At 39.6% G+C, this 144,179-nt stretch overlaps 2 protein-coding genes across 4 annotated transcripts; one reads left to right on the top strand and one right to left on the bottom strand.

Annotated features, from left to right (window-relative positions):
* Positions 1-36,382: 36,382 nt before the first annotated feature.
* PSKH2 (protein serine kinase H2) lies at positions 36,383-57,713 on the bottom strand. The gene is made up of 3 exons (XM_045895597.1): positions 57,529-57,713; positions 52,738-53,404; positions 36,383-36,688 (listed from the first exon to the last, which is right to left on the bottom strand). The coding sequence occupies exons 1-3, from the start codon at positions 57,711-57,713 to the stop codon at positions 36,383-36,385; spliced, it is 1,158 nt and encodes a 385-aa protein (XP_045751553.1).
* Positions 57,714-75,393: 17,680 nt separating this feature from the next.
* Positions 75,394-118,874, top strand: ATP6V0D2 (ATPase H+ transporting V0 subunit d2). 3 transcript variants are annotated; one of them, XM_064588144.1, is made up of 9 exons: positions 75,603-75,733; positions 85,634-85,846; positions 86,243-86,414; positions 105,986-106,164; positions 107,372-107,451; positions 108,873-108,950; positions 115,310-115,486; positions 116,670-116,747; positions 118,440-118,873. In XM_064588144.1, the coding sequence occupies exons 2-9, from the start codon at positions 85,816-85,818 to the stop codon at positions 118,599-118,601; spliced, it is 957 nt and encodes a 318-aa protein (XP_064444214.1). In that variant the 5' UTR covers positions 75,603-75,733; positions 85,634-85,815; the 3' UTR covers positions 118,602-118,873. The 3 variants fall into 3 exon arrangements, with proteins under 3 accessions (XP_045752247.1, XP_064444213.1, XP_064444214.1); XM_045896291.2 differs by lacking the exon at positions 85,634-85,846 and having other exon boundaries at positions 75,394-75,733; positions 118,440-118,870; XM_064588143.1 differs by lacking the exons at positions 85,634-85,846; positions 108,873-108,950 and having other exon boundaries at positions 75,419-75,733; positions 118,440-118,874.
* The last annotated feature ends 25,305 nt before the right edge of the window (positions 118,875-144,179 follow it).

Raw genomic sequence — 144,179 nt, 5'->3', positions numbered from 1 at the left:
GGGGGAAACTGCTGTTAGCTTCATGGCAGATCCTAACTCACTCAGTGGAAATGACACTTCCAAATGTGTCGTCCTTGGTTAATTTGGAGTCTCTTGCTCCTTCACAATGCTTTACATTTTTCCTTTCTCCCTATTACTGCAACTGTCTGTTTAAGCCTTCAGAATGTCAATGTTTTTAAATTTTGTAGGGCTCTCCAGAAAACTATGAACTAGTCTTCTATTTTCTCCACATCAGCAGCTTTCATGGATTGGTGTTGGGCCTCAATCAATCCATTTGGGGATTCAGTAAATTTTGATTTTTTAAAATCAATCCTCTGCTTCTACCAAGTGGCTCCACGTTTCACTAGGTGGTGGAAGAAGTGCATTTGGTCTCCTTGCTTTGTCCTTCTCTACCTTTCCCCACTCTGACCTCCAAGTGCTGAAGAATATTCCATAATGTTATCTTTGTGTCAGTATATACCTTGATGTTATTTTTTAAATATTTTGCTTCTTTTGAAACTAAATGCAGGGAGTACATTGTGGCATTTCTCTTTCTTCTCAGGGATTCCTGATTTCTCCCGGGGATTTCTGATTCAGAGGGAATCCAGGCCCTGAGAGTGCATGGACTCATCTAAGTCCAATCAGATCCTTGCTGGGCTGGACACCTAGTTATTAACCGAAGTAGCCTAATTTTCGCCAGTGGAATGCAAGGAGAAGTGATGTATACAAATTCTCCTTCATTTGGTTAGTAGGAAATTACTTTCCCTTGACTTGCTCTGTTATTCCTGTACTAACTAGCCACAAATATGCCTGAGAGGCAGCTTCAGCATTCCAGATAAGCCAGTGCCCTAGGAAAAGAAGAAAAATGATGGAAGCAACATGTCCCTGAATGACCATATAGAGCAGAGCTACCCCACAGCCTCAACCACATAGACCACTGTGTAAAAGGGAAGAAGCTCCAGTCTGTTGCAAGCACTATTGTATATCTGGGTCATTTTGCTTTAGCAACTTAGCCTTTACTCTGACTGTTCCTCTGAGCCAAGACAGATGCACTCCCTCTCCTCCCACATTATCCCACAGGCGATGCAAACACCCTGTGGATGCGGAAAGGAAAACATCTCTGCTGGCCTCTGCTACAGTCATTCCACATACAGCCCATTCAATCAATGTTTAATGTGTGCGTGTCTTGTACAACACCCTGGGCTAGGCATGGTGCAGGAATTGATACCAGCCTTGCTTGCTTAGAAGAGAGACGAAAACATGCCCAACAGGAGGGATCATGAGAGACCTCAAAAAGGATGTAAGGTTGGATGGGGCCTCATGGTTGCAAAGAATTTCAAAGATGGAGATAAAGAAATGGAAATTCTAAGCAAGAGGGAATACAGTAGCAAAGAGACTGAGGCAGGAAAATTCCTCAGCTTGGCTAGAGCATGATGGGAAGAAAAAGAAAATGGAAGATAAAATAAAAATATATAGTTGGACCCTATTTTGGGAAAAGTAGCAGATCAGAATGACAGGTCTGAGACAGAGTACGGAGAGCCCTAAATGACAGGCTTTATCATTAGACAGTGGGAAGACATTGAAATCCTCTGCAAGTGCCATAATCCAACCAGGCCTAGGCAAATACTCCTTTTCTCTTTTTATTTAAAGTGATTTTGTTGCTGGTAGGTGACAAGCGAAAGCATTCATTTAGTGAATTGCCTTGAAGATATGAGGCACTTCGTAAATATCGATAGTAAAGCACTAATGTTGTTTTCAGTTACTTAGTATTCCTATGAGAAAGCCAACTTTTTCCAAATCTGTTTTTTAGTCTGATCAGTGAATTATAGGAGAAATGTTATGGTGATTGAAATGTATTTAGAACTATCTGATTTTATCTATGCATTTAAGTATGTGTTTTTCTTTGGTTGGTAACACTGTCAAATCAAAATGCATGCCTACATACTTTTAACTAACATAATTGGTTTTTTAGATTGCCTTTTTAAAAAATGTAAGTAGGAGAAATGTACATATGTCCTATTCGTTTGTGTTTGGATTATACCATTAATAGTGATGGTTGCTTTTCTCTACCACTTGTAAAACTAATTCTTTATTATTTCTTCATGAAAGTAGTGCTGATGGATTAGCACTTACAAGCACACGCTAGCATAAGATTCATAATAAACCTCCTTTTTCTGCCTGAGTTACTGCACAATGATTGGAAGAATTATAAATGCATCAGGTGAGCTTCAACTGAATATTTTAACAGGACTATAGAGAAATGACGCCTCACTGCAAAATTTTATCCCAAGATTATTCTTATTTCTGAGAATAAAGTTGCTTTCAAAATCCTTAATTTGTAAAAATAAGTTACCATAAGTAGGAAGTGGAATCTATAGATATTTTAGAGAGATAGAGATGATAGAGATACAGAGAAAGAGAGAGATGATAGAGATAGAGACAGAGAAAGAGAGAGAGATGATAGATTTTTTCTCAATTATAATAGGCTCAGCATAGCTAGAGACATATAATTTCCCCCATTACCCCTGCCACACTCACCCCTCAAAATTGGGCATCTTGTCTAACATTCTGGCAATATAGAATAAAAGAATATAAGGGAATCATGATACTAAAAATCACCAATAGCCTTTTCCGGGAAAAGGCCAAGAACTACGTTGAACATTATTGTTCTTAACTCACTTTAGCTTTAATTATTTTCACAAAATTTTAATTCCTAATGCCCCACCCATCCACATATTAATATCTCAACTACATTACTGCATACACCCTTTCCGTTGCCCTTGGAAATATTCCAATTTCTCTCCTACTACAGAAAAAAAATCACTCTTACCTCATTCTATTGAATTTTTATTCCCCCCACCCCTTTACTTACCTAAACTAGGCTACTATTGTACTTAAGTTATTGGGTTAAGATGCACAGAAGGGGCCATTATCCAAAGGACAAGTTTTGGTACACTGAGAATTTAAGGTCTCAAAGTTCCTCCTTGGTAACTGACTATAAATCCAGTCTAACACACTGATCCTTTTAAAAGTCAAACAAAGAAGATGTGATGAAGGAAGAAGTTAAGAATAGAATTAATTTGCTCAGCACAAAACACCCAAGAGAAATTGGAGTGGCTTCACAAAAGACGATGTAAAATGTGTGCACATCTCCAAGAGCATATTAAATCTCTGACAAACAACCATAGACTGATCCTAAAATCAAAACAACCACAACAACAAAAAACTGCCCTGACCTGTTAAGTTCTAGTAAACATAAATCAGTAAAATGTAATAAACAAAGCAATATACCTAAGAGAAAAAGAATAAGAGTTAAGAAATATTTTCATTAATGAGACTAATTTGCTATTTGGCCACTTTCACTGTATCTTAGCACCTTTACATTTCCCTTCCTCTTACTGTTCCCTTTCTTCTTCTTTTTTTTTTTAAGATTTATTTATTGGGCGCCTGGGTGGCTCAGTTGGTTGGGCGACTGCCTTCAGCTCAGGTCATGATCCCAGAGTCCCGGGATCGAGTCCCACATCGGGCTCCCTACTCAGTGGGGAGTCTGCTTCTCCCTCTAACCCTACCCCCTCTTGCGCTCTCTCTCTCACTCTCTCTCTCTCTAATAAATAAATTTAAAAAAATCTTTAAAAAAAAAGATTTATTTATTTACTGAGAGAGAGAGAGTGTTCATGCGCTCTCAGGTGAATGGGGAGAGAGGCAAAGGGAGAGAATCTTTCAAGCAGACTCCCTGCTGAGTGAGAAGCCCAACTCGGAGCTCTATCCCACAGTCCATGAGATCACGACCTGGGCCAAAACCAAGAGTTAGACACTCACCAACTGAGCCACCCAGGTGCTCTGCTGTTCCCCTTCTTCGATTTCCATTGAAAATGACCCCCACTTGGATTTTAATAATGAAGTATTAACACTTTCCTCAGCTGACCTCGTTGCATTTTTCCTTCTACAAAATGTGTGCTAAAATCCCAAGTTTCTTCACTTCCTTTGGCTCTGATTTACCCCAAATCTGAGAGCGGTCTACCTCTTGCAGCTTTTCTTTGTGACTCCTACCATTACATCCCACCCAAGCCTAAATGCTGAGCTTTTGTCGCCCACATGCCTGAGAGCCAAGTCCATAGTTAGTGCTTAATAAATGTTAGCTGCTCTGTCCTTACCACCAACGCCATCACCACCACCACCATCATCATCATCATCTTCTTCTACTTCTTCTTCTTCACCATCATCATTTTCACCATCATCTGTAAAAGTCCAATTCCTTGTCTGGATTTCTGATCCTTTGTTCCCTAGCTAGTCAGCTTAGATTAGCAACTCTTTCTAATTAGTGGTATAGATGCTCAACTTTGTTCAGAAATACAGAACTTATGGGACTACTCCACATCTTAGTCAATTTCCCTGGCCTTCACTTCCAAGTCTTCCTAAATCTTCATTATCTTGAGGCGCCTGGGTGGCTCAGTCCATTGAGCATCTGCCTTTGGCTCAGGTCATGATCCCGGGGTCCTGGGATTGAGCCCCTCATCAGCTCCATGCTTAGCAGGGAGCCTGCTTCTCCCTTTCCCTCTGCCTGCCTGCCTGCCTGCCTACTTATGAGCTCTCTCTCTCTCTGTCAAATAAATAAATAAATAATCTTTTTAAAAAAATCTTCATTATCTTTATTTCTTCCTTGCATAGAATCACAGCTGGTTGGACGTAGAAGGCACCTTAAAGATCATCTTGCCAACCCCTACTTTTTAAAGGTGAGAAAAATGAAATTTAGAATTAGTAGGAAGAATAAGCAGAAGTACAACCCATTCTTCCCACTCTGAATCCAAAGCACCTTTTTCTCTAGCGATGGTTCTCAGCCCGAGATGATATTCACATCCAGGCAATGGCTAGAGACATTTTTTATTGTCGCAGCTGGGTGTGGGAGGGATATGCTAGTGACATCTAGTGATGTTTAGCAGCATCCTTGCCCTCAACCTACATCTAACCGTATAACTGTTAAACATATTCTTTCATGTAGAAGGAAAATGAAGTGAGAAAATTAATCCAAGTCACTCAGCTAGTAAGTATAAGAGCCATCAATCCCAGGTCTATCTGGTTTCTAGATATCATCCACTTTCCACTGTGGTGTCCTTCTGAAAAAAAAAGTAAAAAATCAACTCAAAAAAAAAAATCAACTCAAAGTGTTGGTATTGTATTGAATATTATCTTTTTTTTTTTCATTTTCCCAAAACTGGACTGTTTCTAATTCTGCTGAATTTTGTAAGTATAGCAGCCTCCCCAGGGGAAGAAAACTACTGTCCTCACTTGGTGAGAAGAGAAAGAGCCTCCAGTAAGTGGTGTTGGGACCTCAGCCCCACCTCGGGAGGAGTCCTGCAAAGATTCACTAGCTCAGCAAAGAAGATGAGGTTGCAAACAACACTGGCAGTCAGAATAAGTTACCATATTTTGTTCTCATTTGTATAAGAACTCTATGAGGAAAGAGAGACATTTCCTGGGCTTGTATGAACTTTTGTAAGTCAATAAGCCCCAGAGGCCTTCTAGCAAAAAGACAGGCCTTCCTGTGTGCTCTTGGATATGAGGCAGGTGGCACCAGAGTTCTGACAAGAGTGTGGAGGGACAAGAATAGAAAGAAAACAAATCTGAGAAACAAAAATCTCCTAAGAATGTCTCTCAGAGTTTTATCCTGTCAACCACCGTTTTTCCTTTCTCCAGCCCAGCAGTATTTCTGACTTAGCACTGATATCTTTTTATTGCTTATTTGCCTACCTGACTAATTCTTTTAGAAGCTTATAAATTCCTTAAGGATAGGAACCACATTCTGTTTTTTTCTTTATCCCCCGAGCCTGGAATAGTATCTGACACAAATTAAGTGTTTAAGAAATATTGGTCAAGTTATCTAATGAGTGAGTAAACAGTTAATTGCATGAATGAAAGAATGAACAACCACTGGATTTCTCAGTAGGTCTGCTGTAAGTAAGGCCACAGAACCCACATTTTGTCACTGTTACAGTATCAGAGAATGGGACAAGGGAGGAGTCTCTGAAACTTCAGAAAACTTTCTTGGGGACTGAAAGCTAAGCAACTTCTGAACACTTTACTCAGAACTCTGAATAAAGATATCAGCTTTCCAGGGCTGTGTTGACCATACGCACTAGTTAACTTGAATGTTACACTACTGAGGAAGATATGCTCACTGTTCCAAACCTCAGCAGGCACTAAGAGGAGCCAATATGGTTCAAGTACCAGAGTTCTGTGTCTTTTACCTCCCAGAGGATAAAAACTTGCACGTTGGTGGCAATGAACTGGGTGAACACCATGATCCCACTAAGTTCGAACATTCTATCATTACCAGAGCAAATGATAAGAGAACTCTAGAGATACGATTCTAAAATACTCTTCACATCAGCATATCCATTCCATTCAATTCAAAGTCTCTGCATGATAGCTGGTAAATTGCTTAGCTTCCTAATCTCAGTGTTCTCATCTGAAAAATGGAGATCAACAAATAAGTGAGTTTGGGGCATCTGGGTGGCTCAGTCGGTTAAGGTCCGACTCTTGATTTCATCTCAGATCATGATCTCAGGGTCATGCGATGGAGCCCCATGTGGGCTCTGCACTCAGTGAGGAGTCTGCTTCAGGATTCTCTCTCTCTACCTCTACCCCTACCCTACCCTCTAAAATAAATAAATAAATCTTTAAAAAAAAAAATAAGTGAGTTTATAGTATTTGCCAGAGAATCAGACACACACTAAACATATATTGACTGAGAGGGTTTATATCATAGTCCCTGATGCTAAACACACAAAGAAAAATTATCACAATGTGCTGAGTGCACCAAGAGCTGTAAGTCCACAATGTTACAGAAACACAAAGAAAATAACCAACCTCCATCTGGTACAGGTTCTCCCGAAGATGTCACCGCATCTGAGACTTTGAGAATAATTAGGAGTTTAGGTGTCATTAGATGGCATTGCAGGCATCGGGGACAGGCTGAACAAAGACACAGAGATTAGACACCACATGGCACATAGACAGGAAACCAGAGCTCTTGGGTGTTTTTGGAGTCCAAAACTGAAGATACGGCAGAAGAGGTAAAAAGCGAGGGCTATCAAGCGGAGAGCCATTGAACTACGTTAAGCAAGGAGCCATTTGGCCATATTTGTCATTCAGAAAGAAAGTGATTGTAGCTGAAGAGAGAATGGTGACAATGTTGAACTATACCTGAGCCCTGCACTCTTAGAAAATGGTGACGCTTAAGAAGGCCCTTTGGGCTCTGAAAATACTTACAAAGAAATAAGTCCCCATATCCTTAGATAAGATTCATGGAGGCCCCCTTGTTTACCTAGGACAAGGCCAGGCACAGACCCTCCAAATTCCCATTCTTTGCTTCATAAATAATTAGCTAAACTGTCTTGTCCCCCACTGATGAATGAGAACAAAATGCTTGTTAATCAAATTTTGGTAAGGTAAACTTTGGGCCTTAGCAGCCTGACCCAGCATGCAGCCCCTCCCTGACAACCCCTCCTGAGAGCCAAGTCGCCTCAGAGCATCCTTGGGGATATTCTCCAATCACGCCACTCCCGCTCATCCCACTTGCCCACATCCAGCTCTCTCTAGCCTTCTTTACTCCTCCCCTGAAAGAAAACCCCTTTTGATGCTTGCAATCTCATGGTCAGAGCATTCTCCCTGTGGCAATAATCCATTTCACACCCCCACCTTGCCATAATCCTTTTAAATATAGTCTCTCCTTACTATGTCCAGATTTGTGTTTTCGTTTTCAATGGACTGGACAGGAAAAAGCCTGGAGCCCAGATGGGACCATTGCAACAGTCCAGACCAGAGTCTGAACTGGGACACTGGAGTGGTATGGAGTGGCAAGAAACATGTAAGGTGAACCTGGCGGAAACTGGTGGTGCTCTGGACAAATTAAACTCTAGATGCTTCTAGAGAGAAGGAAGAGTCTGCATGTTGCCTGCATGCCTTCAGCACGTTTGTGACCTCTCCCTGGGAAGCCGCTCAGAGCTCCCTGGTGCCTCCTCTGAGCTCCCGGTGCACCTGCATCACGGCCCAGGCACTGGGCAACCATGTGTTCCTGTAACTGTCTCCCTATGGGCTGCGCACTACCCAAGAACAGGGTTCGTGATTAGTCACCTTTGTACTCTCAGCACCAAGTGGAGTGCCTGGTGTCCTAGAAACAGACGCCAAGTGTTCACTGATTCACATTAGAGATTAACTCACAAAGTTGTTTTGATTACTCAGACATCCATATGTGTGCAAGTTCTCAGTAAATAATTATAAAAAATTTAGGTGCAAACCCTCTGGCTTCTGAACTGATACAAGTGACTGGGAAAATAATTTTAGATGATATGTATTCTCGATTTACTCTGTGCCAGGCATTGTGCTGAGCAGTTTGAGTGCATGCTCTCCTATAATCTCCACTAAACCCCGAAGAACTAGGTACAATGACGATCATCCTTATTTTTCTGATGAGTAAAGTAAGACCAGAGCAAGTTATTTTCCGTAAAGAAGCAGAGCTGGGATTCTGACCTTCCGTGTGGCCCAGGTTCTCACACTTAATCCCTCCCTGCGACTGCCTTCCTTCAATCTCATAAATGACTGAGACCCGCTCATCACAGGAGAACTGCTCATCTTTGCGGACAAAGGAAAATCTGAATAACAATACGTCAAAGATAAAGAGAGATGATTAAAATGAGCAATGGACTTACTCTTTCAGGCAAATGCCAGAAAGACAAAAATCATTCGAGAATGTGCCTGCCATATTTATGATTCAACAGAAACATGGACTTGAGGGAGGAGATGAGATTGCGAGACCCTCAATGTTCTGTGCTGTCAGTCAGCATAAAAATTACCTTCCGAAGAATTGCAGCCAGGGAGACACACACACACACACGTACACACACACACACACACACAAAGAAACCCCTGAAAAACATCATTTTTTGCAAAAATGTTTGATTTTTCCAAAGCACTCCATGTGCATTGCATTTTCTTAGCCCATTTCTGGATTAAACAGCTAGAAGATGCAGAGATTTAGAACAACCAACATGGTGCACTGTGGAGCTGATTGTGTGCAAATGTGACACTTCTTTGGGAACAGCCTTGCAGAACTATGCTATGTGACTCTGAGGAGGACCAGCACTTTAATTGCACCTGAGATATATTTTAAATTATCTAAGACACATTCCAGAGTGATGGCCTTGTGGTGGACTTATACATACAAAAAGCATAATTAGCAAGAGCCTTGGGCCTAGCCAGCTTCCGGAAGAGAAGAGAGACATCTACGAACCAAGATGATCCTAAGATCACTTCTGACTGAATTGTTTCCTTCTGAGAGTCTTTGGACCAACCTCACTGACTCTGTTTTCTAACCTCTGGGAGTTCTGAGGATCACAGAGATGGGGGAAAGGACTGGGGTCAGTGAAGTATGACATTGCTTAACCGATGTTCCATAATTTTTCTTGCTGTGATGCAGGTTTTTAAACTGAATTTCAAATACTCAAGCTCATGCCTAGAAAATATAATCCATCAAAATTAGATATCCTTTAATAAATATGATGAAAACATGCAATAAATATGATGAAAACATGCGATGAGAATAATTGTTGATCAGTGACGTTTTCTCTGAGGAGGTGAGTATCCAGAGGCCCGAGTACAAGCTCTGGATCCGAGACCACTGATGAGGTTGGATGTAGAGGCAGGGAGCCCAGGGAGGAGGCTACTGCAGTAGTTGACACTGGAGCTATACCAGACCATGAATTGGGCAAGGGCTCTGGAGCCCAGCTTTCCCCTAGCTGTGCCCTGTCCCATAATCTCAGGAAAGTGACTTCATGCACTTCCTTCTCCTCATCCTTAATGAGCTGTTCGGACTGCTCTGGTCATGTATGAATCAAACATTTATATTGCTCTCCTATACATATGCTCCTTGAACTTTGGACGACATTGCAACTTGGTTCTGACTTCATTGAGATTCCAAAGAGTAAAAAAAAAGAGAGAGAGAGATTGCCCTTGAAAATGTGGATGGGACTCATTCAATCCATTGAAGGCCTTTTGAACAAAATCTGAGATTTTCCAGAAAAGAAGGAATTCTCCCTCAAGATTGTAACAGAGAGATCCTGCCTGGGTTTCCAGCCTGTCCGCCAGCCCTACATACTTTCAATTCAAAACTGCAACATCAACTTGTGCCTCAGCTTCCAGCTTATGGCACCCCCTGCAGATTTCAGATTTGTCAGCCCCCACAATCACATGAGCCAACTTCTTAAAATAAATCTATATCTATATATTTTTTAAATCCCCAAAAGTACTCTTCTTGTAGGATTCCCTCTGCAGTCTTTTTCTTAGAAAACTATCTTTCCTTTTGACTGAACGAAAAAATGAAGCAAAAAATCTCAAACAAAGGAAACAGCAAAGGCCTTCAACTTCATATTTGTCTCCCTCATCTGTACCAGGCTGTGTTCACAATACCATTTACTCTATTTCTAGATTGTTTGCTTTGTGATTGCCTTCGATAATGTTACAATGGAACCAGGAATGAAAGCACAATCCTAATTGGTTCCAGATTAGAATTACCACAATGTGTGTAAATACATGTCAGTCGAGCAATCACTTACCAGAAAAGCTGACATTTCATTTGCTAGCCATTAATCTACAGCCGTGTGACTGCAGATAAGTTTTTGTATTAGGGAAAGAGCTATGAACCAGAGAGTTTGATTTCCAGTTTGTTATAATCTTGGGTAATTTAAACAACCTCCCCTTTCATAGTTCTTTTTTTTTCCTAAGATTTTATTTATTTACTTGTCAGAGAGAGAGAGAGAGTGCACAAGCAGGGGGAGCAGCAGGCAGAGGGAGAAGCAGACTCCTCCCTGAGCAGGGAGCCCAATGTGGGACTCGATCCCAGGACCCCGGGATCATGATCTGAGCCCAAGGCAGACACTTAACCTACTGAACCACCCAGGTGTCCCTCATAGTTCATTTTGATTTTGAACTAATGCCTGATGATCATATATGATCATAGTTGTAATGAACTTAAAATGAAGGAGTGTGTACTGGGTATTTACCCCCAAAGATACAAATGCAGTGATCTGAAGGGGCACCTGCACCCCAATGTTTATAGCAGCAATGTCCACAATAGCCAAACTATGGAAAGAGCCCAGATGTCCATCGACAGATGAATGGATAAAGAAGATGTGGTACATACACACACACACACACACACACACACACACACACACTGGAATATTATGCAGTTGTCAAAAAATGAAATCTTGCCATTTGCAATGACATAGATGGAACTAAAGGGTATTATGCTGAGCGATATAAGCCAATCAGAGAAAGACAATTATCATATGATCTCACTGATATGTGGAATTTAAGAAACAAGACAGAGGATCATAGGGGAAGAGAGGATAAAACGAAACAAGATGAAACCAGAGAGGGAGACAAACCATAAGAGACTCTTAATCATAGGAAACAAACTGAGGGTTGCTGGAGGGGAGGGGTTTGGGGGGATGGGGTAACTGGGTGATGGGCGTTGGGGAGGATATGTGTTGTAATGAGCACTGGGTATTATATACGACTGATGAATCACAGACCTGTACTCCTGAAACAAATAATACATTATATGTTAATTAATTGAACTTAAATTACAAATAATAATAATTAAAAAATGAAGGAGTGTGATGAGTTGAATTGTGTCCCCCAACAAGATACATTCAAATCTTAACCCCTAGTATCTGAAAATGTGAACTTATTTTGAAATAGGATCATTGGATAATGACATTTGTTGTGCTGACATCATGCTGGCATAGCGTGGACCCTTACTGCAATATGGTTGGTGTCCTTGTAGCAAGATGAGAAAGAGACACGCAAGGAGAGCACCATGTGATGATGGAGGCAGAGACTGAGGTGCTAAAGCTACAAGCCAAGGAATGCCAAGGATTGACAAGAAACCACTAGAAGCTAAGAAGAGGCAAGGAAGGATTCTCTCCTGTGAGTGTCACGGGAACTGTGACCCTGCCAATACCTAGATCTTGGACTTCCAGCCTCTAGAACTGTGAGACAATAAATCTCTGTTGTTTTAGGCCACCCAGTTTGTGGTGTTTCATTACAGAAGTTTCAGAAGTAGAATGATAACTATGTTGAGAGATCGAGCATTCTGAGTGAAGGGTCTAGCACTACATTTAGAAACAGTGAGCAATATATTAGCAAATACAGCACAAATGTCAGGCACTGTGATACACACTCGTATCATTTCATTATATTATCACAACAACCAAATGAGGTTGGAACCACTAATACCCGTATTTCACAGCTAATAAAATTGTGTGCAGAGAGCTTACAGCCAAGGTCACATTAGCAGTAAATATAGGATGTTGTGGGGATACCATGACATTTCTTGCCCTTAACAACTTTAAAATCTAGTAGGTAAAAGCTAAAACATATGCATGTTAACTCAGTCATTCATTGGTTTTGTTTCTAATGTTCTTTTCCCCTTGAAATATTAACTCAAATGATCCAGTGGAGGATTGAGAGAGAAAGAGAGAGGGAGAACGTGTAGTGGGGACAATGCAATCCTCAGCAGACCTAAGAAATAGAAGTACAAACCTGTCAGGTTCCTCATGTAATCATCACATAGGAGAAGAATTTATTTTCATAATCCCCAGAGTCACATCAAAGTTCTGGCCTGAGGTGATTTTCTAAATTAACATCCATTCTTTTTCTTGAAATTCCTCAGTTCTTTGTGGATTCGGCACAGAATTGCCTCCTTCCCATTTTCTGTGTTCACCCCAGCAGAGAGTGCAGATGGGCTGTGTGAAAATGATTCGTTCCTTCACGATAAAATGGGAGGAAATGCCTTTCACTCTTTTTGCCAAAAATCCTTTCTGCCTATTTTGTTTCGTTTTCTCTTCTTTGTTAAACGTGCAGGATATCCAGGACTTCTTCCTAGAGTTATCGTTGTCTTTGGCTATGCTAAACCAGCCTCTTAACCAATTTCTCCCCACTCCAGCTCACCCTCCACACCTTCCAAAGGAGGAGGAGACAGAGATTAACATCTGTTCTTACCAGCCATTTCTTTCAAAGCTCTTCTATTACAGACTTTCTTATCCATGACCTTCCCCTCGCCTAACTACAACTTTTCCTTGAGTTTTCTAAGCGACGTTGTATTAGGATTTGCAGATGATTCTCCATTTACTTACATGTCTTAGCTCATTTTATTCTTTCAGTATCATGATGACAAGAGTAATGACTGCTCCAAAGTAACTCCAATTTTTCTGCTTTACAGTGACCAAAAATATGATTTTCAAAGCTCTTAATTGTCCCCCTAAATAATTAAGACAAAACTACTTGTATTCAGATTTATGGTCTTAATGAATTTAAAGTCTCAGAGTGACAGACATGCAGACTAGCTGTTGTGCATCATCCATTGGGATTTCACGTAGAGCCCGGGAAGGACAATTTTATAAGGCCCCTGAAAAACAAGACTCATTTCTAACTTCAGCAAATTTCTAATGAGGTAGCTCTGGAGCTGAACAATGACTGACTCAGGCTTCATGGATAAGGGACTGGATTGTGATGTGCACTGAATACATCATGGATGATAGCTGGATCTTTCATTAGCAAATATTAATTGAGCATTTCCCTGTACTAGAGGGACTGAGCTAAGAGATTTACAGGCATTATCTTAATCCTCATGCAGCTCCATGAGGTAAGCAATATTATCTTTATATCCATTTCACAGATGAGAAAACTGAGGTTTTAAGGGGTTAGTAACTCACTTGAGGTGGAGCCAGGACTCAAACCTAGACAATTTGAAGCCAAACTTTGTGCTCTGCACCACTCTCCTCTACTGCTGTCTTTTCCTAGAAGAACCCTGCTGAGGGATCAGAAAGCCTGTTACTGTATTTGAGATGCTTTTAGTTGCCAAAGTAAATGCAGTCACATTTACACCGATTGTTTTCCTGCTGTATTTTCAAGTGTGAGAACCTCAGAAGGGAAGATTCCACCAGAGATACACAGGCCAAGAAATGTATCTCCCTGGAAGTCATTGATTGCCATGCTATTTTTAAATGGACAAAGTAAACTATTTTTCCCATTGCCAGCCCTGAAAGCTAATTCACACATTTCTTACTGTGGCTTACAGAGTTCTTCACAATTCAACCACAGCCTTGCCTCCCAGGCTTGCTCACTACTCACTGGTTGTCTCTACCCCATTCTCATGCCAGGTCTCTCTCACATTCGGATGAGCCGTGGTCCCTAATACCTTCATGCCATTATGTGTACGTTTCTTCTTCCAGGAATTCCCTTCCTTCTTGTTGCCAGCATGCAAGCCCCCTAGTCATCCTTCAGGACCCGCTCTCATATCACCTCCTCTGTCCAACCTTCCTCGACTCTCCAGTGCAGAATGAATCACTCCTCTTACTATCATGCATTTCTATGAATATCACAATCATTGCCCTTATTTGCTTTATTATAACTATCTGTTCAGTTATCTCTTGTCCCAAAAGTTCGTCAATAACACTGACAATATTGTAAGCCCCACAAGAGCAAACCATGATTGCAATTGTTACACTCTGCATTTCAGTTTCCCCCTTGCCAACATGGGCCTCTCTATTTTTTATGCTTGTGAAACATAAGTCTTATATCCACAAGATAGCAGATGCCTTTTTTCCCTATCCCAGGTTCAACCAGTCTATTGCTTTTAAAAATCAATTTATTGGGGCGCCTGGGTGGCTCAATCGTTAAGCGTCTGCCTTCGGCTCAGGTCATGATCCCAGGGTCCTGGGATCGAGCCCCGCGTTAGGCTCCCTGCTCCGTGGGAAGCCTGCTTCTCCCTCTCCCACTCCCGCTGCTTGTGTTCCCTCTCTCGCTGTATCTCTCTCTGTCAAATAAATAAAATCTTTAAAAATAATAATAATAAAAATAAAAATCAATTTATTTTTCACCTTTCATCACCAACCTCCTATGGGTGGATAGTTCACTTACAACTTAATAAATAATAATTGGCCATTCTTGTGGCCAATAAGGAAATTTGTCCTGAGCTGTGTGGGTTTGAGTGGAGCCAAATAAATATTTTCAAATATTCCCCTATTCCCAAAGAACCATTGTTTTTTGAATATGACTACAGCTGTTAGCTAGCAGCACAATTTCTTTAAAGGAGCAAGGTTCATTAATGCCGTCACATAATAAATGTTGAGAGTGCCTGCCACGTGCCAAGCACTGTGAGAGATACTGGGAAACAAGAGCCTCATAGTTTATAGTCTAGAGGAAAAGAAAGGTTTAATAAGCCATCACTCCAATAAGCGTGTGTTTCCAATTGTGCAAGCACAATAACAAATGGTAAAGGTTCTCTGAGAAAGAACAGCAGGGATTCTCCTCAGGTGTCTCAGAAAAGAACATTTAGATTGAGGCAGGAAAAGCGAGCAGTAGTTAACCAGTCAAGAGTGGGGAGACTGTCCATGAAAAAGGGGCCAGTGGTGGTTCAAAGACGCTAACTGTACGTGGCTCACATATATATTTAGCTCCGCGTATAGACATGGCCACTAAAATGCAACGAGGTATTTCAAAGACACTGAACATAACTCATCTTTTTTTTTAATTTTTATTTAAAGGAAATGTTTGTTACATTTAATCACTCCTTGATTAGGTGATTATTTTTCAAGGTAAAAGATAGTTACACATAAAAGGAATGTGAGAAAGAAACATAGGAAAAGTGACTGTAGAGGTGATAAAATACAAGAAATTTTCAACTTTTTTTCTTTTTGTTTTTTGTGGGGAGAGAGACAGAGAGAAAGAGAGAAAGAGTGTGTGGGTGAGCCGTGGGGAAGGGCAGAGAGAGGGACTCTTAAGCAGGCTCCGCATCCAGCACAGAGCCTGATGCAGGGCTCCATCTCACAACCCTGAGATTATGACCTGAGCCAAAATCAAGAGTCGGATGCTTAACCTACTGAGCTACCCAGGTACCCCGATTTTCAACCTTTCATGTTTGTGGGCCCTGTTCCTGGGCTTCCAAGGAAACTATATTTTAACATGTACAAGGTCAAAATGACTCGCCAAAATGTCAAAGCATGGGCTCCATCTCTGCCCTGAGCATACATTGTATATCTGCTTCATTGAAAAAATAACCAAGAAGGAGCATTCCAAACATAAAGAAAAGAAAAGAAAAGAAAAAAAAACCCTCCCTGGTTCACATAAGATTGAATTCATAAAGCCTTGTGCATACTATAAACATAAGAGAAAGTCTATAACTTTCTGGAGTATCCCATGTTATGACAATGTGTAACTCTTTATGTTAAAAAAAATGTATATAATCCTGCACCAAACGTTCCTTCCCAAGAGCACCTTCTTCTTTGTGAAGATGGTGTATCCTGGGCAGCTGTCCTAACTTGGGCTCGAATAAAACTCTATTCCATTTTCTTTAAATTTTTTTTAAAAGTTTGTTCATTTTGCATCAACATTTCCCAGCAGACTAAGACTAGTGGTTCTAAGCAGGTCTTGGCTCTAGGTAAGCTGGAAGAACCAACCAAAAGCTGGAAGAACCAACCAGAATCTCAGTTTCTCAGAATACCGGTGGTCAATTAATATACAGAAGACTGGGTAGTGACGCCAAGAAGGTGGGAAACCAAGAAGCTGAAGGAGAGACAGGATTTCTCAGCCGAGAGAAGAGCAGGAGCCAATGCACAGAGTGAGGTGAACAGCAACCAACACAGAAGGTGTGTGAAAGGAAGGGGCTCCTTCAAGGCCTTTTAAAAACTCCCCCCAAACACAGAAATAAAAATAGAACTCCTCGCTTCCCCCGTGAAGAACCATCAGAGTCCGTCCCCACTTACTGAAGTGGAGCTTATTTGCCCTCCCTCCACCCCAGCCTCCTTGCTTAGCTGTTCCCACCCGCACCGCAGCAGAGATGAGCAAGCCCACAGGCGTGAGCACAGTCCGGTTCCCTGGAGCAATGCCTCATCGCACCCGCAGGACCGGCCACCAGGGAAGGGCCCAGATGGGCTGCCATGTGTCCGCAGAGGGCCTTGTCACATGTAAAGGAGGCTAGCCTTGAGGCTTTAGGTTTGGGGCCACCATCGCTCTTGGGGAGGACTGTTATCAGATGGGTGTTTTAGAAAGCTGCCTCGAACTAGCTGTGAAAAATGGACTTGAGGGGGACAGGGCTGAAGCCAAGGAGACTGGTTAGAAGGTACTAAGTAATCCAGGTGAGACTGATAAAGCCAGAGCCAAAGGAAAAGCAATACAACAGGAGGATAAATTTGAGAGGCATTTTGGAGTTAGTGACATGCCTTGGTGAACGCTTAAATATAGGGGACAGGAGAGAAAATGCTGAAGACGGCTCTGAGGTTTCTAGCTTGGAAAACTGGAGGACGGTGATGACATAAAGAAAACAGGAAGGACATAGCTTAGTGTATAGAGTCGTCCAGTCACCATGCCATACACCCGAAACTAATACAACATTGCGTGCCAATTATACTTCTGTTAAAAAAAAAAAAGAAGGCAGGAAGAGGAGCAAATTCAATACAAAAACATATACGCGCACGTGAGCGGAACGACTCTACCCCTGAATTATCGGCGGTACCTGCTCTCAGCAGTTGTCAAGGCTTTGGTTAATCTGATGCTGCCCTATAGCATCCTGTGGAATGTCTACATGAATTGGGAGGGAGAAGACTATTTCTAAGAGATAGTTTTAAAATACAAATTGATGTCATTGGATCAAAGATATCTTCATTAAAATGATTCTCCTACTAGTGAATTCCCAAAGAATACATTCTTTTTTTTGACTGAGGTTATCGACGACAGGCTAAAGAAGCTGTCCACATTTAATGTGTACATCTTGATGAGTTAGAGCATAAGTATACACCTGTGAAACCACCATCATAAGCACTACCATAAACATAACCATCATCTCCAGGAGTTTCCTTTCCCCCTCTCTTTTCTCATGAAACAATTTCTATCTTAGATTGTAACTTTTGGAGACCAAGAGGTCTGGACATGGGGATCAGAGTGCTGTGAGGTGGAATGTGGGGACTGGGTTGAGGAAAAGAGAGACTCTTGAAAAGAGGGTGCTGGTGGCCCCTTCTGCCACGGGTCCTTGAGTGAGTGGCAATAATGGAGACTATGCTGGCATTGTCTGGAACACATTCTACATAAGCCTCTTGCAGGCTTGACAGCCACGAGGACCACACTCTGAGGACTCACAAGTAAGACTGCTAACCTAAGTGGTCATATCACTAAGGATGGGAAGCAGAATCACAGAAGGAGAGTGTTTGAGGAAGGCACAAATCCTGCATTTTCTGCCAACATATAGCTTTAGACAGGGTGGGAATTTCAGGGAAAGTGCCTCACCTTCAAGGGAAAAAAAAAAGGGGGCAAAGTAGCTGCAGGGGGTGCCTGGGTGGCTCAGTCATTGAGCATCTGCCTTTGGCTCAGGTCATGATCCCAGGATCCTGGGATCGAGCCCCTCATCGGGCTCCCTGCTCCGCGGGAAGCCTGCTTCTCCCTCTCCCACTCCCCCTGCTTGTGTTCCCTCTCTCGCTGTATCTCTCTGTCAAATAAATAAAATCTTTAAAAAAAAAAAAAAAAAAAAAAGTAGCTGCAGGTCCATCCCTCACAGCTGACAACACTCTGATTGTGATAAGCCAGGCTGGAGAGGCCCTGGAAACCAAAGCTCAGGCCCCCTGGGAACACCATCATTTCCTTCAGCTCCTTCTCATTTATCTTTCTCAATGAAGAGTTTCTTTTTCAAATGGTGAAAATGGACTTCCAGTCTAAATGGTGGACTGAGTAGTGAGGGGAGGGAATCACTCTTCTGAAAACATGAAAATTCTGGATACCATATAAGAATGGAGTGTTTAGAATGCACGCCTGAGTGCAAAAGGTGTGAAACACTTCTCAGGCACATTTTAACCAAAGCCAAAAGTGGCTGCCGGAGCAGTGAGCAGAAGCAAAGCCAGAGAGGCCATTGGGTCTTTGAGCTAAACTAAAGCCTCAGGTTGAATGTGAGCTTTGAGCCTCTGAGAGATGATAGTCCCCTCATTTGGGGGGGATGGGCTACTCGACTGAGGGATTTTTCCTGTGCAAATCCAGGAGCCACGCAAGGCCACCCAGTCCCAAGAGCTAAGACTAGAAACTGACCCACTCACATTTTTGGGCTCAGGGACACGGTGTGAAAGGGCGTTGGGTGGAAGAAGACTTACTCCAAAGGAATCAGACATCAAGCCTCTACCCTTCCAGAGTGTGGGATCAGAGGTGGCATAGACTTGCACAGGCAAATAGGAACCTATCCCTTAAGGACACTTTGACAGCCCAGTACACTGGTTGGACATCTAAAATGCCTATGTAACGTGTATGTCTCTAATCCATTTAGCTTTGAAGAATATATGAAGACTTTATGAAAGTTAAAAAAAAAAAATGTTGACTTTATAAACTGTGCCTTTTCCTTAATAAGTTTTCAACCTCCAGCTTGGGTTTGAATGCGTATCACTCCAGAGAGCCAAAATACTAACATATGAATATCTTATGGCGCCATCTAGTGTCTAAGGGCTATATATCCAATCGGCTCTACTAAGAATGAGCATCTAAGTGATGAGTCACTGAATTCTACTCCTGAAACCAATATTGCACTCTATGTTAACTAACTAGAATTTAAGTTAAAAAAAATTTAAAAAACAATAAGCATCTCTATCATTGGTATCTAGAGATTTCATGAACCGTTGTTTGGAAAGGCCATGAATACCTGCAATGTTAGGTTAGCTGCTCTTTATCTCTGTTAAAATCACATTCTGTGCATATTACCTGTGGATTCCATGTGTTCTTGCTCCCCACATGTCCATGCCCATTTCCACTGTCTGGACATGTCGGAATCCATTCTCATTCATGTCTGTGGCTGCCATGCTCCATACGGTACCTGGAATAAACTAGGAGCTAAGTCAATCTGGATGGATGAGAGTAGAAATATCAACAATTTGGTAGAATTACAGTGCCATTTAAAAGGCAGAATTCTGATGCCCGAAGCAATTGCCTACAAGAAAAAGGTATATCTTTACAAAGAATGGCAATTGTCTCTTGTGGTAAAACTTTTTACAATAATTTCTTCTGTAAATTACTTAATTGAGGCTTTCAGCATTTTGAGCTTGATAGCCTGATCGTGTTGTCAGGATCCTTCCTGACAGAAAATGCCTCACATCTGTATGGCATTCTAGAGGGATGAACTGAGGTCAGTGAGAGCATTCGCCTAATCAGAAGCACATGATCTGCATAGTGAGGAATGGCATGCCCAGTTTCAGTGAAGAATAAACCCATTCTGTTTGTTTGCCTGTGTTTGCTTATTTGTTTTTCAGGGGTAGGAATTGGTTTCCTGATTGTAAATTGAGCTGTCTCAGATATTTCAACAAAATAGAGTAAAAAATTGGTATTTTCATCCCTTGTGAGAAGTTGCCAGCTACTGGTAGTAAGGGTTTTTATATTTTCCATTTCTTTCATAAGCAAGTGCTTGTTAGAGATTGATAACTTCCCCAAATTGAGTAAAGCCACTTGACTGAAGCTTCCCTGAAAGCATAAACAAACTGTCAGACCCACAAAACTTAGTGAGAACAGTGGCAAACACGTCAGAGTAACAATAAGGCCAGGTCCTTTCAGCTCACAGAAATGTGGGAGCAAATGAACGGGCTAATCCCACCGCTGCCTCAAAGTGAAGGTCATAAACCATCACTGCTAATGTTCCTCCAGGCCTGAGTTTAGACAGGCCTCCACCTTGACTAGGAAGGGCCTCCTATACCCTCTCCAGGCTCTGAGGTGGGCTGCAAAGGGCAGGACAGGGCATTACCAAGAACACTTCTTGAAAATAAACTATTTTGTACTATTTGTCAATAAATTATAGGACAAGCTGTTACGGGTCCGGGTCTGTTTGTCTTATTCCTGGTAGGCTAGAGGGGGCAGAGTTTGAATTTTAAAAGCTTGTCAAAATTACACATTATCCTTGCATACATGTCTTAGTTCTGTTCTCTACCCTCTAATTCATCTTTGGGATCATTTGCAAGTGGAAAGTAAAGGAATTCAAATTAAATCAAGATATCATTTCTCATCTATTTGAGTAGGATTCTTTTTCAATTACCAATACCCAATATTTTGGCAAGGGTGTAAGAGGTGTAAATTTATACAAACTTTCTAGAGAGAAAAAAGTGCATGCCCTTTGACCCAGCAATTCCATTCTGGGGATTTATCCCAAGAACAAATGTGGAAAGAAGAAAACTACCAGAATTTTTATTATACTATTTATTTACAATAGAAAAACTTTGGAAACAACCTGAATCCTCAAAAGTAGGATAATGGTTAACTAAGTTACTATGTAGCCACATGATAAAGCACCATATAATCATTTAAAAAGTATATGGAAGATTATTTAAAAAGATAGAAAAATTTCACAATATAAAAATGGAAGGGGAAAAAACATACTACCAAACAGTGTATACGTATTTATAAAATATGATAATGTAAGCAGTAGATATATCTCTAGGTGTTGGTATGGGTAATTTTATTTTCTTTCTGGGGTTTAAAGATTTGTCCAATGAGCATGATTGCCTACTATAATCTGAAAAACAAACAATAAGTTATATATAAAAAATGCCAAAGAAGAAGAGTCATGTGTTGGATAGAGTCACAAGCCTTAGGGAAGAAACAAAAATATCCATTGTTCTTCCAAAATAATCATGACTCTGTAATTGCAACTCAGCAACCGTCACAGGGGCCAGCCAAGTGTCATTGCTGTCCATAATTTATGTGATGAGATTACAAGAATATACGACAGATTTTCTTTTCATAACTTATACTACTATGGTCCTATAGCAGGACTATACTAAGGCATGCACACGTATAAGATCTATGCTAAGACAAGAATGGGGCTCACACCAGTGTGGCAAGACCTCACAACTGGAGGGGTTGGAAGAAGTTGCAGCGTGCACGGTGTGTTTCAGTGACCCGAAAGCTACAGCATGACCACAACACGGGTAGGAAGTGCAAGCAGGGAAGGGGGAGGAGATTGGAAAGATGACTTGAAATGTCTTGGAAGACTAGAAAGATGGTGTGCAAGGACTTGAGAGTCTGGATATGTTCAATAGGTTATTGGCAGGACGTTTTCCCAAGCATTTTAAGCACACTGGTGTCACAGTTAAGATCTGTGTTTTAGAAATGTGTGTGTGGGTGTGTGTGTGTGTGTAATATGGAAGATGCATCGAAATCAAAGAAACCAGGGGCGCCTGGGTGGCTAAGTCGTTAAGCGTCTGCCTTCAGCTCAGGTCATGATCCCAGGGTCCCGGGTTCGAGCCCGCATAGGGCTCCCTGCCCTGCGGGAAGCCTGCCTCTCCCTCTCCCACTCCCCCTGCTTGTGTTCCCTCTCTTGCTGTGTCTCTCTCTGTCAAATAAATAAATAAAATCTTTAAAAAAAAAAAAAAAAGAAAGCAAAGAAACCAGAGGCAAAGCTACCAGTATGAAAGCTACTGCAGTAGGAATTTAGAAAAATAAATGAAAATCCCTCAAACAGTGCTAGGACAACAGAAATGGGAAGAAGGAAACGTATTAGAGAGGCCTTGTGGAGGAAGAAGGAACAGGGCTTGATGGTCAAGTGGAAGCAGAAAGTGACTGAGGAGATGCTTAGAAGGAGGCTGCTCAGGCTGTGATGAAGCAGTTAGTGCAAACCCTGGATGTTTTTATCGTTACTGTCTATCTGAATGGACAACTTTCCCTAATCTGTTCCCCTTTAACAAGTGGTAATGTGCCACTCCACTCCTAGTTTATCACAGCTACAAAGAGCCCCTTCCAGCCTTAGAGGACATGGCATTTGTTACAACGTGTTACTGTATATGTACTATGTAGTCCAGCTACCTCTGCATTAAGCACAAGGTTAGACTAGCAGTTGTATGGATAATTTAAAACAGGATCTTTTTAAAATACAGTTTCAGAATATACGTATGTTTATAAAGAAGCAAATTTTGACCTTGCCAAAAAAAAAAAAAAAAAAGAATTCCTTGTATTTATATTTATAGTTTGTTGTTGTTGTTGCTACTGCTGTTGTTTTTCTGTTAAGTGGCGTGTGAAACTGACATTCTCGGCTCTTCCCTGAGCCTCACGTCATCTCTCATTCAGGTGCAGACCCTGGATGGGCCAGACAGAAGGGAGCTGCTGGAGGGGGCTGCGGGGCAGCCATCATCCAGTAGATAAGCCACACGTGACCAGGAGTCATAGGTCGGAGTCACACTCTAAGCAAAGCGTGTATTTTCTGATCATTGACTTCTACACGCCACATCTCCCTTCTCATGTTCCTCTTGTATGTTTAAGATGGAAATGTTCATTGGCTGAAACAAATTTCAGAACTGGCATAGCTTTCAGAGCACAGACTGGTGGTTGCCAGAGGTAGCAGCTAGGGGTATGTGAAATGGGTGAAGGTGGTCAGAAGGTACAAACTTTCGGTTACAAAATAAATAAGTCCTGGACAAGGTGACCATAGTTAATCATACTGTAATGCATATCTGAAAGTTGCTAAGAGAGTAGATCTTAAAAGTTCTCATCATAAGAAAAAAAATTTACAACTGCGTGATGATGGCCATTAACTAGACTTACTATGGTAATCATTTCTCAATATATACACATACTGACTCATTAGGTTGTACCCCTGAAACTATTATGATGTTATTTGTCAATTATATCTCAAAAAAAAAAAAAAGAACTGGCATATTTTTTAGAAGTATAATATTTATCATTACTTGGAAATGTTACTACAATCCAATGAAGACTTAAAATAGAACTGGTAAGCATACAGTTAGTTATATTATTCTTAAAGATTTAAAGTTGGTTTTAGCAAAACAAAACTTTTTAAGATAAAGTCTTAAAATAATAGTGCTTTGTATATGGAGAAGGCTAAAAAAAAAAAGTTACTGATTGACTAACAAGGTGATATTCTGCTCCCAGAACTACTGAAGGAAACTTGGGCTTCTGCCTTCACCTCTCTCATTATCTTTATAACATCTACAAGTTGCGGATGCCTGGGTGGCTCAGTTGGTTAAGCGACTGCCTTCAGCTCAGGTCATGAACCTCAAGTCCTGGGATTGAGTCCCACATCGGGCTCCCGGCTCAGCAGGGAGTCTGCTTCTCCCTCTGACCCTCTTCCCTCTCGTGCTCTCTATCTCTCATTCTCTCTCTCTCAAATAAATAAAATCTTTAAAAAAAAAATCTACAAGTTGCTCCCTTCTCTTATCAGCTAGAGGTGGTCTTCCCCATTTTTAAGAAAGCAATCAGTTTCCTAAGTAGAAAACTATTAGCTTATTAGATGTTACAAAGAAAATAATGCCATTTTCCATTTTCTCTTCTTGATAAATGTTAATAAAGTTGTGTTCATCAGTTTCCCCCTTCTTCAAAGTCTTGAATGGGTAGAAATTTTGAGGACTCAGTCAAGAACTGAGTCCATTTTTCTTTCTTTTTCCATCCAGCAGACACAAAATATTCTTTAAAGACTTTAAGGAAAGCCCTATTTTCAGAATCACCCCTATTTGAACATAGAAAAACCGTTGCTCTATCATACTGTCTTCCATGGAAAATAGTTCCCACGGGGGCAACCCACTTTCCACCAAGAAGACCGCTCTCTGCACTGGTTCGTTGGGGCATAGCACTTCGCACTGGGTAATTGTGCACAGTCACCTTTCCAAACTGCCACCTTCCTCCCTGGCTTTCCCACCAAAGAGCAATGAGCATGGCCCCTCAGCTGTTAGCATCTCCTGTTTGTCTGCGAACACCAATTGAGACAAGCCACCCTTTGGAAAGATGCCAGCCCTGGGTACTTTGTCTTGGCAGGACCCTGGATGAGTGAAAACCTCCGACCTGAGCTGGAATTCCCAAATCACTCGAGGACAGCTTCTCCACTTTGGAGGGAGGCTTTGCTTCAGCCTGACTCCGGCTGGGAAAGAAGAGTCCCTTGGGGGTTTTTTGTGCGTGTTTTGTTTTTTAAGATTTATTTAATTATTTATTTAAGAAAGAGAGAGAATGAGAGACAGAGAGCATGAGAGGGAGGAGGGTCAGAGGGAGAAGCAGACTCCATGCTGAGCAGGGAGCCTGATGCGGGACTCGATCCCAGGACTCCAGGATCATGACCTGAGCCGAAGGCAGTCGCTTAGCCAACTGAGCCACCCAGGCGCCCCTCCCTTGGTTTCTTTAACAACATTGGAGTTGTTCCCTAGGAAGGGAGGTCCCTAGGAAGGGACCATGTCCTTGATTTTCTTCCCTTTTATTTTCTGTTTCCATTCTGAGCATATATCTCTCCTAAAAGGCCATGAAATTCGCTCTCACATAGCATCCACACTCTTCTCACTATTCGGTTTGTCCCTAACCCACACTGCTGGGTATGGATAGATGGTATTTATTATGGCAGGGAACGTTCTTAGCACTGAAGAGATGCTAGTACAAAGCGTGTAGCACTGAGCTTCACTAATCACCTTAAAACCGACGCCAACTCTGGCACAGAGTGAAGCAAGACTCTTCTGAAGCTACTCTAAACTGTGGCCAGAGCCACCACTCAAAGCTCATACCACGAGAACTACCTGGGGCATGAAACTAACTTCAGATGGTTTGTGAGAACAAACAGAACTCTGCCTCCAGGGGCGCCTGGGTGGCTCAGTCAATTAAGCATCTGCCTACGGCTCAGGTCATGACCCCGGGGTCCTGGGATCGAGAACTACCTTGGGCTTCTTGCTTGGCGGGGAGCCTACTTCTCCCTCTGCCTGCCACTCCCCCTACTTGTGCTCACTCTCTCTCTCTCTGACAAATAAACAAATAAAATCTTAAAAAAAAAAAAAAAAAAAAACTCTGCCTCTAGATCAAGAGGAGAGCTACCCAACTCAACCCTGCAAGCTAGTCCCCTGGACAGCCCACAAACATGGAACAGCATCTGCACCCACCTCCAGGCTCTCTGCTCCATTGTTTTAACACTAGATGTACTGGTATTAAAGTGGGCAGGGGACGCCTGGGTGGCTCAGTCAGTTAAGCGGCTGCCTTCGGCTCATGGCATCATCCCAGGGTCCTGGAATCGAGTCCCGCATTGGGCTCCTTGCTAGGTGGGGAACCTGCTTGCCACTCCTCCTGCTTGTGCTCTTTCTCTCTCTCTCTCTCTCTGACAAATAAATAAATAAAATCTTTAAAAAAAATAAAAATAAAGTGGGCAGGAGATGTGAGTGGTCAAGGGCCCAACATAAAGAGCTATGATCTTTCCACTGATCCCAAACCATTGCAGCATCACGGCAAGCAAATGGAATTGGCTTTTCTGTGGACCTGCTCTGGCATAAAGTATCCAAGAAAAAGGTTCTTGCTCTTTTGCTAAAACAAGGATTTTCCCTTGTCCCTGAGGAATTATCTTCTATCTGTAGCTAGATCACTTATTTTATTAAGAAAATGTGTTAATAATTGGTAAGAAATCCAATATAAAATAAAATCAGGGGCTCCTGGCTGGCTCAGTTGGTGGAGCATGCACCTCTTGGTCTCAGGGTTGTGAGTTTGAGCCCCATGTTGGGTGTGGAGAGTACTTAAAAATAAAACCTTAAAAATAAATAAATAAAGTCATAGGTAGTCACTTTTTAAAATGTAGCTTAAAAGGCTCTATTGTCACAAACTAGGTATGATTTTTTTTTTTAAGATTTTTATTTATTTATTTGAGAGAGAGAGAATGAGAGACAGAGAGCATGAGAGGGAGGAGGGTCAGAGGGAGAAGCAGACTCCCTGCCAAGCAGGGAGCCCGATGTGGGACTCGATCCCGGGACTCCAGGATCATGACCCGAGCTGAAGGCAGTCGCTTAACCAACTGAGCCACCCAGGTGCCCCTAGGTATGATTTTAATAGATAAATGACTACTACCTGATATCTGCTGGAAAGAAGAGCTAGTGATCGTTTAAAATCAAAGTCGTCATTTTTGTCAGATGATCCTCAACTTTTAACTAGCATAAAGATATTAATTCTAGGCAACATGCTAATGTATTCAGTTACCTTACAAATAGTTCTTGATGCCATTTTATTACAGAAGAAGGGACGCTAAGAAGGGATACTACTGCCCCATCTTAGTAGAGAGACTAAGTAAAGATTCTATGAAACAGGTTGACGTCTTTTTACATCTGAAGAAAACTTTTTTCCACAGACATTTGAAGATTTTTCAAATATAAAATTATCCACACCATGTGCTTAGCGTTTTGGTGGCCCTGCTGCCCCTTCCTCAGGCCAGCGAGGCAGGCTCCTGTTTCTGGAGAAAGTCCTGTGCCTTCACCCTGTCTCCCTGTGGGGGGGGTGCCTTCTCTTCTCATGCGTGCACCATAGCCTGGCCGTCCAGCCCCACTGGCAGTCAGCTGGAGTATGTGACGGTGCCAGGAGCTGGCACTGCGGGACAGTTACCCTCCAAATTCTTGTCACTAATACAGCCTGGAATCACTGCTGCGTAATATAAATCAAAATCGTGTTGAGAAACAACATTTTGGTATACCCATTCCTTTAGATTTTCTAAAAATCCCTCTCTCCAGCCATTCGGACCAACAAGCTCTGTACCTGGACCACAGGATTTTGAGCTCACTGGAGCTATTTTCACAAATTACTCATTGGCCTACATTGAGGGATATCATGAACAAGAAGCTTTTTGAGTCTCTCAGTGTGTTTACTGTAAAGAGGTTGCTAATTGCATTGCACTTGCTAATTACATGGCACATCCTCTCCAGGAGATCCCACAAGAAATTTTACTTGGAGTCTCAGAGTCAGGAATGAATATGTCTCCTCTACGTAACTAATTAAAATTAATTTGTTCTAATTTTATTGTCACTTTGAAGTATTTTATCTTTCTTCTTTGAACGGACTGCTGGAAAGCTGAGAGTCAGCTTTTTTGAAGTTTACCTTTAGCAAGCCATCTTCTACAATATATGGTTTAAATTTTTTTTAAATATTTTCTGCACAGTGAAGGAAACAATCAACAAAACTACAAGGCTGATGGGAGACGATATTTTCAAATGGCGTATCCAATAAAGGATTAGTATCAAAAACATATAAGGAACTGATACAACTCAACCACCAAAAACCAAATAATCCAATTAAAAAATAGAAGACATGAACAATAATTTCTCCAAAGAAGACATACAAATGGCCAACAGATACATGAAAAGATGCTCAACATCACTCATCATCAGGGAAATGTAAATCAAAACTACAATGAAAAAAAATAAACCTAAGTGAGATTATCACCTCACACCTGTCAGAATGGCTAAAATCAAAAACACAAGAAGTGATAGCGAGGATGTGGAGAAAAAGGAACACTCTTGCCCTACTGGTGGGAATGCAGACTGGTGAAGCCACTGTGGAAAACAGTATCAAGTTCCTCAAAAAATTGAAAATAGAATTGCCATATGATTCCAGAATCACACTACTAAGTATTTACCCCCAAAATACAAAAACACTAAATCAAAGGGATACATGCACTCCTATGTCTATTGCAGCATTATTTACAATAGCCAAACTAAGAAAGCAGCCCAAATGTCTGTTGATAGATGAATGGATAAAGAAGATGTGGTATATATACAATGAATATTACTCAGCCACAAAAAAATGAAATTTTGCAACAACATAGATGGAGCTAGACAGTATAATGCTAAGCAAAATAAGTCAGTCAGAGAAAGACAAACACCATATGATCTCACTCATATGTGGAATTTAAGAAACATAACAAACAAGCAAAGGAAAACAAGAGAGAGAGAGACCAAGAAACAGACTCTTAACTATAGAGAACAAACTGATGGTTACCAGAAGGGAGGTCAGTTGGGGGATGGGTGAAATAGGTGATGGGGATTAAAGAGTACACTTATCACGATGAAAATAGAATAATAAAAATTATAATATTTTCATATTTTTATTTATAATTTTATATAATAATCTTATTGTCTAGCTTTTTCCTATTCCTTCTACTCCCATTTTAATTTTTTTCCTGCTTTTCTCTTCCATTCAATTCAGATTAATTTTTACCTCAGTTTTATCTATTTGTATAAGATAACTAAAAACCTTTGAAACAGGGAAAAGAATAAATAAAGACTGGAATACCCAGTTATTTCCCAGAGGCAAATAAAATATCTCTTTTCCTGAATTGCTATGCCAGGAAACAATGCAATTATAGAATTTTATAAAGTTGGAATAACTATACAGAATATTGTTCCAAAGAAATCCACTAGTTAATACTCAAAGAACCATCTCATTAAGGATTGAAGGTAGACCTAAAGCCAGGAGCAAATGCTACAGAAAGAGGAAGACAATCGTTTAGGAAGCCAGGTCTAAGGAAAGATACCCAGCATTACCTCCAGAGTCACAAACCATATGGGTTAATTTCTATCTGTAGTGGGTTGAATAGTGACTCCTAAAAGTTATGTCCAAGCAGAACCTCAGAATGTGACCTTGTTTGTGTTCAAATGAAATGCAAACGGAGACCAGACTTGGCAATTCTCTGAGCAGACCAAACCAGCTTAGTCATACAAGCAAAGCTTAATTTAGCTTATTTTGCAAGACAAGCAAGGCTAACTTGACCTGTGTCACCTCTTGCTTGGGCCTGTGAAGATCATAAGTAAAACTTAAATTGTTCCCCAAAATTAATATGAGGTAACCACTAACCAATTCCCTTTCATTTAAGAAAATTCTAATATTGTAACCAGTCACTGTGAAGAATAAACAGTTACTGCCTCCATATTATGTGAACTGCTTTATTACAATATACCTCTGAGCATCATTCCATGTTTTGGTTTGGGTGCTCCAGGTTGGCAAACTGTCTTTTTGGTGTACACACAATAAATTTTTACTAATTACTACTGCAGTGATTTATTGGTTTTACATCTGTTTTTTCCTGAACTTTTGGAATAAGGATCTTTTAAAATGTAATGAAGGAAAGGATCTAGTGAGGAGATCATCCTAAATTAAGGTGGGCCCTACCCCCAAGAGCAAGCATCCCTGTAAGAGACAGAAGGGGAAGAGACAGAAGGGGAAGACACAGCGGGAAAAGCCATATGAATACTGAAGCAGCAAGTGGAGGGCAGCCACCAGCTAAGGGAAGCCAAGGATTGCCAGCGACCACCGGAAGATAAGAGAGAAGCATAACGCAGATTCTCCCTCACATCTTCCAGAAGGAATCAAACCTGTCCATACGTATAGGTTTGGATTTCTGACCTCCAGAACCACGAGAGAATAAATTTCTGTTATTGTAAGCCATGCTGTTTGTGATAATTTATTACAGCAGCCCTGGAAAACTAATGCACCATCTTAAGTCTCCAGATTAAAATTCACACAATTTGGGGCCCCTGGGTGGCTCAGTCAGTTAAGCCTCCAACTGTTGATTTCAGCTCAGGGCATGATCTCAGAGTCCTGAGATCGAGCCCCGTGTGGAGTTCTGCATTGGGCTCCACGCTGGGCATGGAGCCTATGTAAGATTCTCTCTCTAATACTCCCTCTGCTGCTCCCTGCTTCCACTCATACAGACTCTCTCTCTCAACGTAAATAAATAAATAAATAAATATCACAAAAATTCATGTTTTAGGTTTTAAAAACTTTATCTGTGAATTAAACTTGGTTAAGGTGACTTTTTCAAAGTGAGGAAGCTTAAATATTAAATATTTGGAAAAAATATTCCAGATACAAATCAGTAATTATTTGTCTAATTTAAGTTTGAGATGTTTCTACTTCAGCCTAAATATTTTAACTTTCGGGGCGCCTGGGTGGCTCAGTTGGTTAAGCGACTGCCTTCGGCTCAGGTCATGATCCTGGAGTCCTGGGATCGAGTCCCACATCAGGCTCCCTGCTCGGCGGGGAGTCTGCTTCTCCCTCTGACCCTCCTCCCTCTCCTGCTCTCTGTCTCTCATTCTCTCTCTCGCAAATAAATAAATAAAATCTTTAAAAAATAATAATAAATAAATAAATAAATATTTTAACTTTCCAGAAGTGTATACACTTAAAGACTATTCACCATCACATTTGTATTTTAATAGACAATGGTATGATACACAATAGGATGAAAAAAATACAACTCGTGTGTCCATGATTTCTATTATTAGATTATGTCAATCAAATATAGAATTCCTCAAAATATAGTTATCAACCTTGTGCCTATATCATGGAATGTAGATCTTCTTGACAAACATTTTTAAAATATGCAAGCAAAGATAATAGTAAGTCATCACATAACCGCCAGGAGATAAGGAGAAAGGGTAAGAGAGAATTTACTAAGACAAGAAAACTCAGGACATATAATAATACAAGATAAAATCTAAATGATACTAGACAGTGATGAAGGTAAGTTAATACTATTGTTGAGGATAAACTTGTTTTAGAAAAAAATAGAAATGATTCCATAAAAGTAGTAAGAAAGAGGGAAATATGAGAGTTTTTGTATTTTTTTACAAAATAATCTGGGTGTTCTTTTTACTCTATTCATATTAAGCTTGGTGAAGTAAGAAAAGAATATCCAAATATTTAGAAATTAGTTTGTAATACCTAATTTCACCAGAGGATGGTAGAATAGGGTCAAAACATATGAAAAAGTGCTACTTTATATTTTTCTCCCAGGAGTTCACACAACAAAGCCATATGATAAATCTAACTTGTAGAACTGTCAAAATCTTTTTATTCAAAGACAAATATTAGCTGGGTGCCTGGTTGGCTCAGTCAGTCAATGGAGTGTGTGACTCTTGATATCGGGGCTGTGAGTTTGAACCCCACATTAGGTGCAGAGATTACTTAAAAAAAATAAAATCTTTAAAATTAAAAAAAAAATAGGTAGATAATACATACATACTGTTGGTTGTTAGTTTGGTTGATTTGCTTGTTAGTCTGTTTCCTCTGGGGTAGGGGGAGAAGGGTGAGGAATATACCACCTTGGGATATTAAAATATGTGGCAAGTTTCTTGCCACAACAGATCAACAAGAAATTAAGCCCGTGAAAGAACATTTTTCAAAGTGACAATTATAAACAAACTGAGAAATTTGTAAGAACTTGACAGAAGTCGGAGAGAAGGGAACTTATTATCCAACCACAGTCTTCCATTCAAAACCCCTAAAGGGTTTGGGAACACTGGGAGGGTTCAGGAGTAGCCCGCACAAAAGAGAAGGGTGTGTTTTCCTACTCATGAAAATTCCCAGTGCACACGCCACTAGGCATCTTACGCTCTTCCCAACTCATCCACCCAACTTCTACAAAGAAGAGATCAAGAGATTTTGATCTTCAACAGGAATTTTCGCTGCTGAGTGGGGGAAAACTTGGGGGCAAGGGTAGGCAGTAAATAGTCCACATTTTCTTTTCAAACAGTAACTGAGTTCCTGCTAGATGCAGACTACCACATTCTGGGGTTTCAAAGATAAATAAGGTCTGGTCCCTGACCGGGAGAAGTTAATGTTGAGAGTTGGGGTGCCTGGGTGGCTCAGTCAGTTACGCGTCTGCCTTTGGCTCAGGTCCACCCAATCATCGCCCCACATTTGGGGGCCCCATCTAATCAAGAGGCACACCATTTAGGCACCACATTCCTGACCCTTCTTCTCTGGTCCCTGCTGCCCCAGACAGCCTCCCTAGATAACTCCCTGTCTTTGCCCATCTCTGAGACTTGACCTATCTTCCTAGGCCAGCCCTGCCTCCCCTAAACCTGGCTCTGCACCTGGCAATCTGTTTCCTCTGTTGGCCACAGTAACCTAGTCCTGACTTTGGACCAGAGGATGCCTGCTGGTGGGCTCTTTAAGTCTGGCATTGATAGAAAAGCACCTCAGGGTAAAGGACACGAAAGTAAACTATTCATGGAAATGACAAATATTTACATCATAACTTCAGGCAACATTGTATCCCACTATTTGTTTGTGTCAATATGGACAAAATTGAAGGCATCAGGGCCTGCCTTTTGCATTTTTATCTTGAAGGAGGAATTCTGAGTTTCTAATTCCAGATCTGCTATTTACCTGCTGTGTGACCATGCAGAAGTTACCACACATCTCTAAGCCTAGGCTTCCTCATCTGTAAAGTCAAATTAAGAATAATACTGACTTCATAGGTTTGTTGTGTGGAGTAAATGAGATAATATATGTTAAGGGTATTGGGCATAGTGCTTGGCACAGAGTGAGTGTCCAATAAATGTTAGGACAGAATAACATGGCTACATGTTAAAGCTATTTCCTCGCTACTTAAGAAATCTGAAAGTACTAGCATTCGAATTTTTATTGCTTGTATTTTTATTCTGAAAGTTTCAAGTGGAAAATATATAAAATATCCAATTAGATAAAGAACCAAATTTCACATCTGATTAGTCAGTCTCCAGTTTCTCTAGGGCTCCATATTCAGGCTTCTCCCTTTTTTAATTTTTCCCTCCCGCCACTTGCATTTTTAACTGGATTTTCTTTTTACTATAGATTTAAAGAAAATGCATCAATTTTAAAACTTTTAAAGTAGAAATAGGTATAAAATGAAAAATAAACCTTTCTCTTCCACCAGACTTCCTATTCTTTTTCCCCTGAGATAATCACTATCAAATTCTTACAACTCTTCAAGCTTCTGAATATATTTTTCACACAAATAAGATCATAATATCATACCCTTCTGCACCTTGCCTTTTCATTTAATATAATAGCATATCATATAACAAAAGATACAGAGGTACCATGTCATTTTTAATGTATAGTAGACCTTTGCTTAAATGTAACATGCTTTGAGTTCCCCTATTGATGGATACTTATTTGTGATTCCTATTTATATAAATACCAATGTTTTATATGCTTTTGTACACATATCTTTGCACACTTTGGCAAGAATATGGGTAGGACAAATTTCTAGAAATGCCGCTATTAGGCCAAAGGGTCAATGCATTTTTAATTTGAATAAATATTGCTGCCAAACTGTTCCCCTCTGAGGTAGAACCAGATTGCACTCTGATCTCTCAATGGAGCATGCTATCTACTTTCCTATAACCTTTCACCAAATGTATTATCTAAGTTTTAAACTGCATTAATCTGATAGATGAAAAATTATTATGTCTTTGTTGTTTTAATGTTCTTCTTTTTAATTAGGAGTGAAATTGAACATTTTTCACATGCTCATTAGCAATTTGTATTTTTATAAACTACCTGTCAAAATATTTGCCCATTTTCTTATTTTTTTAATGACTCTAAATTCTTTCTATAGTAAAGGAAATTAACCCATTGTTTGCCATACGTGGTGCAGCATTACAATACATAGTGAAAATACTGCTGTCGCTAATTACACATTCATATTTATATATCACATGTGATTGCTCCACTTGTGAAGCCTAAAAGAGAAAAGTAAAATAGAAAATTAAGACTGATTTTATAGTCATCGGAAATGTCACTCTAGCATTTTATTATTGTACTTCGTTAAACAAATTAAGTGATGTCAACTGATGACTCATTATTTACTATATCCATTCATACAAGTGTCCCACAGATATACTTACTAGTAATATTTCAGTCCTTGTATCACTTTATAAAAAGTTACTGTACTAAAGATCAGACCATATGTGCCTTGCCTGGAGAACTGAGTTTTAGAGCTTACTTCTTTTAATACACCATTTATAATTATTCCATGGTAGGTATTTAGAGCCATCAAGGTATTTGATTAAATGATTCTAGAAGGAACCTGTGCTAACCAGAAAGAGCTGACAGTAGAAGAATGAAACAAGATGATCACATACCATTTTGTGAACTATAGTGGGTGATAAAGGCTAACCCTAGAAAAAAATCACTATTGTCTGATTCCACAAAACTCCCATTTTCCAGTGAATAATGCCCCAATTAAACTGTGAGTCTCTTATGGATAGAAAATGTATCTTAAGATGCTTTTTAAAAATTTTTATTGTGGTAAGATGAAACCTAGCTTCTTAACAAAATTTTAAGTGTCCAATACATTATCATTGACTCTAAGTACTAGGTTGTACAGCAGATCTCTAGAGCTTATTCATCTTGTTTAATGAAAACTTTACACCCATTAATTAGTAACTCCCCATTTTCCCTCTCCTCAGCCCCTAGCAATTACCATTCCACTTTTTGATTCTGAGTCTATCTTAGATACCTCATACAAGTGGAATCACGTGGTGTTTGTCTTTCTGTGACTGGCTTTTTAAACTTAGTATAATATCCTCCAGTCCACCCATGTTATCACATATGGCAGAATTTCCTTATTTTTTTAAGACTGAATAGTATTCCATCACATGTGGATGCCACATTTTCTTTATTCATCTGTTGATAGACATTTAGCTTATTTCCACATATTGGCTTTTGTGAATAGTGCTGCAGTGAGCATAGCCTTGCTAATATCCCTTCCAGATCGTGATTTCAATTATTTTGAACCAATACCTAGAAGTGGGATTGCTAGATTATGTGGTATTTCTATTTTTAATTTCTTGAGTATCCTGTATATTGTTTTCCACAGTGACTGCCCCATTTTGCATTCCCACTCACAGTGTATAAGGGTCCCCTTTTTTCCACATCTCACTAACACTTGTGGTCTTTTGTGTTTTTTGATAATAGCCACCCTGACAGGTGCAAGGAGATATCGTTGGCCATTTGAACTCTTCTTTGGAGAAATGTCTATTCAAGTCCTTAGCTCATTTTTTAAATCAGGCTACTAGTTTTTTTTACTAATGAATCTTAGGAGTTCTTGACATATTTTGGAGATTAACCTCTTATCAGATATGTAGTTTGCAAATATTTTCTCCCATTCCATAGGTTGCCTTTTCATTTTAATTATTTCCTTGCTGTGCAGAAGATTTTTAGTTTGAGATAGTTCTACTGTTTTATTTTTGGTTTTGCTGCCAACTAAGCTTCTTTATATGCCCCATAGTTAACAATTTCCATTAATATTTGCAGACTAAATATGAACTTAATAGGTATTTGTAATTATCTTGAGTTTTACCTAGTGGTTGTTAATACCATACAGTGGTCTTAAATATAATTCAGTAATTTCAGTATCAATACATTTAATTCCCCATTTCTAACTATGCCTGCTATGTCTCTGATTCATCATTTCTTCATATGCATATCCCTTATTCTTATTATCTCCTACTTCATTTAATCCATCAATTCCCAAGAGATTTTCTTCATCTATTTCTAACTATATATACATATTTAGCATCTACTATACTATTTATCTTTTACAGAAGTACATTTTGGGGAATAAATACAGACCTGGGAAACATTACAAACCAAAAATGTTTAAAGTGAAGGTCAAACTTTTCCAACAATAACCACATGCTCCCATGTCCGTGGAGTTTTTTAGGTGCTTTAATCATGATCAAATGGTCCTTACTGACCTAATGCTATCCGTGAAGTTAATAGATCTGCCTTAAAATTGGTTAAAGGGGTTCTGAAGGTTATCTGTTCACGAAAGTGCAGACAGTGGTGATTCTTCTACCCTTAAGTTTCTCATGCTCCACATGTGCTTTGATTTGTGATAAGAATGCGACCTAGAAGACTGTGCAGACTCGGGACTCTGGGAGTGGGAAGACGCCCTCCGCATGAGGTTCCTGGATATGACCCTCTGAAGATTCTTCACAGAAGACCCGGCAGCCCTGGTGATCACCCAGGGATGATCCAGGGCCTGGCCAGCTGACATGCGATGATTGGCCTCCAACATAAGTAGTTTGTCTATAAAGTCCTTCGCCAGGTGGGAAATATTTGGCCAAGGCTAGGAAGAAAAAATAGATAAAACAGAATAAAATCAATAAAATAAAAATACACAAACACACATAGAGCATATCTTCTTAATTACACAGATTAACGTGTATCAAACCCAAAAGACTTTTTCAAATAAGCAAGTTAAGTACTGTAGTATCGTTAAATATATAAGGAACCTGAAAATCACTTTTGAGAGAGGCAAAAAAAAAAAAAATCTATTTGGTGAGGGGGAAAGACAAACACAAATTGTCTTCCAAACTCTCTGTTCAATGAAGGAGAATTCCTTTCTAGAAATCTGTCCAGTGTGCTTCATTCAATTAGCAGTGTGAGTTCTCACGTCACATTTATGTGAGCTGGTCAAGGCAAAGCGGCTGTTGTCCGTGACGTATACCAGCATCGGGTTAGTATTTACCACACTCTGGTCATCTCATAGAGCTCCCACGACTCCAAGAATCAGCTCGAGTGGAAAGTGGAATGAATTGAGAATCAACTTTTCTCTCCCTTTGAAAGCTGACCCCAGACTTAGGATGCTTCCATCTCCACAGCCTCCAGAGAGAAAGGGCAGAACAAAAGGGGCCCTTCAGTGAAGAATCCTCCTGCGTGCGGTGCATTTCCCCAATACCCTCAGGGCCCGCATGGTTCCCCATCAGTTAGCTCCAAGAGGGATTCTGCACGGAGCAGAACTACTGCAGGATGCAATGTGTACACCAGCGATTTGATGTTTCAGGGATTTGTTCTGGCAATATTTACAGCTTTTGCACATACTTTAAGTACAATAGCAGCAATTCATAGTAACTTTTGTGAAGATGGAGACAAGAGAGCTGTTGCTTTACACTTGTTCTCTGCATTGTCTACCAGCACATACCATAGACCTAGGAGAAAAAAAAAAACAACTAAAGCTTTGTATCCTTTGTCATCTACAAAGGAGAAACATTGAGAAAATTGCCAGTACATTTGCTGTATTTCAAACAATTTCTGGTTGACATGTGTTTTTATTTTTATATTTTTTAAGATTTTATTTATTTGACCGAGAGAGAGACACAGCCAGAGAGGGAACACAAGCAGGGGGAGTGGGAGAGGGAGAAGCAGGCTTCCGGCTGAGCAGGGAGCCCGATGCGGGGCTCGATCCCAGGACCCGGGACCATGACCCGAGCCAGAGGCAGACGCTTAAGAACTGAGCCACCGAGGCACCTGACATGTGTTTTTAAAAAGTTGCATCTCCCGGGGCGCCTGGGTGGCTCAGTTGGTTAAGCGACTGCCTTCGGCTCAGGTCATGATCCTGGATTCCTGGGATCGAGTCCCACGTCGGGCTCCCTGCTGAGCAGGGAGTCTGCTTCTCCCTGACCCTCTGATCCTCTTCCCTCTCGTGCTCTCTCTCATTCTCACTCGAATAAATAAATAAAATCTTAAAAAAAAAAAAAAGTTGCATCTCCCAAGAAAGGTAGAGGAATCCTTACAACCTATTGTCTTTGTCCTTGTATAAGGAAAAATCAGACTCAATTCAGACGTCACACTCTCCAATCTCTTAACACTCTATTAACCTAGAATTTGAATCAAAAGAAACCAGTAAAGGAATTGCTCTTTTTTTTTCCTTCAGCGTATTTAGGTTAAATGAGATCCGAGAAATATTTATCCCCAAAATAAAACACGTGAAATAAATGAACGCATTTGCCAAATACTCAAACACAGGGAAAATAAAATGTAAACACTGCATGTCTAGACAAAGTACGTCAGTGGTTGACGCTCACAATGGCACATCTTCTGCTTTGGCTAGACATCTATTTGGCTCTGGATCCAGACACATTTATCTAGGCTCAAGGTTAAGTTAGATGTCTCCAATGGAACATTATAAGACAAGCAACTGAATCTTTCTGGAAAATATAAAATATGTGTAGTGAGATTTATGGAGAGCTCATTAAGATGACCCCAAATGAATAAATGCTTAAAATGCAGTTGCAGAAAATAAGGTAACATAGAAAAAAAGTTCTTCAGCCAAAGTGCATTATTCAAACATGGGTTAGAAGTTACAGGATTCCTGAGCTATAAAGAACAACTGGAGAGCACCTAGGAGTCAATTATATATTTCACAGTAGAAAATGACAGGTGTAGAAAAAAATGTCAGAACTATTTTATTTTTATCTTCTTAATCTAAAATTTAATTTTGTCTATGTTGTATAAAGTATAAAATAAATTAATATATTATATGTATATATTCTATAAATGAATAAAAATTGAGTGTGCATGCTCACAGTTTTTTGACTAATAGAGTTAATATGACCAAAAACGATTTAGAGAGGTATCTGGCTGACTCAGTGGGTAAAGTATGCAATTCTTATCTCAGGGTTGTGAGTTCGAGTCCCACATTGAGCATAGAGATTACTTAAGAAATTAAAAAAAAAAAAAAAAAACGATTTGGAGACCACACATTGAATCAAATTCATATCGTGGACCAACTCTCACTTGATGACATCATTCAGTCCCTTCACCAGTCTGGACATCCACCTTGTCATTTCCACTCTTTCTCTTGAAAATTCCTCTCTTCAGCTTTTCTTTTTTTTTTTTTTTAAGATTTTATTTATTTATTTGACAGAGAGAGACACAGTGAGAGAGGGAACACAAGCAGAGGGAGTGGGAGAGGGAGAAGCAGGCTTTCCACAGAGCAGGGAGCCTGATGCGGGGCTCTATCCTAGGACCCTGGGATCATGACCTAAGCCGAAGGCAGACGCTTAATGACTGAGCCACCTAGGCAGCCCTCTTCAGTTTTTCTCAGCAATCTCAAAGAGACGCTGCCATTAGTCAGCCTGTTAACCCATCTTAATGTGGAAAAGGCCTGGGAGTGAGGCAAGTGGATCTGGACTACGCAAGCTGCTTAGCCCTATACAGCTCTAAATATAGGGTCTCAGTTTCTTCATCAAAAAAATGGGGATCATATCTCTTTCACAAGATTGTTATTAGAACCAAATTAGATCAAGTATGTGAAAAATAGTTTTCAAGATATAAAATATAGTGTAAGTTTTTGTTGCTCTTGTTCTTGTTACTATTAAATCATAATGTAACTCTTTCAGTTCTTTTGTGGACAAATCCACCTACTATATTCAGAGAACTGGAAGAAGAAAATTATCCAAAACTTCTCATACGGAGTCCACTTACTATTATCATGATAAATGTGTGTCCTCAAAACAAAGTTCTGCGTTGAGATAATGAACCAAATATAAAGAAAGGTAGCAAGACATACAAATGGCTAACAGACACCCGAAAAGATGCTCACTCATCATCAGGAGAATACAAATCAAAACTACAATGGGATACCACCTCACACCTGTCAGAACGGCTAAAATTAACAACACAGGAAACAACAGATGTTGGCGAGAATATGGAGAAAGGGGAGCCCCCTTACGCTGTTGGTGGGAATGCAAGCTGGTGCAGCCACTTTGGGAAACAGTATGGAGTTTCCTCAAAAAGTTAAAAATAGAGCTACCCTCCAATCCAGCAATTGCACTACTGGGTATTTACCCAAAGGATAAGTCATTATTAGAAGCTAAACACTACAAACACACACACACACAAGCACACACAGAATATACACAGTTTCTAAAATGCTAGATGCAACATTTCAAATTTTAAGGATGGTAATTAATGTTAAAATTTGCTAAATATAGAGCTACTGAAGTACAGGGTAATAATTATTGATGGATTTAATTATGGAGTTTTCAGAAAACCTCAAATAATCTATTTTTAAGTAGATGGATAAGCTATCATTCAAAATTGGGCTAAGAGAACTCAAAGTAGCATTTATCCCATTAAAAATAGTAGCTTTTAGGGGCACCTGGCTGGTTCTGTCAGAAGAGTATGTGACTCTTGCTCTTGGAGTGGCGAGTTCAAACCCCCCATTGGGTGTAGAGATTACTAAAAAATTAAATAAATAAAAAATTTAAAAAAAATTCTAAATAGTAGCATTTATTAAAAACTTCTACTGGGGGCACCTGGGTGGCTCAGTCAGTTAAGCGTGCAATTCTTGGTTTCAGCTCAGGTCATTATTTCAGGGTCCTGGGATCAAGCCCCATGTGGGGCTCTGCACTCAGAGCAGTGTCTGCTAGAGATTATCTCCCTCTCCCTCTCCCTCTGCTCCTCCCCCTGCTCACCTCCTCTCTCTTTAAAATAAATAAATCAGGGGCGCCTGGGTGGCTCAGTCATTAAGCGTCTGCCTTCGGCTCAGGTCATGATCCCAGGGTCCTGGGATCGAGCCCCGCATCGGGCTCCCTGCTCGGCGGGAAGCCTGCTTCTCCCTCTCCCACTCCCCCTGCTTGTGTTCCTGCTCTCGCTATCTCTCTGTCAAATAAATAAATAAAATCTTTAAAAATAAAATAAATAAATCAAATCTTAAAACAAAACAAAAAAACAATAACAACAACAACAACAACAACAACAAAACTTCTACTGATGACAATTCTCTGACTAGCATTTCCCTTCCCTTGAACTTTAGTGTAGGGCCTTGGTAGGATTTCACTTATGTTTTGCAATTAAATTTTATGTAAATGTGCCCAAAAGTACCAATTAACTCTCCATAACTTTATTACCTGTAGACCAGGAAAATCACTCTTCCTCCTATCAGAAAGCAGGAGATTCTATACATCATTATGTTCTAAATATTTAAAATTTAAAATTTTTTCTTCCCAATCTAAGAGCAGACTTTAAGCTGTTTTATCTTTGCCAAAGCTAAAACTGTTCAAAGACAAAGCTATTTATGTCAGAATGCTATATCCATTGGACCATTTGTAAACCCTGGGAAAAGTCAGGAGATATATACAAGTTTATTACAGGTAACATCAAATTAAAAAATGGAAGAAGAACCAATTAATCCTATACCAGGCTCATAAAGAGAATATTTTTGTGAGTTAAGGGGTTCTTGACATAAGAGAAGTGATGCTTCCAGTTTTTCTTATAAGGAAAACACTGAAATTTAAAGAGGATTGGACAAAGCCTAATTTGTTTAAGCGCCTATCATATTTCAACCACTCAAGGTTTAAAAGAGATGTGTTCAGTTTTCCTAAACAAAATTAATAAATAAAAAGTAGCAAAGAAGGGCGCCTGGGTGGCTCAGTTGGTTGAGCAACTGCCTTCGGCTCAGGTCATGATCCTGGAGTCCCGGGATCGAGTCCCGCATCGGGCTCCCTGCTCGGCGGGGAGTCTGCTTCTCCCTCTGATCCTCCTCCCTCTCATGCTCTCTGTCTCTCACTCTCTCTCTCACAAATAAATAAATAAAATCTTAAAAAAAAAAAGTAGCAAAGAAGAACATAAAACTGAATTGTAGCAACAAAAAATTGAATTGGCCTCTGAAACCTAAATCAACGGTTGATTTGTTCTTCCATATATAATATACATTAGAATTACTTCCTATTATGAACCTCATAAACCAGAATATAAGCAACATAAGCATAACACTAAAATCAGATATTTCTCAGTTTGCAAAAACGTTACACAAATAGTTCTTTTCTCCCCAACTCCATGAGTTCTGTTGATGATATCAAGGTCAAAAAGTGCAACATAATCAAGAAAACAGATAACCACTTTCCACTCTAATCATTACCCCTTATGCTAAAGGTAGTATCTACACAGCCAAAGTAAAATGCACATGGATTCAATTCCAAGAAACACCCACTGTAATTGAGTTAAAGAGAAGATATATACCTGTACAACTTAAGTCAGAGAAGAGAGGAAGAAAGTGATAAGCAGAAAATGAAGTACATTATGAGAGATTTTATAACCATTAAAATTATTTTCTGTAAAACTTTTAAAGTAAAAATGTCACTTAAAAAGTTGAGCACCACATTTTTGTGAGCGTAAGTTTTTAAGAACTAAATCACAGGAATGGGAAACAAATTATAAGAATTTTGACCTAACTGAAATGTGGTTCATTTCACTATTGAAATTCTAGTCATGATGGAAAGAGAATAAAAGGGAATTAAAGAGCCAAATCTTCTGCTCTTCTATCCCTTTTTCCTACTTAATAACCTGAATGGAAGAGAAATATAGCAAAGAAAAAATAAGAGAAGTTAATGGAGATGAGGATATAGAAAGAAAATTGGGGTCATGGCTGGTGAGCAAAATCCATCAGATCTGCTACTTCAACGGGAGTACATTAATAAATTTTTCCTACCAGTATGGCAATCATAGGTGAATCTAAGTACATGGGGACCATTTTCTAACAATATCCATGTGGGGGGGGCGCCTGGGTGGCTCAGTCATTAAGTGTCTGCCTTCAGCTCAGGTCATGATCCCAGGATCCTGGGATCGAGCCCCGCATCGGGCTCCCTGCTCGGCGGGAAGCCTGCTTCTCCCTCTCCCACTCCCCCGCTTGTGTTCCTGCTCTCGCTATCTCTCTGTCAAATAAATAAATAAAATCTTTTTAAAAATAAATAAATAAATAAATAAATAAAATCTTTAAAAAAAAATCCATGTGGGATTTTTATTTTTTTTATTTTTTTATTTTTTTAATTTATTTTTTTCCCTGTGGGATTTTTTTTAAATATGTTTTTATTACCAGTGTTTATCTTTGCCAACTGGCTAATATGGCTATAAGACTCATTTTATTATCAATTTTTTCCACATCAAAAAAGATTACTGTGATATAGTGCGATATAATTAGACAATAATACATGATTCCCAACTCACTGGCAAGAATGTGTAATTTATCCTTAGCATTAAAATATTAATACCTCACTTTTCTCACTATTCCATTTAAAAGATGAAAAAGGTATACTTGGCACTGTTACATATCTATATATATAATTTACATATATTTATATATATAATAGTAACTTATTTAAGCAAAATTTAAACTTACAGTCCCAGAGTTTCCCACATCAGTAGTAACAGAAATAGCTAACGCATATATAGCGCTACGTACTAATATGTGAAACTATTCTAAGCACTTGACATCTTTTAGCTCATTTGATCTTCACAACAACCCTGTTAGGTAAACACAATCATTATTACTGTTTCACAAAAGAAGAAACTGAGATACAGAGAAATTAAGAAACGTGCCCAAAGTTACAAAGTTAGTAAGCGGCAGAGCTGGGAATGGACCCAGCCAGCATTGCTCCAGATCATGCCCTTAACCACAACACTACACTGCTTTGCAAAATACCCACATAAATATATGCTCACCTGCACACGAAGCTCCAAAATTCTTGTTTTCTAACTACTACAATACATATTCCCTTTTATGTGCTTTTGCATATGTTGTTCTGTCTACTTGGAATGTGCCAGTCTCCCTTTCAGAAACTCCTACACGTCCTCCAAGACACAGCACAAATGTCCTCTCCTTCATGAAATCTGACCCAAATTTCCTAAGCAGTAAGAGCCTGTCTTCCCTTGTTCCATGGACTCTGCGCCTTTGTTCCTACATGTATCAGAGCACTTACATTTGAAGAGATACATAAGAATTCTTGGTCTCTTAGGCACCTGGCTGGCTTAAGCATCTGACTCTTGATTTCTGCTCAGATCATGATCTCAGGGGCAAGAGATGGAGCCCTGCGTCGGGCTCTATGCTCAGCAGGGAGTCTGCTTGAGATTCTCTGTCTCCCTTGGCCTCTCACACTTGTTCACTCTTTCCCTCATTCAAATAAATAAATAAATCTTAAAAAAAAAAAAAGAAGAAGAAGAAGAAGAAGAATACTTGGTCTCTCAGACTCTAAGACCACTTGATCCCACAGAGCAGGGACACTGAGCATTTTCATGTGGGCATTCCCAGAGCTAAGCATGATTCCTGGCCGGAGGAAGGCCCGACAAGAAGGAAGGTGGGACCCATACAAGGACGCTTTCCAACAGTCTCTGGGAGAAATGATGGATGTGTCTTTTACTTACTATCTCCAGCATGAGCTCTGCCACCAAGCTGAAAGCCATCATGATGTTTTGGTAATCAAGTAGATAAGTAAAGGCCTCCTCCACACAGTAGACAGGATTTCTTTTTTCTTCACCATGTGCTGTGTCTTTCTATCCTGGTTGCCTCTCAGGCATTGCAGGAAGCAACTGGAAAAGGGAACTCCTACCCCTACCCTGCAAAGCCCAGTGAGTGGAGCAAATGTACCCTTCCAAGCCACCCTAACATTCCAGAATGAATCTAATAAATTTAGCAACTGAAGGTATTAGTTATCTAAAATCCACCTTACTCCCCAAAGATACAAATGTACTGATCTGAAGGGGCACCTGCACCCCAATGTTTATAGCAGCAATGTCCACAATAGCCAAACTATGGAAAGAGCCCAGATGTCCATTGACAGATGAATGGATAAAGAAGATGTGGTATATATACATACAATGGAATACTACTCAGCCATCACAAAAAATGGAATCTTGCCATTTGCAACGACATGGATGGAACTAGAGGGTATTATGCTAAGTGAAATAAGTCAATCAGAGAAAGACAATTATCATATGATCTCACTGATATGTGGAATTTAAGAAAAAAAAAAACAGAGGATCATAGGGAAAGAGAGAAAAAATAAAACAAGACGAAATCAGAGAGGTAGACAAACCATAAAAGACCCTTAATCATAGGAAACAAACTGAGGGCTGCTGGAGGGGAGGGGGTTGAGGGATAGGGTAACTGGGTGATGGACATTAAGGAGGGCACATGACATAATGAGCACTGGGAATTATATAAGGCTGATGAATCACTGACCTCTACCTCTGAAACTAGTAATACATTATATGTTAATTAATTGAATTTAAATTAAAAAAAACAAAATAAAATTAGAAAAATAGATAAATAAAATCCACCTTACTATAAATTAAAATTTGTACTCTGTGCTCAATGCAGTTATAGTTGAGATGCATTTACTCATGCAGTTATACATCAGAATCTCTTAATAATTTTTAAAAAGCATTTATTTTTGTTAAATGCATTCTCTATGCTTACCTCTTCATGATATCTTATTGGATATAAGGGGGGAAATATGCTACAGTTCCAGACTTCAAAGAGCCAACAATGTCTTAGAAAGATGAAATATAGATTAAATGTTAAAACAAAAGAAATTTATTATAATCCTAAACACTATTCAGAAAAAGGAAAGAATAACACAGTTGGAATGGTCATCAAAGCTCCATGAAAAGGAATATATTTCACACCAAAATTAAGAAGAATTATACATTAATATTATAGCTAATCTTTTGCTTATACATGGGTGGAGTCAGAGTATATATCAGCCAGGTGTCTATAAAATATTTGCTATAAATATTAAACACATCATTCCTCTCCTTCAGAAGAGATACAACATTTAAGTCCCTGGAAGTTTTGTCCTATTTATTGCACTTCTCCACCTGACTTCTAGAGAAAAATAGTGATTCACATAAACGACTTTAATAAACAACCCTCGGCTCAGGTCATGATCCCGGAGTCCTGGGATGGAGTCCCGCATTGGGCTGCTTGCTCAGCGGGGAGCCTGCTTCTCCCTCTGCCTGACACTCCCCCTGCTTGTGCTCTCTCTCTCTCTGACAAATAAATAAGTAAAATCTTAAAAAAAAAACAAACCCACATTTATTATCTTACAGTTCTGTGGGTCAAAATGGGTCTTATAAGCTAAAATCAAGGTATCAGCAGAGCTGCCTCCTGGAGGCTCCAGGGGAGAGTTCCTTCCTTGCCTTTTCCTGTTTCTAGAGACTATACACGTTCCCTGGTGCATGACCCCTTCCTCAATCTCTAAAGCACATCACTCCAATCTATATTCCCTTCATCACATCTTCTCTACATTTGACCCTCCCACCTTCCTACTGTAAAGACCCTTATGATCACATTGGGTTCACCCAGATAATCCAGGATAATCTCCCCATCTCAAGATCCTTAATTTAGTCACATCTGCAAATTCTTTTTTGCCACGTAAGATGGCACATCTACAGATTCTGAGTATTTGAGTAGGGACATCTTTAGGGGGCTATTCTGTCTACCACACCTACGCTTCCAGAATCGATGGTCACCCTGGTATTTAAATAAAATTGGTGCATTTAGAAATTACTATGCTTATTGATAAGTGGTAGGTATACAATAATATGATGACAGAGAAAACATGATGATATGCTTTTCTAAGTCCATCAGTCTGTGTTCCCTTGATATTATGGCCTGAATGTTTGTGTCCCTCTGAAATTCATATGTTGAAGCCCTAATCCCTAGTATCGTTATATTTAGAAATGAGGCCTCCAAAGAAGTAATTAAGGTTTTAAATGAGGTCAGGAGGGTGGGGTCCTGATCTGATAGGATTAGTGGCCTTTTAAAAAGAGACACCAGAGTTCCCTCCCTCTCTCCCTACCCTATCTCTACACACACACACACACACACACACACAAAAGAGGTCACGTGAGCATACCACAAGATGGCAGTTTCCAACAAGCCAAGAGAAGAGGCTTCATAATGAAACCTAACTTGTTGGTGTCTCGATCTTGGACTTCTCAGCCCCTAGAACTGTGAGAAGTAAGTTTCTATTGTTTAAGTCATCCAGTCTGTGGTATTTTGTTATGGCAGCTTGAGATGACTAAGACGCTTGGTAATATTATAAGAGAATGTGAATATGATGGACATGGGTGCCTGACAAACACAGGAGAGAAAGCCAAAGGGATATAAACCCAGTATTACAAGCAGCCACAATCCTACTCTGGGTTGCATGTTGTCTGAGGCTACAAATAGGCATTTCCTCAAGAAGTAGAGGGTGCCAACATGGAGACAATGTCAGTGCTCCATCCAGACGCTGAGCCCTTCTTTTCTGTATGTATACATACCCCCTTTCTTTGGAGTGCTTTCCTTCTAAAAGCCAACACTTTGTTTTTTTGGTGTTTTTTTTGTTTGTTTGTTTGTTTTTCAGTGACCATCTGGGGCTCCTGGAGCCACTTGTCTTTGATCACCATTGAATGTAAAAATTTACCACCAGCTCCCCACCACCATCACCCCCATTGACTAACAGAGAGCAGTAGGTGTGAAAACCCAGCTCATCTGCCTCAGGTTGGACGAACGTTGAAGAATTCTTCCCTGCAAGATGAGGCTGACCTTTATGGCTCTGGCCTCTTCATCTTCCCTGTCCTCCTTGCCCCACTCCTTTACCTGTCTTCCGGGGAGTTTACCCTCAATAACTCACTTGAACATGAACCGTCTTCTCAGGGGTTTCTCAGCTTTTTGAGGAATCCAACCCTAGAAACCCTCTGAATTAAACCTGACAAAAGGACTTTTTAAACAATATATTTCTTATTGTTTTTGCACATTAAAAAAGGAATAGCGATATCTAGTCCAAACAAGGCCCAATAAGCCACTCCCCCAGTAGTTAGACTGCGTGTGGTCTCTTTCCACATTGAATCTGGGCTAGCATAAGACTCACAGGACTCACAATAGAATGAGGCAGAGGTAATGCTGTGCTATTTCCAAGCCCAGCCTTAAAAGCACTGGCAACTTCCACTGTCTCCCTCTTGGAATACTCCTTTTTGGAAGGCTTAAACTACCATGTAAAAAGTCTGACTACCCTGCTGGGAAGATGCCCCAGAGAATCCCCCATGAAGAGATGGCCCTATGAAGCATTGAGAGAGGAAGGTGAATAAGGCCTAGTGGTTCCAGTGACCTAGTTGACCCCAGATGTCCAGCCATCCCCACCAAGATGTCAGACATTTGAGGGACCATCATGGACATTCCATCCCAGTCAAGCTCCGATGACTGCAGTTCCTCCCAACATCATGTAGAAGAGAAGAGTCATGGAGCTCTAACCAAAACAGAAATATGTATTCTTTGTAAACAAAAGAACAACAGAAACAGAAAGATATTCAAATTATAAAGAAAAAGGGGCGCCTGGATGGCTCAGTCATTAAGCGTCTGCCTTCGGCTCAGGTCATGATCCCAAGGTCTTGGGATCAAGCCCCTCATCGGGCTCCTTGCTCAGCAGGAAGCACGCTTCTCCCTCTCCCACAGGGAGCCTGCTTCTCCCGCTCCTGCTCCCACTCCCCCTGCTGTGTTCTCTCTCTCTCTCTCTGTCAAATAAATGGATAAAATCTTTAAAAATAAATAAATATATAAATAAAAATAAAAATAAATATAAAGGAAAAAACCCAAAATGAGCCATAATCTCCAAACCAGGAATAAGTTCTGTTAACATTTTACTGTATTTTTTTTAAAGAGAAAAAAATTTATTGCAATATAAAATGCACTTATAAAATGTCCACAGAAGGCATGTAATTCTTCACTGCTATATAAATTTACCTGGAATACTTAGATCACCTTCTATTGTTATGATGATATCACCTAAAACATACTGTAAACAATGAGTTATACTCTATAACAAATGCATCACTGATTTTCAGCAATCTTGGTTTAATAATAATTAGTTTAAGACTATATAATCACGGGGCACCTGGGTGGCTCAGTTGGTTAAGCGACTGCCTTCGGCTCAGGTCATGATCCTGGAGTCCCGGGATCAAGTCCCACATCGGGCTCCCCGCTCAGCAGGGAGTCTGCTTCTCCCTCTGACCCTCCCCCTCTCATGCTCTCTGTCTCCCATTCTCTCTCTCAGATAAATAAATAAAACCTTTAAAAAAAAAAAAAGACTATATAATCACATCTATATTCTGGAATGTCCATTTACTTTCATGTAGTGTAGCAGAATTTAGACTATAATTGCACATGAATGGTACAGAAAAACATTCACCACCAAATTATTTTATACCTTCATGACAGGTTTTACATTCGTTCTGATTGAAAATACAGCTTCAGCTATGGTCTGCAGCACAGCTCTAGGATTCTCAATGCCTTGATTTGTGTATATGTGTGTCTGTGTGGTCACCCATGGAACAACTTGTTTGCTTAGCAAACACTTGTTTGCTAAAGTGTATCTTTAGCAAACAAGTGCAACATTACTGCCAATTACTTTGCATGTTTAAATATTATAGTCTGATTATTTGTAAACAAACAAAACCCCACACAAATACTCTTACCGATAGAAAAAAAATCCTGTCAACCCATAATTATTCTAATATACTTTACGTGAACACACACTGAATTTTTGAAAGGTGCATATAGTACCTTAGATAATAAGGTATAAAAATGTGTTTCATATTTTATACTATGAAATGTGCATTTCTAATGTTATATGCAGCATAAAGTTTAGATCAAGAAATTCTAAATCCTGGATCCCCATAGTTCATTTAGAAAACTCCTCAAAGTTATGGCTCTTGCAGCAGGTTTATCAGATTTAACATGACAAAGTGTTCTATCTCCGTCCCTATTTTAAATATCCAAAAAAAAAAAAAGAGGCTCAAAATTTCTGTAGGTTATAACTGAAAATGCAAAGCTTTAAACGGTTAAATGTGTTTTGAAATAAGATATAAATTGAAACAGATTTCTTAAGTATTTAATTTGTACTAGGCTGATAAGTACTAGGACTTTCAGTTTTATTAAATGAGTATTTCCTCAAAAATAATAAAGAACACAATTTGCCTGTTAATATATGGTTCTGGGATTCTGGAGAAAAATCAGTCTTGATGTTTAAGATTTTTTTCAACATTGTTGACTTTAGTTTTGTTTTCTTTTTAGTGATGTTAATTTAATACTCAATCTGAACATAAATATTTAGCCTCAAACTACTTATAATGAAATGAGTTACTTCTGAAAAGGAAACTTTAAAGCACTAGAAAGAGAATTTACTAAAGCTGTTTAATATGTCTTTCAACATCATCAGAAATCCTGCAGTATAGAAAATATCTGGTACCTTTAAGGTTTCAGAAGAAACTGATCTTCTAAAATTTTAATGCCATTTAAAAAACTAAAAAAGGGGTGCCTGGGTGGCTCAGCCGTTAAGTGTCTGCCTTCAGCTCAGGTCATGATCCCAGATAGAGCCCCGCATTGGGCTCCCTGCTCGGCAGGAAGCCTGCTTCTCCCTCTCCCACTCCCCCTGCTTGTGTTTCCTCTCTCACTGTGTCTCTCTCTGTCAAATAAATAAATAAAATCTTAAAAAAAAAAACCAAAAAATTCAAATAGGAAAGACTGCTGCAATAAAGCATTGTTTCTGAAAGTTGCAGACATGATCCCATCACTGAGAGCTAAGCACTGCTTCTCAGAGTCAGCAACTTTTCACCTTTACCTAGGCACACTAAGTTCTCAGCTGAGAAAATAATCTAACCTGGTCCTTAACATATTCATTAAGTAGTATGAATATTTTAAGGTCCTTCTGCCTTCAAGAAAAAAACTTGACATCTCACTAAAGAGTAGTAAGGAGTGTATCTTACTTTGAGACATTAGACTTTCTGGAATTGGCCCAACTGTATAAAATTTTAAGAAGTGTGTGAAAGTATGTAATCATTATTACTCTACATTTTACTGTATTTTTTTTAAGCCTTTTTCCTATGCATACATTTTTCCACATGATTGTGATCATTCTCTATACAGTTTGTATTCTCCCTTTTTATTTTCACTTGGTCGCATACTGTGAACATTTTCCAACACCTGTACAATATTTAAGCTTGCATAATTTAGGGACTATCATATTCTATCATATGGATGTCCCATAATTTATTCAGACTTTCTCTTAGGGTTTTTTCAATTTTCCACTTCTGTAACTATAGCTCAGATGAGCATCTTTATACTGAAACCTTTGCTGCATCTGGTATTATTTCCTTAGATTCTTAGAAGTGGAATTACCAGATCGAAACATATAAACTTTTAAAAGTTCTAGATGCATATTTTCAAACTGCATCCCAAGAAATCTGTAAAATTGGTCCTCTACCAGCAGTGACTGAGATGGTTGATCTCTTAGTACTCTTAGCAGCAATGAGTAGTAGAGTTGAAGTGGGGTTTTTTAATCTTTATTGATTTGAAAAATTTTTAAAAAAAAGACTGTTTTCATTTGTATTTTTTGGTTATCAGTGAGGCTGGATATCTTTCAAACTTTTAATAATCAATGGTACTACATTGTCTGTGAATTCTCCCCATCCTTTCCTACTTTCCCATGTAAGTCTTAGTTCTCAATTACCATTTTGGATGAGTTTTTTAAAAATGTACGCATGTACAATAAGATACTAAAGCTTTGTAAAAGTATAGAAAATATATTTAAATTAGTTATTTCGCTTTTGATTTTGCTTAAGATGTTATACATATAGATGTTAGGTCTTAAGTAGCTATAATCAAACTATCAATATTTTCCTTCATGAGAAAAAGAACCCTTTCATAGTTAAACATATATTTGATTACCTGCTGAACATGAAATGAATTTCCCCTTTTGTCAGGCTTCCTACACATAAGCATTGACGACTTTCTCTAGTCGAAAACAAGAAGTGAACACATTCATAAACACTGGGAGTTCCGAGTTTAAACAGTGGATAAATATTTTACACAAGCTATGAGGTTAAACATTTCACTGAGGAAACATTATATTACAAAAAGGGCTTGGATCATCTAGATTCAAGGCAGAAAATCTCTCACCCAAACACCCAAGCATCATGCTGAGCACACACATTAGTCTACTCAGCTGATGAAAGAAAAACTACAAATTCACTTGTCTACTTAATTATCAATGTCATGTGCTAACCACAGACAGCTCAGTAATTCAGGCCCTCACTACCTTGAGACCGATTGCTCTCAGCCAGGGGTGACTCTGTCCTGCAGGGGACATTTAACAATGTCTGGAGACAATTTCTGTTGTCACAACTTGAGGAAGGTGTTGAATCTAGTGTATTTACTAGATATCCAGTACCTACCAGTATCTACCAGTAGTGTATAGAGGGTGGAGTGGAGGCCAAGGATGCCTCTAAACACCCTGCAGTGCACAGGACAGCCCCACTCCCAACCCCTACCCTACCACCCCCCGCTCCCCCGTAAAGAATCATCCAGCCCTGTCTCTCCTGCCCCCCATACAATCTCACTGTGTGGCTCTGGGCATGCCACATACCCTCCAGGACTTGTGAGTAATAAATTACTAAATCTTGTTTTTGTTCAAAGTTTAAAAAAAAAGAAGAATCATTCAGCCCTATCCAGGTCAATAGTGCTGAGGTTGAGAAACTACACTAGGCTAACTCAATAGGAGTAAAATTATTTCTTACCTCTCCTGTATAATTATATTTGCCCTCCAGAATCTTCCTGTAAAGTCTCGTATGGCTTTCATCATCAAAAGGCAGGACTCCGCTAAGTAATACATATGTGATGACGCCAAGAGCCCACATGTCCACTGCACTGGTATACGGTTTCCTTAGCAAAATCTCAGGGGCTATGTACTCTGGGGTCCCACAGAGTGTCCTCATCGTCCAGTCTCCACTTTTGTTCCCAGAGTGTGCCAAACCAAAATCTGTGATTAAAATTTTCGACTCAGCCCCTGGATGATAATATAAGAGATTTTCAGGTTTTAGGTCCCTGTGGGTTATTCGCAACGCATGCAGATACCTGATGCCATCAGCAACCATCTGGAGAATTCTGACAGCGTCCTGCTCTGTAAAGGATCCCTGAGTCATGACTCGGTCAAAGAGCTCTCCTCCCGTAGCCAACTCCATCACCATGTAAACTCGATCCTGGGCCTCGAAGATCTCCACAAGCTGGACAATGTAGCGGTGGCTAACCCGCCTCAGGATGCTGAGCTCTGATTCACACGCTTCCCGGCCTTCCCTCACTCTGGTTTCCATCACTTTTATTGCAAAAGGTTTCTTGGTGATCTTCTGCTCCACCCTGACAACCTTGCTGAAACTGCCTGTCCCAATTAGAGCCTTGATGTCGTATCTATCGGGAAGAAAAGCCAAATCAGTTATCCTCTGAAGGGAAGATTCTTAAAATTATCTAAGTTGGTGCTTTATATCATCTCTTTTTATCTTTACACCCCCCCCCAATCCAGTTCCTTTGCTCATTGTTGCTTAATTGTATTTCTTATTTTTGAAACCCTCCCCAGATTCTTCTTTGAAATGGAGGTAAGTGATATAAAAGTAATTAGTTGGTGGAAAGATAACTATTACAACAGTCTTAAGAACAGCAGCTACCATTTATTATGCGTTTATTGTGTGCCGGAAAATTTATTTTTTGAAAAAAATTCTTCTTACAATATCCCCATGGGCTAACATAATACTATCCCCCTTTTTCAGATAAGGAAATTAAGAATCATAAAAGTTAAGTGATTTCCCAAGGTCACCCAGATTGTAGTTGAAATGGATAGGATTTAAATCCAACCCCTTCAAAGGTGTTTCACCTAATGAGGGCACACGCCCTATCTCGCCCACCGGTAGCTCCTTGATAGATTAGCATTCATAACGTAAACACATCTGGTGGGGATGGGGTTACAGCCACAGTTTCCTCCCAGCTAACCCCCTGCACTTGCAATTTCTACACAAGAAACAGAATTTTAACATGGGATATATGTTAATGCATGAAGTTATTCTCCCTTTCTCTCTCTCTCTCTCTCTGTCTCTCTGGGAAAGGCCAGGAAGTCAGCTAGGATTTCAAAGGCTGGCAATCTTAAACTTGAATTATCTGTGTAAACGTATATGTGAATTTAAGAATTCTATCAAGTTTAACCCTCTATTTAAGAAATGTCGAGAAAGTGCTCCACTTAGAATCATGATTTTACAGCTGGGAAAAATATTAGAGAACGACTTAATCCAACCCCTCATTTTACGAATGAGGAAATTTGAAGATCAGGTTAGCAAATTGGTTGTTTAAGTTCTAGAGTGAGGATGAGAACCCAGGTAGCCTTACTTTTATTGTAATTTGCTGCTCTTCCACCTTATTAAAACTTCTCCCACAAAAGGGTGCCAGCGAATGGAATGTGCTCAGGGAGTATGCAGGGAAAAGTAACGCTTTCAGTTGCATACTCAGTAACAGAGATTCAAATGCAAATATCAGTCTGTGCGGTAAATAGCCTTACTTCTTTTTGCTGAGTTTATTCTTCTGGTAATTTTTTCCCCTACCTATCTGTTCCTCATATTCCTGTGCTTCCTGAATAAAAATGGCATTTGCTGTACCAGCTTACAGAAAACAGCTTTGTTCTATGCAGTGCATTTAATTTTCTGGCCAATTACTTTATCAAAACAGATAGCAATTTACTCAACTTAAATAGATTCTGTCGCCTCTTCTCTTTCCAACTTTGCTTTTTTATTCACATGCACTTTCAGGTTGATTTTTGAAGATAATCACAGGCATTTCAAAATTCTATTGCAATGTTTACATTTACCTCTAATGTGGATGAAAGCACTTTGCAAATACTAATTTATCACTATGCTTTCAAAACTGCAGGCAAATTCATTTGCTCGTGGAATTCATCTTCAGATATCAGATGAATTACCATCGCTGACTAACTACACTCTTTTGTTTAAAGAAAAGGAGCTTTATTCAATACTGCTAAGGGGCCTTCATATACCAAATACTTGAAAAAAAATGCTAGTAATTTGGCAGTGAAGGGAACAGTAGGCTTTAAGCCAAAATGTAGAGTAGTGGAAATAAATGGTTTTAGATTGAATAACAAATGTCCCATAACAAATTCCTGTAACTGCAGCCTTGCTTGTGAGCCTGTGATGGCCATGGGCGGTGACTATTTTTATGACTTGAGTGTCTATATCTTCTGCAGCGCCTGGCACAGAGGGTACAGCAATAAATGTTGAATGAAAGAATCATTCATTGAACACCTATTTTTTCCAAATGACCACATATATTTTGAAAACATTAAGGATCGAATCAAGCCTCGGAGAAGGCATTACAAGGTCATTCCATTCCTTCCCCTTTCCACTGCTCCACTCCTACCCACCGCCAACAGAGCAGCCTCAACATTAATGTTGTGGGTGGTGCAGTTTTACGTCATCCTCGACATTGAAATTATTACTTTAACTTCAGCTGCGCCAAACTAGGAATTTTTTGAACATGTATTTTAAAAAATGAAACCCGGAAACAATAATAATACCACAATCTATTTGATAGAAGCAATGGAGAAAGTGCATATAGTCAGATTTAAATTCTATCGTCTCTATTCTGCAAGAGTTATAAGTGGAATCACAATGGAGAAGAAAGACAACTGTACTCTAGATTCAATCCTGCCACTAACTTGGACAAGTCACTTAATCTTCTGGGGCTTAACTCCTCATCAGGTAAAGAGCCTTGAGTTAGTCACCAGAGCCCTTACACTGTTGTGACCCTCCACCTCTCTGACCCCTTCACGCTCTAAAGGACTGGGACTACCCTGCAGATGGAGGTTATGAGAGTGGATAAGACTGGACCACAGCAGCCTCATGTCTCTGGCTATGGATGACCAGAGACGCCATCTAACCAATTCAGTCATGATAAGATCCTATGTCCGTTCTGATTCAAGTTCAGTTGGATCAGCCAACTTTGTCTCTGAGCTTAGCAGCTACTGGACTAATCCACAAGGTTTCCTTATATTAGAAGTTCCCAAGTAGGCCAGGAAGTGGCTCTGCATAGACTCTGTTCACAGCACTGCAATGAAGTGCTCATACAATTTGAGGGCTAGAAATGTCCCTGAGAAGCCAGACGAGCCATCCACCACTGTGTCCCACCAAGCCCTGTAGAGTGGAAGAGGATTTCATGATTTTCTCCTCTATATGTCCAACATGGTACACTCTGAGGAAATTATTTTTTCAAGTCCAACCAACCTGTCATCTTTGCTCATTTCTTTTTTTTTTTTTTTAAAGATTTTATTTATTTATTCATGAGAGACAGAGAGAGAGAGAGAAGCAGGCTCCCAAGGAGCAGGGAGCCCGATGCGGGACTCGATCCCAGGACCCTGGGATCATGACCTGAGCCGAAGGCAGACGCTTAACCGTCTGAGCCACCCAGGCGCCCTTTGCTCATTTCTTGCAGGGAGTCAGCTAGGTCTTACGTGTGCCTTATGAAGACAATACTATATACCGCACTAAAATCTCAATAAAGACTTGTCATGCACCGTGCACCATAATTTGCTTATATTACTTTAATTATCCTCACAACATTTGTATGGGGTAGATATTATTATTATTCCCACTTTACTGAGGCAAAAACTAAGGAAGGAGAAAGGCTAAGGAACATTCGCAATCACACATGATAAAAGACACAGGAATGGATCTCAAATCTGGCTGATTCAAAGACTTGTTTCTATTCCATGATTTATGGTCTCCTTTTCCAGAATGTGGTAAAGATCCTTCACAAACAGGCCTGTCTGGACCCAGTCCCAGCATATCTGTGTCAAGGCCCCCATCAACCCTGTAAGGGTTGGGAGGCCTTCCTCCTTCCCCAGCTCTGAGGTCAGGGATTCACTCCCTTTCCTTGCTCCTGTTCCTCCTCTACTTTCACTCTGGAATTTTCCCAATCCTCTGCCCTCCCTGCTCAGAGATGTCAAAGAGAATTTGCCCCAGACACTTGTTAAAAACAGTGAAGACTTTATTCCAGACTATTACAACTGGAGTCAAAACTATTGCAGTAGGGGAGAGAGACTGACTTCAACTCGGTTGAAACAAAAGGCAAGAGTTTTCCTCACTGGACGGGCTTCTAGAAAAGCCCTAGAGGACCTTGAGGGGGTGGGAGGAGGGGTTGGTCCACGTGACTAGGCCACCTGTGTTTGCTAATTGGTGCTTGAGGAAGTTGGGCTCCTGCCTTCCCACAGAGAGGGGAGAAAGTGGCCTCCTGATTACATTTCAAAGAGATGGCTGCCCCGTCCTTGAGAAAGACATTCCCGGGCTGCGGAAGACTTACATCTCAAAGGGACAGAGAAAGAATTTAGGGACATCAGGGGTCTGTCATCTGAAAGAAGGTTGTTTAAGGTTTAATCAAGCTGAGGGGAACGTTAAGGCCATCTTGATGGGTGTTTGGTTTATCTTCCTCAACCCAGTCCCAGGCCAGCCCCTCTGCCACTGCTTCACCTGGCGCTTTACCTGGCAAGGACACGGGGGTCGAACCTGGCGCGGAAGCGGGCCACCTGCATCCTCCGAGCCGCCTCGGCCACGGCCTCGGGCCCGGGGCCTACGCCTCTGGAGCTGCCCTGGCCTTGACCCTCCTGCTTGACCGGGGACAGCACAGGCGACCCTGGGACCACCTTGGTGCTCACACCGCAACCCATGCCTCCCGCGCTCGGGAGAGGGGCCGGGAGCTCCAGGTGGGGCTGCGATTTATCCCCAGAGCGCCGAGGGGAGGCGGGACAGATCGGTCCGCCCCCAAGGGCCGGCTTGGAAAGAAACCCCACTGTGGGTCTTTGTTAGGAGAATAACTTTCAAAAGGTCCCGCTGCCATGAGGCCGCCTTGATGGTCGCTGACCACTTATCTATGCGTAGAGTTTGACATGGTGAAAGCAAAGGGGACAGCGAAAAGACAGGAGCCTCGGCTTAATTCTCTGGGCCTGTTTACTCATCTGAAAAGTGAAGATGTGAACATAAAAAATTTTATGAGTCAATGAAGGATATCATCTCTCTAAAGGATCTTTATGTCTCCAAGGCTGAGCTCATATCCAGATGATATGAACATTAAATATATATATGTTTTAAACTCTAAGAGCTTATAATATTTAAAGTATGTAATATTACTGTACTGTATTGCATTAATTAAACACACTAATCTGTTTCTGGTACTCCACTAACTCTCCTACAGCTGGAAGAGCCTTCCCTCTGGATGATTCACCTGAAATAGACTGGGAGAGGGGCACCTGGGTGGCTCAGTCAGTTAAGCATCTGCCTTCAGCTCAGGTCATGATCCCAGGGTCCTGGGATGGAGCCCCACATCAGGCTCCCTGCTCGGTGGGGAGTCCGCTTCTCCCTCTGCCCCCTTGGCTTGTGCTCTCTCTCTCTCAAATAAATAAAATCTTTAAAAAAATTAAAAAAAAAAAAACTGGGAGAAAACCAGATGTCTAGAACCCAGTCCAACACGCTATGCAGTTACAAGAATAAAATATGTAGGGGCGCCTGGGTGGCTCAGCCGGTTAAGTGTCTGCCTTCGGCTCAGGTCATGATCAGGGTGCTGGGATCGAGCCCCACATCGGGCTCCCTGCTCAGCGGGCAGCCTGCTTCTCCCTCTCCCTCTGCCTGTCTCTCTGCCTACTTGTTCTCTCTCTCTGTGTCAGATAAATAAATAAAATCTAAAAAAAAAAAAGAATAAAATATGTAAAAATAAGAAGAAAATTGAAAATTGTATAATCTCTCTATATATTATGTAGAGAGTGTGTAATCTTATTATCATATAATATATAAGTATTATATTAATTATAATTATACATATATAATCTTATATTTTATATATTTCATCTTTGCATTCATAATTACCATATATGTATGGATATGCATATTTTATATATCTGATAAATATTTCTTTTTGATAAATGGTATTTTATGTATTGATTAGATATCAATATATTGATTGTATATAATTTACATTGCTAAATTTTAAATAAATGATGTGTGGAAAGTGAAATTCAGTCAAAACCAAGCAAATCAAGATCAGGCACCCCTAACAAGTTGTAGAACCAGAACTGGAGCCCAGTCTCCAAACGTCCAGGGTGGTGCTCTTTCAGTTGAGCCATTTCCGTTATAAATTCATTTAATTTTTAGTTTGATGTAACACAGTATCTGTGATGAGTCAATTAGCCATGGATTTGCCAAAAGAACTGTATTTTGAAGGAAAATTTGAAATATGACTTGGGGGTCGCTGAGAGAAAAATGAGCCTATCCTGCAAAGGGAGCTGAACTACCAGATAATGGACTTTTCCTGATAAAGAACCCTCAGAATCCTCCGAGTACTAGGAAACAAAGGGAGAAGATTGGTTTTAAGCAGGTTTTAAGCTGGTGCTGGTGTCTCAAGCTTTTGAAATAATTCGCAGAGTAAACAATATAAAGCAAAATGGAAAAAAAGGGGGGGGGGAACAAAGGGACAGAAGTAAAACGTCAAGGTGCTGCTCAAAGAACAATGTCTGTTACTCAGACAGCCCTAGTGTGTGGGTTGTTTGGATATGTGTGGCCCAGCAGCTAGGACACATCCTCTCTAAATCCTGAACCTGGGCAGCAGGGAAGGCATCAGGTAGTTAGGAGGCAGCCCTTCGGTGTGTCTGGGTCCCCCAGGCTGCACAAAGCTCCGGCGTCCTGGCCACAGCTGGCTGCACCCCAGAAAGAGCTTTGTCAAGAGCCTCTCACGAAGCCTGCACCACATTCCTTGAAAATTGGCTAATATAGTCACTGATTTTAAAGCCTTTTAAAATGAAAACAGTAACAGACACCATTGATTAGTTCTCTTTTGGAAAGTACCAACTATTAACTGGAAGTGTTATTGGTAAGATAAATCTTGTGCCTGGAGAAAAAAATTAACTACTTAATGCATTCAAAACTGCTCCTTTTAAAGCTTTCACCAAGTTTTGAAATGTTGAAATGTTAAAGTCACATCATAAGCATGTTCTTTTAGCCTAAGTAACCTTCAAGAAAGGGTGATACCTAAAGTAACGTGTGGAGTAATACCCTACTACGTGTATTTTTCTTTATTGTGTGTAACTGCTTCATTATTTGGGAGACCTCTCAAACATTGCTTGGGCCACATGCTATTTTTACATTAATTAACTATTTATAGTTATTTAAACTATATATTTTATCTTAGGTGAAGTAATAAAATTGTTAAAATGAGCTTTAGACTTAAGGCCAGTTTTAAATGAATTTTTATTTTTACATCAAGTGTTCCGTGCCTATGAGTGGCTTCCTATAACACTCAGCTAAATAAATGGAAATGGTGTTTAGCATCTGGTTCTGGGCTAAACTTTACTCCAATGGTGTTTTCTGAAGAGTATTAAATGAATTGAAACTCCAGCTTCCGAAGGAAAAAAACCTTACCTCATTCTCAACTTCCACTCATTGCCCAAAAGTCACAAATTCTTATGAAATTGTCAGCCATAACATTCATGACAATATGTAATATATTGCTCCAATGACTCCATGCTAGGTTCCATCCTATAACTAGTTTTTTAAAAAATGAGAGTTAGAAGTTAAATCCTAAAAAAAGAGGATAAATCCTAAAAATTATTCTGGGCAATACAGATTCTGAACCCATAGAAACTTCCTAAAATAATGCCCTGGCTTATACTTCATAAATAGATTTCTGTAACTTGACCTGTGAGAGCTATACTCCATAAATTATAATCCAACTCTTAAAGAGTATTCCACTGAGAGCATGTAAGGAATTATGCCAAAACAAAACCCATGAAAGACTCAAGATTATCATTTAGAAAGAATTCATTTAACTCTTACATGAGCAAGATTAGTGGAAAACATGAAAAAAAATTATCAACATTTTGTATTCTAGTCTATTGTCGATCTTCAGTACAGTTCAGTAATGGAGAGCAAAACAAGAAATTAGGGCTATCACGAGGAGCGAAACATTGGGAAGCCCTTCAATTCTATACCCTCCCGTATCTTAAAAACAATATATATAACCAAAAGACATTTAAACAGATAACATGAAGAATTTGCTTCATTTAGAATTAGATCCTTCTGGAATAGCTGCAATTTGGTTGGGGTTGTTTTTCAAGTCTTACTTCTCTTAAGAGCCCTCCTGCTGGGATCCATTTTCCCTAAAGTGATCTCACGCCTGAAACATCGGTTTGAAGGTGTTCATCTGATTGACTTCCTTTTTCCCAAGGTGTAGGATTTGTGTTTGTAATGACAACTCGCATGGGGCTCTTTTAAGCCAATTTCACAAACACAGCGATGCGACTGCATGCAAGCAAGAGCGCAAAGCTGCTTGCTGAGCTTTGTTCCCATGAACAAGTAATAAGAGACTCTAAGTAGGATGCCTTTGTGTGAAAGTCAGAGATGGGAGAAACTTTCCTGCTTCCCTTGGCAGACTATTTCTCATTCTCACGACACCTTACCAAAAAAGAAAGAAGAAACAAAGACCATAATCCGGACAAGTCAGGAAGAAATTTCAATGACTGAAAATGTTTTTCCTTCACTACAGTAATGAATTATTCATGTTAACTTGCATATCTTTGCATTTGGCACTAAATAAAGAATACTTAACTTCTGTAGAATTTCAAGTTTTAAACATTCTTTACCTTATAAGTACAAAAAAGAAGACAAATTATTAGTATATATAGTACTATACTGTAGGTAAGAGCTCTGTTGTCAAGTAAAAACACAAATTTCACTTTTTTTATAGTAGCGAACCAAAGAAGCGGACAGCCATCATGGTGAATGAGGTTTCCCTGTTTTAGTGCATCAATTCAAGTGGGAAAGTGTTTCACTATTTTAGCTGATTCACCTAGAGAAATTCTGTCTTTTCAAGGTGGCAATTTGAATCCAAAGCCTTTAAAAAATGATGGTTAGAAATGTTTAGTTACATCGAAAAACATTTATAATATGTTGGTGGGCAGAAAAAAAACAAAGCCTTATGTGGTGTGATCTCATCTTTAAACTCACTAATGAGATGAATTCCTGTGGTGAGGAAGGAAGCCTCTGGCTAATAAACAGTAAGGAATTAGGCCTGCTGACAACTATGTGAGCAAACTTGGGAACAGATTCTCCAACCCCCACTGGACCTTGAGATGGCTAGAGCCCCAGTCTACAGCTTGATGCGACCTCCTGAGAGCTTGGCTCAGGAAATAGAACTCCCACGTTCAAGTCCCAGTGACACTCTCTACCAGCTCTATGACCTTAGGAAGGTTGCTTAACCTTCTGGGCACCCCCCACAATTTTTCTCATCTAGGAACCTGAAATAATATAAATATAAATGTCATAGGGGTTTTGTGGAATAACTTAACTCATGTAAAGCACTTAGAACAGTACATGGAAGAGTATAGATGCTCAATAAATATCATTATTGTTATATATTATATATAATTACAATATGTTACATTAAAAACAAATATAAGTAAATGACTTCAAGGGGTATTAGTTATCTATTATTCTGTAACAAATTTTCCCCAAATTTAGTAGCTTTCAAACAACAAGCATTTATTTTTTCCCAGTTCTGAAGATCAGGTATCTAGGAGGGGTGCACCCCAGCTGGGTGCATCTGGTGCAGGGTCTCAGGAAGTTATCGTCAAGCTGTCCAATGAGGCTGCAGGCACCTCATGGCTACACTGAGCCTGAACACCCTTCCAATTTTATGTCTGTAACTATTGCAGGTCTCAGTTCCCTGCTGGCTGTTGGACAAACAGCCTCCTCGCACGCGCTTCTCCACAGGTTGCCTGAATGTCCTCTCCATACAGCAAGCAGCCAGCTTCCCCCACAACAGGGGAAGAGAACCAGAGAGCATGCACCAGGTAAGGAGGAAGAAAGCACTCAAAACCAAAGCTGCAGTCTTTTATAACTCCATCTCAGAGGTGACATCCCATCACCTTTGCCATCTGTTCTTGGTCATGCAACTCTGGTACCCTGTGGGCAGGAGCCAAGCAAGGCTGTGACTACCAGGACGTGGGCATTTGAGGGGGCCATCTTGGAAACTGGCTTCCTCACAGGTAGAACTCAGACCAGAGAGGGAAACTTCATTATAAAGAGGCATTTCGAAAGTCAAAGATAGCTAGAGACTAAATTGCAAGCTCTTTCTCTCACTGGAGTTAAGTAGTCTCTCAAGCACTTGGCCTTGTTGGGGAAGAGAATATTCAAAGTGATTGGACTTGATGAATATTCAAACCTCTTCCAAGCCTGGGTTTCTATGATCTTTCATGTGGTCAAGTCTAATCATAACTAGATAGTAAGTCTCTTGAGGACCTGGACCACTGTGTCCATCTAGCTGTTGAAAAAAAGGGAAGATCTCCGTAAATTCTTGTTGATTCAGTCTGTAGCCAATAGACATTAAAACTATTATCAGACTGAATCAATATGAATGTATGCACATCTGTATGTTTATACATACCTTTGTAATCAAATGCTTTGATTTTGCCATAGTAAGTCCTTTATATTCACTTTTTTTTTTTTAAGATTTTTTATTTATTTATTTGAGAGGGAGAGAGAGAAGGAGAGAGAGTGAGCACAAGCCAGGGGAGGGGCAGAGGGAGCGGGAAAGGGAGAAGCAGACTCTCTGCTGAGTGGGAAGCCTGACATGGGGCTTGATCCCAGGACCCCAAAATCATGACCTGAACCGAAGGCAGACACTTAACTGACTGAGCCACCCAGGTACCCCTTTATATTCACTTCTGTGGGATTTCATTTTATAAACTTCTCAAAAGTCTGAGATAACTGCCGAAATAATTTAAAAAATTAAGTTGAGATAACCACAAACACATGTGATTTCAGATAAAACCCCTCGCAAGGAAAATGTGCAGTTGCTAGGAGATAGAGAAATAAAAATTTCAAAAAGGATCAAAGATATTTAAGAAGAAGATGGAAATACAAAGGGGATAAATGACTACCAGTGGCATCTCAGCAGAGTAGGACATTTTGTAATTTTCCATCCCTGCAGTCTCGATTCTAGCTCCATATTCTTCCTTTATGGAAAAAAAAAAAAATGCATGTCTACTCCTACACTTCAAATTCAACCACTTTAACCTCCCATCAGAATGTAATTCTGAGAGAAGAAACTACCAAAGAGATAGTGTGTTATTCCTGGCCCTGCAAGAAGCAGGTACCAAAATAGGACTAAATGTGCAAGAATTTTATTCGTTGAAATGCTTGTGCAAAAGGAAACAGGGAGGGAGCCAAAAAAGACTAAAAGAGTCATTAAAAAAGATTGAGTCCTAAAGTGCCATGCAGAGGGTCATCAGGCTCTGAGAAAAGAGTCCCCTGTCTCTCAGGAACAGGTCTTAGGATTCCCGCCACCCCGATGCTGGGGGAGCAGGCGGCCTCTGCGCAAACGCAGCAGTGGATTTCAAAGCACAGAGGCTAGATAGACCTCAGTCAAGTTCCCGAAAGTAAGAGGTTCTCAAGGTGCAGTTCTCATGGCTGCCTCAGATACCAACTATCAATACAATTATTATGAAAAGAAAGCAGTATTTGAATTTATCTAGACGAACTATTTTCAGATGAGCATTTTAACAAAAATCAAAACTTGTATTCAAAGAATTTTTGCAGTTTTCAAAAATATTTCAAACACCAGTGGCTTAGAGACTGATTTCTAACTTAAATAAACCAACGTTTTTGTTACTATTTACTGAGACATGACCTGGATTTCCTTGCTGTAATAGTTAAGCCAAACCAAACTCTTTAAAAGAAGTCGACAGGAAAAAGAACCTTGGTTCTTGATTGACTTGTGGTTTCGAGGCATTTCCACATGTACCAGATACAATTCTCACACAAGCCTTTCTCTCCAAGGGAAATAGCTTTCTCTTTCTAGAACACCATCCACTGCATTCTTGGCAATACTCTTCTCTCCAACTGTTAGTCTGCGACCAATGTTTTCAAGCCAACATTTTGGAGAAACCTGCTGGGGATTGAAATTGGAGGTCACAGTTTCCTTCCAAAACATTAGTCTCAGAATGTAAGACAAAGCCTTTCTACCCAAGAGGAGCCCATGGTCAAGCTGAAGCCAGCTGTGAAAGCTTTCAAGACTAATTTTCTTCACTCTATTAATAATCATCCCTTCTGGTGTCCAAACGTGTCAGGTGATGTTTGGCTTCAGGAATAGCAGAGAATGCTTAAGTCCAGATTTTATTCCTCCATTATATAAAGCTTTATTTCTGAATTGTTGATTTGTTTTGCTTATCAAGAAATTCTTTCTTGGTTTATTCACTTCAATTTCCAAATCATGCTGGTGCTTTAATGAAGTAGTAAATTTCTGGGGTGGCTGGTAGGAAGATCTGAGGTTGTTAAAATTACATCACTGGTTTGTCCCTATATGTGTGTGCCTTTTCAAATGTGGAGTAAAAACCATTTGCCAGAAAAATAGTTCAGACAAGAAGTCTAATAAATAAAATACAATGCTTAAAATCATTCACTACTTCAAATATTTTTGCTCTCTTTTTTCTCACCCTTGATCCCAGACATTACCAATTGTTCTCAAATTTTAATGTGCATAAAAATAACTCAGGGAGCTAGTTTAAAATACAAATTCCAGAATGCCATTTCCCAAGTTTCAGATTCATTGAGCCTGGGAAAGAGCCCAAGAATCTGCATTTTTAACCCAATGCAAATGGTCTACAAACCACAATTTGAAAATATTATTTTAGACAATCAAAAGTGAATTAAAATGTAAACCAAAGATTCACAGCCAAAAAAAAAAAAAAAAGATTCACAGCCATACTCAGTGCGATAATTCATAAATGGCAAAACTGGCCATCTAAACAGTTAATTCATAGCCCCCAAATGCCTTTCCTCTAGGAAAATGGGGATATGAGGTAGCTGCCACAGGATGTGGGGGTGGAGAGGAGTGGAGAGAGAGAAACAACTTTAACTTATAGATGTATATAAATGTCATTCATTTCCATGTTTGTATTTTATTATTTATTAAAAATATCATGGTATATATAATGCAAAGTAACATTTTTTTCTGCCTGTCCGTATCCTTATTTTCCCATCTCAAAAAAATAGACATTTATCTAAAGGATGATTTAATTTAAAAAAATTTTTTTAGATTTTATTTATTTATTTGGAGAGAGAGACAAAGATAGCAACAGAGAGCCCCTGGGAGGAGAGGGAGAAGCAGGCTCCCCGCTGAGCAGGGAGCCTGACTGCAGGGCTCTATTCCAAGGTCCTGGGATCATGCATGACCTAAACCGAAGGCATCCGCTTAACCGACTGAGCCACCCAGGCATCCCTCTAAAGGATGATTTTAAATGGCTGACCAGCATTCCATCATGTATGTGCTCTACAATGTAATTAAAGCATTCCTTTGTTATTGAATATTTAGTTCCATTGCGTAGAGGACACTGGAATGTGCTACCATCAACCCCTTCAACACAGAGGATTTTTTTTTTTTTTTTAGGTATGTGCTAAGCCTGAGATCAAAAGTCTCCTGCTCTAGGGACCTAGCCAGCCAGGGGGCCCATTACACAGGTATTTTAAATATTTGTGTAAAAGTCTTTTCAGTTTTTTCCTTTATTGTTTCTGCCTCTTGCATTGTACTCCGAAAGGTCTTCTACAGTGGAAACATTCTGATGCTGAAATGCCCTGTGTAATCAGTCTCAGTAATTTTGATTAAACCTTCTCGTTTTCTACTCACCACACAGATGTGAGATCACCAAAGCGAATTGTATCTCAGGGTTCAACGGTCATTGGAACTGGCTCTCACTACTTTCCCAGTAAAGTGGAGGAAATGATGACCTCACTCTCAGCAAACAAATCCCATTCACCTAAATCTTTACAATTTCCTAACTTTTGTGACTTTGCAATTCACCACTCTTTTCAATGACCCTATTTACCGCTCTAGATCTATAGGCCGTCCTGCGCCTATTGTGGGTCATTCAGTAACCTGCCATCTAGTGGTGTAAATAGAGAAGTGTAGGTTTTTTTTCCCCCAGAAGAGTAACTCCATTTCAGATTATAGCTCTAAGGACAATTGAATAATAAACTCATATTAGTGTAAAATTATGAACAGCTTATAAGTCACTTTTAAAATAGTGGAATGAATCAGAAACCTGGAGTCAGGATATCTTTGTTCTATCCCCAGTTCTGCCACTATGGATTTCTCATGTCTGTTTTAAAAAAAAAAAAACCTCAACTCTTTTGAAGCCGAGTTTCCCTTTCTTTAAGGTGAGAAGGATGTTTTTTGTGTTCCCAACTTCTCTGTCATTTCCCTATATGTTTTATAATTCTATTCCACGTGGCATTTGAAGCATTCTGACGTTAAGAGGTTTCTTTTCCAGAAAAAAAAAATCATTTCAAATGTTTTTTAAAAGCCATTTTTTTTTAAAGATTTTTTTTTTTTTTAATTTATTTGACAGAGAGAGAGACAGCGAGAGAGGGAACACAAGCAGGGGGAGTGGGAGAGGGAGAAGCAGGCTTCCCGCAGAGCAGGGAGCCCGATGTGGGGCTCGATCCCAGGACCCTGGGACCATGACCTGAGCCGAAGGCAGACGCTCATCCGTCTGAGCCACCCAGGCGCCCCTTAAAAGCCATTTTGTAATAATTTTTAAGAGAATTTGGTGACCCACATAATATAAAAAAAAAAAAAACCTATCTTGCTGAAATAGAATAGTGTATTGGAGTTCTATGGAAGCATGCTTTCCTTTACTAGGAAGTAGATATTTTTAATACTTGGAAATATCTGAAAATTTAATGATTAGTCTCAAAAAAACATGAGTTCCTCCCTATTTCTGCAGTTGGTGTGACATTATGTTAAATGGCATCCAAGGTCCCGTCCTGTTCTGATTTTAAGGTTTATTAGTATAAAATCTTTTCTGATTACAAATCTTTCTTCTGTGACATTTTTCTAGCCTTATAATAATGTAAAATAATGACCTTTCTACCTATAATAATTTATTTTTCTCAGTTCATACTTCCTCATAGAAATAGTGCTCTTGGCATAATAATGCCATTTATTATACCTAGTGGTGAATTTTCCATCATTAGTTCATGTAATTACCCTAGGAGCTTACTGCTATAGCAAGACAGGTCCTGGGATCTCTGCCATCAAGATAGAAAAAATTTAAAAAATGGGAAACACTTATAGGAGAGAAGAAAACGTTGTAAGGTTGTTACATTTTAAAATACACGTGAATTCAAAAATATACATAATTTTTTCAAGTTACAGATATTGTTTATATAATAGTACAATATGAGCTTTATAACATTTAAAAATAATTAATGTTATAAATCAGGGTGTCCCAAATGTTCCAAAGAATACTACTTCTGGTTGTTTTGGTTTTTTTTTAAAGATTTTTATTGATTTATTTGACAGAGAGAGACACAGCGAGAGAGGGAACACAAGCAGGGGGAGTAGAAGAGGGAGAAGCAGGCTTCCCGCTGAGCAGGGAGCCCGATGCGAGGCTGGAGCCCGATGCGAGGCTCGACCCCAGGACCCTGGGATCATGACCCGAGCCGAAGGCAGACACTTAACGACTGAGCCACCCAGGCGCCCCACTACTTCTGGTTTTAAAGGCATGAATTACCCAAAGAAAGGGAGCTACTGTCCAACCAATTGCTTGGAAAATGCTGTTTTAAAGTTAACCAGTTTTAATCACCAAAGAACTTCTCAGAGATTTTTTATGTTAATATGCACTTTGTCCAACGTGGGATATACTTATCTATTGCATTTCTCAAACCTATTTGTCCACAGATATTTTCTTCCCCTCCTTCCCCCAGAACATCTCTCAGGGATGCTGAAAACAAGATAAATTGCTGTGAATATAAAGGGTAAATGAAACCAGTTTGTGAAATAACAGATGAAAAAGTAAAAAAAAATAATTTGTAGTCTAGAAAGAAGAAGGGCTTGCATTTATGAAGACCAATGATGGCTTAGGGCATGGAGTAAGAGACAGGTCTTGGCAGGACTCCTTGAACTTAGTGAGAGGTCTAAAAGAAATCTTTTAACATAAACAACTGGAAGTCACTTGTTTAAACTTTGACGTGACATTCTTCAAATGAAAAGATTTATAGGTAAGGCAAAGCAAATGAAAAGAGGCTTACTATAATGTTATGGTGACCTCTTGTGGTTCAAAACCAAAATGACCTTCTCCTTGAAAATTTAAGTCTGGCACCACAGTGGCAAATAGTTGGAGCTTAAATAACATTTTCCAATGTCGATCCAAACTGTTATTAGTGGTTATCTCTTCAGAGTGGTATTAGAGGCAATTTCATCTCATGTATTTCTGTAATGGTTGAAGTTTTGCAGAAAGTATGCATTGCTTTGGTGAGCAGAAAAGAAAACAAAAAGAACAAAATATAAAATGTAAGAGGAAATTATCATCTTTCTCGAGTAATTATTCAGAATATGGAATTTGGATTAAAGTACTAATTAATGTCCTTAAGCTTTGGAAACAAATAGCCATTCCAAGATTCTGAACTTTTTAACTTTGCATAGTCATACCTATGTAAATATTGTATCTGGATATTATGAGTGATGATTGATTTTTGTTCTTTTCTAATCAGATTAAAAATTTTTGCCATAAAGCAGATTCTGCAATAAACGAAATAGGGCCACTGAGGAACATGAGATATTATGAAGGAAGGCATGTACTGTATTCGGTCCAGGTTTAATTAATATATGAAAGCAAAAATACTCTTTTGTTAAAGTACAAAAAGCGAATCATTAGGGCAGACAGCACATTGCAAATCACTGACCGAACAGGTTTCATAGCCAGCCAACACCTGAAACACTTGTAGTTTTCTTTTCAGGAAGAAGAAAATATTAAAATACCCTTAAAACTCTGAGTAATCCAAAATCAACAAAGTGTGGATAATTCCACTTCTAACCTCAAACATAAAGTAGCCGGGAAAAGTCAATGATTCTGATGACAGTTCGCAAATTCTCCTGTTCACAAGAGTTAAGTGAAGCCAGAAGCGGACGGCGGCTGGTAACACGAGAGCTGTTCCGAATCAACGTCAAGGGGACCATGTTGGTCTGCCTGCAACGTTCCTGTGCCAAGTTCAGAATTCAGTTACATGCTTTGCGTTTTTTCTCGCCGTGATCCACGTTAATCAAGTCGAGGTTCTTGAAGAACATACACAGGAGTTCAGTTCATGTGGCTTTAAAACGCATTTTTTTTTCCAGGATAATGTTTTTCTTGGGCTGACCTGAGAGGTTTGCTTTGTTTTGACAAGTTCCAATTAGAACAGCTGAAGTGCAGGGGAATGTTAAGGAAAGGTAATAGCAAACCCATCTACAAAAACACTGCCTCTACTGAGCACATGTGCTCTGAGAAATCCGCCACCCCTGGTTACTGACCTTAGCTTCCAGTGAGCAGCGCGGGGCCATCGCCACCTGCTGCATTGCCCACGACGCTGCAGAGACTTTGCCTTTTTTCTGAACGCCGTGTTAAACCAGAGCTTTGGGAGAAATAGCTGATTCCAGGTCTGCACAGAAACTGTACAAAATGAGCATGGAACGTCCTGTCATTACAGAAAGCAAGGAAGCTGTCAAAGACTACCAGAGTTCTAGCAGAAGAACATGCTGGCTAGGTTTAAATCCATAAATTAAAAACACTATTTTTTATAAAAATAAAACTCTTATTGGTCACTTTTGGAGGATGCTAGGGAACAAACTAATTATTTGGAAAAGGGATAAGTAGTTACTGAAGTATTTATCCTGCTTTTCTATATAAGAACTATAAGTTAGGGGCACCTGGGTGACTCAGTCTGCTAAGCATCCAACTCCAGAGATTACTTAAAAATAAGAAAAAAATCTTTAAAAAGAAAAAAAAAAGCAGGGAGAGACAGATGTTACATGTATCCTCATGGAAATACTCAATACCGCTGTGAAGTGTTCTTCCAAAACAATCCTACGTAAGGGTGATCTAGCTTCCAGATCTAACTACCAATTTATAGGAATTACAGGAGACAGAGCAACAAGTTAAATGACACCTCAGGAGCAATCAGCAAATTCCAAACTGTGGAAACCTCTATAGAACATGTGACTCAGTTTCTTAAAAAATAGCACTAGCGGGAGGGAAAGTATACCTAGAAGAAAGTTAAGAGACATATAAACCAATTGTAACATCTCCTCCTTCAAACAAAGCAAATGTAAAAAAAAAAAAATGCTGAGACAATTTGAACATTGGATATTTAATATTAATAAATCACTTTAGTATTATGATAGAATTATAATTTTATTATAAACGGGTCCTTATCTTTTAGAGATACTGAAATTTGGGCATAAAGTAATATGATATATTGGGTTTACTTGAAAATAATTCAGGGTGAGGAGTAAGTGGGCAAGGTTATAGATCAGGCAGAGGCAAACTATGGCCCAGAGGCCAAATCCAGCCCACCACCTGTTTTTGAAAATGAAGTTTATTAGAACACAGTCATGCTCATTTATTTATGTGTGGTCTATGGCTGCTTTCCTGCAACAATGGCAGAGTTGGGTAGTTGCGATAGAAACAGTATGGCCCACGATGCCTCAAATGTTTGCTATCTTGCCCTATGCAGAAAAGCTTCTGATACCTGGTATAGCTAAATCAAAATTGGCTCTCAGTGGATTATTAGTGAAGCTGGATGATGCTTACATGGCAGTTATAGATTATATTCTGGGACATGTAATGCTTTAAAATCTAAACCAACAACTAAGACATACAGCTTTAGGAAAAGCCCGATGCCGACCCGATCCCAGGACCCTGGGATCATGACCTGAGCCCAACGCAGACACTTAACCGACTGAGCCACCCAGGCGCCCCTGGATGTTTCGATGTAGTGGACTAAGGCAGGCCAAGGCCTTGCTAAGCTCTGAGGTAGTTCTCAAGGTGGACAGCCACGCCACTTTTGAACAGTCTCTTGGAGTGTCTTTAGAGGCAGAGTGTTGGGTAGGACGCACCTTGGGGTGGAAAGAGGATGCCATACTTCCCCTATGATTCTCTGTCTTGTTTCTCAAATTCCTCATATCAGTGAGATCATATGATAATTATCTTTCTCTGATTGATTTATTTCGTTTAGCATAATACCTTCTAGTTCCATCCACGTCATTGCAAATGGCAAGATTTCGGTTTTTTGATGGCTGCATAATATTCCATTGTGTGTGTGTGTGTGTGTGTATATATATATATATATATATATATATATATATATATATATATACTACATCTTCTTTATCCACTCATCTGTTGATGGGCATCTGGACCCTTTCCATAGTTTGGCTATTGTGGACATTGCTGCTATAAACATTGTGGTGCACATACCCCTTCAGATCCCTACATTTGTATCTTTGGGGTAAATACCCAGTAATGCAATTGCAGGGCCGTAGGGTAGTTTTATTTTCAACTTTCTGAGGAACCTCCATACTGCTTTCTAGAGTGGCTGCACCAGCTTGCATTCCCACCAACAGTGTAGGAGGGTTCCCCTTTCTCCACATCGAGGTAAGTATTATTATCCTCATTTTACACATGGAAACCCTGGTCCTTAGAGGGGAAGTGACTTAAACCCATACTCTGCCATAGTGCAAGCTGCTCTCCTAAACGTCGTTGGTAGTTTAAACACTGAAACGAACATTTTTATTTTGTTTGCACCATGGGGACACGTTTATAAAGAAGCTCCAGATGCATGTCACTGCACTGGGTTTCCTCTCATCTCTCAGGAGTTGGATCTCATCTCTGATAAGTACCTTTAGCAGGAATGAGACATTTTTGTTTGTGCCAAGTTTAAAGGATTATGTGAAGAGAAGTATTTGGCCTGCCTCATTCATGAATTTTGTAATCACAGAGGAAGTTGGTATCTATCATTTTTTTTATTATTTTGTAGTCTTTTAAGAAAAATTTTTTAAGTAACCTCTACACCCAACATGGGGCTCAAACTCATGACCCTGAGATCAAGAGTCACATGCTCTACAGACTGAGCCAGCCAGAAGCCCCTGATCTATCATTTTAAAGAAACATTGGAACTTGGCTCTGCATATAAATGTAAAGGATGGCAAATTAAAATGTCTTTTTGGGGCGCCTGGGTGGCTCAGTTGGTTAAGTCCCACATAGGGCTCCCTGCTCAGCGAGGAGCCTGCTTCTCCCTCTGACCCTCCCCACTCTCATGTACTCTCTCTCATTCTCGCTCTCTCAAATAAATAAATAAATCTTTAATAAAAAAATAAAAATAAAAAAATAAAATGTCTTTTTGCACACACACATACACAAAATTTTTTTTGAGCATGTTGACATGCAAGGCTAGCTCTGGGCAGAACAGTGAGGATTGTGTGTTGTATTGTGTTTAACAACGGGTTCTCCCCCCAAAATATGTTTGTATATGTTTATTATAAATTTTACTATTATAAAAGATATGACCACACAATTTACATATAACAATAAAATAATACTCCATATTGTAAATTCCATATGGTCCATCAATTTTCACAGAATGCTTTCATTGATCTTTGTTCAACTCCAGTATCTGTAGCCCAACTTTATTTCAACCAACAAATAAATGTGGTTCCAAGATGAATGATGGTTGATATATTTTTTTAAGATTTTATTTATTTATTTGAGAAAAAGGGAAAAAGAGCACAAGCAGAGGGAAGAGGCAGAAGGAAAGGGAGAAGCAGGCTTCCCGCTGAGCAGGGAGCCCGATGTGGGGCTCTGGGGCCCGATCCCAGGACCCTGAGATCATGACCTGAGCTGAAGGCAGACGCTTAACGACTGAGCCACCCAGGCACCCCTGAGTGATGGTTGACATTTTTATTTACACTAAAGAGTAGAATGAAATTGAAACAATAAAGACATATATCAGAACTTCACTTGTTCCTTATTATGTGAATGCTATCTTTGCTAAATCAGATAAGGGTTTTTGAATACTAAGAGACTATTTCTCCAAAATTTGCAATTCACAATGTAATGGCTAGAGGGATTATTAACATGTTCTCAAGTCTGGACAAACAACCAACAATAAATCAAGCCCTGATTTTTACCATTTGCCTATTTCCCCGTTCTAAATACTTCCACCATGGTCAACTTCAAATTTACAATAATGATATCATTAAACCCTTACTTGAAGAGGGATGCATGGTAACAAGCCATTATGCAGAATATCTATCATATATATACAGTAGACATAACCTCAAATGCACAAATAATAGTAATATGCTAAATGATTAGGGAATGATGAATTTATTTTCTAATTTATTTAATTGTAAGTTTGTATTAAATTGAAATGTATAAAATTACTGATAGGCAACCATTTTTTGATCTACAAAAGTTATAAGTTCATATGATTCAACCTAAAACATACTCAGGGAATTTGGTGGATAATGATGATGTAATCAAAAGAACCTCTACTGTTTATTAAATGCTTTCAAAATGCTGGACACTGTGCTAGACCAAGTCTGGCTCTCTGCGATTTTCAACAACTAAAGCAGAATTTCTTGTGATTTAATCTTATCTAGCTTCTCCCAGTTTGAAAATACTGAGACAGAGACTGGAGAATTTCTGGCACTTTAAATTCAATTAAGAATTTGACATCATATATATGAAAGTGAAATATTATATATATATATATATATATATATAGTGTTCAGGATATTTGACACAATTTTTGAGCTAAGTATAGGAGAGAACAAGCACTCCTTTTTGGAGCATTAAATTCAGTAAGTCCTGGCTTAATTAAGTACATACTGTATTATGTGCAGTTTGAGCTGTCTCTCAAACTCTGAGATCTGGTTTCTTATCTGTGATTTGGGTAATAATACTATCTGCCCAGATGTATGTTCCAGTGATTGTGAGATTTAAATGGGAAAAAGAAAATAAAAAGTGCCTTATAAAGGGTCCAATTTTGTAAAGGTAGTAGCTTATTATAGAATGTTTGCCTCCAGGATTGCTTTCTGGGCTCTGCTCCCAGATTTGGGGCTGGGGGCAGGGAGCAGGGGGAGTGGAGGGGTGGGGGGTAAACAGCTATTAGCCTTTGCAATGTTAAGACATTACTAAACATTTGTTTTACAAACAACTGCATTGCTGAATTAGCTTCTCAGGATTCTTCGAACTGCCTGTTCCCAACTGATCTATTTACAAAACATAATTAAAAAAAAAAAAGCCCTCCCTTTTCTCATATTAACAGTCCTCAAGAAATTTAGGACAAATGCAATTCACAACAGAAAGCTCAGAAGCTCAGATGGAGGGAGGAATGTTCACAAAACCAAGTGTTTCAGGACTTACAACGGCAAAGCTGGGAGGGGGCTAGTTGCCCTGGGAGGGACAGAGCAGAGGCCTGACCCTCCCTCTCTCCCACTCTCCCTCTCCCGGTGGCGGTTTGCGTCCGCGTTTACTTGGCTTATCTTGCTGATTCACTGTTGCTGTGAAAACAGGGCTGAGCATGCTGATGAAAGCCACAGAAACCAGAGGAAACTAGTCATGAAAACCCTGACTATCAGCTGATAGGTTTCTTCCTGATAACTGCTAGTACTTTTTTCCAGACTAGAGCAAATCATCAGGAGCCCCCTAGGATCCAGAGCTGCTTCAGCCCAAATTGGCTGTGATCTCTTTCCCCATGCTTGAGGGCGCCGAGTTCTACTTTAACGTGGACCATGGCTACCTGGAAGGCCTGGTGCGAGGGTGCAAGGCCAGCCTCCTGACCCAGCAGGACTACCTCAACCTGGTCCAGTGCGAGACCCTGGAAGGTACGTGCTGCTCTTCTCACCATTTAAAAAGGGAACAAGGGAATGATGCTGCTCATTGGAAGCATGGAGAAGGGACCGTGTTCCCATGGCCTGAGAGTCAAGAACAGGTTCTTATTCCCAGAGTCCAGACTTCAGGGGTCCATGAACTTGGATGAGGAAAAAATATTACATCTTCCTTGTCAATTTTAGCATTTCCTTTTATTATGAATGTAGGCAACAAATTACAGTGGTTAGTACTTTGTTACCAATAAAAATTCGATATTTTCATGTCCCTATACAATTCTTGCAGATACTTTGAAATATCATGTATATTTTCATGATTTCATAATTATACTAGGTATTGCACTTATTCTTTAATCTTGGTACTTAATGTCTTAATAAAGAAGTGTATTAATAAAGTGTACAGAGTTACACTTTTTATTTTTAATTTTTTTTTTTGAGAGAGAGCACGTGTGCAAGAGAAAGGGGGAGAGGGAGAGGGAGAGAATCTTAAGCAGACTCTGGGTGGAGCTTGATCTCACCAACCTGATCCGAAATAGAGTGGGACTCTCAAACCACTGAGCCACCCAGGCACCCCGCAGTGTAACACATCTTAAAACATCTTGATAACTATATTTGAACATGTTTTGTTTACTTTGTAATCCTATGTATTTTCATTCTACATATTTATAAATAATATTTGCAGAAGGACTTCATCAAACTGCCCAGGGAGAAATCCCCCCCCCCCCCCAAATGCTAAGAAACTTGATCTAGAGAATTTTATTCTATACCCAGTTTCTCAGTATATATTGATATGAGATTTGTTTGAGGTTTATCTTTAATTGAAGCTTAAGAAAAAAGTCAAGAGATGGATGGGTGGTGAGGCCAGCCCTGGATTCAAAAGTACTGACTTTGCCCTCTGCCAGGTCTAGGTAGGTGGCCTAAGGCTCACCACCTCTGAGCCTCAGTTCTCACTTGTAAAATGCAATGGTATAATGCCTGCTTTGCCTGCTTTGTTTGGAGAACGAAGTAATACCTGAGAGATATGTTAGAAACCATGGAGCACTATGTAAACAGAAAATATCTTTTTTTAAAGCACTTTATTGAGATATGATTGACATACAAAAAACTGTATATATTTAATGTATACAACCTGATGAGATTAGAGGTAAGTATGCCTCCATGAAATCATCAGCATAATCAAGGCCATAAATCTATCCATTACCTCCAAAAGTTTCTTCCTGCCCTCTATTACTATTTGCGTGTATGTGTGTGTGTGAGTGTGTGTGTTAACTACTTTCTGTCTGCTGTATGGTAGATCTCTAGGAATTATTTATCTTGTGTTTCTAAAACTTTGTACCCATTGACTTATACCTCCTCATTTCTCCCTTTACTCTGGAAATCATCTTTAAGCTACAATATTTTCAAAACTTTACTGAAGATTTCACATCTATAATACAGGATTTTTATTATAAAAACAGCTACACTAGTTCATTCTGAAATGTACTTATAAAATCAACCTATATCAATAGTAAGATGCTTTAAAACCACAAGATTATTGTAGAAAAAACAGGGAAGCAATAAGGATCAAAACTGCTAGGAAAAGGTGTTGAAAGCAAAAACAAAAAATCTGAAGGTGACTTCGCTGAGGCTGAGTGTCCTGGGTCACTTGTTTGTGGTTCTGACCAGTTAAAGCCAGAGTTAAGGAGGAGCTGTTCAATTTGAGATAGACGCTCTCCTTTCCTTAGTAATGGAGACAGCTAGAAAAATCTTTCAGATGAGAAATAATTCTGTGATCTACAAATAATCACAATATAATCCCAAATCCTAAATCACGTCAGCATATTAAGTGAGGAGTTTGATGACTGGAGAATGTTAATCATGTACAGAAAATCTGCATAAATATTGTGATAACTTTGTAGAGTGATAGACGGTAACTACACTTACCGTGGTGAGCATTTCGTAAGGCATATAGTTGTTGAATCACTGTGTCATATACCTGAAACTAATATAATGCATGTCAACTATACTTGAATAAAAAGAGAAAATGTGCTTAAATTGAAGTAGAGAAAGTGAACGAACGCAGGGAAGAATGAGTGTTTTTAAGAAGCCACTTGAATGAATTTGTATATAGTTCTCAGTCAAGCTTTTATTTTTTAAATTTTTTTTACGTTTATTTATTTAAGTAATATCTACACCCAATGTGGGGCTCGAACTCACAACCCTGAGGTCAAGAATCCGTGCTCCTCCAACTGAGCCAGCTAGGCGCCCCCCAGCCAAGCTATTAAATGAGCTAAGGAATGCAAATTTTAACACAAACAATATACATAAAATGCCTAAAATGTGATACGAAATCAGGTTTAGCCAGCTCACTAAAGAATTCAAAGAGAAACCACCCTCAGCTTCAATTTGGGAGAGAAAAAAGGGTTTCAGACCCTTTTGAAGACCTGAAGAAAGAATCTTCTTAGAAAAATACACACAGGTGCATTCATACAGAATTTTTCCATGTGATAATCGGGTCATGGACCACCCAAAGCCATCCCTGCACCCTCTTAAGAAACCCTGGCACCTACACCATTGCTTTATTGTCCTTGCACCTCAGCTTTTATCATTCTTTCCTCCTAATATTAATTTTTTTCAACCATTCATTTCACAGCTATGTTTGAATCTGTGTGCCAATCTGTTTGGAGACTCCCAGGAATATCAAGTGTGAGTCATTAACTGCAGGTTTTAATGGCCTCTGAGAAAAGAAATCTAAATAAGGATTTCCTATCTGCAGGTAACAGTTAAGAATACCGAGGCTGGGTGGCTCAGTTGGTTAAGCGACTGCCTTCGGCTCAGGTCATGATCATGGAGTCCGGGGATCGAGTCCCGCATCGGGCTCCCTGCTCAGCGGGGAGTCTGCTTCTCCCTCTGACCCTTCCCCTTCTCATGTGTTCTCTCTCTCTCATTCTCACTTTCTCAAATAAATAAATAAATTAAAAAAAAAAAAAGAATATTGAGGCTTAGCCTGGCTGTGTCTAAGCTGACGCTCTAGTCAGGGAGTGTAGTAGGCATATCCTCATCTCTTTTCCCTCTAAAATGTCCATGCCTCCTGAGCATGAACTAAAGATAAATGTTTATTGTCCATGTTGATGCCAGCTCCATTTTTTTTTTTTAAGATTTTATTTATTTATTTGCCAGAGAGAGAGAGAGAGGGCAGGCAGAGGGAGAGGGAGAAGCAGACTCCCCGCGGAGCAGGGAGCCCAGTGCTGGGCTCCATCCCAGGCCCCCCCGGGATCACGATGTGAGCCCAAGACAGACGTTTAACCGACTGAGCGACCCAGGCACCCCAGCTCCATTTTGATACAGAAAATAATAAGGTCTGCCCTATCTGATTATTCCATAGGACGTTGGGAAATAACTTCTGAAAAACAATAAAACTGTTGCACCTGCAGATGCACTGAGAGAAACCCAGCCACCTTCTGAGGTGGATTAAGAGTTGAGAAGAGGGGCACCAGGCTGGCTAAGTCAGTACAGCATGTGACTCTTGATCTTGGGATTGTAAATTTGAGGCCCATGTTGGATGTAGAAATCACTTAAAAATAAAATCTTAAAAAAAAAAAAGAGTTGAAGAGACGAAATCAAGGTCATTTATTGGGATAGATGTTAAGGACTTTGGGATTTCTGTTTACATTGGTAGAAAATGTGCACTGTCCCAATAATGGATGAAGAAGAGTAGGTAAAACTGTCACTGTGGTATTCTGTGTTGACACAGACACACTCTGCAAAAGGAAAGCTAACTCGGCAAAGATTAAAGTTGCCTTTAGTCTTTTCAAGTCCTCTAGACTTCAAAAGTGTTCTGATACCAACAAATTATTTTAGAATTACTTAGAAAGAACACATAAGGTTTCAGATAAATTTAGAAGAGAAAATGAAGATTGTGTAGAAAAACTTTGAAAAGTCCTGGAATGCATACTTGTGCTTAACTGCGTGTATAATTGTGCCAATGTGATGAGAAATACTCATCTGTCCCAAGGTCTGCCCCTGACTCACAGTGACCTGAATCAGTTGCTAGACACTCCGTGACTCAGTCCTTCCCAGAGACAAAAGAGCGAAGCTGGTTCACATGGCCCCTCCCCCTCGTAGTGCTGGAAGGCTGAACCGCATGGAAACTTTAAAACCTTCAAATGTGACTTTGCAGCAAAATAATAATGCTAAAGGGACACGACATGTTCTTTTTAAAGAATTAACACTTTTTTAAAATTAAGATTTTTTTTTTTTTAGAGCAGCTTTTAAGTTAACAGCAAAATTGAGGAGAAAGTACAGAGGTTTCCCATATACCCCTTGCCTCCACAAACACACAGCCTCACCATTGTGAGCTTTCCCCACCACAGCCTATGGTACCACTTGTTACAATCGATGAACCTACACCGATGCATCGTAATACCCAAAGTCCATAGTTTACGTTATGGTTCACTCTTGGTGTTATACGGGTTTGGACAAATAAATAATGACATGTATCCCTCATTACGGTATCATACAAAGTATTTTCACTGCCCTAAAAATCCTCTGTCTCACCTGTTCATTCCTCTCCCCCAACCCCACTTATGGGAGTCACCAGTCTTTTTTGCTGTCTCATAGTTTTGCCTTTTCCGGAACATGATATAGTTAGAATTATACAGTATGCAGCCTTTTCAGATTGGCTTCTCTCACTTAATAACATGCATTTAAGTTTTCTCCATTTCTTTTGATGGCAACACGACTATTTTCATTAGAATTTTTTAAATTACAAATAAGACTGTTGTAAATATTCTTTCCTCTTCAAAAAAGACAAGGTAGTAAAATTAACACTTTAGAGCCCTAGAATTTAGTACCTGATCTTTTCTAAAATATATGGTGAGAAGTGTCCACTGGTTCTGTGGATTGAACCCTTACCTTTGTCCTCTCTGCCGTACTTTTTAAAAAAGGGAATGAGGGAATCTGATCCTATCTTACTAGCAATTATGTCCCTTTTAGGGGATATGACCTTCCTTCCTTTCTAGTAGGAATTAATTTAACAACAACATATTAAGCATTTCTGGCTAGAGTTGAGGAAGTAAAGCTAAATAAGATATAGTCCCTGCCCTAAAAGGGCTCCCACTCTGGAGAATAAAAATATTGAAAAATAAGAACTCTTAACGGGGGCAATTGGGCAGTACCTATCAAAATTCCAAATGCATATACACTTGGCCTGGGATTCCATATAGCATTGGTTAGAATAGCAAAAGATGGAAGCAAATCAAATGTCCATCTGCAGGGAACTGATTAAACAAATTATGTAACACTCACATAACAATATTCTGCAGCTATTTAAAAAAAAAAAAAAAAGGCATGAGGGCACCCCCTTAGAGGACTGATATGGAAAGATCACCGAGATCTATTAAGGGAGGAAAGCAATGGGAAGATCTATGTGTGGCATAGTGCTCTTTAGTAAAAAGACAGATAAATTTAAAAATATATTTTCTATATGATGGTCTAGATACAAGGAAACTGAAAGGATCCAACAGAAACTAAAAATAGTAGTTACCTGCATCTAGGAGTGAGTGGGTGGTGGTGGTGGATGACAAGTTAAGGTGACCTTTCACTTTTTACCTATATTTATACCTACTATCTATTTTTAAATGAAAAAAAATATATATATAGAAGGAAGACTTAGTTCAAAGGGCTTTCTTCATGCTCCCTTAAATGCTACTTACACCTCTAATTATAGCACTTTTTCCACCTTGTATTAAAAATGCATATCCAATGCATTTCACTTTGCTATTCCAAAAATACTTCAGCGGCTTTCATCAGGTGGGATCAACTTCACCCTTGGTTCAAAAGGCTGGAGCAGTCTTGCTGATCTCTACCTTGCGAGCATTTCCTCAGAACCCTTCTACCTTTTGTAAAGTTTTTCCTTTCAGTCACAAATTCCATTCTCTATCCTGTTTGCCTGGAGAGCACTCATTCCTCTCTCAATTCTCCACTCGAGTTACTTCCTCTGTAAATCCTTTCCTACTGCAGTCATGTTGGGGTATGATGGACAAGCCTTAACTTCGTACTCTATTGTACCTTGTGATGGACCTAATTCTGTGACATTTGCATCGATGCATCACGCCGGGGAGCGGACATTTGTCTCTCCCGACTATCTACCCCCCTGAATTAACAGTTAAGGGCTTAACTCATAAATGAATAAATTAGTCTATCTTCTCCTATATTTTAAGCTTCTTAAGGGCAGAAGGTATCAATATGTGAGCCCACTGAGGTGTCAGGTCAGTGGGGGGATACTTTTACAAGGTATATGTATATCAGATGTACACTTTAAATATCTTACAGTTTTATTTGTCAGTTGTACTTCAATAAAGCTGAATTTTAAAAAGAAATACCCACTTTTAAAAAGGGGGCAGAGATGATATACTTTACTGTCCTAGTTCCTCTAGCCTAAGGCTATGTTTTGCACATAGAAAGAATCTGAAAATTCACATTAGAAAAGTGTGCATGTTTGGGTTCAAGTCCTAGCACTTCCACTCTGGCTCTAGGATATTAAGCCAGACTGCTTAACTTTTAACATGGTGCCTTCTTATCTGATACTTAGATAATATCTCCCTGGCCTAACTCCCAGTTATCAGGAGCATCAGAAATATCTGAAAATGTTTTGTAAACTGTTAAGTAAGAATTCCTGGGAAATCATAAGCACCTCCCTGAACGACAGTGTGTATACAAGAACTAGTTTTCCCTCTTTTGCTAGACTTTTGAATTCCTGAAATAATTCTTCCCATCTCGTGGTTATGATTAATGGTGTTTTGTATATGGTTCTATGTAGCTGATTGTGTTCTTCAGAGAGCACCTGTTTGTTTGAATAAGAACCAAAATGAGGAGTTTCAATCCTGGTAACATGCATGGAATTATGTAATGAAGTGCTATATGGTCCTATGTGTTTTGTTGTTGTTGTTTTTAAGATTTTATTTATTTATTTGAGAGAGAAAGAGTGAGAGCAAGCACAAGCAGGGGGGAGCGGCAGAGGGAGAGGGAGAAGCAGACTCCCTTCTGAGCAGGGAGCCCGGTGCTGGACTCGATCCCAGGACCCTGGGATCATAACCTGAGCCACCCAGGTGTCCCGAGGTCCTAGGTTTTAATCAGAAATTAAATCTACTAATATCTGAAAATGACCTATGCGATAAAAATTGTATGAGGTGATATAGAAAATATGATAAACAGTAAGATATTATGCACTCCCTAAATAGCTCTCTAGTTGAGAGGATATCATAAATAAGTAAAAACAATCAAAATTTTAAAATACAAGAACAATTTAAACCTATAGATCACAAATATATTCAAAAGTGAAGCAGATCTGCAGGCCTCTAGGCTAGGAAAATGCCAATGAGATGCGAGTAAGTGTTGCGATGGCTGGGCGTTCTGGGCCAGGAGGGAAAATTAATGAACTACAGATTCCTCTATTTAAATAAAAGCTTTTGGTGAGGAGTAAACCAGTTTGGCTGCAATACTAGAATACCTGGAGATAAGGCCGGAATTTAGGCTGGGAAAAATCTTGAAGGACCTTGGAGATCTGATTGTGGAGCTTTAGGAAAATGAATGAGGACAAGAGGCATATCTGAATCTTCAGTCAAATACTCGCAAGCATAGAAAACATGAACATGTTATTTCTCTGGGCCTCAGTTTCTTCATCTATGAAATGGGAATATTTGTTAAGGTTAAGAGATGATGTCCATTAGAGCCATTCTGTCAGTGGTAAAACATTACAAATATTAGGAAAGTCCTTTTTAATCTGCCTACAACTGTCAGTGACTCCAAGATTCTTACAAGGTCATTACAAACTCAAAATAATTCTTTGGAAAGATTGAATCTGAGGCAGGGAGTGCATGAGGAGAAATGAGCTTGGGAGAATCAATTTAAGAGCTCACAGCAGTAATCTTGATGTCAGGTGGCCATTCTAAACCAGGGGCACGCGGAGTGGAAACCAGAGAGGACATTAAAGAACAGTGCAAGGGATTTGGAGTAAGAAAGCACCAAAAAGGACTTGGAACTTTATCACCGTAGGAATGGCAATAAATTAGCAAAAATGGAGGGAGAAGTTCCGGTTTTATAGATACTGGTATAGTATTAAAATCTGAGTGATTATAAGATCTGATGGCCGATGCCAACATATTAGCTTGAGAATATTCTGATGTAAAGAATAAGTACCGAAGTCTTTAGCCAACTGAATCAAATTATCGCTGAAGTAAGTGGGTACAAGTGAGAAGAAAAAAGGTAATATTCTGGAGTAGCACCTATATGCTGGCCCTTCACTTACGTCCTCGTGTTTAATCCCCACAACAACCCGAAGGCATGGATTCTATATCCATTTTATAGGTGAAGAAACTGAGTTCAGAAAAGTCAGATAACTTCTTAAGTTCAGCGCCGGCAGAGAGTGGGGAAAAGGCAGGGGATGGCTCAAGGGAAGCACCCCTTGCGGGTACCTCTTGAAGGTGCTTCCTTGGCATAAAGCCTACCTGGAGTGTAAAAGGTCTGGACATTCACTTTTATAGAGAGCCCCAAACAGGAAGCTGCACAGGAAAAAAAAATTACCATTTTCTAAAACTGATCTGACCAACAAATTAATAGACGATAATCATGATGGCCCAGATCATCATCCTGCCTCGCTAGCCAAGTGATCTCAGAGAATTCACTGAACCCAGTGACTGCAACCCACAGAAGACACATTTTTACGTGATGCCCCTGTGTGCACACACGTGTATATGCTACTCTGTGTTATATGCTCATATTTGTTACAAGAGCCTAATCTAATACTTTTATTCTTTGCTGTCTGGGACCTGTTAAATGGATTTAGTTGGTAGTGATCCCAGTTTGGAAAACATTCCATTCCCTCATTTGAATAAAAAAGAAAAAAACGTCACTTCTCCGGATAAAAAAGCAGTGTAATTTTCCAAAGTGTGCTGTGGGTGGCTCCATTGTTTTCTAGTGTTTTGGGAGGTTCTGAACCGTACTCTTTTCAAAAATCACTCAATGTGTCAAAGGCTTTCAATTCCTACAGCTAAGAAGCCTGTTTATTCCAATTTATTTGACCACAAAGTCCTTTTTATTACATACCTATTGAAATAAGCACTTGGGGAAATGCAGAGAAAAAATTATGTGAGCCCATTTTGAAAACTATAAAACTATAAGCGTTGTTGATATTATCAGCAGTCTATCATCATCTCAGAGCAAACATTTCAGGTTTTGAGATTTTCTTAGAATCCTCATTCAAGTGTCCCTTGGATTGTTTTGGTGCTGGGAAAAAAAAATTCCATTTGCCTCTCCATTGACTACAGTATTACATGATTCCTATGGGGTCTGAAACACTTGAGATGTTGAATTTCAGGATCTCACTGGCAGCTGAAAGGTTTGGAAGTTATTTTGCTTAAAAGAAACATATGCCGCATGAGCAAAATATCATGGTTTTGAAAGAAATAACATTTGTGTTTCTTCTGTTGGCAAATATTCCTCAGTGCTGAGAATGCAAACTGTTAAATTGTGTAAAAAATCTGAACTGCCAAAATAAAAGCCAAACAAGAGATGGCCAAAAAAAAAAAAAAAGTATAATTTTTAAAAAATTAAGTTAATTAAACAGGTAATTAAACAAATAAATTCTGCAGTCAGATAAAGAATATTTCCAGTGCATAATCTTCTCCAGGTACTAAGGAAGAATGCCTGTCCACTGAATCTCAGATACTTAAGAATAGCTTAAGTGCCAAATTGCAAATCCACCTTCTCATCAGCTACGACAGTTATCAGTTCATAGCCTACAAGGGCTCCTGGTTATCCTCAGGATAAAGGAAGCCATGCCAAGCCTTTCTTGGACAACCCTGCTTAATTCTCTGGCTTCATTTCTTACCTCTCTTTCTCTCCCACTTAATGCTTCAGCACTTACTTGGCATTCAAAAACACTGCCATTTAGAGGATGCCTGGCATGGTCTTCTGGAAATGATGTTGGATTTTAAGAGTAAGAAGATCCATCTCCTAATTCGAGCCTTACTACTCTATAACTCCACCACTCAGCCCTATTGAGACTCCATTTCTTCATCTATAATAAAAGGGTATTATTGATGATTGCCCATTCCACCTCCCGTACCCATGGTAAATATTACTAATAAATTTCTCATTTCCATCAAGCTGAGATGAAGCTTTAGGATCCTTCTCAATAGTTTTCTGAGCAGCTATTTCCAAATGACTACAACTGGCTCAGGTAAACTTAGGACTAGGTGGTTGTTAATGTTCTTTTCAGTTGTGTTAAATAGTTCTAGATTGTTTAGATAATTGAATTTTTTTTTTGTTGTACTAGAATATCTGTACTAACATTGAATTTTTTATTGCTTTAGAGAGTAACACTCAAGGCTAAATCATACATAGACATACATATCTAATAAGATAATTTAATATGCATTTATCATAAAGTCACAATAAATTCAATTAATGTTGTAAAAGCTATTTATGCATGTTCAAACTTTAAATGAGGTTTCATTTAATTTTCAGATGTGAAAATTCATCTCCAGACCACTGATTATGGAAACTTCTTGGCTAATCAAACAAATCCTCTTACTGTTTCCAAAATTGACACGGAGATGAGGAAAAAGCTATGCAGAGAATTTGAATATTTCCGGAATCATTCCCTGGAACCCCTGAGCACGTTTTTTACATACATGACGTAAGTGGTAGCAGGAAGCCCTGTTAATCCCCCGTGTGATTGTGCAAATGACCCCTAATAGGTACACGTGGGGCATTAGGCTGCATGAAGCTTAAAACCTTTTTCTCTTGTTTGTAAGTTTGAGTACATTCAAATTTTGGCAACTTATAAGCTCACAGAGCCACGTATTTACTGTTGGAACATTTCATTTATTTATATACATGATTATGTAGGTGGTGGCAGCCTCTACATAAAGTCATGTTCTCAGGGCTGCCTGGCTGGCTTAGTTGGTAGAGCACCCGACTCTTGATCTCCGGGTCGTGAGTTCAGCCCCACATCAGAGGTGAAGTTTAGTTTAAAAAAAACAAACTGTTTTCAGTTTTCATTGTAAGAAAAATGGTAAGTGCGCTGATGTTTAAAGGGTTCTGGCTGCAGATACTGAAGGTAAATACCATGTGACATTTTTGGATCACTTGTCAGGTTGGAGCTGAAACATCACATGTTGTTGCTAAAGTCACATCTATCCTTTCCTGGTTCCCCTCACAACAGCAGAAATAGCTCCCATCATAGTTATATATGTTTTATTTTTTTCCCTTTGCATCACCAGGAGTTCCAGTCTTTCACTATGAAGGATTTTCATTCTAAAAAATGCTTGAATGTCTACACAATAATAAATTGTACTTTCATTAATCCAGTTAACAAATCCTATCCACTGCTCAAAACTTGGGGCCTCTCCAGTTGTTCTAACAGACAAGCTGGGAACAAATGTCCGCACTGATGAGCTGGTTATTATGTATATACCATTTCTCTTTTTTTTTTTTTTAAAGATTTTATTTATTTATTTGAGAGAGAGGATGAGAGGAGAGAGAGAGCACATGAGAGGGGGGAGGGTCAGAGGGAGAAGCAGACTCCCTGCTGAGCAGGGAGCCCGATGCAGGACTCGATCCCAGGACTACAGGATCATGACCTGAGCCGAAGGCAGTCGCTTAACCAACTGAGCCACCCAGGCGCCCTATACCATTTCAGTGTAACATACACAGTGACGAATACTAGACCCAGGTCCGAGACTGGATTAGAAAAATTTAAAATAAAAATATTCCTCTATTCCACATGTCCCCTTCTTCCCCACTCAGTTCCTTACCCCAAAAGGAAATGCTTCTCCATTTCATATGTATTTTCTAGAAAAGTATTTACAGTTGAGTATGTTAATTGATACACACTCAACCCACCCCACTTCCACACATCAAATTTATGAAAATGGAATCATATTCCTTCTGCACTTTTTTCCCACCTAGTATTTCTTAGAAATATCCTTGTCAACATCATTCTTTTTATAACTGCCTAGAATTCCATTTTGATACGTATCATGACTCAATTTACCAGGAATCTATTAACAAGTAACTAATTTTTTTTTTCCCATTGCAAAAAGTTTTGCAACTAGCCTATTACTGCGCAGGTCTTGATTTATTTTTAAGATAAATTTTTAGCAGTGGAAGTAGTGAATCAAAGGAATGTTCTTTTTTTTATTCTTGTGAATTGTGCGAAGTGGTACTCAACAAAAGTAGCACCAGTTTGCAGCCCCAAAACAGTTCATGAGAAGACCTGTCTCCTTACACCATTACCAACATTGAATATTATCTTTTTAGTTTTTGCCCATCCAAAAGGTTAAAAATTGTATCTTTTGCTTTCATTTATATTTCTTTATTATCAAAATTGAACATCATTTTGCATTTATTAATCATGTGTGTTTTTGGCTTTTTTTTTTTTTTTTGGAGTATTCAGCAGTTTTTCTTGATATGGAACGGCTCTTCGTAAATTAAGAAAATTAGCCCTTCATAATACATGTTGCAAAATTATTTTCTCGGTGTGATATAATTTAATTTTTATAGCTTTTTTTTCCTGTAGAAACATTGAATTTTTTTCATTAGCTATAACCATCAATCCTTCCATTTGCTGACTTCTGATTGTTGTATCCTGCTTAGAAAGTCCTTCTTCACTCCCAGTTTATGAGTAAATTTACCTGTCTTTTATTTCATTCATTCATTATTGTAGATGTTTCTTTTTTCTTTTCTTTTTTTTTTTTGATGTTTTATTTTTTTAGATTTAAAACCTTGGTTCATCTAGAATTTATTTCAGTGTAGGAAATGAGACTAGGGATCCAGCTCAAATTGTTTTTCCCCAGTAGGTATCCATTTGTTCCTATACCATGTCTATAAATAAGTAAGTAGAAGAGATGACCTTGGTTTGAGGCGGGAAGTAATTGTTGGTATACCTGAGATATGTGATTAGTGCCTATACACCTTGTTTGTGCAATTAGACCTCCTATCAGTGCTATAGGCTAAGTTTTTATTTATAGGCAAGACCCCAGGTGCCTATTTTTTAAAGAATCACAAATACACAGCTAGTTAGAGATGAAAATTAGGTCTGACCTGGGTCTGACCCCAGTCCAAAGCCCAAGCACTTTCTTTGAGAAGGATTCTGGGAAGCCTTCCAAAGATCTGACATTGCTCCTGAATCTGGAAATAGGGTGGAATTTGGAGATGAGGGAGAAGGCTGAGCATCTGGGATTGATGCGTGTAGGTGGGTAGGACACAGTATGCATGATGAACAACAGGTCAGTTTGGGCAGGAGTGGGCTGCACCAGAAGGGGAGGGGAGCAATGGGGAAAGGAGGTTAGAAAAGTAAGTTCCAGCTAGATAATGCACAGTCTTCAATGGCAGGCTAAGGAAGTTGGGCTTTATCACCTCGGAGAGTATTTTTCATGTGTGTGTTGGTATCTGCAAGACCATTCCTTAAAAATAAAAATCTGAAGGGGCGCCTGGCTGGGTCAGTCGGTAGAGCATGTGACTGCTGACCTTGGGGTCATGAGTTCAAGCCCCATGTTGGGTGTGGAGCCTACTTAAAAAATAAAGTATTTTCTAAAATAAATAAATAAAAATCTGAAGCAGAAACCCCAAACATAAGAGACCAAAGAAGAGGCCAGGTTTGCTCATAGGACTCAACTCCTCGTAATGGTTGGGATGAAGAACAAAGCGCTTGGGCTTGGACTGAGTCAGCTCCAGGTTCATATCTAATCTTCAGTGGCTGCCTGGGAGTGAGGCTTTCCAAGCAGCGATGCCTCCAGCAAAAATGTCTGACAAGGGTAGTTATGGAGACATCATTAAAGATTCCTCAGAATAAAGACAAGAAGGCCCTATCTGTGCAAGTAGAAATGACAGTCAAAATACTAAACAATATTTATGGAATATTACTATATGCCACGGCTCTGATAAGTGCTTTGCAAACATTGTCTCCTTTAAACAAATCTCGGTTCTTATCATCACCATTTTAAGGATGAGGAATCTAAAAGTTAAGTGCAGTAACTTGCCTGGGTCATGGATCAACAAATGGAGGAGTCATGCTTTAAAATAAAAATAAGATAGGGGTGCCTGGGTGGCTCAGTCATTAAGCGTCTGCCTTCGGCTCAGGTCATGATCCCAGGGTCCTGGGATCCAGCCCCACATCGGGCTCCCTGCTCCACGGAGAGCCTGCTTCTCCCTCTCCCACTCCCCCTGCTTGTGTTCCCTCCCTCGCTGTGTCTCTCTCTGTCAAATAAATAAAATCTTTTTAAAATAAAATAAAATAAAAATCAGATAAATGTTGGCAGTAGGCTCTGTACACATCTTTTGCTCAGATTTTAGATGAGTTCAGAAAAATCTGACCCATGATAATGACAGAGGACAATCCAATTTTAATGGAGTTAGAAAGCTGCCAGATTTTGTACTTTTTGCGTTGAGAGACAGGTCTCACATGACAGAAACTTGCTCAAAATGTATTAGGAAGTACTTTAGCTCTAAGATGACTCTGAGTCACTTGGTCAGTGTTTCCTCTTATGTGATGACTCCATGGTTTAGTGTTTCCTAACTACAGAATCTTAAACCTGGGAGAAGCCTTAGCATTAATTAAGCAAGCTTGCTTATTTCACAGTAGACAACCATGTTGGTCTAGTTAAAATGTACTCTGTTTCTAGGGGCGCCTGGATGACTTGGTGAGTTAAGCATCCAACTCTTGATCTCAGCTCAGGTCTTGATCTCCAGGTCATGAGTTCAAGCCCCACACTGGAGTCCACTTAGAAAAAATAAATAAATAAAATTTAAAAAGTAAAATGTACTCTGTGCCTAAAACAAAATTACTTAAAATCCCCAATACTTCTAGTCATTAACAATGTTTAAAAATTATATATAAGAATACAGGTGCTCACAAAACCTTGCATAGAATATTAATGCAAAGCTGAAAGTGGAAAGGTAATTTGGGTAGCATCAGTATTGTTAGTGGTATTAGTAATGGACATGTTTTGATTTATCTGTACTCTCTCTCTCGGCTATAAATTCTTTGAATTAGTTCTTTTAGTATCTCTATCTGTACTTGCTAGTATGTAATGGGCACTGAATATTTGTTGAATCATTGTATACTCCTGTATTTAGCAGCACCTTACACAGAGCTAGAAGATACTTGCAGACTACTCAGGATTTTATGTTTTAGGTAGCACTTGAATATTGGTTAGTTATTGGCCAGTATATTAGGGGTAAAGACCAGATGCCATGCCTGCAGATATATTTTGTATGACAAGGTCAGTGTTTAAAATAATTTAAAAAATATATTTAGTCGGGGCTTGCATTCTTCAGTTAGCCACAGTCTCTAACACTCTCTTCTGTCTTATGATCTTCTGATTGGTCTTGCGTCTCATGATCTTAGGTTATTTACTCTCACTTAAATGTTTCATTTACATCTCCACTCAAGAACTCTGCAAAGAAGGTGTTTATATCGCCATTTTTTTAAGTTAGAGAAACTGAGGGTCAATAAATTAATGAATTTTCTTTTCTTTTCTTTTTTTAAGATTTTATTTATTTAACAGAGAGAGAGCACAAGCAGGGGGAGCGTCAGAAGTGAAGAGAGCAGCAGACTCCCTGCTGAGCAAGGAGCCCTGTTCGGGACTCGATCCCAGGACCCTGGGATCACGACCTGAGCTGAAGGCAGCCGCTTAAAGGACTAAGCCACCCAGGAGCCCCAATTAATGAATTTTCTAAAGTCTCTCTCTTATTAAGAGATTTGGAAGGGGTTTGATTCCAGGTGCATCAGTCTAGAAAGCTAAAGATCTTGCACTGCCCCAGTAGTTTATTAAAAGGCAAGTAATTCAGAATTATCTGTGGCCCTTTAAAAAAGTATATTCCTTATCCCTCTTCCAGAAAATTCTGAGCTTGTTCGCCTTGGAGTGGGGCAGACACCCTTTTGGAAGACATCCAGTTATTCGATGTACACTTCTGATTAAAAATGTCTCATCATGGCGCTTCAACTTTATGACTTGGAAGTCACTTTCCCAGAAAATTCTGAGCTTGTTGGCCTTGGAGTGGGGCAGACACCCTTTTGGAAGACACCCAGGTTATTCGATGTACACCTCTGATTAAAAATGTCTTATCATGGGCGCCTGGGTGGCTCAGTTGGTTAAGCAACTGCCTTCTGCTCAGGTCATGATCCTCGAGTCCCGGGATCGAGTCCCGCATCGGGCTCCCTGCTCCACGGGGAGTCTGCTTCTTCCTCTGACCCTCCCCCCTCTCGTGCACTCTCTCTCATTCTCGCTCTCTCAAATAAATAAATAAAATCTTAAAAAAAAAAGAAAAATAGAAGGTGTCATCAAGAAATAGGAAATTTGTGATGCGTGGGTGGCTCAGTTGCTTAAGCATCTGCCTTCAGCTCAGGTCATGATCCTGGAGTCCCGGGATCGAGTCCCGCATCGGGCTCCCTGCTCAGCGAGGAGCCTGCTTCTCCCTCTGACCCTCCCCCCTCTCATGTACTCTCTCTCATTCTCGCTCTCTCAAATAAATAATAAATCTTTAAAAAAAAATGTCTTATCATGGCGCTTCAACTTTATGATTTGGAAGTCACTTTCACAATTATTCTCATGGCCATAGCTACCTGCACAGACAGAGTTACCTCCCTGTCAGAGACCAGATAGCTCAGCTGCACCAAAACCTAGGTCTTCTAAATCTTAGTCCATGACTTGTCCCACCCGATTCTGTGAGTTGCCAGCCCAGGCAGCATCCAGGTGCTCTGCAGAACCCTGACATGTGTTACCGTAACAAAAGGTGTACATATGAAAAAGAGTTCTAAAACTACTTTTCTTATTTCTCTTCTAGAATATTTTGGGAAGTCAGGTGTCTAGCACCCACAAACTTCCATCAAATTAGGATTACTTCCTGTTCTATCAGGAAGTGCCCAGGGCATCCTTTTGAAAATGTGAAGTCAACCCTAATAGAGATGATCTAAATTTAAGTTGTTATAATAAATACAATCTAAGCATTGCACATTTGTGTGATATAATTACTGTATATGTGAAACATTTTGAAAATCTGGAATGGATATATTTAAATGCTTAATAGCAGGAAGATCTGGAGGTTTTGTATACTATAATTATACACAGTTGTGTGAAACAAAGGAATGAATCCTTAGCATTTTAATGAAGAGACTATTTAATATAGGACTAGATTGTTTTATTTTTCTTCCTTCCTACCCAACACTTTCTGGCAGCATTTCAGCTTCTCATCCCTTTTGAGATTAGCCATCTTTTAAAAATAATCTTTCAAAATTCAAAATACTCCACCTCAGGGGATATACATTTTCTGAATATAGGAAGATCAAGGAAGAGCAAGATGAAGATCAAACATAGTCTTAAGTACTTGGACTATTATTAGCCAAGACCTGTAGGTTAAGGACCACACATTGAAAAAATCTTTAAAGATTTATTCATAAAGGCTAATCAAAGTTCTTGGCTATTCTGATGATGTATTATAAACCTTCTACAGGCTTTTCACTGCACTATACGTTAGGAGGCTGTACACTTTGGTTTTCCCGGAGGGGTTTCTCAGGATGTGGGTCTTCCCCTGCTAAAACCAGGAAAGTCCTCAGCCAACTGGATGAATTGGCTGCCCCATCACTTTACTAGTCACAAAACGAGTAATATAATTCTGGGTCACTTACATTCCTACATTCTAATGGAGCAACCTGATGTATTCCCAGGTGGTGAAAAAATAAGACAGAATTAAGCAACAGCTCTAATAGAGGCTTGAACATTCAGTTGGAGGAGCCTAGGGGATGGAATAACTTACTGTGATTTTAAAAGATTTGGGGCACCTGGGTGGCTCAGTCAGTTAAGCGTCTGCCTTCGGCTTAGGTCATGATCTCAGGGTCCTGGGATCGAGCTCCACATCAGGCTTCTTGCTCAGCAGGGAGCCTGTTTCTCCCTCTACCCCCTGCTCGCTCAAATAAATAAAATCTTAAAAAAAAAAAAAAAGATTTGCAGAAAAAAATCGAATTTGAACCAAAATTTTAAATGGGCATTATGTTGAAGGAATAACTTATTCATTAGTGAGGCATGAGAAAATTTTGTTATTTGGAAATGACAAGTCATCTCGGATGTGGCTGAAGCCTAGACAAGAGCAGGAGGAGCATGGGCTGGTAAAAGAGAGTAAAGAGGCTGGCCAGATGAAGGGCTCCGACCCTAAGTCTCTATGAGTAAAAGTCAGTAAAGGAAGGCTTCTCAGAAAGGGTTCCATCGCTGGCATGCTCCCTATGTGACGGTACCCCTCACTGAATGGTCACCACCTTGTAAGGTGGGTCATGTTCTGCTGGGAAGCCATTGGGCAGAGCCTCTGAACACGTAACAGCTCCTCTGCCTCAGGCAGTGTAATGTGGCATTAGTTTCTCCTCTAATCAATGGGGAAGTATCTGTTCTTATTGTGTACATAGTGTTTGTTCAGTAATTGATAACTTATTATTATGCCCATTTCCTGGGGCATGTAGGGACCTTGTAGCTGGTGAGTAGAGAAGCTGTGACATCAGGTCACTCCGGATAGCATTCCAATGGTGCTACTTTCTCTTCTTTGTTTGTTCATTTGTTTATACTTTTCAACACTTAACACTGCCTTGAAAAGCGAGGGGAGGATCTTAACATATATTTTAGAAAGATGATTCTGTTGGCATTGTGAAAGATGTGTTGAAGGGATGGAACTGGAAACAGAGAAGCCAGAGGGAGATATTTTAAAAGTTAAGCCTAGAAATAGCAGCTGAGATAGAAAGGAGGGGACAGTAGTTAGATACATTTGGGACATAGATGTAACAGAATTTAGCATCTTGATTTATGACCAGTGAGAGAAAACAGGCAATAATTCCTGCAAATTCTAAGCTAAGGAAAGAGAATCTGCAAGTTAGATAAAGGATTGTGGGTTTTGTTTCTAATCAAAAAGAATAGGAAGCCCACTGTAAATTAGAGACAATTATACAGATAAAACACCCTTAACCTCACCATCATTTGGCATTATTTTCATATTCTTTTTTTCATACATTTTAAAAGAACTAAAATCACTCAAAATATAACTTTGAATCTTAACTTTTCTATATATACTATCAGCAATTTTTCTAACATTTATAAATGACTATATAGCCTTCCATCTGGTCATGAACATTTTAGAAGGGCTGAATTCTGTATCTTCCTTACTTCAAAGTCTCCACAGTATTTAATTTATTAAATTTTGATTCCAGTAATCAAGTTCCCATTAATATTGTGAAATTGACCATTTGACAGCACTTTGCATTTGTGATTCCGAATCTCTGGCCAGAAAAGTCCTTCTGAAATCTTAGGGACTGTAACATCTTAACAGGTTTTATATCCAGAGATTCCATGTGGTTATTCAGTGGCAAGCAAGTACAGGGCAAAAATATCTCGACCGTAGCTGCTGATAAGGCCTCCAGCATTTCAAAACTCTCAGCACTTTGAGAATTGAAAAACCCTGGTGCTATCCTGCAGTAGCAATACTTCCATCTGTCTGGAACTGAATGACATTCACTTAATCAGCATACCATATACTAAGTGACTGCCAGGAGTGAAGGCCTATGCTAGGTTTTAAAATTAGAGGTGAATTGAACATAAACTTGTTCTCTAAGCCAGTGGAATAGTTACTTAAGGTTCAGATTCCAAGACCATACCTCTAAAAATTATGTGTTATCAGGTCCTGGAATGTGGTCTGTGAATCTTCACTTTTAATAAGCCCTCCAGGTGACCCTGTTGCAGGTGAGAAATTCTTGGAACCATTTGGTAGACTCTAACCTGAGTCTACAATACACCAGTTGTGGGATCTTAGAAAAAAGTTCCTTACTCATTAGAAGTCTTGGTTTCCTCATCTAGAATAGTAATAATTATATTCAATTTGGAATTGTGAGTGTAATTTGAAAACAGGGCCAGCTTGTATTTTGCGAGGCCTAGTGCAAATGAACGTACAGGGCCCTTGTTGAAAAAAATGTTTAGTCATTTCAAGAGAGCAATAGCAGATAACTTAACCAAGCGTGGGGCCCTTCTCTGTGTTGGGCCCTGTGTGACTACACAGATCGCACACCCACGAAACTGGCTGATATTACAATATAAGAATATATCTACACAATATATGAATTTTTTCTTTATTTTATCTTATTTTGTTATGGTAGTCACCATACAGTACCTCATTAGTTTTTGATGTAGTGTTCTATGATTGATTGTTTGCATATAACACCCAGTGCTCCATGCAATAATGTGCCCTCCTTAATACCCATCACCGGGCTAACCCATCTCCCCACGCCTCTCCCCTCTAAAACCCTCAGATTCTCAGAGTCCCTAGTCTCTCATGGTTTGTCTCCCCCTCCAATTCTGCCACCCCCCCCCATTTTTCCCTTCCTTCTCCTAATGTCCTCCATGCTATTCCTTATGTTCCACAATTAAGTGAAACCATATGATAATTGACTTTCTCTGCTTGGCTTATTTCACTTAGCATAATCTCCTCCAGTCCCATCCACGTTGATGGAAAAGTTGGGTATTCATCCTTTCTGATGGCTGAGTAATATTCCATTGTATATATGGACCACATCTTCTTTATCCATTCATCTGTTGAGGGGCATCTCGGCTCTTTCCACAGTTTGGCTGTTGTGGACATTGCTGCTATGAACATTGGGGTGCATATAGCCCTTCTTTTCACTACATCTGTGTCTTTGGGGTAAATACCCAGGAGTGCAATTGCTGGGTCATAGGGTAGCTCTATTTTTAAATTTTTGAGGAACCTCCACACTGTTTTCCAAAGTGGCTGTACCAACTTGCATTCCCACCAACAGTGTAAGAGGGTTCCCCTTTCTCCACAACCTCTCCAATATTTATTGTTTCTTGCCTTGTCAATTTCTGCCATTCTAACTGGTGTAAGGTGGTATCTCAATGGGGTTTTGATTTGGATTTCCCTGATGGCTAATGATGATGAACATTTTTTCATGTGTCTGTTAGCCATTTGTATGTTACCTTTTGAGAAGTGTCTGTTCATGTCTTCTGCCCGTTTGTTATATCCACACTTACAACATATCCACATACACATACTTTTAAAAAATGCAGCTACTTTTTTGCATTCGAGTATAATCACCGGTGAAAGCGAGAAAAGATTGACGAAAGGGGGTGATGCCAAAGCTGAAGACTTGAAGGATGAGACCGTGTGTGTACACGGATGTGCCTGGGAGGAGGCAAAGCAGCGGGTACATGGACTGCTTACCCAGTACTACTACTGTTGCGTTGCCAATGCCAGTGACATGAGCGAAATTAGCGTCTGACTGTTAACGGAGCTTAAGGTAATGGATGTAAAAGAGCTCAGGATACCAACCTACAACAGTTCTCCCCTTCGGGAGAACGCGTTTTTTTTTTTCTTTCCTTCTTCGTCCACAGTCCAGGTGGGGTGATAACCAACCACCAGGGGGCATGATTGAGCCCAGTAGCCTGTTTGTCCAAAGCATTGCTCCTTCCCCAACAATTGTTTAGTAAAAGAAATTTGAAACGGCGCGCCTGGGTGGCTCAGTTGGTTAAGCGACTGCCTGCGGCTCAGGTCATGATCCTGGAGTCCCTGGATCGAGTCCCGCATCGGGCTCCCTGCTCGGCGGGGGGTCTGCTTCTCCCTCTGACTCTCCTCCCTCTCGTGCTCTCTGTCTCTCATTCTCTCTCGCAAATAAATAAATAAAATCTTTAAAAAAAAAAAAAAAGAAATTTGAAGCTGTCTCATAACTTGGAGGGATTGAAATCCACCCTGGTACTGATCCAGATACCCACTGCCTTAGTTGTATTTTATTTTATTGTGTTTATTTTATTTTTTTTTAATTGAAAAAGAAAACTGCCTGTGTTTTTAAAGAGTTTTTTTTTTATTAAATTTTATTTAGTGCTCACTACGAGCCAGCACCTCTATAATTACTTCACATGTATTAAATTCATTTAATTCCCATGACATCCGTATGGGTGGCACTAATATTGGCATTTTAGAAATAAGGAAACAGATTAAGTAGAGACTATATTTCCGAATGCATTTCCCAAAGCCCAGAGGTAACCCTCATAAATGTTTTTTGTTCTTGTTTTTATTTTTTATTTTTTTAGATTTTATTTTTAAGTATTCTCTACGTCCAAGGCGGGGCTCCAACCTTCAACCCTAAGATCAAGAGTTGCATGCTGTACTGACTGAGCCAGCCAGGAGCCCCAACCCTCATTAGTTTGATGCATAATTTTTTTCTATGGGAAAAAAGATTAAAGTGTATGCAAATGTTTATATGTGACGAAATATAAGTATACATAGTTGGTTTTATTGTTTTAGAACATCAAGATCATATTACATGTATTACCTAGACTTTGTCTTTTTTTACATAATCTAGTCAGAATTTTCTACATGGGCACCAAGGTCTATGTTATTGAAAGCGCATATTGTATCCCATTGTGTGGCGTCTACCATCCTTTATTTAACCATTTCCCTTTTGTCCATCTAGGTTGTTTACTTTCTTTGCTACCCCAAGTAATGTTGCAGCAAACATCATTGTACATATATCTTTGCTCTCTCACGTCAGAATTTCTTTAGCATGGATTCCCAGAAGTGAAATTGTTGATAGATGTGCAGGTCTTAGACTGTGATAGATACTAGCAGATTGTTCTCTCATACCGCAACAATATGTGAAAGTTTTCTTCCTTTCTTAGTCTCTCAGCTGTTGTTTTTCTTTTCTTTCGTCATCAGAAGATAAGAGATTCCCCAATATCTATTGTGACTGGTGTTTTGAATATAATAAAGATGAGATCCACCTGTTAACTGTTCTTGACCAAATGAACAGGCTATGATAGACACAGCTTATTTAAACCCATCTAAATGGCAAGAAGAATCACTCCACTGGTGTTTTCCTGTGAATTACCATAGTATTTATATGCATGCCAATGAAGGGGTGAAAGTGGCATAATTTCCCTAGTGTTATAATTCTCCTCAATGGAAAAGCATAGAAAAAGCAAGGAATAGGCAGCTATGACCCCTAGAAAGGGAGCTCAGGCTAAGATACCCGGAAGCCAGTTATCTTCTTCACTTCTGTTTACCCTGTGTCAGAGTTAATGTACTTGAATGACCATAAAGAAAAATTTATTCATTGATTGAAAAAAAATCATCATTGTGTCCCTATTCTGTACTAGTATGGTTCAGGCTTCTTGGGAGGTCACAAAAAATGTACTGAACAAACTCCTATAACTAATAAAGATTGGTAAGAATTATCTACAAATAACTGTATTTGAAATGAATATGCAAAATGACTTATCTAAAAGCACACAGTTGAATAGTGGCAGAATTAGTATTAGAGTCCAGGTCTTATTTCCTCAGATATGCGGTAAATACTTGTGAATGAATGAGCTAATTATTCATGTTCACCATTGATACTGCTGATATATATTGAAAATTAATATCACCCCAGGATAAATATAAATACAAAAATTTAGAGAAAAAAAAGATCACTTCTAGCTGGAGATACTTTAAAAGCTTAATGAAAAATGTGGTATTTGAATATGACCTTAAAGAATGGGAGGGATTTTGATTTCTAGCAATTGGTGGGGAAGGAAGTTTTTATACATCTAGAGAATAAGAACAAAAACACATGTAGAAAAGGACAAATAAGTTTGAGGAATTTTTAAATCCAAACAGATGGGTTAAACCAAGATTGTAGAGAAGTACTAGAGAAAAGAGTTTCTGGGCGCCTGGGTGGCTCAGATGGTTAAGCGTCTGCCTTCGGCTCAGGTCATGATCCTAGGGTCCTGGGATCGAGTCCCGCATTGGGCTCCCTGCTCCTTGGGAGCCTGTCTGTCTCTGTCTCTCATGAATAAATAAATAAAATCTTTAAAAAAAAAAAAAGAAAAGAGTTTCCTATTACTTTTTCTAAAGATTCAAGAGCTACCAAGGGTTTGGGAAATGCATAGTGATCAGCATTCTCGTTCTAAAATATGCTATTATAGGCAATGCTGACTTCTGAGCAATTTTTGCAGTATTTTGTTTTGTGAGAAGGAAAAATGAGTGTGACAGCAAAATTAATTGCTTTTTTAAATTATTTTAATTTTCACTTCTATTTAAAAAGGGGAAACTTTAGGGAAGTAAGAAGTGCTACCCAAAAAAGTCAAATTTCAAGAGGGAGCAGATGTTTATGAGGGATATTCTAAATCTCAACAGTCTATTTAGCAAGTCAGACTAAACACAGAACTGCCCCCTGTGAGGATATGGAATTAGCATTGGATTAAATAAATCAGGAGTTGCAGAAATGTTTACCAATGTGATCAAGGACACTTTCATTTGAAAATTAATACATTGAAAAATACTTCTAACACGGCCCTATTGTCCATGTCACAATAAATACTGCTGGGCCTGTTAAGGGTGAATTGGCACCTTTCATGAGGAATGAAATAACTTAGAGTACACCAAGTGTATTTCACACATAGCCCAATCCTTGCCATGAACAATTACTCTTTATTATGCATTTCATGTCTCTGTCCCTGTGTATGCCATATGTACAAGTGTGACCTAGCAAACATATCACAGTTCTGGTCACCTAAAACAGAATCGTTGTCATCAAGAACACTATAATGTATTGCAGATGAAGGATGCTGACCCAGCCTCTTGGTAGAAAGGAACCGGTAGCAATCAAGTCCTGATACCAGGATGTGGCTCTTACAACAAAGCCAAGTCGAAGTCATAGTGCTTTCAGATAATGAATCTGTTGTAATCACCAAGTTCGCCACGTTATTTACTATCCAGTCGCACCCATGTGGAGAAGTTCAGCCTGAGTCTTAAAGAGCCTCCATCTAACAAAGGGATTCAGCCCTTTTAATATATATAAAAGCAGTTATCATTTATGACAACTAGTTAACAGGCATTGTTTTGAGATTAATGATTACATTCCCAAAAGATAAACATTAAACCGAAGTTCTGGTATCTTAAAGGAAACATAATGAAGTAATGACCACACAAGGCTCATTCTAGTGTTATACGATGCAGAACAGGATGGTCACAGGTTTTCTAAAAATAGGTATAAGTCAGATTTAATATTCAATATCCCAGCAAATAACATAATTTATGGTCTTGTGGATGATCCAATCTTCCACTCAGTTCCTTGTCTCTATACCACAAAAGGGTTGATAACCTCTTATCTTCTAAGAGCAATGGGCAAATTTAGAAAAGATTCTATTGGCTAGAACTAAGTGTAAAACTACAGAAATGTAGAAATCTCAGACAATAAAAGAATTTAAACATTATAAGTTTTTTATATAAAAGATTATGTGGCTTATAATTTCCTGTTCCCCTTCCTCCAAAGTCTGGTTTATTATCTTCTCAGAGTGTATGATCACACCCTCCTTCTTTACCTGAGGCACTCTACCAGTCTTTCATATGTGTTACTAATCCAAATGCCAACCATTCAAAGTTGAACAAATATTTTCATTTTAAGCCTGAGGAAATGGAGCTCTTGTTAAACAGGCTTTTAGGTGACAGAGCTGGGTTTAGAATTAGGTTTCTCTGTTTCAAAGCCTGGGCTCCTTCTACTGTGACAACTAAACAATTTATAACATGTTGTCACATGTATGATTTGATTTCGTTTACACAATGACCATATGAAGACAGTGATATTCTACCCTTTCCCACACCTTGATGCTAAACTTCTTAAGAAGGATAATCCATACTCACCTGTTTTCTCACTTGTTTACTCAAACCACTTGAGTCTATTTTCCTACCTCATTGTACCCCCAAACCACTCTAGTTGCTAGGTCCAACAGATATATTTTCAGCCCTTTCACAACTTGCTGTCGTATTCAGTTGTTGATGTCCTTGTCCCTTGCATTCTGCGATGACACTTTCTCTTTGTGCTCCTTTGCCCATTCTGACCCTTCCTCAGTCTTCCTTGCAAAGTCTTATTCCTGCCCCTTAAGAGCTTTTGGGGGGTCTGTTCTATTCACTTTTCTAAAATGCATACTTTTAAAAATATTATTCATACCCATAGCTGGATAAGTAATCAGAAGCCAGGTAATAAAGAGCTTTGCATACAATGATGAGAAATTTCTGCTTTATTCTAGAGGCAAAAGGAAGCCATTGACAGATTTTTAGGAGTAAGAGTAGTGATGCTGCTGATAGAGATTATAGAAGAAGGAGAAACACTGGGGTCATCCAGGTTTTGAGATAAGGTGTCTGAGGTGTCTATGAGAAAACCAGGCAGTCATAGCCACAAAAAGGAAGTAAAAGAGTCTGGATCTGAGCCTGGGCAGAGAGGTTTTGACTAGAGTTGAAGAATAATTCCTCTTAACTCACCAAATTATGGCTCTACATTGTTTGACCGTTCAGCAACTGTTATATCAGCCCAGAATTTGATAGTTAGCATACAGGAAATGTGTTTTAGTTAGCTTCAAGATCCTTAAGTAAGTTCAGGAGCAAAAAGAGAAAGAACAGCACTAGGACCAAAAGGAAATGTTAAAATATCGTCTGCCTTGAGCTGTTTTTTTTTTCCGAATCTCATAGGAGCCAGAGTTTCGGCTTTGGGGTGCCCCCTCTGCCTCTTTCTAGCAGTGTGACCTTGGACAAGATATTTAAAGTGGTAATAATGGTCCTTACAGCACTGAGTCGTGAGGCTTGAGTGAGAATACGTGTGCAATGCCTGACACACAGGGAAAACCGCAAAGAGGGCTGGCATTTTAAAAATTATAATTTTACAACCTAAAATTTTTGAAATTGAGTCACTATCAAAATTTTCGGTGACTTCATGATTTTCACAAGTGCCAGCATTAGAGTTATACAATAAAATATTTAGCAGGGGCTCTAAATGAGGATGTTTGTCTAGACCAGTAGTAAGAGAAAAATTAACCTAGCTCATCCTGGCCTGTCACTACATATGAGCACAATTATCTAAAACATGAAGACTTTGAACTAAATGAATACCCCAGTGTCTTCAAGCTCAAAAATTACTCAAGCAGTATCAGCAGTGATTTTATTCCTAACCACTATATGTGTGGCCCTGAGGATCTATAAAGATTATAGCCTGACGGTTTCTGGGCACATCATCCCCCTGCCACCCCAGAGAGCCAACGAGAATTATATACCCAGTGCACATGTGTGATGGGGATGAAGGAGGACACAGGAAAGAGACCCCTTCCCTTCTACCTCCTGCCATGGGCTAAGCCCTGGGTTTTCACTCCATTTCCCAACAATGCTATGACAACTGGTGTTATTGCTCCATCTTAGAAACAAAGCCATTTAAATAGTGAGTTGAAATAAAACAGAATCCAGTCGCTATAGTCCTTGCTCTTTGCAATATAGGGTCTAGATTATTAGTAAAAAAAAATTTGTTTTCATTTTTTTTTATTTTTTTAAGTAAACTCTGCCCCCGACGTGGGCACAGACTCAAGACCCCGAGACCAGAGTCTCATGCCCTACAGACTGAGCCAGCCAGGAGCCCCTAAAAAGAATTTTGTGTACACCCATGGACACACTGCGCAGACGTAGGCTTGCGTGTTGCCTGTGGGCTAAATCCTTACAGCATTGACATTGGTTGCCTGTCAACATTGGTCTAATAGTCCTCTGCAAATTGAGAATGTTGGCAGCTCATAGGCTTTTACATTACGGAGGTGCTGTGGGGAACAATTAAATGTCTGGAGCCTGCTAAGGATTATTAAGTACTAGCGATTCCCCTCTCAGGTAATAGCTTTTGAGCCATAAAGGGACAGTTAAATAAGCACTTCCATTTTAATGTCATTTTCAAGAGAGAAAAAGGAGTGTAAAATTCTATAATGTCTAAATTTGGTACTGCTGTTAGGGAGGTGAAGAAACTTTAGAGTCATGTGCCTTTTATAAAGGGATAATTGCCTGCTTCTAAACTTGTTCAGATAGAATTTTTTTATTGGAGTAAATTGTAGAAGGTCCACAATGAAGGAGACTCTCTTCCAGCTGGAAAGCACTCTTGCACACGAAGTATGTGACCCACACAGCCAGACTCCAGTGACAATGCTTCTGAGTGGCTCGGCTCATTTTTATCCAGTTGTTTTTCAAGCCTGAATTGTGCCAGCAGTTTGTCCTGTCACCGTCAGACCTGGAAGACCTCAGCTCCTCAGTTGGCTTGCTCCTTCTCTGACCTGATCCAAAACCTTACCCTCTTGGCTCCCTCTTTCTTCTTAAAAACACAAAGACCGAAGTCCAAAGCCCCTTGGCCCCTGGTCTCCATAGAGCTATCTTCCCCTTCTTTTAAGGTCAATTTGTAGTTGGAACTCTTTTTTTTCTTTTTAGACCTCTTTATTTCCCACTCACCTTAAACACACGAGATCACATTTCTGCCACCATTTCCCCTTTCCCTTCCACTGATAAACTCTCCTGGAAGTGTTTTCACTGTTGTTGGATGACCTGTTAGTTGCTGCATCTTATGGACACTTTCAGTGTCTACCTTGACTTTCTTGTGGCCTTTGGTGCTCTGACCACTTCTTCCTAGAACTTCTAGAACCCTCCCCCCCGGTTTTCCTCCTTCTATCTGGTCATTCTGTCTCAGGTTCCATCAAGGTCCTCAAATGTTGAGGTTCTCCGGGGTTCTCAGGGCGGAACTCTTTATGTGCACTTTAGGATGTGATCCCAACCATCTCCAAGATGATTTCTTCCATCTTTAAACTTCCCCCACTAAACCCCCCAAATGTCTCGTCCTGGCTGTCTTCGGGACTCCGACTTCTGAAGCCTACCTAGCATCTCCTCTTGGATATCTCCCAGGCTTCTAAACTCATTCTGTCCAAAGCATCCGCTCTCACTACAACCTGCTCTTCCTCCAATGCTCTCATCTCAATAAATGGCTCCACAGTCTGTTAAACCTAGAAATCTATGTATCATCCTTGAAAGCTAAACACAGCATAGATTAAGGGCTAAGAGAAAGATTCCAGAAGCAGACTGCTTGAGTTTCTCAGCTGTCTGATTTGTTAGCTGTGTCATCATGAGTGGGATTTTTACCTCTCTTGGTTCCTCAACTGTACAGTGGAGAGAAGAGCAGTACCTATTATCCTCACAGTGTTGTTATCCTGATTATAACTTTTGTAAAGCACCTAATAATCTGTTTGTTTACCCCTTCTCCTGTTTTAATCATTATTCTGTATCGATCATAACACCCACTTCTGTTTAAAGGCATTCCGTATCTTCCATCGCCCTCCACGCCCAAATTCCTCATTTTGTCTGTCAAAACCCTGCATGCTCAGCCTTGGCCCCACCACTGCCCAGCACCGGGCAGAAAACTCCTTGTATTCTCTGGGGCTTTTTGCATGCTCTTCCTTCTGCCTTAAAGACTTCTCTCCCTCAATTCCCAGCCACTTTTGTCTGGACAGCTCCTACTCATTCTGCAAGTTTCAGCCTGAATATCACTCCCTAGGAAGTCTGATCCCGGACTGCTTTGGTGCCCCGCTCTGAATCTCCACACCACCCTATAATTTGCCTAGCATCTGTGCTTCGTTACAATTTACCGTAATGGATTCTTTGTCCAGTTCCTCCCTCAGACTATATTCTCTGTGAAATAAGGAACTCTTCCTTTTACTTCTTAAACTCATTGCTTGGAATATCCTGGGTGCTGAGCACATGAGTGAACAAGCGTATGCACCCAGGATATCCTGGGCCGAGCTTCTTATATTGAGCAACATAATCACATAAAATAGGAACCTATGGACTCTTGGGAACCTAGGCAGAAAACAGAAAGTTCACTACCTGGTCTTATAGGAGGAAAAGAATACAGGATATTTTAAATTTTTAATAAATGTTAAATATTTTAATATTTAGTATTTTTATTTTAAAATATTTTAAATTCTGAGTCAATGATGGGCTTTATTGCAGATTTAAAAAGTCAGTTTTTAAGATAGAGTGAAATGCTCCAGGTCTGTGTTTCTCAACTTTTTAAGACCATAGATCGTTCTGAGAAACCACACAATTTCATACTCAACCTCACCCTACCACATTTGACAATTACAACGTAGGGGTCATTTTCTGCCTATTCCCACCAGCCTAGGTTTTATTTAGCTTTACTTAGTTATGACAACATTGATTTTCAAACTATGATATCCCCATTCACATCTCTCAAACCCCAAAACTTAAAATAAGACTCATATATTTCCTTAATGAAAGAGTATGTGCCTGAACTATATTTTTCTTTTTTTTTTTACTTGTGGTATGCATCTTATTCTCATACAGTTGATTTCCTAATGATCGAGCCTTCTTCTAAACCAGGTGCAGTTACATGATAGACAATGTGATTCTACTGATGAACGGTGCATTGCAAAAAAAACCTGTGAAAGAAATTCTGGCCAAGTGCCACCCATTGGGCCGTTTCACGGAAATGGAAGCAGTCAACATTGCGGAGACACCTTCTGATCTCTTTAAAGCCGTTCTGGTGGAAACACCATTAGGTATTGAATGTGTAAGCAATTGTATCACTTCTTGTGTGTGTTATCATAGTCATCAGAAAATGTACATTCAATTCACGGTTTTCTCCATGAATCCAATGTCATACTATACAGATTCCTAGGCGTGGAAGGGACATTAATAAATCATTTAGTCCAGCTCCCTCATTCTTCCGATGACAACAAATGAAAGTAACCTTCCCAGAGTCACTTAAGGGACCATTCGTAGCCAAGTAGGGGCTGGGGCTCATCTCCCAACCTCCAAACCTTGTATGTTGTACCAGATCATAGTAAATAAATGATAGCACTTGTAATTTTTCAAAAAAAATTTAATTTTCTAGCTGGGTTTTATATGATTAATTTTGTCTTAAACTTCTGTCTAAATAAGGCTGTATAGAGGCAACATTTTGTTTTAGGAAGTTCAGGAATGCCATTTTTCTGAGATGCTCAGGGGCGCCTGTCAAATGACCTGAAGCAATGATGAAATAAATGCTCATTTCATTATAATTTAGCACTATAATTAGCAATAATAGTTCTAGCATTCAAAATGCTAGTGGGATAATTTTATATACATTATTGTCAGGAAAACTGGAGAGTAGCAATTCATAGCAATTCACTGTTGATCATGTGTCAAGATAGTTGCTGTTGAAAACAGAAATTTTAAAAAGAAAAAAAAATGGGTCACCATTAAACGTGTGGTGCAAAGGGAGCGTGATGGAAAGAGAGTAAGTCTATAATCATGGATATTTGATTCCAGGCTCTGCCTGGTCCCAACATGGTGACTTGGGGCAGTGTGGTTCCCCTCAGTTTCCTCACTTTAAAAAATAATAGTCTGTTAGTGTAACAGAGCTTTGAAAACTAAAGAAGACACAGTTTTAGTACAACTCAGTGCTTAGCACATGGTAAGGTTGCAAATGATAAATACTACTATGAGATGGGGGCGCTTCAAAACGTAAGCCATAAAGCGAATAGTTCCAAGGTGTCGTGGGGATCAAATAAGGTAAAATACAGGCATTGTTTAGTGAACAGCTTGCACGTAGTAAATCTTCAGTAAATAATCACCCTTACTGTCATCATTACCGGTAGCTTGATCCATTCTGTGGCTTGCCACTCTACAGTGTTCTAGTCAGGAGTGAGCCCAGGGTGATGTGTTCAGGAAATGTTTATAATCATGCTTTGAATTACTGTATTTTGTGGTAATTTCTGCTTTCAGCTCCATTCTTTCAAGACTGTATGTCTGAAAATACCCTTGATGAACTGAATATTGAGTTACTGCGCAATAAACTGTACAAAGTAAGTGTCTCCCAAAATACTATGTTTTCCTTTATGACATAATACATCCTGGCCAGAGTTCTTTATTAAAAGTTACTTTGCCCGTTAGCCAACTTTTGCAGTTATGATGCTTTGCAGACTTGGAATACAGCTTTTATAGTCCTGGTCTTCTAGTTCAATACATACATGTCAGCTTCCCCTGAAGCAGCAAGATTCTTGGAAGTTATGCACCCCATTCTTCTCTTCATTCCTAGCTCCTTGCCTGGTGTGCCTGGGACATAAAAGGTACCAATTGGATCGATGGACGGTGGGTGGGTGGACAGATGAGGAAGGCGAACCATATCCATTTTGAAACAACCAGCATACAGGGGTGTCTGGCGGGTTCAGGTGGTAGAGCCTGCAACTCTTGATCTCGGGGTTGTAGGTTCGAGACCCGTGTTGGTCGTAGAGATTACTTAAAAATAAAATCCTTAAAAAATTTTTTTAAAAATAATAAGACAACCAGCATACATAGTGATCCTTGTGTTATGTAGTATCCATCTCTGTCCTCGAGTTTCACCTTGCACAACCTGGCCAGCTATCTGTCTGGACTATGCTGCCACCATTTGAGTAGCTGTATGTCCATTGGGCTGAGCAAAATCTGTCCATTTTCACTCATACAACCATAGCATCTTTGGACAATCTCACAGAGTAACTGAAGGAGTATATGTTGTCATGCTATATAAATAGCTGCTTATGCTAAAACATATGGTCCTTTCAAAAGCACCGTGTTGCAGGCAATTTTCCTTTTTATAAAGAGATGTATGGACTTAGAGGAGGCATCCTTGAGATAGCTAACAGAAAGCACTGTCCTAAGCAAATTATAAGCATTAATTCACTTAATCTAGCCAGCAAAACTATCTGCTATCCCCATTCCTCAGATGAGAAAACGGAGACATGGAGAGGTAAGATTTACTTGGCAGAAGTCAGTTAGCTAGTAAGTAATTGAGTTGGGAGGCAAACACAGTCAAACTGTTCAGCCCAGACTCTGCCTTCCCAATGTGTCCTCCATGTTCAAAGCCATCCCAAACATGTCTCCTGAGCACCAAGAGAGATTAAATGTCAGCACAGGACCAAATCCAGAACTATTTGTTGAGCTCATAAAAGAATTTGGCACTCTTACTAGAGTACCAAAAATTAACCATGTGAAATAAACCCAAGAACCATGCAAAAAAAGTGCTTGTTAAGGAATCATAAGGTACGATAAATATAATTTTGTTCTTTTTTAAAGCTGTGCAACATGCTTCAATGTGAAAGTTTGTATCAAATTTTTAATAAAATATCACCCTGCAGGACAAGTAATTCAACCTCCATTAAAGTATTTAATAAGCCATGAAAAGCTGATCTAGAAATTTCCAAAGGAAAATATCTTCATTTTATTGTTTTATGATCTTCTTTTTAAGTCTTACCTCGAGGCATTCTATAAATTCTGTAAGAATCATGGTGATGTCACAGCAGAAATCATGTGTCCTATTCTTGAGGTAAGAAAGTCCTTGAATTTCTTTATGCCAAATAATGTGCTTACACACTTTTCACTTATATAATCCTACTTATATTTCTTTATGTTCGAAGCTCCTTTAACTACAGGTGCCTGGGTGGCTGTCAGTTAAGCATCTGCCTTCGGCTCAGGTCATGATCCTGGGTCTTGGGATCAAACCCCACTTTGGGCTCCCCACTCAGCAGGGAGCCTAATTCTCCCCCTCCCTCCACCCCCCTGCTCATGCTCACTCTCTCTCATGCTTCTGTCTCTCTGTCTCTCAAATAAATAAAGAAACACTTTTTAAAAAAGCTCCTTTACCTAAAAATAAAATAAACAACATATATTATTGTGTATATCATTTGATGCCTTCAGTTAAGAGTGGTATTTTCCAAGTTTTCTAAATAGAAGAGTTATTTTGGAATTAGAAAAGAATAATGCTTATAAAAGTTTTGTCATGATTCATTTTGATGTAATATAACAAAGTAGAATATAGTTAGTTAAAAATTTGGTATACTATGAGCAATTGGTAGACTAAGAGTACTTGTAATAATAACCCAACTTCCCTCCAACAAGGAACATTGGGCAAGCTGGGAATTCTCACAGTGTGGAACCAAAGTCCACTGTAGGCCTTGTTCCTTATATAAATCCTAAAATAAAGGGCACTCAAACAATCCTCAGGCATTCCAGCTCTGAGTAGGAAGACTCTTCAGGTTAAGTGATTCACAGTTGGCATGCTCACTAAATTATGTGTCAGATGCCACCACTGCTTTCTACCTCTCTAGTTGATGTTATAATCTTTTTAATTTCTCTTTATCATCACAGATTTCATCTATGCTCAGAGATCCTCTTGCTTGCATGTGCGATCTCAGAGATTGAGGCCAGAGATCAGAAGGATCTGGGGACATCCAGGGCATAGTTTGTATTGTGTTTCATATAGATCTCTTATGCTGGCTTCACTTGATTGGGTGGGGGGGCAGATACCATTCTAGACTTAGAAAAGCCCTTTGCTTTGCCCGGTGAAGCTAAGTTTTGTCTAAAGAATACCTTTAATCATTAGATTATCTGTCAACAGTGACTTCATTGGTAGGTAGATTAAATAGTTCAATGACTTCTGCTTTCAAGAAAAGCCTGATAAGAACTGCCCTTTAGGCAAAAAAGGAAAAAACAAAAAACCTGAATAACTTCATCTGCATATATTTTAACCTAATGTTCTGAAACTGCATATGATAAAATGAGTTCCCCTCAAAACATCTAATCCTTAAAATTTTACAGTTAAAGATTCTTTGCTATCCCCTGTTGAAACGCTTCAAGCAAAATCTGTCCTTGAAGTAAAAATTTATCACTGGAAAACTCCCAAAAAATCTTTTTTGCCTTTATCTATATTACACAGGAAGTACGCATTGATACATAAATAACATTTTTTTAAAGATTTTATTTGTTTATTTGATAGAGTGAGACAGATAGTGACAGAGATAGCGAGAGAGAGCACAAGCAGGAGGAGAGGCAAAGGGAGAGGGAGAAGCAGGCTTCCCGCGGAGCAGGGAGCCCAATGCTGGGCTCGATCCCAGGACCCTGGGATCACGACCTGAGCCAAAGGCAGACACTTAATGACTGAGCCACCCAGGCTCCCCAAATACATGACATTTTTTTATGGTATACTAAATGTCAGAAAGTGAGCTAGTCTCTTTCAGACATTCTGATCACCTAACATAAGTAACCTGCTGGCCCTATGAAGCACTCCCCTTTCGGTCATAAATTTTTAACTACTAGCCACACTTATAAGAAGCCACATTATCTATGGCTCGAAAGTGTAATTTCTACTGGCATAATTTCTGTGGTCTAGAAATGGCTTGTGTGCTTTATGTCCACAAAATAGGTGAAATAAGAGCTATGGTAAAACTCATAACCCTACAAAAGATATACAATAACACTATTAATAGTTAACATATATTATGTGCCAGATACTATCCTAAGTGCTTTATATACTTGAATTCGCTTAGACTTCAAAACAGCACAATGGGGGCGCCTGGGTGGCTCAGTTGGTTAAGCGACTGCCTTCGACTCAGGTCATGATCCTGGAGTCCCGGGATCGAGTCCCGCATCGGGCTCCCTGCTCGGCGGGGAGTCTGCGTCTCCCTCTTTCTGACCCTCCCCCCGTTCATGCTCTCTCTCTCTCAAATGAATAAATAAAAAATCTAAAAAAACCCAGCACAATGAAAATTTAAAAACAGCACAACAACATGGGAGTTGAGTATCTGTTTTTCCGAACAGGCAACTGAGGCACAAAGGAGGCTAGTAACTTGGCTGATGACACACAACTGATAAGTGGTAATGTCAGAATTTGAAGCCAGGTAGCCTAGCTCCGGATCCTCTATGTTTATCTACTATATTACCTCTACATTAAATTCACCATTCGCAATTCTTGTATAAAAGTTAGTGCTAATTCAGTGTGCCTGGATGGCTCAGTTGGTTAAGCATCTGCTTTCCCCTCAGATCATGATCCTGGGATCCTGGGATCCAGCCCTGTGTTGGGCTCCCTGCTCAGTGGGAAGCTGCTTCTCCCTCTCCCTCTGTCGTTCCGTTCCCCCTGCTTGTGCTCGCTCTCCCTCTCTCAAATAAATCTTTTTTTCGAAAGTTAGTGCTAATTCATAAGCAAGATCATATTGCATGTGCTATAAAAATCAGAAATAGATAAGAATTATGTCTCTGTAATCCTCAGTAATGCAGAAAGGACAGCATAGTATTAGAAGAATCCTTATCACTGTAAGGGTTTGATCAAACTACTATATACCCAGTGTTCCCATTATCCCTTTCCTATACCCATGATATCACCACATTAGATTAGGTTTTCTTCAAGCTGTGTTAAAAATAAAAGTCCATTTAACTATCTTTATACATTATGTAGAAGTATTAGTTACACATAGCATGCAATTACAACGTTTCTAATGATATGATCAGAAGAGATTTGTCAGATTTATATAAATTGATATATTTATATAAATATATCAGATCGTGTAATTACCCCCCATTTTATTTGTGCAACAGTAGAGCATTTCCAGTTACAAAGTTCTTCCATATATGTTCTTATTTAATCTCAGTTGACAGGAGACTTCAAAAGACTTAATACGGTAAAAGAGAGCATTAACCTGGCCTTGCATGCAAAAATTTGACCTAATTACAAGATTGTGACTTCATATGGAAAAAAAAAAGAAATTGACATATTCAAGGCAATGCACTGCAGCGTACTGTTTGCTTTCATGCCTTTTATTATTTATTTGTCTTTGCTCTTCTGACAACCTATATGTTTAACGAGACAGTGAAAAACAAGCACAGAAGAAGTGTTTCATCCTCCCGAGCTGGCGAGGCTGGGCTCAATTCCAGTTCACTTCACTCTCTTCCCCTCCACCCAGTGCCCCCACAAGGTATTCCTGTCCTCCAATAATGAACCGGCAAGAATGTGTGACCTGACAGCCCAACTCTATCATGTGCAACTGATAATGATTTTGATTAAGTCAACAGTACACTTTACAACAACAACAAAAAATAAGTTATGGTTTTAAAATGAATACGTGTAAGGAAGAGTGAAAGGGGTTAGGACATCTGGCGTCACCTGTGCTCCACACAGGAAGCCAACCCTCCGTAAATGATAGAGAGGACTTGAGTGAAATCGAATACCACCCCATTTACTCTCGTCCATAATCAGATGTTGTGTCAAACTGTCTGCTTAGGGATGGTCAAACACCAGATAGCCCTTTTACAATTTCAAGATTACAGTTCTTTTCACTAAGAATACACACACTCACACACAAAGAGCCTCTAGAATAGAAGGAGGTACTAAGGTAAACATGCAGGCAGTTATAATAAAGGGGAAATTAAAGTATAATAAGGATCAAAGATCATATCCAATTGGGGAGGAAATAGAAGGGCTTCTTGTAAAAAAAAAAAAAATGGCATTTGATGGGACCCTCCAATGCAAGTAAGATTCCAACATGGAAGGTTCTGGAATGAAGTACACACACTGTAGGCAAAGGGAAGAAGTAGTTACAAGAACAGGTGTTGGAGTGTTCAGAGAACCTATTGTATAATCAAAGTCCTCTCTTGGCATGGCCCATGAAGCCTTTCCTGTTCTCTTCCCAGCTACCTGTCCAGCCTACTTCTTCACCTGCTTTCCCAGTGCTGGAGCAATGACCATTCCTCCAAAATGTCCTGCTTTATAACTTCATGCATCTTCCTCCTCTAGAATGGACTCTGCTGCTAGGCATGTCTGCAATGCTGCCTATTCCACCCCACTTCTCTCCTGAAAATCCTAACATCTTCTACAGCAGTGTATGTCGATTATTGCTCAATAAAACTGGGCGGGGGGGGGGGGGAGTGAAAAAAAAAAAACGCTAACATCTTAGAACTAGAAAGCACATTAAAGGGCATGTGGGACAATTAACTCTGTTGTTGCTCCTCCTGCTCTAATTTTTATTCCAAGGTTTCTGATTGCCATGAAATCTTCCTCTTGCATTTCTTCTGTCCCTGGAAGGTCTAAAATTCCTGACAGTTACATTCAGTAGCCAGGGGCAGCTGCCTTTGCTTCCAAATGAGGCCACTCCCTGCTTCTGGGTCACCCATACTTTCCATGAGGTCAATCAAAAGGATCAGAAGGAACCAACTCTCACTCTCCTGATAGGAAACACCTGTTCTAACAAAAGAGTTCCAGTAAAATCTGTTCCAAGTCTGGATTTGTTAATTCGTCGGAAGTAAGCTGATCAAAAGATACTGTAGAGCAATCTATTTCAGCTATTGTGTGTGTACAAATAACCTTGGAATCCTGTTAAAATGCAAGCCCTGGTTTAGTAGGGCTGGACTATGGCCTGAGACTCTGCATCTCTTTTTTTCATGACCTGAGCTGAAAACAAGAGTAGGACGTTTAACCGACTGAGCCACCCAGGTGCCCTGAGATTCTGCATTTCTAACAAGCTTCTAGGTGACATCAAAGCTACTGACCCAAGAAACACACCTTGAGTAGCAACATTGTAGAGAATATTGGAGAATTTTGAAAGTAGTAGAATCACAGACCATTCTGTTGGATTCAGTAAACAGCTGTGATCTTCCTACGTGTCAGGCACTAACAATAAACAAGAGCAACATGATTTCCCGCAAAGATTTTACAGTGTAGTAAGGAGAAAAATAATTTCCAGATTTTAAAATAAAGTAAGTGCAGGATGTTTCAGGTATATAGAGAAGAGTTTCTCAGCTCAAGGACACTATGACAAACTCCCATGATGGGCAGAGAGGATCCCACGAAGGACAGGCTGAGAAGGAATGGTCGCAGGAGGTAGGAGAACCAAGAGACAGAAGAAACATGAGGACCAAAGGAATAGTGAGAAATTTCAAGAAAAACTGAGTGGTTAGAGGAAATTGGCCTGACGTGGAGCTGTTTGCTCAGGTGCCTGGTGGTGCTCAGCACAAAGACAGGACATGAGTATATGTGACCTGCCTGAAAGATCATGAGGTCCAACCCTATCGTCTTTCAAGTGAGGAAACAGGCCTGAGAGGAAGGTAACTTGTCCTGAGCCACCTAATCCTGAGCTACACAGTTAAATTGATTGATATCCAACTTAGAACTTTCAAGAAGAAAACCAAAACTATCAAAGTACAAACAAATGGTAAGTAGCATAAAGTTTCATTAGGTTAAAAGAAAAATCATACATCAAGAACCAGAGAGAGATGTTAACATTTATGACATGAACCCTTTGTTCCAAACACCCTGCCAGGCACTTCCACTTACATTATCTTGTCCTATCCCTGGACAGACCCCAGCAAGTAGGTACTATTCCCATTTTTTATGGAAGAGACATTTGAGACTCCAGTGACCTATGTGACGGAGACCCATGAGTAACGAATTGCAGAGAGCTTAGGAAGTAAAGTTCAGTGGGGTTTCAAGAGTCATGGACCATTAACACTGTGTGATCCTTCTCTGGCAAGCAAAATTACTCCATTATAAAAAGAGGCTAAGGGTTGGGCGCCTGGGTGGCTCAATTGGTTAAGCATCTGCCTTCGGCTCAGGTCATGATCCCAGGCTCCTGGGATCGAGCCCCACGTAGGGCTCCCTGCTCAGCGGGAAAGTCTGCTTCTCCTCCCTCTGCTCCCTCTGCTCATGCTCTCTCTGTCAAAAGAAAGAAATAAAATATTAAAAAAAAAAAAAAAAGAGGCTAAGGGAACATTAATAACACGTTTGTATTATAATTAGACATAAATCTGGAAAGGAAAGAAAAGCAAATCACTCTGGAAATGAATTTGTCTACATAGGGTTTTGTTTATAGCATTTAGTACATGGTTAGATTTCACTGATTTTATGTCTTGCAAATTCAGTTTGAGGCTGACAGACGTGCTTTTATCATCACTCTTAACTCCTTTGGCACTGAACTGAGCAAAGACGACCGGGAGACCCTCTACCCGACCTGTGGCAAGCTCTACCCTGAAGGGTTGCGCCTTTTGGCTCAAGCAGAAGACTTTGATCAGATGAGGAGAGTAGCAGACCATTATGGAGTACGTAACTACACCAGGCACCCCAAATGTTTCACATCTCATCACCTGTACTTGAGAAGTTCACACATCAAATTTTTGATGTGTTTTCTCTAAATCCGTTACGTTTGTAAGGTAGAAAGCAGTGCCATTCTAGAACTGTCTCTCCCAAAGGAGTACTTCAAGTTTCTAATCCACGTGGGTTGGTTTTTTGGTTTTTGGTTTTTTGTGTTTTTTTGAGGTTCCTGCCAAGCAAGTACTTGTTTAAATCTTCAAGGAGCAGTCATTCGAGCACGTCTTTTGAAGTGCTTGATAAAGCAAGCTTCCCAAGGGACTGGTGCAGTGTTCTGGATATGTGAGCTCATGTCAAAGTTATATAAAATATCCTGACCCAGCAGTCCTTTACCCATTGGGTAAACAGACTTAGGTACAGAATGTCCACTTGAAATACAAGGGAGAATATGGACATACTGGTTTCTGCCATTCCCTTTAATCAGTGGCCAGGAGTAGGGAATGGAAGAAGGGCTGCTGTGTTCTTCCCTTACTCCACATCCAAATGCTCTCTTAAGAGCCTGCAGTTTCTCAGCTCATCCCGATTCCATTCCTTCTGATTTATGTTAACATAATGCTCTCCAGGTAACTTTTCCAGAACTGGAATGACACGCTTATCTTTTCTTATGTGTTTCTGAAGCTTCCAGGAAAGAGAAGTCAGCAAACTGCATAAACCTTTGTAGGAGCTCATGTCATCACAAGAGGCTTTTTAGCATAATACTAAATTTTGAGCTTCTCCCCGGTTTCCACCCCTTCCGCACTTGAAATTCCATGTGAATCTTATCAGCTGTCATTTCAAAGAACCCATGAACCCATGCTGGTTAAACCACAAGCATTCATTTATCCTCTGTAATGTGCCCCACTAGCCCTAAGAACCTAATGCAGAAATTAGCTCATACAAGGTATATTGAGAGTAGAATTGCTCTTGCGTCTTACCCTGTAAGGCCTGAATAAGCCAGTGGGCTAGAAATCCATCCATACTCTTATCTGGATTTTTTGATATTTTTTCAGGAGGCCAAAGATCCTACAAAAAACATTCAGTCCTTTTGGATAGATTTTTTAGAACAGATACATCATTTCTATATTGCTGGGAAAATATCTTCATACATATTTATAAGAAATGAGAATCTGTTTAAAAATAGCCTCTGTTTTTTAGGTGTACAAGCCTTTGTTTGAGGCTGTGGGTGATGGCAGTGGAGGAAAGACATTGGAGGATGTGTTTTATGAGCGTGAGGTATGGTATAAATGGGAATGCCTTAGTTTATGTATGCTTTTACTCTCTGTTTTAGATGTTTTCTTACTTTGGGTTTTCTTTTGGGGGGGCTTCTTTTTACAGTTGATAAGTTCAGTTGATTAAGCACATTCACAATTTGACAGCCAAATGGGTATTAGTATCTCTGCCTTGGAGGCCCAGTGGTTCACAAATGATGGCTTCCTGTTGAATTGTCCCATCCAGAAACACAATGTGTCCTATCCAGTACACATAGTGAAGCTATGGAAAGAATGCAGCTATTCCATAATTAACTAGAGAAGCAGAGCTAGGACATTCTCATGATCATATATTGACTATCCTCATGGTGTATACTCTTTTAGGTGCATCCCACTCTCTAATCCATCCCTTCCTCAAGAAGGATTTGTCTACAGTTATAATTTAGGAGGACGATTATAACACTTAGGAATTATTTGTATGGAAGTCTCTCTGGAGAGTTTGGACTATTCTCTTTCCCTGAAAAACAGAAGAGTACTTAATCCATTTATAGTCAGTTCCCGGGCTACTGAACTGTTCAACAAAACGGCTTTTTTTCAGAGGGATGGGGATACCAAATAAGGTCTCTCAAATCTAGAGAACTTTTCTAGTGTATTTTATTCATTTCTCTAAAACCACTGGCCCTTCCCTTTCAACTGATTGACAGAAAACCCTGAAATTTATCCAAATTTTAGGGTAGGACTGGCTTCAGAAAGCAGTTCGGGCCCTTTCCTATAAGTCCTATTCCAGACATTTCCCAACAGCTCTCTAGTGCCTGTCACAGAAAGAAGTAAAAACAACACAAGTTATCCCATATATTAGGGATGTTTTTAAAATTCCACACTATTGCACAACTGCTTCAAAGAAGGCTGTTAAGAAAGCTGCCCTTGGCAGGAAAAATAAGTGTCTGTTCCTGAAAGCAAGGACCTCCACTTCCTGAATACTTAGCTTGACGTTTTCAGAACTGAATGAGGGACTTAGTACCTCTCATCCTTTTTTCAAAGTGGAAAAGAATAAAAGAATTGTTCCATTTCAGACTTTACCTCAGTTAAACAATTTTTTTTTAAATTTTCTTTTACTGATCTACCTTCTGCAGGAAAAAAAAACCCAACTCAACTATATGTCAAGTTGCTGCAGAACATCCTAAGAAAGCTCATAATGTCACTCATTCCAAATTCCAGGGGCCTGTGACATTGCCCTGGAGGAGAGTTAGGCAGCCTGTAAACCTTTTTAACATTTTCAAAGTTGTGGCCAAGGAAAAATAGTTTACCTAAGTGAGACAAGCCCTCTAGCTAGAAGCCAGCTATATATATTACTACAAAGTTCCGCACATACATACACACACAAACACCAAGATTTTCCCAGGAATCTTTGTACTAGCAGTGCTGCAGAGATTAGGAGTTTGTCTAGTGATTCTATAAACCTACTTTATTTTTTTATAAAGTTACTTTTTAAACTACTATTGTCTATCTTTATCTGGAGAGTGACACTAAAGTTCCCTTTAGCATTTGATGACTTGCTACCGTTTTCCTCTATTTGACCCAATTTGGACATTGCCTGTTTAAATACAAATAAGCACTGTACAAACACAAGCCAGTCTGGAGTTTAATATTATTTCATAAATGTAGTACACTCACGCTCCCGGTAAGTGACGGTCTGTATTGTTTTCTCCTTCCTCAGGTACAAATGAACGTGCTGGCATTCAACAGGCAATTCCACTATGGTGTGTTTTACGCATACACAAAGCTGAAGGAACAAGAAATGAGAAATATTGTGTGGATAGCAGAATGCATTTCACAAAGACATCGAACCAAAATTAACAGTTACATTCCAATTTTATAACCCAATGTGGGGCCTCCAATGCAGAACATCTTAAATATTAAGAAGAGCTTCCAAGGAAAATAAAAAGAATTGTGTTGTGTTATCGGGGTTACACAAAAATAATTCACATTGCAGCTTCATGAGTTGCAGACCCACTAGAAACATAGTAAACCAACAGAAACAAAGTGATTCTTTTTTTTTTCCAGCAGCCTTAAATTTTGTTTCAACATTTATGTCTCACTCTTTACCAGACCTTAGACATTAATTCTAATTATCAACCCTTTGGTACTTTTCCTCTTCTTGTTTGGTTGTATTAACAATCAGATCTAATTAAAGTGTTTTACTCTTGCTTTCACTTCTCTGCAGGCCTCCTTACTGTCTGCTTTACTTTTCCCTCACCTAGGTCCACAGAAATCCTGGGTTGTGTGAGGCCAGCATTGACCACATGTGATGAAAATATTGTTTTGTTTTTAAGATTTTATTTTATTTTATTTTGAGAGAGAGAGAGCGTGTGCATGTGCACACGGGTAGGGGGTGGGGCAGAGGGAGGGAATCTTCAAGCAGACTCCCCACTGAGCATGGAGCCCAAAGTGGGGCTCAGTCCTACAACACATGAGATCATGACCTGAGCCAAAACCAAGAGGTAGATACTCAACCAACTGAGCCACCCAGGTACCTCCAAATGGTAAGATATTTAAAGTATACAATGTGATGATTTGATACACATACACACTGTGAAAGGATGCCCCCATCAAGTTAGTTATACATCCATCACTTCACATAGTTGGCTCTCCCCACCCCCACCCCCCCCACCCCTGCCTAGAATATTTGAGTTCTACTCTCTTGGCAAATTTCAGTTATACAGTAGTGTTATCAACTATAGTCACCATGTTACACATTAGATCCTCAAACCTTATTTATCTTATAACTGAAAGTTTGTCCTCTTTTACTAACCCCTCCATATTTCCCCATCCCCAGCCTCTGGCAACGACTTTTCTACTCGCTGTTTCTAGGAGTTAAATTTTTTCCTTTTTTTAGATTCCACATTTAAGTGAAAATTGAAAGGTGTAGCTAAGATTTTAATAATCTATGATTAGATTAAATAATATTTTACTTAAGATTTATGGAGGCATGGAAGAGTAGATGATGGTGATTCTCAGCTCTCAGTGTCCAGATGATGTGGTTGTACATAAGGATTCACCTTGGTGTGATGACAGTGATTTATATTGAACAAAACTTTCAAACCCTCAAAGGCTTTTCAGTAGAAAGATCAGAGGAAAGTTATGCAATATCCACACATGCAAATACATAAACATAAATCAGAGAGAATAAATACTTCACAGTTTAATTGTCCCTTGTGCTAGGTATAATTCTGTGAAATATCAGGATTATCTGAGCCATAGAATTTAACATGAGTAGTTAACAGTGGCTTTAATCATTTGGGTTCACATAACCCTTTAAGAATCTGACGAACATGGGGCCCCTGAGTGGCTCAGTCGTTAAGCGTCTGCCTTCGGCTCAGGTCATGATCCCAGGGTCCTGGGATCCAGCCCCACATCGGGCTCCCTGCTCAGAGGGGAGCCTGCTTCTCCCTCTCCCACTCCCCCTGCTTGTGTTCCTGCTCTCGCTGTCTCTCTGTCAAATAAGTAAAATCTTAAAAAAAAAAAAAAAATCTGATGAACACTATGGCCACTTTCCCTCAGGTTAATAGACATCTGCACATTCACCCAAAATTTTGCATAGTTTTTGAAAAGACTGGATCCTCTAAAATCCATTCGTGTGCAACCTAGAGGTCCAGGGACTCCACGTTAAAAACCTCCATTGCATAGGCCAAGGAATAAAAGAAAACAAAGTCATGGATGAGAAAGTATTTAAGAAATATAAGTACTCATATACCCCTCCATCTCTTGGAAGGGCGTCCTGTTCGGCTGAGCCAGCATTTTCAGGGTGGAGGCACATGCTTTGGTAGAAAGGGCCCCTCAGGAACCTGGGTGGCTCAGTTGAAAAAAAAAAAAAAGGCTCCTCACCTGACCAGCAAGGTCAGTCATGTCAATCATGGAAATGATGGAGGGAAAGAGGTCACAAGCAGTTTGCTGTCATACTAAATTGAAATTATGATCCAAAACATCCAACTTTACTTTTTGAAACTATTAATGTTCATAATCCATCCAATGCGCTAACCAATGTTACTATTTTTTGCAAGAAGAGTAGGCGAAAACTTTCTGGATTGGTTAAAAATAAATGCTGATCTATAAATATAGTCAACTGATCTTTGACAAAGAAGCAAAAGCAATACAATAGACCAAAGATAGTGCCTTAGCAAATGGTACTGGAACAACTGGGCATCCATATGCAAAAAAAAAAAAGACACTAGACACAGACCTTATACCTTTTACAAAAAAAACTCAAATGGATTATGATTTAAATATATGACCTATATAATGACCTAAATATAAAACATGAAACTATAAAGCTCCTAGAAGATAAAATAGGAGAAAACCTATATGATCTTGGGTATGGTGATGCCTTTTTTGATACAACACCAAAGACACAACCCAGGAAAGAAAGAATTGATAGCTAGACTTCGTAAAAATTAAAATTTTCTGCTGTGCAAAAGACAATATCAAGAGAATTACAAGACAAGCTATAGACTAGGAGAAAATATTGGCAAAAGACACATCTGATAAAATAATGCTATCAAAAATATATAAAAAAATAAGAAAGCAAACAACCTGATTAATAAATGAGCCAAAGACCTTAACAGACACCTCAACAATGAAGACATAACAGGAGGCAAAGAAACATGAAAAAACGTTTCATGTCATATGTCGTCAGGGAAATACAAATTAAAACAATAAGGTACTATTACACTCTTATTAGAATGGCCAAAGTCCAGAACATGGGCAACTCCCAAAGCGGGCAAGGATATGGAGCAACAGGAACTCTTAGTCATTGCTGGTAGGAAGGAGTTGAAACTTATGTCCACACAAAAACCTGCACATAAATCTTTATAGCAGCTTTATTCATAATTGCCAAAACTTGGAAGCAACCAAATGCCCTTTAGTAGGTAAATGGATAAACAGTGGTACATGCAAACAGTGGAGTATTATTCAGCACTAAAAGGAAAAAAGCTATCCAGCCATGAAAAGACAGAGAAACCTTAAATGCGTATTGCTAAGTGAAATAAGACAATCTGAAAAGGCTACATAATACCTGTTTTCAACTATATGACATTTGAAAAAAAACTGTGGAGACAATAAAAAAGTAGTGGTTACCAGAGGTAACCATAAAAAATTGACATATATGTATGATCCACTAATTTTTTACAGTAAATTTCTCTACTTTAATGGTTATATCCTAATCTGACCACTTTAGTACATCAGGGTGAATATTCTTTTGTTTCCTTATTCAATATAGCCATCTAAGGAACATATTTTTATTTCCTCCCTGGTGTATCTATCCTAAAAAGACCAAGAAATAAGATAGATGATTTAAGCTGGATACTGAAATACTAACATCGGTACCAAGAAACAGAACTTCAGAAACATAATGGATACTAGTTTTCCAAATAAGGGAACTATAGTCAGAATAAGAGTAGACGAATCAAAACTAGATTTCAAGTGTCCTGACTCTTCCCATTGTGTGTGTGTGTTTGTGTGTGTTCTGCTTTCTTTGTGGTAGTTTCATTTTTTATTTTCTCCTTAAGTTATAGCTTCCAGTTTAAGACTAAGGTCCTTGTTTGGTCCAAATACATTTTGTGAAAAAGAACAGAAATCCGGTGTGCCTGGCTGGCTCAGCTGGAAGAGCATGGGACTCTTGATCTCAGGGTTGTGAGTCTGAGCCGTACATTGGGTGTAGAGATTACTAAAAAATATAAATAAACTTTAAAAAATGATAGAAATCCTATCAAACCATCTTGAAATCCAAAAAGGAAACATATTGCCTCATGTCATTGGGAATTTGAATTGCTCATGGAACCAGACCCAGGGTGTCAAAGATTTCATTAAGAACTGTCCTTTTGATCAAGAAAGGATGCTGTACTTTGTCAAGTACATAAAAGCCATCTATGAAAAATCCACAGAAAAGATCATTCTCAATGGGGAAAAACAGAGCTTTCCCCCAAAGGTCAGGAACACAGCAGGGATGTCCACTATCACCACTGCTATTCAACATAGTTCTAGAAGTCCTAGCCACAGCAATCAGACAACAAAAAGAAATAAAAGGCATCCGAATCGGCAAAGAAGAACTTAAACTCTCACTTTGCAGATGATATGATACTTTATGTGGAAAACCTAAAAGACCACCCCAAAACTGCTAGAACTCATACAAGAATTCAGTCAAGTGGCGGGATATAAAATCAATGCACAGAAATCAGTGGTATTCCTATACACCACCAACAAGACAGAAAAAAGAGAAATTAAGGAGTCGATCCCATTTACAATTGCACCCAAAACCATAAGATACCTAGGAATAAATCTAACCAAAGAGGCAAAGGATCTGTGCTCAGAAAACGATAAAGTACTCATGAAAGAAATTGAGGAAGACACAAAGAAATGGAAAAACGTTCCATGCTTATGGATTGGAAGAACAAATATTGTGAAGATGTCAATGCTACCTAGAGCAATCTACACATTCATTGCAATCCCTATCAAAATGCCATCCATTTTTTTCAAAGAAATGGAGCAAATAATCCTAAAATTTGTATGGAACCAGAAAAGACCCCAAATAGCCAGGGGAATGTTGAAAAAGAAAAGCAAAGCTGGCGGCATCACAATTCCGGACTTCAAGCTCTATTACAAAGCTGTCATCATCAAGACACTATGGTACTGGCACAAAAACAGAAACATAGATCAATGGACCAGAATAGAGAGCCCAGATATGGACCCTCAACTCTACGGTCAACCAATCTTCGACAAAGCAGGAAAGAATGTCCAATGGAAAAAAGACAGTCTCTTCAACAAATGGTGTTGGGAAAATTGGACAGCCACATGCAGAAGAATGAAACTGGACCATTTCCTTACACCACACACAAAAATAGACTCAAAATGGTTGAAGGACCTCAATGTGAGGCAGGAGTCCATCAAAATCCTAAAGGAGAACACAGGTAGCAACCTCTTCGACCTCAGCCTCAGCAACTTCTTCCTAGATACATCGCCAAAGGCCAGGGAAGCAAGGGCAAAAATGAACTATTGGGACTTCATCAAGATAAAAAGCTTTTGCACAGCAAAAGAAACAGTCAATAAAACCAAAAGACAGCCGACAGAATGGGAGAAGATATTTGCAAATGACATACCAGATGAAGGGCTAGTATCTAAAATTTATAAAGAACTTACCAAACTCAACACCCAAAGAACAAATGATCCAATCAAGAAATGGGCAGAAGACATGAACAGACATTTTTCCAAAGAAGACATCCAAATGGCCAACAGTCACATGAAAAAGTGCTCAACATCGCTCGGCATCAGGGAAATCCAAATCAAAACCTCAATGAGCTACCACCTCACACCAGTCAGAATGGCTAAAACTAACAAGTCAGGAAATGACAGATGTTGGCGGGGATGTGGAGAAAGGGGAACCCTCCTACACTGTTGGTGGGAATGCAAGCTGGTGCAGCCACTCTGGAAAACAGTATGGAGGTGCCTCAAAAAGTTGAAAATAGAGCTACCCTATGACCCAGCAATTGCACTACTGGGCATTTACCCCAAAGATACAAATGTAGGGATCTGAAGGGGTAGGTGCACCCTGATGTTTATAGCAGCAATGTCCACAATAGCCAAACTATGGAAAGAGCCAAGATGTCCATCGACAGATGAATGGATAAAGAAGATGTGGTGTATATATATACAATGGAATATTATGCAGCCATCAGAAGGAATGAAATCTTGCCATTTGCAACGACGTGGATGGAACTGGAGGGTATTATGCTGAGTGAAATAAGTCAATCAGAGAAAGACCTATATCATATGACCTCACTGATATGAGGAATTCTTAAAGTCAGGGAACAAACTGAGGGTTGCTGGAGGATGGGGGATGGGAGGGATGGGATGGCTGGGTGGTAGACATTGGGGAGGGTATGTGCTATGGTGAGCACTGTGAATTGTGTAAGACTGTTGAATCACAGACCTGTACCTCTGAAACAAATAATACATTATATGTTAAAAAAAAAAAAAAAAGAAGAAGAAGAAGATAGCAGGAAGGGAAAAATGAAGGGGGGGAAATCGGAGGGGGAGATGAACCATGAGAGACTATGGACTCTGAGAAACAAACTGAGGGTTCTAGAGGGGAGGGATTGGGGGGATGGGTTAGCCTGGTGATGGGTATTAAAGAGGGCACGTACTGATTTGAGCACTGGGTGTTATACGCAAACAATGAATCATGGAACACTACATCAAAAACTAATGATGTAATGTATCGTGATTAACATAACATAATAAAGAAGTAAAAAAAATAAAAATAAAAGAATAAAATTGCTAGTATGGTAAAAAAAAAAAAAAGAATTGTCCTTTTGTCTTCCCCATGTACTGTCACAGATGACCCCAACATATTCTGGATTTAACAGTGACTGATCTGTCAAAGCATTTCATGTAAACTTTTGCAATTGTAGTATTTATTATTCTACTAATATTTGAGCAATCAGGATGAATTATAAAAAATATGTTAATTTACTTTTATAAATTATTAGAATAGTAGAAACACTACCTACTTTATTTAATCATTTAATAAGTACCTGAGCTTTCATTCTTATAAATTATTAGAATGGTAGAAGCATTACTACTTTAATTAATCATTTAATATGTACCTGAGCATGTACTGAGCATTATTTAATCATTTAATATGTACCAGGCCATAACATACTCAGTGTGATTTACGACTTCCAGTTGGAAATAATTTTGCCATTGTTCAATGCTGAGTGCCAAATACATAAAAGTATTTGGAATGATAGTTATCAAAGTTTGATTTATTAAGATTTTAAATTTAAATGTTAATAATTAAGTTATATCCTGACATCTTAATCTCCCTCACCCATCATTTACAACCCATTAATAATAAATTCTCCCAATTCTACTAACAAAAATATTTCTTTAATCCATCACTTAAATCCAATCTCACTTTTGTGTAGGCTAGGGCCATAAACCTCTCACTGGTCTCTATTCTGTCATTATTCCCACTACAACTGAGAGAGCTTTTTAAAACCTAAAATCTTATCACTCTCTTATTTAAAACTCTTCTATCATCTTTGAAATAAAAGCAAAACTTCACTGTGGCCTATTAGGCCCAGATTGGTCATGTCTTTGTTACTTTTCTATTCCCTTCTATGGGCTTCTTCCTGTCCAGCTGTTACACTCTCACTTGGCCTTCTTTCAGATTTCCAATACCCTGAACTTTTTCCCATTTTGGGGCCATCAGACATGTTCTTCTTTCTACAGGGAAACTTTTGCATTATATGTCCACATGGTGGGCCCCTTTCCTTCAGGTTTTAATGTCACCATAGTGCCCAACTCCAGGGGGCAACTTTCATAACTTTGGAATTGTGCAAACCACCCGTATACAATAATAATGCATATTCAAAGAGGTCCTCCGATCTTAAGGAGAGACCTCACATTGGTCTCTTCACCTCATAATTCTTCCCTCCCCCCCTTTTTTTAACTTCACAATTCTTACCACAATTTGTAACCGTAAATGTATTTATATGTTTGTTTTGTAATGTTGGTCTTCCCCATCCAACTATGCTCTATGAGACTAGGGAACTTATCTTTTTGATCACTGCTGTGTACTTCATATTTGGCATAGAGACTGGCTTATGGCAGCATTTAATATATATTTCTTTAAGGAATGAGCAAATTCCTCCACCTGTAAAATTCTATAAATCAAATCATAGAAGTCCTAAAAGATAAACTGAAGCAAATTACAAATTTTAAGAGTTTATTTGAACACAAATTTATTCCAATTGGGCAGCTCCACACAGGAAGTAGTTAGAAGCACTCCAGTGACGGGAATGAGGAGAAAGACTTATAGAGAAAATGCTGAAGCAAGGCAAGGAAATCATTCAATTGGCTATAGCTTAAGCATTCGCCTTATTTGGAAAAAATCTGCTGGCTATTTGTGATTGTCCTTAGGTTTTGATTTCTTAACCTTGAGTCATTTACTGGACTAGGTTTTGGTTTGCTTACATAGGTATTAGAACCACCTCAGTCTAACAGCCTCCTTGTTTAATAAATTTAACAGAAGGAAAGACCAAAACGTAACTAGAAAACTAGGGGACCCATAAATTTCCTTTGGGCACAGATATTTTCATCACCCAGGAAGAGAGAAAGAGCAAAACAGCTAGACTGAAAGATTGACACAGTCTCAGTGAAAATACAGAAACACGCTGAAAAGTAGAGACCCTGCTAGCTCTTGGACTGGTGCATCTGGTGCGCACTGCAATACTCAGCCCGTAACAGGCATACCATATGGATCTGTTGAACGAATAAGCCCATATGTGAGGCAAGTATTGCATCAGTACCCACCTCTGACCCTTGCAGCAAAAGGGGGAAACAGTGGCATGGGACCTGTATCAAGCAGAGCATTTGCTGAGAGAGTGGAGCCGCCAGACTGCCATTCATGCCTGCACTCACATCTGGTGTAAGCACTCAAGTCAGAAGCCAAGCCAATTTGATCACAGAAATAGACTTTGGCCAAGAACTACTTCACTAAATGGAGCCTACTTCCCGTGGTCTACAAACAAGGTGCTTACCAAGGACAAACCCAAAGGACAGGGAAATTCACTGAAATTGCTTCATGGTGTTCCCTGAACACCAAGATAAACCCGGGTAATGATTCTCAATCCAATCTGCCTGCCTGCTTAAACACCTAACATCTACCTTGAAATTTATAGGAGTCTAAGAATATATGAAGAACTGGTTCATTCCCCTGTTTTGAAGGGTATTAAAAGAAAAAGAAATTAGACTGAATTTTCAAGTGAGATTTACTCTGCATTGCACTGTTTGTTTATTCAACTAGTTATATTATTTCTCTCCACCAAAGGGTTCAAAACTTGTAGATAAAAGCAGAAGTACAGAATAATCCACTTTGGTGATGAAAATTAATCGGTATATGGGGCTCCTGGCTGACTCAAGTCAGTTAAGCATCTGCCTTCGGCTCAGGTCATGACCCAGGGTCCTGGGATCGAGCCCCGTCCACCCAGTGTCCCTGTGTCCGGCTCCTTCCTCAGCAGGGAGCCTGCGTCTTCCTCTCCCTCTGCCCCTCCCCTGCCACTCATGTTCTCTCTTCTCTCTCAAATAAATAAAATTTTTTAAAAAAGAAAATCAGTATATTAAGAGGGTAAAAGGTAAATAATAATTAGAAAAGGAGAGAGATAGATATTATTTCAAACAACTGCAAATGGCATTTAAAGTTGATTGCAAAGTCCCCAACATTACCGAAACCAGTGTCTGTCTGCCTACCAGGCACCGAGCCACACCCCATTCATCCTATCAAGAACAGAAAGGCACTCAGAGAGGCTACTCTACTTTCAACTAGAGGAATTATCAGAGATACTCTGAAATAATTGTTCTGGAGGTTTCACATTTATTACCTACTCTTACTATGGTCTTCTGATACTAGGCAGCATTTAGACATCTGTTCAAAACAAACAATTTTCTTTACTTAAATGTGGAACCCATGGGGAGAGTGGGAGAGCTATTCCACAATAGACTCCTGCAGGTGTAGGTTAAGATTAAGTAAACCATGCCCAAACACAGACTAAAAGCCATATAAATACATAGAGTCTTATGAAACCTCTGTCATTCTACAATTCTTTTTCGAGATGAAGAATGCTAAAAATGCACTCACTCTGGACTAGCATTGTGTTTCCTCAATAACATCTGCTCTTCCTAGGCACTTAAATAATAAATCTAATCTGCTCAATGTTTCTCAATTGCATCATTCCAAAAGAAGAGAGCTTCAAAGTACCGCTCCCCAAATTAACCAATTCAATAGGCTTTATACTTTAATTTACTTCAATTTAGGAAGACGTGAAGCATAGAGTAATCAAAGATATTTGGACATCCTGGTCATTATTTTGTTGTTTTTCTAACCTTCTGTCATAAGTCCTTTCTCCAGAACCTACTTCACAGTCATGGAGAAATATTTTGAGACAAGACTACCTCAAACGCTATTATTTGCTGTGACAGTATGTGGGAGTGAGGGGTTAAAAAAAATCAGTGTAAAATGGTTTCAGAGGTAAGCTTCATTTTCAATATTCACCCTTCGGGATAATGATCCACCCTCCAAAACAGATTGCCTTTACTCTGCTAGGCAGAACTTAGTAGATGAAGGCCTCAAAAATAAATATTTCAAATTTTGTCAGGCACCAAACACACTATGACTCTAAGAAATTAATTGGTTAGAGCAGAGAAGCCTTGAGGAATGAGTATGAGGCAGAGGAATTTGAACATAGCTTCCCCAATTTCCAGAACATTGTGGCCCTAGGCAAGTTAACTGAACTTCTAAGATTCAGTTTCCCAATCTGTGAAAGTGAAATAATTATATCTACTTCTTAGGATTTCTCTAAGATTTAAATAAAATAATTTATTTAAATGCTTTGTACATAGTCAGGCACAAAGTAGGAGCTCAATAATTGTTCTTTTCATACTCCTTTGGACAGACTTGCATTAGACTGACCTGTGCATGTGCCTATCCCAGTCGCTTGACTGAAAGCACCTTGAAAGTAAAGACCATCTCTTTGTGTTTCTATTAGTTCACAAGACAACGTTGGCTTAAAATAAATCATACCTGCTTTTTAAATAAAGTCAAACTCAGGAGCAAGATGGCGGAGGAGTAGGAGACCTAAATTTCATCTGGTTCCAGGAATTCAGCTAGATAGGAATCAAACCATTCTGAACACCTACAAACTCAACAGGACATCAAAGAAAAGAATAGCAGCAACTCTCTGAACAGAAAAGCGACCACTTTCTGGAAGGTAGGACGTGGAAGAGAATCCAAGGCGATATTCGGGAGGATAGACGGTGGGGGAGGGGCCTTCGTCCGCCACTTCTGTCAAGTGATAGAGCCGCGGAGCACAAAATTGGAACTTTTAGAAGTCGGCTCCGCTGAGGGACGTCGCTCCAGTGGCTAAGCAGGGGGTGGAACCCTCGCAGGGACAGTGTGGTCTCAGGACCCTCGGGGTCACAGGAAGACCGGGGGTGCCTGAGTGCGGCAGAGCTCCCAGGTATCGGAGCAGGGAAGCCGGCTGCAGAGGCGGAGCCCAGGCGCGGGCTCTCAGCTCAGGGTTGCCATAAACCGTGATCCGGGGCACAGTCAGGCCACTGCTCCTCCAGCAGGGACCCAACAAGTGGCAGATCCGGGGAGACTCCCCTTCTTCCCCCAGAAGGAGCAGCATGGGAGTGCACCACAGGGATCTGCTGGGTTTGGAGACTCCACCCCGGGGTCGGGTGCCAGAGATAGAAACGTGTGGTCACAGGCCGGGTGAGCACCGAGTGCGGCCGGAGACCGGGGAGATGGGAGTGACTGACGGCTTTTCTCTGGGGGCTCACTGAGGAGCGGGCCCCAAGTTCTCGGCTCCTCTGGGGCGGAGATTGGGAGGCCGCCATTTTCACTCTCCGCCTCCAAAGATGTACGGAAAGCTCGCAGGGAACAAAAGCCCCGCAGAGCAACCCAAGCAGATTACTTAGCCCAGCCGGCAAGGGCGGGGCAATTCCGCCTCCGGCAGAGACATTTGGGAACCATGGCAACAGGCCCCTCCCCCAGAAGATCAGCGAGAACAGCCAGCCAAGACCAAGTTTACCGATCAATGAGAACGGCAGAACTCCAGCGCTAGGAGACTACTGCACATAGAATTCATGGCTTTTTTACCATGATTCTTTAGTCTTTCAAAGTTAATTTTTTTAATTTTCTTTTTTTTCTTTGTCTATTTTTTAAAATTTTTTTTCCCTTTTTCAACCAACATCTTATCAATCCCTTCTTTAAATTTTTTTTTTATTTTTCATTTTTAGAGACATATTCTATCCCTTCATAGCAGTTAACCTTATTTTTGGTATATATATATATATAAGTTGTTCTGTCTTTAAAATTTTGGGATACAGTTTCTTCTAACAGATCAAAATATACCCTAAATCTCTAGTGTATGGCTTTGTTCTAGTCTCCTGCCTGATCACATTCTGTCCCTTTTTTTTTTTAAATCCTCTTCTTTCTTTTTTCAACCAACTTCTTATCTTATCAATTCCTTTTATAAAATTTTTTATAATTTTAATCTTTACAGTCATATTCTATCCCTTCTTCGTATTTACCCTTATTTTTGTACATATATAAGTTTTTCTTTCTTTAAAATTTTGGGAGGCACTTTCTTCTAACAGACCAAAATACACCCAAAATCTAGTGTGTGGCACTGGTCTATGCACCAGCCTGATCATATTTGATCATATTCTGTTTTTTGTTTGTTTGTTTTTATCTTTTTCTTTTTCTTTTTTTCTTTCTTCTTTCTTTCCCTTTCTTTTCCCCCAGTTTCAGGTCTCTTCTGATTGTTTAGTGTATATTTTTCTGGGGTTGTTGTGACCCTGTTAGCATTTTGTTCTCTCATTCATCTATTCTCCTCTGGACAAAATGACAAGATGGAAAAAATCACCTCGAAAAGAAGAACAAGAGGCAGTACCAACTGCCATGGACCTAATCAATACGACATTAGTAAGATGTCAGAACTAGAGTTCAGAATGACGATTTTAAAGATACTAGCTGGGCTTGAAAAAACCATTAGAAGATATTAGAGAAACTCTTTCTGGAGTAATCAAAAATCTCCCAACAGACAAGAGCCCAGGGCAAGATGGCTTCCCAGGGGAATTCTACCAAACATTTCAAGAAGAATTAATACCTATTCTTCTGAAACTGTTCCAAAAAATAGAAATGGAAGGAAAACTTCCAAACTCGTATTATGAGGTCACCATTACCTTGATCTCAAACCCAAAGACTCCATCAAAAAGGAGATTAACAGACCAATATCCCTGATGAACATGGATGCAAAAATTCTCACCAAAATACTAGCCAATAGGATCCAACAGTACATTAAAAGGATTATTCACCACGACCAAGTGGGATTTATCCCTGGGCTGCAAGGTTGGTTCAACATCCGCAAATCAATCAATGTGATACAATACATTAATAAAAGAAAGAACAAGAACCATATGACCCTCTCAATAGATGCAGAAAAAGCATTTGACAAAGTACAGTATCCTTTCTTGATCAAAACTCTTTAGAGTATAGGGATAGCGGGCACATACCTCAATATCATAAAAGCCATCTATGAAAAACCCACAGCAAATATCATTCTCAATGGGGAAAAACTGAGAGCTTTCCCCCTAAGGTCAGGAACACAGCAGGGATGTCCACCATCACCACTGCTATTCAACATAGTTCTAGAAGTCCTAGCCACAGCAATCAGACAACAAAAAGAAATAAAAGGCATCCGAATCGGCAAAGAAGTCAAACTCTCACTCTTTGTAGATGATATACTTTATGTGGAAAACCCAAAGACTCCACCCCAAAACTGCTAGAACTCATACAGGAATTCAGTCAAGTGGCAGGATATGAAATCAATGCACAGAAATTAGTGGCATTCCTATACACCACCAACAAGACAGAAGAAAGAGAAATTAAGGAGTCAATCCCATTTACAATTGTACCCAAAACCATAAGATACCTAGGAATAAATCTAACCAAAGAGGCAAAGAATCTGTACTCAGAAAACTATAAAATACTCATGAAAGAAATTGAGGAAGACACAAAGAAATGGAAAAAAGCGTTCCATGCTTATGGATTGGAAGAACAAATATTGTGAAGATGTCAATGCTACCTAGAGCAATCTACACATTCATTGCAATCCCTATCAAAATGCTATTCATTTTTTTCAAAGAAATGGAGCAAATAATCCTAAAATTTGTATGGAACCAGAAAAGACCCCAAATAGCCAGAGGAATGTTGAAAAAGAAAAGAAAAGCTGGCAGCATCACAATTCCGGACTTCCAGCTCTATTACAAAGCTGTCATCATCAAGACACTATGGTACTGGCACAAAAACAGACACATAGATCAATGGAACAGAATAGAGAGCCCAGATATGGACCCTCAACTCTATGGTCAACGAATCTTCAACCAAGCAGGAAAAAATGGCCAATGGAGAAAAGACAGTCTCTTCAACAAATGGTGTTGGGAAAACTGGACAGCCACATGCAGAAGAATGAAACTGGACCATTTCCTTACACCACACACAAAAATAGACTCAAAATGGTTGAAGGACCTCAATGTGAGGCAGGAGTCCATCAAAATCCTAAAGGAGAACACAGGCAGCAACCTCTTCGACCTCAGCCTCAGCAACTTCTTCCTAGATACATCGCCAAAGGCCAGGGAAGCAAGGGCAAAAATGAACTATTGGGACTTCATCAAGATAAAAAGCTTTTGCACAGCAAAAGAAACAGTCAACAAAACCAAAAGACAACCGACAGAATGGGAGAAGATATTTGCAAATGACATACCAGATGAAGGGCTAGTATCTAAAATTTATAAAGAACTTCTTAAACTCAACACCCAAAGAACAAATGATCCAATCAAGAAATGGGCAGAAGACATGAACAGACATTTTTCCAAAGAAGACATCCAAATGGCCAACAGACATGTGAAAAAGTGCTCAACATCGCTTGGCATCAGGGAAATCCAAATCAAAACCTCAATGAGATACCACCTCACACCAGTCAGAATGGCTAAAACTAACAAGTCAGGAAATGACAGATGTTGGTGGGGATGCAGAGAAAGGGGAACCCTCCTACACTGTTGGTGGGAATGCAAGCTGGTGCAGCCACTCTGGAAAACAGTATGGAGGTGCCTCAAAAAGTTGAAAATAGAGCTACCCTATGACCCAGCAATTGCACTACTGGGCATTTACCCCAAAGCTACAAATGTAGGGATCCTAAGGGGTAGGTGCACCCTGATGTTTATAGCAGCAATGTCCACAGTAGCCAAACTATGGAAAGAGCCAAGATGTCCATCAACAGATGAATGGATAAAGAAGATGTGGCATATATATACAATGGAATATTATGCAGCCATCAAAAGGAATGAAATCTTGCCATTTGCAACGACGTGGATGGAACTGGAGGGTATTATGCTGAGCGAAATAAGTCAATCAGAGAAAGACATGTATCATATGAGCTCACTGAAATGAGGAATTCTTAAACTCAGGAAACCAACTGAGGGTTGCTGGACTGGTGGGGGGAGGGAGGGATGGGGTGGCTGGGTGATAGACATTGGGGAGGGTATGAGCGCTGTGAATTGTGTAAGACTGTTGAATCACAGACCTGTACCTCTGAAACAAATAATACATTATATGTTAAAAAAAAAAAAAGAAGAAGAAGAAGAAGATAGCAGGAAGGGAAAAATGAAGGGGGGGAAATCAGAGGGGGAGATGAACCATGAGAGAGGATGGACTCTGAGAAATAAACTGAGGGTTCTAGAGGGGAGAAGGGTGGGGGATGTGTTAGCCTGGTGATGGGTATTAACGAGGTCATGTACTGAATGGAGCACTGGGTGTTATACGCAAACAATGAATCATGGAACACTACATCCAAAACTAATGATGTAATGTATGGTGATTAATATAATAAATTAACAAGTCAGGAAATGACAGATGTTGGCAGGGATGCGGAGAAAGGGGAACCCTCCTACACTGTTGGTGGGAATGCAAGCTGGTGCAGCCACTCTGGAAAACAGTATGGAGGTTCCTCAAAAAGTTGAAAATAGAGCTACCCTATGATCTAGCAATTGCACTACTGGATATTTACCCCAAAGATACAAAAGTAGGGATCAGAAAGGGTAGGTGCACCCCGATATTTATAGCAGCAATGTCCACAATAGCCAAACTATGGAAAGAGCCAAGATGTCCATCGACAGATGAATGGATAAAGAAGATGTGGTATATATATACAATGGAATATTATGCAGCCATCAAAAGGAATGAGATCTTGCCATTTGCAACGACGTGGATGGAACTGGAGGGTATTATGCTGAGCGAAATAAGTCAAACAGAGAAAGACCTATATCATATGACCTCACTGATATGAGGAATTCTTAATCACAGGAAACAAACTGAGGGTTGCTGGAGTGGGGGGTGGGGGGGGAGGGATGGGGTGACTGGGTGATAGACACTGGGGAGGGTATGTGCTCTGGTATGCTCTGTGAATTGTGCAAGACTGTTGAATCTCAGATCTGTACCTCTGAAACAAATAATGCAATATATGTTAAGAAAAAAAAAAAGGAAGAAGATAGCAGGAGGGGAAGAATGAAGGGGGGGAAATTGGAGGGGTAGACGAACCATGAGAGACAATGGACTCTGAAAAACAAACTGAGGGTTCTAGAGGGGAGGGGGGTGGGAGGATGGGTTAGCCTGGTGATGGGTATTAAAGAGGGCACGTTCTGCATGGAGCACTGGGTGTTTTGCGCAAACAATGAATCATGGAACACTACATCTAAAACTAATGATGTAATGTATGGGGATTAACATAACAATAAAAAATTAAAAATATATAATAAAAATAAATAAATAAATAATATAAAAGTCAAACATTTGCTACTTAATATTTACAGATATAGACATATGACTAAAGTAATTCTACTTTATTCCCAGATTACAGTTGTCTAAAGATTAATTAATTAAAATAAATGAGGACCATTTCCTCCCACATCAACCTGCACAACTCTGGATGGTCCCTTTTGTACAGTACTTTCTTCTGCTTCCAACCCAAGGCCTCCCCTCCCCAAACTCCTAGAGCAGATCATGTGCTTGCCTTGCAGTTCCAGTTACTCTGCCTGGCTCTCCTTTCCCATTTCTCCCATCAGTGCACGGCCTGCTGCCCCCTTGCCCATGGTCATGTCTCCTATTTTGTTTTTGCGGACTCATCGTTCCCCTTTTTCAGTTTCCTCCCCTCCCCATGCCTCAGCTCAGTCCTATCACCAATTCTAATAGGAAGTTAGGCAAATATGTCCCTACCCTCTTAAATAGAAGACTCCACACTGGATATAAACCCTTCTTGATGGTTCAAGATACTTTCTCCTACTACCTCTACCTCCATTTTTTGTTTGTTTTCATAATTTATATTTTTATGATTTGCCTTTTTAGAAAGTGTCTGTGGAGCCCAAAGGTGAACTGAAGAGAGGTCCGGGGAACCTGGACATGTAGAGTCCTGCCCTTGCCTAGTCCTTAGGGACCTGGGGCACCTCCCTGCACCAGGAAGATGAAGGTGTCCTCAGACCCAACAGCACCCTGAACGTGCCCCACTACGTGGGTACACCTCGCTGTGACCTGAGCCTCCTGCCCGACACTTACAGGCAAGTCCCCACACCAGAGCCTACTCAAATGCAAGCACCCTCTCCACAGCCCTCCCTTTGAGGGCTGTATATACGTGTGTTTTACTTTCAGTGCACAGTATTCACTTGTGTTCAAGAATTAAATTTATACTTCCCTTCTAAAAAACCTGCTGTTAGAAAGTAAATATGTTTCATTATAATTTTCAGAATATAAAAAGTCATAAAAAAGGCAAAATAATAATAACACAAGTGTTGTCTCAGGGGCTGCTAAACTGAATAAGCCCATTTGCCCTTCTTTGTTGTTATTTTTTTTTAAGCGGGCTCCATACCCAACATGGGGCTTGAACTCTGGACCCTGAGATTAAGAGTCACATTCTCTACCAATTGAGCCAGCCGTGCACCCCCGCCCCTCTGTGAAGTGACTCCAGACAAGTACATGTTTTGTACTTGGGGGGGTCGCTTTTTCTATAACTTTCCTTCTCTCCCTGTCAGTGTAATAGAATTTTTTTTTTTCATTTTTCTCTAGTGTCTTTCCATTGAACCTGATTTGCTGCTCACCTAACTGGGAGCAATAAAACTAAACTTTTATATCGGCTCAAATTAGGTCTAAAAGAAGAGGAATTAGAGCTCAGCATAAACTTTAATACCTGGCTTTGTGATGTAGCTTTGAATTCTCAATAAACCCTTTGGCTTGACGGATTATTTTCTATTTCCTGAGAGCCGAGATTACTTTGTTAAATAACTGCTGGGTACGTGAAGAGTTTTTATATTAACATTCCTGTTGACAGGAAGTGGTGGGGCTGAATCAGCAGACTGATATGTCCTCTAAATCAGTATTAAATAATGTCTGTGTCTGTACGTAAAGACTTGTGGCTAGTGGAGATGCCAGTTGCCAAATTGCATTATAAAACCAAGCCTTTAATTCCTTCTGATTATTATGTATTCCACTGAGTGTGTGATAACAGAATAGGAGAGAATATTTTCTTCCCAGGGTTCTGCCAGTTCTCAGCTTGGATTTAACACTTTGGCTGAATGCGTTTCCCCTTTCTGTTTCATCTGGATAAATTTTGCTTTTCTGGTTTCCTGTCATATGAGGTTATGTTTACAAAGGGGCCATATCATCTTTGGGTAGAAGGTATTTCACAGGGCGCTGTCAGGCTAATTAGCAAGGAAAGCTGCTTAGTGCCAGCTGCTATGGAAACGTCAGATACTAATTATGTCAGACTGTGTCATTTTAACTGGCATTGAGGGAAAGTAGACTTAATCTCTAGGAACAGTTTAATCCAAAATCCTTTACTACCTTGACATGGCATTTTAAATTCGAAGTGGAAATTCAGTTTCTTGAAGGGGGAAAAAAAATATTCTTTTCATAAAAAACGTGAAAATGGGACACCTGAGAAGGAAAAAAAAAAAAGATTTAAATTGAGTTGATATGGTTTGTAGAAGATTACTGTGTATTTTCCTACCTTTTCTTCTGTTCAATCTAATCCCTTCAGGGGCTATCAAATCTGTATGCTCAAAGAGCTTCACTGTGTGCGTTAAGAGAACCTAATCATTAACCCACAGAACAGAGAATCTACCAATGGCATCCGCAGTCCTTAGTACTTTTCTAATGGGTACTCTGGTTAAGATTCTTTTATTTGCAAGCAAAAGAAACTGACTGGCTAATCCAAATGAAGCAGGAGAATTTGTTAAAAGGATTGCTCTCAACATCAAAGGAAGGACAGGATTCATCGACCTTGAAGAGAACAGAAATCAGAGCAGAGGCAGGAAAATCATGGGGATTGGTTGTTCCTGAACCCTCTCTCCAGGACACTCATATCAAATGACTCAGCTCTGAGAACCTTCAGTTTTTATATATCTCGACTTATTTGCAAATGTCTGGGGAGGGAATATCCTCTGGGCCCAGCTAGATTTAGCATCTCTAGCTTTGGATTAACAGCACAGCCAATGCCAAGAATAAGGGGAAGAATGGAAGTAAAGACAGGACAGTCAGAGCCACTTGGAGAATTATTGTGCACCGAGCAGCAACCCCACTTTGGTGGTGAGCTAATAATCAGGCTCTAGATTGATGTAGTTATCACAGAACATTGATTTTCCTATATTTTTATCTTTTAAAATGAATAAATAACCTCAACACTTCAGTAAGTACCTACAGTATGCCAGGGAGAAGACAAAATTCCAAGCATAAAAAGATAAGCTCGTACTCCAGACCAAGACCTAGGTGTGTAAGTAACGTAACTTGCATCATAAGAAATACAATTCAGGCTTATGCATTGCTTAGGGAATTGCTAGAAGCTTTGAAGGAAAGTGTCAATCTACATACACCTGAAGATGTCAGGGAAAGCTTCCTAGAAGAAAAACTATTTGAGTTGGGTCTTAAAGGATCAATGGGAATTTGTTATATAACAGGGGAAGAGAGGCATGTTCTATAGAAAAAAGCGCATTTTTAAAACATGCAGGACCAGCAAAGGATAGAAGAAAAGGACAGCACAGCTCATTTGGGAGCTGTGAATATTTGTTATTGTTGGAGTTTCAGAATCTGAAGGAGAAGTTGCCGAAAATAAGTCTGAAGAGAAAGGTAAGTCCCTGAAGTTTCTATTATGAAACATTACGGTGAATGGACTAAATGCCTTAGATAATGGAGAGTCTAAATGATTTATGGCTTGGTGAAGTGACACGATCAAGGTTGGTTTTAGAAAAGCTACTTTGGGGCACCTGCGTGGCTCAGTGGTTAAGCGTCTGCCTTTGGCTCAGGTCATGATCCCAGAGTCCTGGGATCGAGCCCCACATCGGGCTCCTTGCTCAGCGGGAAGCCTGTTTCTCCCTCTCCCTCTGCCTGCCGCTCCCCCTGCTTCTCTGCTCTCTCTCTGTGTGTCAAATAAACAAATAAAATCTTAAAAAAAAAAAAAAGAAAATCTACTTCTGCAGTAAGGTGGAGGAGAGTCTGAGTAAGAGAATACCAGCTCGAAGACCACCACAGTAGAGCAGAAAAGGGAGGTCCGGGGAAATTCAGTCTTCTTTCTCAGGCAATAGTCTAGGAACTAAAGGAGATGTGGAATTAATGAAGAGAATGTTCAGAAGGTCAAAGTGTTCAGAGGTCAAGTGCTGGGTCAGCAGTCAAGAGAAGATAGAAAGACGAGAGACTTGTATTTCTGAGTCAAAAATACAATTTAGCTATCAAAGTGTGGATATTTATGAGGTTTCACATATAGAATATTTAGAATAAGCATAGGCCTCAGGATGGAACCCTGGAGACAATTAAGGGGGACGGACCAAGGAAAAGACTGAGCAGGAATTCAAGAATAATAGGAAGACCAGTAAGGAACAGAAATCAGAGAAAGTAAACAGAGGGAAGAGAGGGGAGTTTCAAGAAAGCATATGTATTGGTTAGGATTAGACTTAGCTGCAGGTTACAGTTCTTTCTCATGTAGGCTAGATGTGAAGTTAGACAGCTGGTGCTAGGCAGGGGCCCCATTATCATCCAATTCTTTCTCTATTCTACTCAGCATCTTAATAGTCTAAGTTGGTTGTCCAAGATTCAGCCCAGTGCGAAGGGGGACATACTGAAGAAGGGAGCACCACTCCCTTTTAAGATAGTTACTCTATATTTTGTACAACACTTCTACTTCCAATCCATTGGCAGAATTTAGCCACATGGCCACATCTGACTTCAAAGGAGACTAGAAAAGGCACATCATATTCTGGGCAACCATGAGTCCAGCTAAAAATGGTGCTCTATTTTATTTACTAAGGAAGAAGGGGGAAATGGGTCCAGGGAAGCAACTGGAAGTCTCTGCCACATAGGAACTGGTGAATAATGACATAAACTGAAGAGAGTTCTTATAAGAGAAGGACTAAAAAGTGTTTATTGTTAGTCAGTGACAGCCTTGGCAAAAGTAATTTCTTACCTGGTGAACATGTGAGTCAAACTACAGTAGATAGATATTCTGACATTATGATAAGGAAAATGAAGAGGAATATAGATTCCACTTTCAACAAGCTGGCCTGTGAAAAGAATGGTAAGAGGTTAAGACCACAGTTAGCTCAGCTCTCTTGAGAATGGGGTTCATTCTGTGCAGTCTGAAGGGCAGGAAGCCAGTCATGAGAAAGAGGACAATGGAGCAATCTTCTTCTTCTAGAAACTGATTCCTCTTCCCACCTCCTCCCAGTTTTTATGGTTTTTTGAGATATTATATTCTTATATGACCTATTTCTTTGTCCAGGTTAATTGGTCGAGGGTAAATTTAATCAAAATTGATCTGAAGAACCCAACTTCATGAACGAGTTGAAAAATGAGGAATGGCTAAGTTACTCAAATAAGCCAAAGTATCTCTACCATGGGATTTTTAGATTTCATACCAGAGGGAGTATCGAGTCAATTTCATTCCAGTGATTGAAACTAAAAATAAGTTTGCAGCCATGTTTTTAATCATGTGTTGGAAAGCAACCTGTAACGAGAAAGACAAATGAAGCCAAGATTAAGATTAAGAGGAATATAAAGGTACAAAAATGACAGAAAAAAAGAAAAGAAGATCAGAGTCCTAGCAACATTTAGATCCTTGCTTCTGGTTGTTCCTGACATCCAGCAATATTCTTTCCCTTGAGCTGTATGAGATCATCAGGATCCTTATAATAAAATTCCCCCTTTCTGCTTCAGTGAATTCTAGCTGGGCTTCTGTCATTTATCATCATTAGAAGTGTTCAAGTAATACTGAGAGGAACATGTTTATATGTTTAGGAAAAAGACCCAAGAGAAAGGTAAGATACGAAAGACAGAACTGGAGAGTGTATCCCAGACAGCAATCTGTTTCTGCATTCCCTTTGAACTAAAAGTCCCTGCCCCAAATCCCTCCTGTCCTTGTGACCTCAATCCCTGACCACAGCTGTTTGGATCTTAAAGGGGCACCTGACTTCCCTGTATGTCCTAGATGAGCTTGACTGATCAGATTCTTTTGTGGAGTTTGGAATTGAGATGCGTAGAGACTGAGCTCACAGAGTAGAGGCTGAGACTATGTTGGGCCATGTGCAAGCTGTAACTGAGGGAGCCAGCCACTGAAAAGAAGTGGAGCATTCCCACAGAGGGAAGCAGAAGTGCCCGTGGGACCCTGAAAGAGAGGACAATGGAGGGAGTAGCTACCTTGATCATTGCTCCCTTATATAATGTTCAGGAGTGTAAGTTTCAGAATCAGAACTAAGTTGGAGCCCTCGCTCCCTATCAACTAATGTAACCTTGCAGAAGTTACTTAGCCTCTTTAAATCTCAATTTTCTCATCCATAAAATGGAGTTAAGAGTAGCATTATTCTCATAGTGTTGTCATTAAAATCAAAAGAAAGCTATCTGTGAAGTACTGAGCAGTGTCTGACCCATGGTAAACATATAATGTTAATCATATATTAAATATAATATGATAATCAAAATGATGAATAATAAAAATTATCTCTTGGTTCTGATTCCCATCAATCCCAGATCCTTTCTTCATTCCTCAATGAGATCTATGTACCCTTATAATAATCTTTCTTTCTGTTTGATCTGAATAGGTTGAGATTTTGTTCCTAACTAACACGGACTTAAGAATGCTTGGTTCTCCATCCCCAGGGTGAGTTTGGATAAGTTACTCCCTGAATTGTCATTCAGCAATATTGCCCTCTCTGTCCATCCTGAAGCACTCTTGCCCTTGGCTTCTGTGACCCTACTCTCATGGCTTTCCTCCTACTTCTCTGGCCATGGTGTTCCCTTGCTGGCTCAGTCTCTTTTGCCGGCCCCTTAAATGCTGTAGTCCTCAAGGCTTACTCCTAGGTGTCCTCATTTTTCTCACTCTGTATTTTCTTCCTAGACAATGATGTAAGCTCATGGTGTCAATCATCATCTAATTGAAACCTTGACTCCCAAAGGGTTATCTTTATCCCAGACCTCCTCTAATCTCCAAATCTACATATCTCACTACCCACTCAACATTTGACTTGGAGATCTAAAAGGCAACTCACAATCTCCAAGCCCAAAACTGATCTCATGATCTTTTCCCTCCAAAGCTGGTTTTCCCCCAGGGTTTTCTATCTTGATACCACTACCCACCCACCCATTCAGTTTTGCAAGCCAGAAAACTGTAAGTTATACTACAGACCATTCTCTTTGTTATGCCCTGGTCCATCACTAAGTCCTGTTGATTTTCCCATCAAAATATATCTTGAGTTTTTCCTACTTCTCTTTCTCCTTGCCATCACCCTTGTCCAAGCCATCATCATCTTTCGCAGGACCCTGCAACAGAAGTTATTTCATGACATCCTATCATATTTTTCTACAATCTTTTCTTCATACTACAGCCAAAGCTATATGGCTTTCTGTTGTTCCTTAAGGTAATAAACTCCTTATCACAGCATATAAGGCTCTGGATCATCTGGCTCTTGTGTGAGAAAAGCGGTATGTGGGAGCGGGCTCATACTGGCTGGCAATGGCATACAGATGGTTAAGTTCTCCAGAATTTTGCAAACCGATTTTTGGAAGGTTGATAATTTAAACTGGGATGCGATAGGAGAAATTGGCAAATGCTACGAAGCAGGGTTTTCTTTTTCCCCTGGGAGAACCAGTTTACTAGGGCACTGCTTATCTCTCTCTTCAGCCTCAGACTCCCGTTAGCATTCTGTGCTTTCAGCACACTAGCTAACTTTAAGTTGCTCTAATATGTCATACTTCCTCCTATATCAAATCTATTGGCCCTTCTTTCCCAGGAAACTATAAATTCTAAAAGGTCAGTGACTCTATCTGTTGGCCCAACATCATATTCTCAGTGCCTATCAGTACCTGGCACAGGGTAGGTACTCAATAAACACCCTGTTCTCACATGGATATTATAAATTTCAAAACAAGGTGGTACCTGTGATAATGATTTGAAAATGATAAAATAGTATTTAAATAGGATGCATATTAAAAGATGTGATGCTTCTCGAACAAACATTCCTATTTTTACTAGCTTTTCTATTTTCCACTTAAGATAGTATCACAATTCATCTTCTAAATGATAAATTTTTATTTCTATAGAACTGTCATAACTGAACCATGATATTAATGTTTATTCAACTTGAATTAGATATGACTTTTATTATCAGAATAGATGAGGGTAATATTTAACAATGAATTCTTTGAAGTTTCTTCTTTCCTATTTCAAAAGTCAGCTTTCCAGAAACACATATTCTTCCTCTTTATACAATGAGGTAGTTGAAACATAAAGTTAAACTATTTCCTCTCAAAAGAGATTGTTTAAATTATCAGAACTCTCTTGGAAAACATTTCCAGTAACTTCTAATGAAGTGAAAATTTCATCATCATAATCATTATTAAGATTATATCCTCCGGTAGAATTTTCCATTTATATGGAAAAGAAATATGTTCATGACTATTTCCCTATCAATACTTTTAACCATTCATTTTTCATGCTACTTTTTTCCTCACAATGAATATTTTTCTTTTGTCCTTAAGGCACTAAATGCAAATCAGATTTATTTTAGCATGTGAACTAATTAGCCAAGGCAGTACTTTTTTACAAATGTCATAGTTTTATATGTGTATATATATATGTGTGTGTGTGTGTGTGTGTGTGTGTGTGTGTGTGTGTGTGTATGATTTCTTCCACATAATTGCAACTTAATTTTAGGAAGAACAGATTGCTCCATCATAGAATAATATGGGATAACATTGTAATATGTAAAGTAATATGGAGTAATTAGCTACTCTTTACCAAAATCACTAGTTTTTGTTGTATTTAATGTTGGTACCAGATGTGATTGAGTAGTTATCTTCTAGATTAATATTAGGGATCTAGTCAATCTTCTATGGTTCCAAGTTCAAATTATTCCCATGTTGGGCATAACAGAAATAAATATTCTATATGGAATAATCATCTCAAGCTCACGTGGAACATTGAGCAAGATAGGTCACATTCTGGGCCATCATATATATCTTAACAAATTTAAAAGAATAGAAATCATACAGTGTCTGCTCTCGGACCACAATGGAATTAAACCGGAGTAATCAGATGTGCTCAGCTTTTAATCCATGTGTTGGTCTCTCCCTACTGGATTTCTTATTCTTGTATCTGGATGTGATTCAGCAATGCAGTGTTGCTTGTAAAATGGCATATTTGTGCATCACTTTATTAAAGTTGCTTATGTGTCTATCATTTGAAAAGTGTCTCCTGTTTTTCAATGAAGCATTTGTTGTATTTTATGTGTCTTTCCTTGTCAGTACACACTA

This window comes from Mirounga angustirostris, unplaced genomic scaffold (genome assembly GCF_029215605.1).
Source record: "Mirounga angustirostris isolate CCGP_5_RB_7025 unplaced genomic scaffold, mMirAng1.0.hap1 SCAF_4, whole genome shotgun sequence".
Taxonomy (NCBI): Eukaryota; Metazoa; Chordata; class Mammalia; order Carnivora; family Phocidae; genus Mirounga; species Mirounga angustirostris.
The sequence above is the reverse complement of the archived record's forward strand: the minus strand, read 5'-3'. Positions and strand labels throughout refer to the sequence as shown.

Bases quoted from the DNA above. Each gene is read 5' to 3' on its own strand.
- PSKH2 (XM_045895597.1), bottom strand. From the start codon at position 57,713: ATGGGTTGCGGTGTGAGCACCAAGGTGGTCCCAGGGTCGCCTGTGCTG. The intron at 53,405-57,528 runs GTAAAGCGCCAG...TCTTCCCGATAG, and splicing joins GACCCCCGTGTCCTTGCCAG to ATACGACATCAAGGCTCTAA. The intron at 36,689-52,737 runs GTAAGAAATAAT...TTTTCTTCCTAG, and splicing joins AATATAATTATACAGGAGAG to CCTTGGCCAAATATTTCCCA.
- ATP6V0D2 (XM_045896291.2), top strand. From the start codon at position 75,604: ATGCTTGAGGGCGCCGAGTTCTACTTTAACGTGGACCATGGCTACCTG. The intron at 86,415-105,985 runs GTAAGTGGTAGC...CTTCTAAACCAG, and splicing joins ACGTTTTTTACATACATGAC to GTGCAGTTACATGATAGACA. The intron at 115,487-116,669 runs GTACGTAACTAC...TCTGTTTTTTAG, and splicing joins GAGTAGCAGACCATTATGGA to GTGTACAAGCCTTTGTTTGA.